Source organism: Gigantopelta aegis, chromosome 6 (assembly GCF_016097555.1).
Source record: "Gigantopelta aegis isolate Gae_Host chromosome 6, Gae_host_genome, whole genome shotgun sequence".
Lineage (NCBI taxonomy): Eukaryota > Metazoa > Mollusca > Gastropoda > Neomphalida > Peltospiridae > Gigantopelta > Gigantopelta aegis.
In genome coordinates, this window is record NC_054704.1 from 19540169 (window position 1) to 19684347 (window position 144179).

The 144179-nt window shown below is 36.8% G+C and overlaps 2 protein-coding genes across 2 annotated transcripts; one reads left to right on the forward strand and one right to left on the reverse strand.

Moving 5' to 3' along the window:
• Positions 1–23567: 23567 nt before the first annotated feature.
• On the forward strand, positions 23568–55506 carry LOC121375829. Its single transcript, XM_041503493.1, has 17 exons — positions 23568–23936; positions 25876–26046; positions 27570–27746; positions 34226–34436; positions 35926–36057; positions 39631–39774; positions 41277–41514; positions 42289–42421; positions 42804–43042; positions 43374–43498; positions 45374–45618; positions 46582–46782; positions 47978–48151; positions 48816–48951; positions 49973–50137; positions 51358–51521; positions 53409–55506. Exons 1-17 carry the CDS (start codon positions 23718–23720, stop codon positions 54450–54452), a joined length of 3918 nt encoding a protein of 1305 aa, XP_041359427.1. The 5' UTR covers positions 23568–23717; the 3' UTR covers positions 54453–55506.
• A 5940-nt stretch (positions 55507–61446) lies between these two features.
• Positions 61447–106443, reverse strand: LOC121374408 (sodium- and chloride-dependent glycine transporter 1-like). Its single transcript, XM_041501508.1, has 13 exons — positions 106286–106443; positions 92636–92793; positions 91231–91537; positions 88596–88728; positions 86554–86688; positions 86048–86151; positions 84832–84956; positions 83192–83304; positions 69611–69742; positions 66715–66814; positions 65745–65845; positions 64018–64185; positions 61447–62159 (listed from the first exon to the last, which is right to left on the reverse strand). Exons 1-13 carry the CDS (start codon positions 106441–106443, stop codon positions 61965–61967), a joined length of 1929 nt encoding a protein of 642 aa, XP_041357442.1. The 3' UTR covers positions 61447–61964.
• Between the last annotated feature and the right edge of the window lie 37736 nt (positions 106444–144179).

The window sequence follows — 144179 nt, forward strand, 5'->3', positions numbered from 1 at the left end:
GTTAGTCAAAGAGAAATCGATGTAGTGAACCTTAATTGGATATAAGCACAAAAATGACTACAAATGAATTAATGAATAATTGAAAAGACTAGCCCATTGCATGTCAACAGCAGGTTTCCTCTCCTATTATCTGTGTAGTCAATAACCATATGTTCAATGCCATAAAATAATAATTAAATGTGTTGAGTGCATCATTAAATAAAACATTTCTTTCTTCTTCAATTGAATCATATTCTGAAAAAGTTACAAGAAGGAAAATTGTTTGTTTTGGTTCACTTTGTATCTTATCACTTACGTGTTGAATGTTTGCACATTGTTATCAGTATTGATGAAAGGAGAGTGCAGATGTATATATTAAACTTCCACAAAAGACTAGGTTACCTCCCCTTATCACTTGAACACTTGCCAGGAGTACCTTCCACAGGTTATCAGTCTTTACACTAATGACAGATAGCAAAACATTTTATTTTAAATGTGAAGAATTAAAATGGATTCACAATCTTGCTTGTAATGTAAAGAAAATGCAGAAAAAATTATAAAAGATATAGTATATCGCCAGAGCTGGTTTAAGGATCCGTGGGGCCTTTTGCTCAAATAACAGTGGGACCCCCTTCCCAGGATATATGTTTTGCAACCCCCTCAGAGAGAGGTGACAAATAACCTGGGGAAACTAAATGTACACATCACCTTGGGACCCCCTGAAGTGCAGGGGCCCATAGCATGTGCTACATGTGCTACTAGGATAAACCAGCTCTGTATATCACAGGTGTCAGATATGTCCAGTAACTGGAGGGGCCAATAATGTATTCATTCATGTAGGGGGAGGGGGTGCAGTGTATAATAATCTAATATTTTAATTCACCTTCCAATGGGGAGGGTCAGTTCCCCTATAACACACACACACACACACACACACACACACACACATACACACACACACTTCTGATTCCTATTCATGTTATGTCCTTGGTGATATCCATATCAATATTTTATAAGAACCGTAACATTTTTAATGTTAGTCAGAGCTCACCTTGCCCATTGCCAAATAGTTAATTGTTAATTTTCATTAAATTTGGCGACAACATTTAGCCTTTGGCTAATATAAATTTGTATAAATTATCCACTTTTAACCATTTTCATTCAAAACCTCTCTATATATATATGAAAATGACTAAAACTAAATAATTTCCAGTGTCAGTGCTGGTTAGTTGGTGTGTATGTGCATTTTATTAAAGAAAATTACTTGTTTCCTGATTTGAAACAATTTAGTTAAAGTATTGTATTCAGATGTTCTATTTTTACCTGTTGTGTGGTGCGGGTGTGGTACATATCGTACTGGTACATATACATTATATGCTTTAACTTGAGGGCTTTTGGTATTATGATTTCTTTCTCTTTTTTTTCTTCAGGTATTGGTTTTAGTGCAGTATTGTTGTCTGCCCTGTTTGCTCTGTATAACAGTACATATATTGCCTGGTCGATGTTCTACTGGTTCAATTCTATGAACCCAGTCCTGCCCTGGCACGGTAAACTTTAAAATCACTAATATTTGTAGTGTTTAGATTAAGTTAAACTCTTTCAATGTTGATTCGTATCTCTTGCTGCAATAGAGTTTTCAGCCCTAAGAATTATTGTGCATAAGGTTTCTGATAATTATTTTTATGCATCAGTTTTCTAAATAAATCTCAAATGATTTTGTAATAATGAACTGAAACAATTACAGACATACCAAGCACAGCTGATTCATTGCAGTTCTGCATGTGTAGTGTGTGTATGTGTGGTGTGTATGGTGTGGTGTGGTGTGTGTGTGTGTATATAGAGTGTGTATGTGTGGTGTGGTGTATTGGTGTGTGTGTGTATGTATGTGTAGTATGGTAGTGTATGTATGTGTGTGTGTGTGTGTTTGTATATGTGTGTGTTTGTATATGTGTGTGTGTGCTGTGGTGTATTGGTGTGTGTGTGTATGTATGTGTGGTATGGTAGTGTGTGTGTGTGTGTGTGTGCGTACGTGTGTGTGTTTGTGTGTGTGTGTGTGTGTGTTTGTATATGTGTGTGTGCTGTGGTGTATTGGTATGTGTGTATGTATGTATGTGTGGTATGGTAGTGTGTGTATGTGTGGAGTGTATGGTGTGGTATGTGTGTGGTGTGTAGTATGTGTATAGATATGTAAATATGTGTATGTGTGTGTGTGTTAAAATTACCAAACGTTTCACATCCATTAGATGATGATTAATAAATCAATGTACTGTAGTGGTGTCATTGAAAAAAACCCACTTTTCCCTCCCTCTAATTTCTGATTTAATTTTATTTCACAGAAGGTATAGAGCCTGATACGTCAAGTTCAAACCTACATTCATCTGGGACGGCCATGTCAGAAAACTCAACTACAGATCCTAGAGAGACGGACAGATTGAAAACTGCTGCTAAATATTTCTTGTAAGTTAACTAATCTATCATTTACAAAACAGGGATGGGATGTATCTATCCCAGTGTTAAAGTGCTCGCTTGATGCATGGTTGATCTAGGATCGATCCCTGTCTGTGGCCCATTTGGATATTTCTTGTTCCAGCCAGTGCACCACAACTGCAAAAGGCCATGGGATATGCTATTCTGTCAGACTGGTGATGTATATAAAAGATCTCTGGCTACTAATGGAAAACATGTGGCAGGTTTCCTATCTAAGACTATATGGTACAACTACACAAATGTGCTCTAAACAAAACAAACTTTGACTTTTTTTCATTTATAAAACAATATGACAGAATCAGGTTATTTTGTGTTGTTTTTAAAACCAAATGATTTTAATATTGACAGATTCTGTATTAAATGTCCAATGGCTGATGCAATATTTGGTTATAGCAAGTACTAAGAGTTGGCTATAGTGTACTTTGAGTGTAAGAGACATCCAGTTTTGAGAGGTTCTGTACTCCTATTTAAAACAGAGACCATGGAAAACATCTGGTGTTTAGGGAATTTCTGGTTTACAGAGAATTCTGTTTTGAGGCATTTCACTGTATCATTGGTTGTCATTCTAGAAATTCTTTGGATTAAATAATATGTTCATCTGTTTGCCAGTGGTAAAACGCTTGCCTGATGTGCAGTGGACCCATTGGGCTATTTTTCATTCCAGCCAGTGCACCATGACTGGTATATGCAAGGCCATGGTATGTGCTATCCTGTCTTTGAGATGATGTATATAAAATATCCTTTGCTACTAATGGAAAAATGTAGTGGATTTCCTTTCTAAGACTATATGTAAAAATTACCAAATGTTTGACATCCAGTAGTCAATGGATAATAGCCGATGAATAATAAATCAGTATGCTCACTTGATGTTGTTAAACATAACAAAGTTTATGTATCTGTTTTCAGTGACTCGGTTCTTCACGTGTCTAACGGTTTGTCCGACACGGGGCAGCTGCAGCTTCCACTCGTCGTGTGTCTCCTCTTTACCTGGATTGTACTTAGCTTCACTGTGATACTGGGAGCCCGGTCCATGGGAAAGGTAACCATACTAGTTAAACACTTCACTTTCAGAGATGTCTGTCCTCTATATAACATGGCCGGGGCGGGATGTAGCCCAGTAGTAAAGCGATCACTTGATATGCAATCGATCCCCATCAGTGGGGCCATTGGGCTAGTTCTCGTTCCAGCAAGTGCACCACGACTGGTATATCAAAGGCTGTGGTATGTGCTATCCTGTCTGTGGGATGGTGCATATAAAAGATCCCTTGCTACTAATGGAAACAAGTACTGAAATTAAAGTCAGCTACTGAATCATATGAATGTGCTAATTATTTCCATATTTAATAGTATAGACCTAAGAATTAGCAATAATAGTTTCTGTTGTTTGCTTTTGTTATAGATCAAGTCATAACAAATTATAAATCAAGCTTTTTTATATCTCTGTTTATTTAGTTTTTTTTGTAAATTTACACCCATTTTTCTTTTTTCTTTTTTTTTCAGGTGGCATATATTGTGGGTATTATACCGCTACTACTTCTTATCATTTTGTTTAGTGTTGTGAGCTCACTAGATGGAGCTGTGATGGGCATCAGAGCATTCCTCACTCCGCACTGGCACGTGCTAGCTAAACCTCAGGTTAGTCAATACCATTTTGAACTATGTTAAAGCTGTTGATCCCAGTTTCCAGACAGTGTAACATAGTTTTGGCTATTACAACTTTTTTTACTGTTAACTTAAACATATACATTACAAGCCTGAGGTGCTTGCGTTGAGGGATCAAACCACCTCAGTGGACCCATTCTCTGATTGGCTTTTTCCCATCCTAACCAGTGCACTATGACTGGTATGTGCTATCCTGTCTGTGGGGAAGTGCATGTAAAAGATCCCATGCTGCTAATGAAAAAATGTTGTGCTTTTTTTTTCATAAGTTAAAAATTACCATAAATGTTTGACATTCAGTAGCTTTTACACCTTAATTTTTGCTTAAATTATAATTTTGTCAAGCTAATGCATTTCTGGTTATCCTGGTATTTGTAGTAGTTCAAAATCTGAAACAGAAAAGACGTATACCTAAAAAAACAAAAACAAAAAAAACTAGGATTAGTGGCTTTAAGAAATATTCACATGGAGAGTACAAGCAGTTTGATAATTATTATTTTATGCCTAGTGGATTTGATTAAGTTTTTTCCTGTGCATAGTTGATTAAAATCAGATTTTTCTATTGTGGGTATACAGGGCTCAAAACTTGCAAAAAAATATGGTGGCCCAAAAAATAATGGATGTTGGCAAATTATGGTAAGCGAACCACAAACCATGAGCAAGATTTTAATGTGGAATAAATAGATGCAATACAAATATTAATGGTGGTTCATATGCTATAGATCTAAAGTAGTTCGCTTAAATAATAGTATTATTTGGGCGACTAATGCCATTATTTTTTAATATTCAAGTCGCCCAAACAGGACATTGGTCACATTTGGTGACCTGGCCACAGTCCATTTCGAGCCCTGGCATATAAAACAGAATTATCACCCCCATTTAATGAATTCCGGATCAATTCAAAGAACATTTTCTCTTGTAATTACTTCAGCATATTTCATTTGTGTATTGAATTAAAAGTAAACATAAACTGTATTTAGTAGCATTTATCTCATTTCATTTCAACTTATTTTCGTGCTTATATCCGATTAAGGTTCAAGCACACTGTCCTAGGCACACACCTCAGACCTGTAGGAACTGGGGGGGGGGGGAGGGGGTGGCACATGCCCACCTACTTGTGAGCCTTTTTTTTTTTTACATATTAATGTTTGCCATTGTAACAAAAATCTGATATAGAGTTTGTACCCGATCCATCAGTGCCACAATCCCCACTCCTAAAGTCATTCCTATGGGCCTGCACCTTAGCTATCTGGGCTGTCTGTCCAGGACAGTGGGTTAGTTGTTAGTGGTTAGTGAGAGAGAAGAGGGTGTAGTGTACCCATTGAGTCGTTAAAACTCACTCTGGGTAGGAGCCGGTGCCAGAATGCGAACCCTGTACCTACCAGCCTTATGTCATGTCATGTCATGTCATAGGGTTTTACGTGCACATTCAGAACAAGCTGTTGTAGCGCACACCTGTCCATGACAGAAAAGGTGGGGGGAGGGGAGAGGAGGGACCGCCTGCACTGTCAGGTGCAAGGGAGCACCAGCAGCTCAATCAAATCGGTAGCAGGTGGGTGGGGGTGGTGGTGGTGCTATGGAATTTGAATGGAGCAGTTAAATGCCAAAGAGAAAATGGTGCGCAATTTTGATTGAGGGAATTTGGCGCATTTTGGTTATTGTGTGTTTCAGACTTGGCTAGACGCCTCCATGGTGGTTTTCACAACTCTGGGTTGTGGGACGGGTGCAGTCGTCACTCTGGCCAGTAACATCCACTTCCACAGCCAGTGTTTCCGTAACTCTCTGTTGACGAGTACCGCCAGTGTGGTCGGCTCCTCACTCGCTGGATGTTGTATGTTCTCACTACTCGGAGTCTACTGCCAGTCAGTCGGCAAAACGGTCGCCGAGGTCAATCTCACTGGTATGTTCAAGCACATAGTTTGTTTTATAGCATGTTTAATTTATCTAAACTGTTGCCAAGGTTAATCTCACTCATATGTTCAAGCACACATTTTGTTTTATAGCAATTTTAATTTGTTTAAAATTGGTTGGAAAACTGTTGCCAAGGTCAATCTCACCAGTATGTTCAAGCACACATTTCATTTTATGGCAATTTTAATTATCAAAAATTGTTGGGAAAACTGTTGCCAAGGTTAATCTCACTGATATGTTCAAACACATATGTTGTTTCATAGCATTTCTAACTTTGTTTAAAAAATTGGGGGAAACTGTTGCCGAGGTTAATCTTACTGATATGTTCAAGCACTTATTTGTTTTATAACATTTCTAACTTTGTGTAAAATTGGGGGTTTTGATGTACCATTTTCTTCTTTGGTTAATACTGTCTTTTTAATACAGCATTTAATATCTTTTGTTCAAAACCGTTTGTAATATAGCATTTTAAACTTATGTTCAAAGCCATTTTTATATAGCATTTCAAACTTCTTTGGGGGTTTTAAATAGCATTTCAAACCTCATCCAAAATTATCTCTGTACTTCAATTAAACTTTATATCCAAAACTCTTATGTTTGTAAGATGTCAAACAATCTTTTTTGTAATATTGAAATTTTTACTTCGGAGTATTTTTTATGTGTTTGCAATATTGTTTTGTTGTTGTTATTTTGTTTTGATTTTGTTTTAGCTTTATTATTCATTCATTCATTTTTACACATTTCTGTGCTTATGTCCAATTAAGGTCCAAGCATGCTGTCCTGGGCACACACCGTAGCTATCTGGGTTGTCTGTCCAGGACAGAGGGTGAATGGTTAGTGAGAGAAAGGTCAGTATACCTACCCACTGAGTCATTAAAACTCGCTCTGGGTGGTAGGTGGTACCTGGCTGCAAACCCAGTACCGAGGCCCGATTGTTATATTCATTCATTTCAACTTATTTTCATGCTTACGATTCAAGCATGCTGTCCTGGGCACACACTTCAGCTATCTGTGCGGTTTGTACACGACAGTGAATTAGGTTTTGTTGTTAGTGGTTAGTGAGAGAGAAATTGGTATTGTGGTCTTATACCTACCTAAAGAGCCGTTAAAACTTGCTATGGGTGAGAGCCGGCACCCAGTACCTACCAGTCCAATGGCTTAACTGTCACACCACATAGGCCGGTGCCGTATTAAAGCTGTTATCTGTATTTATAGGTTTTCTTTCCATTTTTTGTTGTTTTGGGCGTGTTTTTTTTAATCTAATAGATTTCTTTTTAAAAATGTTTTACATATTCATATTATTTAAAAATACTTTTACATAAAATATTGTGATAAAATATTTTTAGGCATAAAGTATTTCAAACTAATGATTCCAATATGTTGTATAGCGACTTTTTTCTGTCAAAATATGTCTCTCGAAAGATGAAATGATCTACTTCAACTGAGTTGTATTTTTCTTACATGTAGTCAAGCCAAATTGTATACATTTACTGAGTAGCCTTATTTTTTATCACTTGATAACTATACTAAACAATATAACATGTAACTGAACTACTTTAATTGTACTGTCTTATTTATTCCTATACTGACTAGACTTAATAATTAAAAAATATTAAAATAATGTGTTTGTTGTACTATGTGATCTGGTCAAAACGTCTACACAAACTGAGTTCCTTAACTATCCTGCCAAAATATGTGTTTGGTTTCACAGTTTTCTATTTAGAAAACATTAGTTATCAGTATTTATTAGTAAAATTTGTGTAATTAATTGTCTTAAGTAAATATTAATCAAGTAAGATAGGTTTTGATGGAACTTTTGAACCTTTGTGAATAAACAATTATTTTTCTTTCCTTACATTAATACAAATCAAAAATATACCCTACCATGTGTTTGCTTATTACATATGATTTATGAGCATCTGTGAGATGAAAAACTGTGTTATCATTATGATGACCCATTACTACCTGTGTATACAAATGAAAGGCATAATAAACATCAAAAAGTTACCTTTTATAGGTGAAAAATGGCTGTTCACACTCACAAAACCTAAACTGGTTTAACTATTCTGGTTTAGCTGAAACACTTTTTGTTTGAAATTAAGAGCCTTCACATATGCAATAGCTATACCAGCATATTGGTTGATTGCGTGCTTGAGGTACTTGCATTGTAGGATCCAACCACCTCTATGGATCCATTCAGCTAATTGTATTTTTTCTTGTTCCATCCAGTGCACCACAAAGGCCATGGTATGTGCTTTCCTGTCTGTGGGAAAGTGCATATAAAAGATCCCTTTTCTGCATTAGGAAAAATGTAGCAGGTTTCCTCTGATGACTACATGTCAGAATTACCAAATGTTTGACATCCAATAGCCAATGGTTAATTAATCACTGTGCTCTAGTGGTGTTGTTAAACAAAATAAATTTTAACTTTCTATATCAGCATATGACAGGTGTGATCACAGGTGTAATAAGGTGGTCAGTAGCAATCAATTTCATATACAGTGAAACAGTCTAAACCAGACCTTGATAAAAACTGGAATCGTGTCAAAACCGGCCAACGTTCATTGTCTCAAATTTTCAAAATTTTAACACTCGACCCTCTAAACAACAGATCTTGTCTAAATCAGATAAATATTAGGTCCACGACATAATCCGGTTTAGACAGGTTTCACTGTAGTTTATTTATAATTTATAATTTTGTAATCCTTCACCTATAAAAGGCAACATTTTGATGTTTATTATGCCTGTTATTTGTACTTAGTAACAGGTTTTCATGATGCTAATACAGTTTTCAAGTTTTCATTTATCGGGTTTTAAAAAATCATAGAGTTTAATTTTGATTAGTACTTTACTATTGTCTGTTGTACTGGTCTGCTTGACATATTGGTCATATCATTTGGTGTATTGTTGATTTATTCTGCAACCATTGTTTCTATTAACTGATTATGATGACAGATTAAACCAAAGTCATAAACGTATACTAGCAGATTATGACTTTTGATGTCACTCATGTCACACCATACGCTACATTACAAAATCGTTCATTTGACCTCTAGGTCATCATACGATGTAGCTGAAATAACAGAAATAATAGCTTTTCCCTTTAATTTTTATGGTCTGCAGGATAAAGATAATAACTAGTTAATGATGTAGGATATTGGCTTTACCTTTAATATTTTCATATACTTACCATTTGTGACATTCAATAGCCGATGTGTATTTTTGTGCTGGGTTGTTGTTAAACATTCATTTATTCTGTTCATTCTCACCTTCACAGGATAAAGCCTATATTCTACATCATTAACTAGTTATTCTCTATATGTAATATAAATACTTGATTCTACCTTTTTGATCCAATACAAAACCATAAAAATTTAAGCTCACAAAAATAAAGGATTTCCCAGTGATATCCTGGCTATGGGAAAGTACACATAACATATTCTGTAGTGCTAATCACCTATGATAGTACATGACTACAGGTACAAGAGATAGTAGACTGTGGGCCCACTATACCCCCCCCCCCTGCCCCCCCACCCCCCCACCCCCCACTAGGGATTTTTCAAGATGAGTATATCTTTGAAGCCTATCCATAGACATATTCAAATCAGCTTGTCTGCAGGCAATCTGTTGGTGGGTGTGCCTGTAGGGCACGTTTGAGTGTAGGCACCCTATTTATTTTTAACAGGGCAAATTTCTGATCAAGATGAATGTTCCACATAATTTTCAAAAATATTTGAAAATAATTCTGGACTATATCACTGCTTTTACTTTAAAGCTGGGTTACTGGTGAATGTATTCCACCAAAAAATAATACATTTTTGGCATCTGACTAAGCATAGTGAGTCAATGAATTTGAAATGTCCTGAGTATTACAAACATAGTATATGAAAAAACTGCATGGCAGTGTTCAAGTTAACATCCAGACATATTTTGAACAGGTTTAAGACCAAATTATGAATGATATTCATGCTAAATTACATGTTCATAACAACAAACCACAAAGCAATGCAATATATGTGGTATGGATATAGTACCGGGGGTATACTCACCAGCAAAAGTTACACAGTTCCCGATATACGTAATTCTCTATGTACATGTGTATATATACATACCGTACCTAAAACATTCTGATCCTTTTATTATTGTATTGTATTTAATATCTGAAGGCAGCATTACTTAAATATGGTGCAGTACATGCTGTCTAAACCATTTACATGGATTTTTCGAATATTTTTATATTACACACAAGTCTTAAAACATAAAAAGTGAATTTACATACCATTCTAGGCAAGTCTGCATTATATATACAATTTATCTGTCTCACAACAATTCATCTTACAATAGCTAGGTTTTTTGTAGCTTTTTGTAATATTTTAGAATTGCAGTTCTATTTATATTATGCTTAACATATGTTTTTGTGTATATAATTGATATCTACATAGAATATTATTTCTACATCCTTCCTTTTATTTCATTAAGTAGATGTTAATAACAATTACAAAACAATATAATATGAGGTATGAATAATTATATACTTCTCAAAATAAGTTACTAGTAAGCAATGCCAGAAATGTATTAATTTCTATGTATACTTAGGATTGCCTGAAGCTTTTATTATTAAAAAAACAAATTGACCTGGCTTTTTTCTATAACATATTGAGGCTTCATTATTCAAATATGGTTAAGTATATGGAGTTTATATACTATGTTCACAAATTTATGAAGATGTCCCTCTGTTCTTAGTACCAACCAATTATAAGTACCTTTCCTCGGCGTGTGTGTTAAAACATTTACAATTCATCTATTTCACAGAAGCTTGTACTATTTTTAAAAACATATTTGTATTTAAATTGTGCTTAATTTATGCTTAGGTTTATATAATTGACATCAGATATAGTCATCAGGCATATCTAGTACTTGACTTTCTTTCCTATTTCAGTCTTATCATCTGACTCAAATATAATGTCTATTATGTTCACAATATCTGTAATTTCTTATTTTGTCCTCTGGGCCTTTGCTCTTGTTCCTCCCTCAATATGTCAACAGCTCTTGTTATCAGATCACAAACCATCCAATTCAGCTTCAGTATTTCTTTGGACATTTCTCAGCCATTTCTATGTGGTTGAGGAATACCCTGGACTTTGTGATATGACTAATACCATATGAGACCATGGCAATTTGCTCTCTTCCAATATGTTCTATTGGTACAGCATATTTTCAGGGAATATCTACTGGATGGAAGGTTTGCAACTAATCCACAGTAGCATAATAACAGCATTCGTGGTTTGGCACTAAATTTCTCATCTGAAAGGGGTTCTTCTTCCAAGCCACACTTGATCTAAGGAATCCCTACAAAGGTCTTAAGAGACTGGAAGACCATTTAAATGAAAAAAAGAAAACTCTGCCCTCAGCTTCTTGGGAAGAGGGTTCTATTTGTGAGACAAAGTACGTGTTTCAAACGCAAACCATGTCTGAGGGTGTTGTAAAGTGCACAAGAAGATGCAGAAACAAAGATTATACTTCAATGTCTGTACATTGCTGCCAGTTCACCATCCCAGATACAAACATTTGTATACACTCAATTTGGCAACAAGAGGCATCTTATAGATATGCACAGCATCATTAAGGATGCAGGGAAGACACCAACTAGCAATTCCAGCTGTGCTTGCCATTACTGGCTATGATACCAACAGTGCTTTTATGCAGAATGGAAAACTGGAGGTTTTGAATATTCTCAAGCAACACCAAGACTTCCTTGAAATATTGTTAGCTCATGGAAGTTCAGCAAAAATTGATGTTCATATATTTAAGAAGCACATCATTTCATATACCTTCTCTATGGGAGTGCAGGTGTGAATAACATACAAAAAGATCATGACTTGAGAAATATCTGGAAATGTTTGTTGCCAAACCAAGGATGATAATATTGAACTACAGTAGAGTATAGATCAGCCTTCTCCACTCTACATGTATGTATTCACTGAGAATGCTCTGAGAATGCACATAAAGAGAACAAATTGCCAAGTTGTCATTTGGTATCAGTCATGCCAGGCATACCAGGCTATTCCCCAACCAAATGGTCATATGGCTGAGAAATTTTAGAAGGCACACTAGAGATGAAATAGTGATATGATACCATGAGAGCTGATGGACATACTGATGGAGGAACCAGAGTAGAGCCTGGAGAAGGAGAATACCAGAAATTGTGAACATGACAGACATTATTTAATTGCATGAAAATGCAAAGGAATATGAAAGGAAGTCAAAACTTTCCTAGACAATATTTGATGTAGAAACTAATTATATACACTTGAGCATAAGTTAAGCACAATGTAAATATAAAGGCAAATCTAAAAATATTACAAACACAGACTAGTATAAGATGAACTTCTGTGAGATAGATGACTTGTACATGTAATGCAAAAGAAATTATGGTAGGTTAACAAAACTGATGCTTTAAATTTTTAACACTGGTGTTTAGTAAAGAGGGACATATTCATAATATTGATACACATACATGTATTCTCAACAAAATTAAGGGCTAGTAAACTTTCTTATATTATAATATAATTCATTGTTACTGTCATATTATTTTAGCATGTTTTGGCCATATATATGGCTTCTGTACATTGTTTCAGTAAACTTTTACTAGTTATACACACACAAATGTATTTCACATACTTATGAAAAATATTGAAATGAGCATTAGGCAAGTATTTGTTACACATTTGTTCAGAATGTTTTTTGTCATTGTGTTCTCTCAAACTTGTTATTTAAGTCATTAAGTTTAAGAACATGCCACAATGCTGACAACTTTCAATGGAAGAAGTTGTATTTTCCCCCATATTTAAAGGAAAATGCTAAAATATCTGTTGGACCTTAATTAATTATGTTGAGTGTAGTATAGGCAGATATACTGAACCATATTTGAATAATGCTGCCTCAATATATTAAATACAGTGCAATTTTTAACAGTAAAAGGTTCAAGCAGCCCAAAATATGTGTAAATATAGAAAATAATGCATTTTAGGCATTGCTTAACTTTTGCCGATGAGTATATCATTATTCATACCACATATTGCATTGTTATTTGGTTTGTTACTATTAACATCTAGTATAGGATGAATATCATTCATTTTGGCTTTATATCTGTTAAAAATTTATATGGATGACAAATTTATCACTATATTTAATTTTTCAATATAGTGTTTTTGGGACACAAAATGTGCAACGGTACCCCCCCCCCCCCCCCCCCCCCCACCCCCCATATTCAAATGGCGATATTTGTTTAATCCACCAACATTTTTGCTGCAGACAAGCAGATATTAAATTCATATATAATGAGTTATCTAAAACTACTTGTCTCCAAAAATCCCTAGGGGGGGGGGAGGGTTTCGGTATCTGGCCCATGGACTATAGTAACAAGTGTTTACTTTAATCTTATCCTATTCAGTCTGTCCTGGACAGACAGGTGTACATGCCCAGGAATACATGCTTGAACAATAGTTGAATACAATTGAAAAGCATAATCGTTATATTGACTATTTCATTGATTCAGATAAATAGTCTAAATATTCTCCAATACCAGTTATCCCTTCTTTGCCAGTAACATCTTAAGCTATTCAAGATTTTAAAAATACAACAAAAAACATATTTGCCTTTCTTCTGACTCTGTCATAAAGTACTTAAGACAACATAATTATGATACTTATCTCCATAATTTAAGTATGTACTAAAGTATCATATTTTTACTTAAGTATGTTTATGAATAAGAAGCCTGAGCTTAAAATAAATTAGATTTAAAAATATATATTCTTAGGGTGTGCTCTTAATTACTGTTTTAACAACATCTGACTTGAAAATAGCACCGGAAATTTTCCGTAGCTTGTATTTCTGTCTTGTAAATGCAGAAAAAAACAACTAACTTAGTGAACTTCGCATTTTTAATTTAGAAAAAAAATGGCAACAGAATGTTTGTCAGAACGGCATTTTGCTGATACAAATAAAGCATTCATCTTAAATATACCATCAAAGATGATGGATTAGTGCAAAGACAGTGGGAAACTATTTTAAATACTTTTTCTGGCCATTTCACTTGGGAATATGATGTAATTCATAATGTACAACATATTTAAACATTGGAGTCAAAATAATAATATAAAATTTTATTGGAGGTGTAGCAAAATTATTTTTAAAATCTTCAATATTTTTTTTTTTTTTTTTAAGATACTTTGTTTTATTAATAGTGAAAATAGGGGAGGGGGTGCAGAGGTTTTAATAAAATTATTTTAATAATTGGATTGGCTTCCATCAGAAACACTGAATAGTTACCCTTGCTACTAATGGAAAAATGTAGCATATAACTAAGGGTATATGTCAGAATTACCAAATGTTTTACCAATAGCCGATGATTAATAAATCAATATGCTCTAGTGGTGTCATTAAACAAAATAAACTTTAACTTTATAAAAATGTTTTAAACATTTTTATCCTACAATCACTGAAATAACAGAAATAATAGTGTTTCCCCTTAATTTTTATGGTCTGCAGGATAAATATAACAACTAATTAATGACGTCGGATATCTGCTTTATCCTGTTCAGGCTGAATGAGCATTGCGGAATTTCCCATTCTTATCTTCACAGGATAAAGCAGTTATCCAATGTCACTAACTAGTTATTCTTTACTGATTTCTTCTCCCCCAGATGTGGAGCTGGGATTTGTCCTGTTCCCCGCTATGAGTGCCTACCTGGGGCTGCCGTCGCTGTGGTCTGTGTTGTTCTTCACCATGCTGATCCTCGTGGGCGTCGGCACGCAGTTCATCCACCTGCACAGCCTGCACGTGGGCATGGCCATCTTCCTCAAACTGGACGGCTGGTACAGACAGACGGTGCTACTATTTGTCATCGTTATGGTGATGTTCTTCCTCAGTCTCCTCAACGTAACTCAGGTAAATAAACTTGCTAGTAACCCGATTGACATGTGTATTGAACATACAGATGGACAGACAGACATAAAAATTAACTGGACAGCTGGTACAGACTGACAGTGCTGCTGTTTGTTATCTTTGTTGTTATGTTTTCCTCTGTCTCCTGACTGTAATACAAGGTAAATAAATATAGTACTGCAGTGCTTGCTAGAATTAGAGTGATGTGTGTATTCAGATGAACATACAGATGGACAGATAGATGGCTGGTATGGACAGGCAGTGCTACTGTTTGTCATTTTTGTTGTGATGTTCTTCCTCAGTTTCCTGACAGTGACTCAGGTAAATAAACATCTAGCTAGAATTAGAGAGATGTGTGGACAGACAGACGAACATACAGATGGACAGACAGACGTAAAGATGAACTGGACAGCTGGTACAGGCAGACAGTTCTTCTTTTTGTCATCTTTGTTATCTTTGTTGTGATGTTCTTCACTGCACTGCTGGCTACAATAGGAGTGTTGTGTGAACAGATAGATGGACAGACAAGCATAAAGATGAACTGTTGGCTGGTACAGACAGAGGGGACTATATCCCACATATAGTTTTCCCGAATGTTTTTTCACAATGCCTCAAGATATGGACATTGTTAAATTAAGTCATAGCCTATCCTTTCACCCCTTTTGGAGAGTATTCCATAAAAAGTCAAAATGGCAGCCGGCACAAAATTACATGCTTTTTGCTCTAGGTTGCATAGTACCAAAGAAGAGAGTTCCGTGTCAGAGTTCGATGTGCACCGTCAAATATTTACGGAGTAAAAGCAGCTGTGGGTGTGATTGGTAGTAATATGTGACATTGATTATTTGTGCAAATACTATTATCCATTGACAATAAATAAATACACTTTTATTTGTTATACAGCTGTTATGCAGTATATACCAGAGGTTGAAACTAATGCGGGGTACCCTCAAAAATGGAAGTGCAATTTTCAGCAAAAATGACGGTTGCTATTAAAAACATTAATTAAATCTCTTAAATGATACGTGACCCCCCATTTTCTTGCAGGTAGATTAGATGTGAGGTGCCACACTTTCTATTGCAGTACTTACTGGGTGTGTTGAAATGCTGCTTATATCAGTTTTATTAGTAAACGTTAACATTATCGGCAATAGGAATTGATTTGGTCTATTAAAACCTATATGCGATCTCAGCGAAGTCGATATAGGGACATAGTTCATATAGTATGTGGTATCTTAGTCCATAGGCTTCTGTTGAACATCTGAAATTTGTGGAATTTTCTGCTAGATTCTTGGCAAATAGGCTTAAACCACTCTAAATAGTGTAAAGATAAAGAATTTCATTGTTGCCATTTTTTCCATTCACCTTTAGGGCGGCCATGTTGAATTTCAAAATGGCCACCATTCTGGAGCTATTTTTGTCAATATCTCGCTTATTAATGTAGGTAGTATCACAATTCCAGTTGCTACACCCAGGTTTTTGTATACAAGGATTCACATAGTGTCATAAAAAATTGATAGAATGGTCGCCATCTTGGATTTCAAGATGGCCACGATTCTGGGGCTCTTTGTCAATATCACACCTCATCTTGAATTCCAAAATGTCAGCCATTCTGGACTCATCGGCGTTTCAACATCTGACATATTCAAATTTGTTTCCAGAGATCATGGTGAACAGGCAGTAAAAGACTTACATCTTCCATGGGAACTCGTAGAATCTGTTGCGCTTTTCGAGTAATATAATGGATGACACAGAGCCAACTACAAAAAAGAAGCCCACAGACTATAAACTCTGTCTGAAATGCCAGGACAGCAAGGCAAATGAGTGCCTCGGTCAACCAAAGATTGACAGTTACAAATTGTTTTTGGCAAATGTATCTGTACGTGCCAAATACAAAAATCCGACCGTTGTCGCACTCCAGCAGAGACTGAAAGGAGTATCAGCAGTTGACCTCCAGCTGAATAATGCCGTTTGGCATAGGACATGTTACAGTGAAACAACGCACAAACAACATACAGAACGAGACAAGGAGAGATATGAACAAGCAATGAGTCAAAATGTGGTTGCACCCCTCATGTTATGGACCAAGGGACGGCCATCATCTGTCCTGTCACAAACTGACACCAGCCCAAGTGCATCGTCCTCAAATAAAGTTACTCGCTCCACTGTTCCTTCATTTTGTCGAAACCAATGCTTCTTCTGCCAGTCGACAAAAGTAGACAAAAAAACTGGAGCATCCAAAAAACTTTGCGAATGTAGGAGTTCAGACATTGGATTGTCCATTAAACAGATTGTAAAAAACAGTGACAATGACAGGTGGAAAGTAAATCTTGCTGATATACTCGTTGAAGGTGACTTTCTTGCAAGAGATATCACCTATCATAAAAGTTGTTATATAAAAAGCTGGAGCCGATATGTCCAAGCACCTGAATGACAGAGCAAGAAGAGAGAAGTTGATTATCACGAATCTGTTAACTTCATATGTGCTGAAATTGAATTTTATGCTGAAATACAGGAGTGTGTGGATGACGGACAGTTTGTGACAACTCCAGATGCTGAGTGTGTTTACAATAACATGATGAGAGACTATGGTATTGCGCATCATAACATCACCCGAGGACAACTGTTAGGGAAAGTTCGCGAAAATGTAACCTGTGAGATAACTGAAAGCAAGGTCGAAAACCCTCTGTTATTCATAGTAAAAGTGCAAAACAGACAGCTGTTTACAATGCTATTGCTGAGCGAGATATTAGGAAAAATATGACGCAAATATTCAAATGTGCAAGGATTGTACGGCAGGCTATACTTGAATCAAGAAATGATGACCGGTCGTGGAAATTTGCGGGTACCTTATTGGATTTCAGTGACTCAGAAGTGCCAGGAGAGTTAATGGCATTAGTAAGATGGACAATTCAAGGAGCCAGAGCAGCTACAACACCATCTAGAGCAAAGGATCTGCACAAATCATGCATGATTTTATCCCAATCTGTCGCAAGCGAATGTAAAAGCCACCGGCAGATGTCATTTGTTCCAAAGACAACTGAATCGCCATACATTTGAAAGTCCATATGCAGTTGGACTCTCACTATATATGTATCACAACTTTCGAAGTCAGAAAGCAGTAAAAGTGTTATATGGTTGTTGTGCTGGGATATCTTATGATCGAGTAACAAAAGTATGCAATAAAATTGCAGATGCAATACGTGAACAGATTACAACATTTGGTGTATATGTACCACCTGGTCTGATGAAGAATAGACACATCCGTGGGTCACTGGATAACATTGACATTAATGTTGACTCCCCTGATGGCAAAGGGAGTTTTCATGGATTGGCATCCGGTGTGTACCAACCTGCTGGTGATGGCGAACCTGTACTAAATCCATTGGTCATTGGTCAGTGTGAAGCAACAGGCGGACTTGTTAACATTCCAAGTACAGTGATAAGCTTATCTTTCTGCAGAATCGAAGGCAACCCTACTCCAAAATCCAGTCCAAAGTACAGAGGATACAAGATCGATTTCCATGAAGACCAACTTAAAAAAGCGAAAAGAGATGACCTAACTTGGTTAATTGCACGTTGTATAAATAGGAGAGCTGTAGTTGAGGCAGAAGATGCATGTCATTCAGACGAAATGACACCAATTAATGTGGAGTTAAATGAATTGTCAGACGAGGACGTCTCTTTGGTGGCTGTGGCTCATGGAATTACCAATACTGAAGAGCATATGCTACCAGTTTGGTCAGCCTACAACTCCCTCCTCAACAAACTGACTTCCAGGCATACTCCAGCGTTGAATGATAATGTTTTCATGATGCCAATCATAAATGCGGTACCACAGGATTGGTCTACCCTTGCCACTGGACTTGAGCAGCTGTGGAAACTTAACCAGATTGTTTCTGCTGGGAATCCAGTAACTGCTACTCTGGATATGGATCTCTATAAGAGAGCACTAAAACTAGAACATCTAGATCCTAGTTACAGAAATAAGTGGGTTCTTTGTCCAGGTGGTTTCCACGCAGCAATATGTACTCTGAGATGCCTAGGACGAACAATTGAAGGTAGTGGTATGGATCAAGCATGGCAGGAGGCAGATCTATACAGCTCTATCACTACAACACAGATCATCAATGGGAATCATTATAATCGGGCAGTGCAGGCACATCAAATTACACTACAAGCATTGTTTGACCTGTGGCTTGACACATTCTTCCAAGAGAGACCGGTGATTTTGGAAACATTGCAGTCAAGTGCCAGGATACTTTATGACACCTACAAAGACAAGGGAGATGTACTAAAGGCACATACAGACTTCTGCGTTGTCTTGGAATCAGTGAATCTTGAGATGCATCTTGCCAAATATGATGAAGAGCAAAATCAAAATCCCATGTATCAATGGGCCAGAATGTATATGAATCAGGTGATGACATTGCTACAGTTGTTACGAGCTACAAGGGAAGGTGACTGGTATCTCTACTTAGCCACGCTTGAAAAGCTCTGCATATTGTTCTTTGCATATGATCGCTTGGAGTATGCCAGATACATACCAGAGTTCCTTGCCCGAATGCAAGAAATCAAAGTCAATCAGCCAGGTGTATGGAATGACTTTATTAATGGTGGGTTCACAGTTGGTACGAACAATAGTGTTCCATTCACACGTATAAGTGTTGACCAAGCCATGGAACACTTAAACAAGGATGCTAAGGGTCATGGCGGAATATGTGGCATAACATCTACATCGGCAACGCTGCTCAAATTCTGCCTGACAGCACCAGAATTGTCACGAATCTCCAAGGAAATAGAGCAACTGGCAGGTGTGTCACCATCATCAGCAGATGCACACCATAGTTCTTCCACTGCACAGGTAGTCTACCTGGAAAAATGTATTCAACGTCTAAAGGCAACTCTGACTGAATGTAACATTTTCAAGTCCACGGAAATCGACGATCATCCAAAGTCAATGTTCAAGCTGATAGCAAATGAAGTTTTGCCACTGAAGGTTCAGGAGGCTATTCTCACCACAGAGAAATGTGGGTTGGAAGCATTCAGGGCATTTGTCAATCAGAGAATACTTGGGGACGAAAGTCTGTGGTCAAAAATTACAAAGCTGAAGCTCTTATCGTGGAATTCTGCTTGCAAGGATCTGACTGTGAAATCGGGGAATGAAGTTTTAACACTCAAGGCAACAACATCACTGTTTGCCCGTCTCCTTATAATAGCAAGGTCATCAAGAGATACTGTTGACCTCGAAGAAGTGATAGGAATGCATGAACTGTCAGATACTAACAGAACTCTGATTCGACCAGATGGATCGGTGCATCCAACAACAGACAAGAGCAAGGTGATAGGTCTCCTAGAAGGTCTTGTGAATCATGATGGCCAGGGTACATTTCTGGAACCACATAATCTTGGGGATGATTTAGAGGATCTACCCCCAAAGGCAAAAACCTGCCTCATCATAGATGAAATGACAGTTCTTCAAGAACTGATGTCTGTCAGGCATTTCAGTGACTGCGAGGAGCTTGGTGCAGCATATGTGCGTGTCATTAATAGTCGAGGCTATAATTATGAACAAGTTAGAGTCATATTCGACAATTATATGGTTACTGATTCACTGAAAGAATGCACAAGGGAACGTCGAAGAGGTAATACAAAAGGAACGTAGACCTATATCTGTGAAAATTCCACACGCATCAAAGATGCCAAATCGTTTCTTGCTACAAATGGAACGTAGGATTCACTAACACTGTTCCTTGCAGATAAGTTAATGGACCATGGATCCACACTTAAAATACTGACCGCAACGAGAAAGAATGTTCGGAACAACTTTGACTGTGATGTGGCAACAGATATTAGCACACAGGAAGAAGCTGACACTCTAATGATATTGCATGCTAAGTTACTTGCACGGGCTGGATTCAAGATAACCCTGTATTCACAAGACACAGATGTGTTGCTTCTTGCTCTTCGTCGAGCTGAAGAACTTGGAGATGACAGTGCACTGATTATGGGCACAGGAGAGCGACGCCGTAAAATCTATTGAATCTATGACAAACTCGGATCACAGAAGTCAAAGGCACTGATAAATTGGCATGCTCTAACTGGTTGTGATACTACCGGACACATCCAATCAAAAGGAAAAGTAACCTGCTTCAAAATGTTTCTCGAGGCGAGTCCAGCTGTCGTGGAAGCAATATGTCAAATGGGTGTTGGAGATGAGCCATCTGAAGAAGTAACAGAAGGGTGTGAACAGTTCCTTCGTAGTTTATTCTGTCCTAAGGGTACCACTCCAAATAGTTCTAACGAGTTACGATGGGACCTGTTCCATCAGATGAAGCCTGAGCAAGGTGTTGATAGATTGCCACCGACGGCCGGAACGTGGAGAGAACATATTCGTCGTGCTCACCTTCAAGCTAACATATGGATGCAGGACTTCATTTTAACTCCTAAACGGCTTGACCCACTGAGGTTAAGCTGGACATCAGTTGATGGAGTCTTGAAACCTGTGCTGTCGCAAGTAGCACCTGCCCCAGCTTCTATATTACAGTTGGTGAAATGTGGATGTGGACGAAGCAACAAAAGTTATGTTACCATGTGTTCAAGGAGATGTTCTTGTAAAGCATCAAGAGTAGTCTGTACTGAACTGTGTAACTGTGAAGGAGATACAGAAAAGTGTTGCAATACTGAACCACCAGTTATCGGACATGACATTGCAGAGCAGTGAGAAATCTGGGTAAAATGCCAAGCGAAATTCTATTTGTAACAGATACGATGTAGTGGTCATTTTGAAATCCAAGATGGCCACTATTATACTAATGATTAATGCCACCATCTGAATTGTTGGTTACTAAATCCTAGGTAACCACTTGAATTGTATTTGTAACTGGCCTTGGTTGTGTACATTTCTGGAATTTGCCTTCATATTTTATGTTGAGAACAAAACAATTTGAGAGTGGTGGCCATCTTGAAATCCAAGATGGCGACCATTCTATCAATTTTTTATGACACTATGTGAATCCTTGTATACAAAAACCTGGGTGTAGCCACTGGAATTGTGATTCTACCTACCTTAATAAGCGAGATATTGACAAAAATAGCTCTAGAATGGTGGCCATTTTGAAATTCAAAATGGCTGACCTAAAGGTGAATGAAAAAAATGGCAACAATGAAATTCTTTATCCTTACACTATTTGGAGTGGTCTAAGCCTATTTGCCAAGAATCTAGCAGAAAATTCCACAAATATACACAAGCCAATGGACTATCTGTGTCATTGTAGTGTTTTTTTTGAAGATTTCTGTCTGGGACAAAATGTGGATAAAATCTAACGAAAAATAAAAGTAGAAGAGCAATTTATCGTAATTGTTAAGAATTTGGTTTGGACTTTAGGAGATACAAAAACAATTGGGCCTGTTCTGCTTTAGCAGTATTGCTAAAGATTGAAAGGCGTCCTAAATCAAGAAGCATCCTATTTTACGTACGGCTTGTTTATTACGAATCTGCGCATGCGTGAACTTTGACAACACAATAATTCTGAACCAGGAAGTACTTGCTACCGATAAAGAAAAAAAAAAAAGAGGAAAAAAGAGGTAAAAAGTTATTTTTATACAAAATGCATTATACACGATGGTTATTGTAAATAGTAGCATCGGATTAAAAATCATATGCTGTGTTAATACCTACCTGCATATAAATAATCAGCACTTGTCAACAGTAAAAGAATCCTGTTGCTGTCACGTCTGCTTTCATCTTTGGGTCAGATCACGTGACGTACGTATTCTTTCAACAAAAACGAATTATGGAAGCCCATCTTACTTATAGGACACTTTCTGATCCAGGACTTGGAATGTACACCATTTAACTGTGGCATGTGTTTTATCTATCAACGGAATGCACTTGTAAGGTTATAAACATTTTATTAATTGATATTTGTAGTTAATTGAATAAAGTAATAGATCAAATAATCAAATTGATCGAGCAATTACAATGCGTGTGCGTTGTAGCCATTTTCTGTTAATAGGACGCTTCATGATTCTTCGAGGATATTCTCAGAATACTTGTTATCTTTGTTGTGATGTTCTTCCTCAGTCTCCTCACTGTAACTCAGGTAAAGAAACGTAGCACTGCTGGCTAGCAACAGGATTGACATGTATATTCAGGATATATGAGCAGTGAATGGAAAGATGGATAGACAAATAGACATTATCAGTGGGTTCATACATGGATGGAAGGAGGGATGAGTAGGCAGGGTATGTCAATGGAGTATGTACAAATAGGAGGATGCACTGCACTGGACTAGACTGGACTGGACTGGACTGGTTTGATTTGGTTTGGATTGGATTGGATTGGATTGGATTGGATGCATAATAGAAATGTATTTAGTAGTTAATAAGCTGTACCAAAATATTGTATGTAACTTTTTCATAACGAAACAAAATTCAGGTTAATTATGATCTTAATAAAATATAAATTTTATATTTTCATAGAATATTTTTTTTTGATTGGGATCGAAGATGAAATTAAATTTTATATTTTCTGAAAATTAGTAATACTGAATATTGAGCTTTTGGGCAGGGGGGGGGGAGGGGATTAAAAATAGGGGTGGATCTTTATTCTCTGGTCAAGCAGGGATAAAATCTTAAGATTTATTTGATTATGGCCTAAATTTAAGTTTGGCAGTTTGGTGAATAAGACCTTCAACATAGCAGAATTTTGATAAACCTTTCTAAGGACTCCAGTATGTTCGTATTTCTGCAGGCTGGTCTGTATATCGTGGAGTTCTTCGACACCTATGTGTACAATGTGGCCGTTCCGCTGATGTGTCTTCTTGAGACCGTCTCCGTTATGTGGTTATACGGGGTGCACCGCTTTGCCAACAACATCTCCGACATGACCGGCAGCTCGGAGAGTCTCGGCATGAAGTGGATGTGGAAGATGTGTATGCCCGTGTTTCTAATTGTAAGTCGACCATTTATTTCTTTCATATCAGTTTTATTTTATTGTTGTTATTAAAAATCTTCTTTTTCTTTTTTTTTTTTTTTTTTTTTTTTTACTGTATTATGGTGGATATATATTTTTTTTTACATTATGGTGGATACTAAAACATTTTCTTTCAGTGTTAAAAATGTAATATTACCTACCCATGTGCAGATTCATGAGAATTTGCTGAGGGTGTGTACACCCCATAAATTACAAATTGGCCAAAAAATGCAGTGTTTATCAAGGGAAAATAATATATTTATTCATTGTTAGTGGTGGAGAACATGTACGATCTTGGTTGGACTGGTGTTTCAGGGAAGATTACCACATCCCAATGCCTGTTAACTTTACCTAACATGCTCATGAAAACTGTGAGTGCTCTTTTTAAATGTTGCATCCCCACTCCTTAACTTACCTTTGGTTTGACACCCAATAGCCAATGTGTCTTTTTGTGTTTGGGTGTCATTAAATATTCATTCATTCAATCCCCACCTGTAACACTGCATCCACTCCTGCTTATCATCCTAAAACAGAGTTTAATAATATTAATAAAAGACAAACAGTTTTATTGAACTATTTTACGTGTATTTTCACTATCAATTGAATCATACACTGCCTAGATCAGATCCAACATGTCTTGTTGCCATTTTCTATTTTTAGCACAAAACATTTCCACAATGTTCTCCCCTTTGAGTATTGATAAGATGAATATTGCATTTTTATGTGACCTAGATTCAGTGTGCAATATTGGTTTTAAAAATGTAAGTGTCATAAGGTCTTCATAAGGTCTTCCTGTTTGCAAATCTTTAGAGCCCACCACCAACCAGCGAGCCCTGTCGTGCGTCTCCAGTAGAACAGAAGATACACTAAACGTTTTGCATGAAATCATGGAAAAGATTGCTTTTCAAGACTGTGGTTTTCCAGGATTTTGATATATATGTTACTGTATTATTTCGAAGAATCAATGTAATTTGTACAAACAATTTTTACGGGCCATGTGGGCTTTGTGCTAGCCAAACTAGAGAGTCCTATATGATTTTTGCGAGCCTCGGGCTCCCTAACTCTCCTCAAAATTGCACACTGCCTAGATTAGCAATAGTAGCTGACAAGAAAAGAATACTTGTAAACAGGAAGTAAATTAAACTATTTTCAATGCTTAAATATTAAAAAGGACCACTTGAAATTATGTATGCCAGGTGAGTATTTTTGTGAATTGGTGCTTTTTATTCTCATAATAATTGGATTATAATGTTTTTTCCTTTCCATGCAATTTATTAAACATGTGCATCCATCCATATACCCATCCGTCCATCCATCCATTCATATACCCATCCATCCATCCATCCATGTACCCATCCATCCATGTACTAATCCATCCATCCATGTACCCATCCTTTCAAGCAAAATATTTCTACAAATATATATATATATATATATATATATATATATATATATATATATAATTTATAATTAAAAAGTATGTGCATTTCCTATATTGCATACTAAAAGATTAAATTCCAAAAGTACTTTTCAACTGTATCTTCCTTTGAAAATTTTTTGTCAACTCTTTAAACCTACATGAACTTGTCATTGACTTATACATACGGTATCTGGGTGAGTGGATTGCCGTGTGAATAATAAATGAAAACATGTCTGATTAAATTCCACAAAGTACTGCCTCTGTCACGCTGACATGTTTTATTATGTTCACCTCGCCTTCCTGTTCTACTTATTACTTTTATCCACTTCTCTATCAACCCTCAGCCACACACTATTCAAACCACAAAACTACTTGCCACCATAAATCTTTGTGCAACAAAAGTGATTCTCACTGAACACTGAATCCTGCAATTTCCTCTCTTTGTGTCTGTCACACACTGTGAGGATTGATTTTTGCAGTATTTTATTTTCATTTCAGGGCATACTGTTGCTGGAGTTTGTGACCACCGGGATATTCGGAGTGTCTCACAGACTGGTGCCACCAGAGTGGTTGACAGCCGTTGGGTGGCTGTTGTCATGTCTGCCACCTCTCGGGAGTATCTTGCTGGGACTCTACTTTCTGGCTTTTACTAAAGGACCCTTGAAAATTGTGAGTAGATTAATTAATTATTTATTTATAAGTAATATATCAATTTAATATGGGAGTCTGTCTGTGTGGTTTTGTCTGTGTCTAAGACTGTCTGACAGAATCACTGTCTCTGTTTGTCCATCCATCTGTCTGTCCCATTCATTCATCCATCCATCCATCCATCTATGCATCCATCCATCCATCTATGCATCCATCCATCCATTTATTCATCCATCTAATCTGTCCATCCATCCATCCATCTGTTCATCTATCCATCTGTTCATCCATCCATCTGTTTATCCATCCATCCATCTGTCTGTTCACCCATTCATCCATCTGTTTATCCATCTATCTGTTTATCCATTCATCCGTCTGTTCACCCATCCATCTATCTGTTTATCCATCTATCTGTTTATCCATCCATCCATCTGTTCTTTCATTCATCCATCCATCCATCTATCCATATGTTCATCCATCCATCCATCTGTTCACCCATCCATCTATCTGTTTATTCATCCATCCATCTGTTCATTCATCCATCCATCCATCCATCCATCCATCCAACTGTTCATCCATCCATCCATCCATCTGTTTATCCATCCATCCATCTGTTCACCCATCCATCTGTTTATCCATCCATCCATGTGTTCACCCATCCATCCATCCATCTGTTCATCTATCCATCTGTTTATCCATCCATCTGTACATCTATCTGTTCATCCATCCATTTGTTCATCCATCTGTTTATCCATCCATCCATATGTTGATTGACTGATTGATCCATTAATCTGTCTACCAGTATGTCTGTTTTGTTTTGACATTATTGTTTTGTTTCAGTATTACATAGTTTCTGTCAAGGATTGCTGTAGACATTACCAATGTTTCATGACCTGTAGTATATGTGCTTTCTTGTCAGTTAAAAATATGTTTAAAACATAAAAATCCTGTGCTTATTCTACAATTCCATTTTTTATTGCTACTCACATGTCTTTTTAGTAAAAGTCTCACAGTATAACCCATACTTTTCAAGACCCTTCAACATTCCAGATTTTTGTCTTAATATCTTTTTCAAATATGTGGAAAAAAGCAACATTTTGGTAGTAGTAGCCCACTTGGTTGCAGTGAGCCTGATGGTGTTGCAATTATTATAGCTAAACACTGGTGGTGGTTAAGCTATCAGACATAAGGGGCTGGTAGGTACTAGATTCTCAGCCCGGTACTGGCTCCTACCCAGAGCGAGTTTTATGACTCAGTGGGTAGGTGTAAGACCACTACACCCTTTTTTTTCTCAGGTGTGCCCAGAACAGCTTGCTTGAACCTTAATTGGATATAAGTACAAAAATAAGTTGAAATGAAAAATATAGCTAATCAAAATATTCTCAACATTGGTAAATTGTGTTTAAGTATATACAGCCAAATTAAACATGTTTATTTTTTAATGAGATTAGATATTTTTTTTAATCAATTTATTATGAGATTAATTTTTTAAATCCAAGTTGAGGTATCTTTAAAAACACAATTTTTGTTGCATTCTTCTTATCCAGAGAATCAAGAAATTGCTGCACACTCCCCACAGCTGGGGTCCGAAACCCAGCGACGATGATGACGAATTACCTGAGTATGTGATCAGCAAGCCAGATGTACATCGCCCCGTCAACGCCCTCGCATTGTTAACTGCCAATTTATATCTGCCCAACTTCCTCGATCTCACCAGCATGGAGGTAGTATATCAGATCTTTAATACTATTGATTCTAGCTTTAGAGAACAATGCAATTGAACTCTTTCATAAAATTGTTGCAACTCTGTTGTGAAATGTATGCGGGGATTCTAACATTTTTACAAAATCCACTAGCCATTGGATCAGTGTTTTAAAACAGTTACTAGCCACAATTAAAAATTCACAAGCCCTACTTTACTTAATACAATTTTACTAATAGTAAATAATCAATATGTTACCTAAAGAGGGATATAGAGCTTAAAAAGACTAAGATTGGGGTGGGTGGGGTGGGGGTGGGGGTGGGTGCAGGAAATTCATATTTATAAAAAAAGACTTAAATGCAGCATTTGCAACTTTTTTTCACTAGCCATAGGGCATGGCAATAGTAGTTATTTACTAGCCCAACATTGAATATCACTAGCCATGGGAGTGGGGCTACCATAATCTAGAAGCCCTGTGTATGTAACAACATATCCTCAGCATGGGACTATCGTTATCCAGTTAAACTTTTTTTTAAATCTCTAACTATATCCATGTTTGTCTAATATATTGAAAAACGGAAAAGATACAAAAGAAAAAAAAATCACTAAAGGTTGAGTTGATTATTTGTGTGAAAAAATACTAATTTTTGTGAAATAATAATGAATACAAAGAGCTTGGCAATGTGGACAACTGTGAGAGAAAAATACAAAGTTTAGTACAAATGTTTTGGATTAAATTGAAAAAAACATGTAGCATAACTATTTGTCAATTAGTGTTATGGATTAACTCTGTGAAACTTGTCACTAAGGTCCACCAACTTGTCTTAAAGAAGTATTTATGAGCAGGTGACCTTTATATATAGGTTAAATCACACATTAAATCAATCAAGTGTCTGCTGTAGTTACATATATTTTGTTCAAGGTTACCAATGTTTTTTTCTCTCAATAGTTGTTTTCAACTGGTTCACACACTCTGTTGCCTTGCTGCCTTCTGTAGTAATGGTGAACGTGAAAGTTGTGTTGTGTTAACTGACAGTGGCATGAGCACCTACCTACATAGTGCAGAGAGCAAATTAAGAGTCTTGAGAACTACTTAATTAGTGCTTAATCTTACAAGCTCTGTTTGCATTCTTGGCACAGAAAATACAGTCTCTTTCTCTCAGCTATTAGCTGCATCCACATTAGAGTCAGACTCTTTTCTCTTTTTTTTAGCTTTTATTACGTAATTTGAACATTTATTGTGAAATATTTGGATAATTGATGGCATGCATTCAGGTGTTTTCTGCCAAACATTTGGTATTTATTTAAGAAAAGGTAGTGAGTTCTTTAATTATTGTGATGGAAGCAGTTCTTTAAACATTAATTATTGTGATGGAAGCAGTTCTTTAAAAGTTTCCTTATCGTGATGGAAACAATACTGGTATCAGTGGTAAGTGCTGCTTTTTAAAATAATACTGATCTACATTTTGGTGGTGGGTTACATTTCATGTTAAGAAACTTTTGTTTGTAAACCATTTACATTCTCTTATTTTAAATTGTCTGCTTGCAGTTTGTTGAATATTAGCAAGAGCACTGCTGTAGAATAGTGGGTTTTATTCATGGTTATCAATTCAGTTATTTTTCATGAATAATAAATATCAATTAAATCTGTGTTAAGCAACCATCTAAGGGAGTGTCAGAGTTGGAGGCTGCTTATTCCAAGTATACCGCTTTATTAAGTACCTTTCTAACCAATGCAATTAATTGTAATGTTATCTGTTAAACATAGCTGTCTCAGATGTCACAATAACTAGTCACTAGTGTATTTCAACAAGCCTTCCTTGTACAGGTCAATGTGTATTACTGTATTAAAAAATAGTGATAGTCGCTGTCTAATGCATGTGACCATTTAAGAAGACATGGCTGTATCTTGTTTTATAGAATTATGATCATAATTCAAGCTGTACTTAAAAGTATTATCCATCTTAAGAGGATATTTTAGTTTAATGGTTACAAGTAAATACAATACAGTCAAACTGTATTAAGTGACCACTTTTTTTGCTCTGTTAAGCAGCTGTTTTATAATCCCACTTTCATCTTTAGTTATTTGATACAGTACAAATATCTCTGTTAAGCAGCTACCTGTCTAATGAAACCACAGTTTTCTTAAATCATATTTAAAAATAAAGTACAAATCTACCTCTTTTAAGCAACCACCTGTTTTATAAAGCCACTTTTTTCTTAAACCATTTAATACAGTACACATCGATTGATTAAGCAGCCACCTATCTTATGAAACCACTTTTTTCTTAATCCATCAAATGTAGTACAAATTAACCTCAGTTGAACAACCACCTATTTTATAAAGCCACTTTTTTTATTAACCATTAGTCTCTGTTAAGCATTTACCTATTTTATAAAACCACTTTTTTTGTAAATCGTTTGAGTAAAAATGTATTTCAATTAAGAAAAACACCTATCTTATGAAGCCACTTTTCTCTTAACTCATGTATTGCGGGACAAATATACCTCTATTAAGTAACCATGTATCTTATAAAACAAATTTTTTTCTTTCTGAAGTCATGTAATACTATACAAATCTACTTCTGTTTATCAGTCAACAGTTTTAAAAGGTAATATTATTTATACCAAGATCGCTGTTTGACAAAGTTTCACTGTAGTCGTAATGTCTTTTATTTCTTACTCTTCTTCACTAAATGAATTGTTCATTTTGACCTATGATCCAGAATGTTTTTTTTTATTCTGGAAGGGCGTTTAAACTTAGTGTATGTCATATCTGAAAACTATTTTATCAACAGATAAGCACAGGACTATAGTTAGGTTTTTTAACTATTATTTGGAATATAGTATTTACCTTGTATGGAGTTGGCTTTTACTTTTAAGGTTAGTTTTTTATAAAATGTTTTTATTTAGTCAAAATATATGAAAAATATATAGCAAATATTATTGAGGTATTTTATATTGTTTATGTACCAAGTTATCTTATTTTTATTTTTGACAAATAACAAATAACAAACATATGTTTAGCATATTAACTAAGCTTCTATTTTGTATTCAGTTTTATGTACCAAGTAAAACCATTTTTATTTATCACAAGCTTTAGTGAATAGCGAATGAGAATTATTTTAAGGGGACCATTAACTTTAGGTTAAATGGTAGTGAGTATAAATCCTATTTTTATGCAAATAATCACATTTTAAAGCTCATTGAAAGTATTACTGGGATTTTAAAATTTACAATATACATGTTCAAATTGCATGATTATTTGTTGATGTCATGAACAGATATGATAATATTGAGATGGTGTCTTATAGAACCAAAAACTATTGACCAGGCCAAAGACCAAAGGCCAAAGTCATTGTATGTTTATTGTACTTCATAAAACATTATTGCCTCATGCATATTCTACATGACTTCCAATTGGTTAATGTTACGTTTGAGATCATATTACACTGTTGTGTAATTTTACGAACCCGGATACTGTATTACATCCTTTATAAAAGAGGGAATCCTTTCAGCACTGACCAATAAGCTCAACAGAATAAGGAAGTTATAGTGATTTACAGATGATGTGTTTCATATAGGATGTCATAGTGCAAAATACTTGTGCCTGCTAGACAGCATTGTACTAATTTGCTTGTATATAGTTTGTGTATTTATTTTTGTATTAAATAGATCCAAGTAATAAAACAATTATGGGACTTTGATGTCACCAATATGATGTATCGACAGTGCCATAATTGCTTAATATATTGATCACATCAAAGTGCCATTATTATTATTTTTTACATCAATCAGTTTATATATAAAAAATAGATACACAAGTTATATATTTTAGCAATTCAAGTACTAATAATGTGGTGTAGTGTTATAAAATCTAGCAAACACTTCTTTTGTACCATGATGGCATAAATGAAATATGATATTATTCTCTGTAAGATTCAACAATTTCTGAATGCTGCTGATCAAACTGAATGTGTTCATTGGTCAGTGTTATTCTTTTGTAAAGGAGATTCTCCATTTTAAACCGCAGATGTACAATATCATGATTTATCAGTTCACAAAACTGAAAACTGTGAAATGGAAAGACACATGAGATAACACAGACCATTTGGAAATAATTTACTAGTATAACATGCATGCTAGTATGACCTTCACCTTTAAGTGCAGTGAAAAATAGGACTTGTCTCCCTTTTTGGGGTTTTCTTATTCCAATGTTTATTTTTTAACTAGTGTTCCATAACTGTCCTATCAAAGGCCCAGATATGTTCTGTCCTGTTTGTGGGTCAGTACATATAATATGAAAGATCCCTTGCTGCTACTTGAAAGGAGCAGCCAATGGCCAGGATTTGTGATTTGTGATATTAACTGCTTTATCAAAAGTTTGGTGCACGTCAAACTTTGACCCACCCAGATGTTATTTGTTTTAGTACTACTTGAAGAGATTCACAATTTGGACATGACATATTTCTATAGTGATGATATTGGTACTCCCATCACCAAGCCTGTGGAGTGTTCCAAGCACTCCTGTTGTTAGCAGCTCATCCTACACCTCAAGTTGTTCAAGTGGCTGGTCTTGTCTTCTTAATGACTCTCATCAGCTCTGTAGTGGGGGAGTGGTAATCATCACATTGATGTCCTCATAGGATGGTCTTCTCACTCTAAATATTTATATAGATAGATATGTAGAGATAAACAAGTAGATTATAACTGACGTGAGTGACAAAATAGTCATGTTATCTATTGTAATTTTGGTAATGCCAAGACATCTAGCTTCAAATATTCAAAGACAGGATCGACTCTGTTGACCTACTGAAGACTGAGTTTATAAAAGGCGGGATAGCACTATGTTGACCTACTGCAGACAGAGTTTATTAAAAGCAGGATCGCACTCTATTGACCTGCTGAAGGCAGAGTTGATTAAAGGCAGGATCGCACTCTGTTGACCTACTGAAGGCAGAGTTGATTAAAGGTGGGATCACATTGTGTTGACCTACTGAAGGCAGAGTTGATTAAAGGTGGGATCACATTGTATTGACCTACTCAAGGCAGAGTTGCTTAAAGGTGGGATCACATTGTGTTGACCTACTCAAGGCAGAGTTGATTAAAGGTGGGATCACATTGTGTTGACCTACTCAAGGCAGAGTTGATTAAAGGTGGGATCACATTGTATTGACCTACTGAAGGCAGAGTTGATTAAAGGTGGGATCACATTGTGTTGACCTACTCAAGGCAGAGTTGATTAAAGGTGGGATCACATTGTACTGACCTACTGAAGGCAGAGTTGATTAAAGGTGGGATCACATTGTGTTGACCTACTGAAGGCAGAGTTGATTAAAGGTGGGATCACATTGTGTTGACCTACTGAAGGCAGAGTTGATTAAAGGTGGGATCACATTGTGTTGACCTACTGAAGGCAGAGTTGATTAAAGGTGGGATCACATTGTGTTGACCTACTGAAGGCAGAGTTGATTAAAGGTGGGATCACATTGTACTGACCTACTGAAGGCAGAGTTGATTAAAGGTGGGATCACATTGTACTGACCTACTGAAGGCAGAGTTGATTAAAGGTGGGATCACATTGTATTGACCTACTGAAGGCAGAGTTGCTTAAAGGTGGGATCACATTGTGTTGACCTACTGAAGGCAGAGTTGATTAAAGGTGGGATCACATTGTGTTGACCTACTCAAGGCAGAGTTGATTAAACGTGGGATCACATTGTGTTGACCTACTCAAGGCAGAGTTGCATGAATTGCCTGAAATGTCCAATATATCAGCATTTCACCATAATGTAATTATTTACTAAAATGTCATTAACGAGTGAGATATGAAGACTAATTAAATGTATATATTTTTCAGCAATAGTAGCTCAACTGCTGTGCTATCTTGCCTTTTAATGGATATATAACAACAGAAATAAAATTTATCATGATTGATAATATTTTTCTAAATTTAAAATGTTGGCCTATTACATTTTCAGCAAAGCCTAGAAAAATATAGATTACCAAGGACATTGTGTTTGAACCTTTATTGGATAATTTTTCACAATAATAAATATTATGATTGTCTAAATTCAAATATGTATTACTTTTCAGTAAAGCCTAGGCCGCTAGGGAGCATGCTTAAGATAGTTTTTGTTTTGTTTAATGATACCACTAGAGCACATTTATTTATTAATTATGGGCTATTGGATGTCAAACATTTTGTTTTTCTGATATATAGTTTTAGAGAGGAAACCTGCTAAATTTTTCGATTAGTAGCAAAGGAACTTTTATATATGCATCATTCCACAGACAGGATAGCACATACCACATCCTTTGATATACCAGTCATGGTGCACTAGCTGGAACGAGAAATAGCCCAATGGGCCCACCGATGGGGATTGATCTCAGACTGACCACACATCAAGCGAGCGCGTTACAACTGGGCTATGTCCCGTCCCATTTGGAAAATAATAAATTTGATTGTTTTCTAAACCACACTACTTGTGCTTGTTTCAGCGAAGACGTGAGTCTTCAGACCTCAGTGGCACGGGATACTTGTCAGATCTGAACACTGTCTCCAGCTCAGACGACGAGTCCAGTGAGGATGAAAACAAGGCGCGTGGCAACTGGGGTGGCCATTTTGAATTTGTCTTCTCATGTCTCGGATACGTTGTTGGACTGGGAAATGTGTGGAGGTTTCCTTACTTGGTGTACAGAAATGGAGGAGGTGTGTGGTGGTTTACGTTAATGACATTTATAGGTATATGAGATCAGACTTTGCAATGAAAAAATTTGAAGGAAGTAATTAAGTGCTTTCCTAAATTAGATTATCAGGAGCCATTTGCGATAGTATCATACTGATACGATATATATTCACATGCTAAGGGGAGCTAACAGTTACTCCTTGAACTGCTCTCAGGGTAGTGATGGGGAGCAAGAGTGATAGCTCCCCTTAAACGGTGAGATCTGTCAGATGGATGGCGATGTGGCATGCTGTAGTCTCAAACAAGTAAAAGATTGAGTATTTTTCATGGCACAAACTGAATGTTTTAGGGTACATTTGTTTGATGTTTACTATTATAAAAGTTCATTGTAGCTAATGATTTGATGAGTGAGGGCAACAGATGGTGATTGGTTTCTCTTTTATCTTATGTTATGCTACATAAAGTGTACAGCACAGTAACCGATTTCAGGGAAGATTTTAACAAAGTTGTATCCCTGTAGCCTAAGAGAACGTTGTCTTCTTTTTAACAAATGACTATTATTAAATGTATTGTTTGATCTTCTTTTTAACAATCCACCATTATTAAATGTATTGTTTGATCTTATTTTTAACAATCCACCATTATTAAATATACTGTTTGACCTCCTAACTAATAATCTTTTAATATATTCCTAACTAATAATCTTTTAATATAGTCTTATGTGAATGTTACTTTTCATCTTAATATTATAATTCAATTGTTTAATCATGTAATGTCTTTAACATCTGACATCCCTTTCCACACTTTTGTTTTGTAAAAATCACCACAACTATTTAAAAAACACAAAATAATTTTATACCACCTTATCCTGCAGACAGCAGACAGCAGGCAGAATGTATTATTTCATTATCTTGCAGCAGTCTGCAGTCTAGAGACGACTAAATCTATAAAAAATAATAATTTCGGAACAATTACTTATTGATTGCTTTATAAGATACATTCAGCCATGCAAATTTCAACAATTTTGTCTTTATGATATCCTGGTGCTTCTGTACTTGAAAATATTAAATAATGTAGATCAATAAAGTTACATTTCTTCATTCAGTGAGCTGGGGTCGGCCATTTGTAAATGTTTACACACTTTTGATTGTATCAATTTTTTTTTTTAATTTTGCTTGTTGATCCAAGTAACAATAAAAAATTTTGTTCAACTAATAGTTATAAATCAATAGCAAAAACAGTTTTAAAACATAATAATAAAATTATTAAGTACTGTGATACAACAGGGACTTGTGTCCTAGACAGAGTAGCTGGCTGAGGCCTGTATCCAGGACAGGCATGCACTACAACAGCTTGTTCTGAATGTGCACATTTAAACACTTTGACCTGACCTGACCAGGGACCTATGCTAATGCTAAAACCTGTATAAAAACATGTAAAGTTTTAACTATAATATAACATTTTTGACACAAATGGACAGACAGTATTTATATGATACATTTTCCGCTGCAGGTGCTTTCTTCATCCCCTACCTAATAATGTTAATATTCTGTGGTCTTCCTCTGGTGTACATGGAACTGGCCTTTGGGCAGTATGCAAGTCTTGGACCTATCACCATATGGAAAGCAGTTCCACTGTTTAAAGGTATGTGAAGCCATGCTTAAAAACTCAAAATATTTTGTTGGTTGTTACTTAACTCACCATTTAAAATGCCTTTAAATAGTATTTGGGAAAGAGTTCCTCCCAGTTCCACCTTCACAAATATAATTAATATTAGGGTTAGTTTCATTCACGAATACCAACTTAAAATTAATATTTTGTAATCCAATATCATCACACAAATTCAATACCCTACAGAAGAATGGGAAGAACTTTAAATTTTTTTGCATTGTTTCCTTTTTATTTTGATTGAAAATAAAAAGAACAAAAATAAATTTTTGGTGGAAAAATAAGTCTTTGGGACAATTTGTACACAATGACTCCTGATTGATGATATAATTGTTTACTTTGAACACTATAAAAATAAATCAAAAAAGATATTTTGAATTTCTATAAAGTATTTGTAGACAATTAAAAAAAAAAATTGTTGACAATTTCTGGTTGTTTTGTGCACTTTGTCACCTTTATTATTGTGTAACCACAAAATATGATGTCGAATTTTTTATTTTTTTCAGATTAAATCCAATATATGTTTTTAATATCAATATTGCATGCTACAGAAGATATAACAATGATTGATGATGTAAAGATGGGCTGATCTTAAGTGTCAATATTTCAATAATATTTTTGTTTACTGGTTGCAATCAATAATATTCTTGTTTACTGGTTGCAAAAATGGGTGGGTCGTAAGTGTGTGAGATGTACTATTAAGAATGTACTTGTGTACTATTTTTACATATAGTAATTATTTAAAGTGCTATAACTGAGTAAAGCTGAACCAAAGATGTCTTGTGATTGGTGTCTCGTGTAGTGTTTTCAGAGTGTTTTCGAGAGTCCATCAAAAGTGAGTTGAGTTATGATCACCTGAGATGGAAAGCTCACAGTTATGTACTGGTCGTAAACACGACAGAAGTGCTATTTTTAAACAAATGTTAAATAACTTCTGTCACATGTAATGTATTGTTTTGTGTGACCATTAGTTTATAGCTTATGCCTTCAAGCAAATTGTTGCCTAAATTAAACATTTGTACTTCATTTAGAGATATTCTCCAAAACATTATGTTTTTAGTGAAGTAATTAATTACTAAATTAGCATTGATGTAAAAAAACAAAACAAAAAAAGGTTCTCTGACTTTTATTTGCAAGGCTTTTTTTAGTAAATAAAATGGCAGAAGAAAACAAGAATATTTATTAAGTGCATAGCTTCGTGGAACAGGGCCCAGAACTTCAAAGTACCATGGAGATCCTCAATATAATGCCTTTTAGTGTACTTAGGAATACCATAGAGATGCAGTTTTGATATGTTGAAAACTCTTGCAACCACTTGTGACCTAGAGTATGAGAAAAAACCTGCAACTTTCACATCTGCTATTATTTTTAATTAGCAGCACTCTCCCAGTGATATATATTATAGCATATATCTGTCTTTTAAAATACATTTTGCCATACATTTATCATGGGCTATGATATTCCAGTTGTAGAGCACTGGTTGGAACAGGAATATATGTCTATTGAGAGAGAAGGATTTCTGAAAAAAAGAGTTTAAAGTTTCTTTTGTTTAACAACACCACTAGAGCACATTAATTTATTAATCATCAGCTATTGGATGTCAATAATTGGTAATTTTGACATATAGTCTTAGAGAGGAAACCTGCTACATTTTCCCATTAGTAGCAAGGGATCTTTTATATGCACCATGCCACAAACAGGATAGCACATACTATGACCGTTGTTATACCAGTCGTGGTGCACTGGCTGGAACGAGAAATAACCCTGTGGAGATCGATCCTAAACTGACAGTGCATAAGGTGAGTGCTTTACCGCTGGGCTTCGTCCTGCCACCAATGATTTGTACAACCTCTTACACATCAAACAGGCACTTTACCCCTGGGCTTCGTCCTGCCACCAATAATTTGTACAACCTCTTACACCTCAAACAGGCACTTTACCGCTGGGCTTCGTCCTGCCACCAATGATTTGTACAACCTCTTACACATCAAACAGGCACTTTACCCCTGGGCTTCGTCCTGCCACCAATGATTTGTACAACCTCTTACACCTCAAACAGGCACTTTACCGCTGGGCTTCGTCCTGCCACCAATGATTTGTACAACCTCTTACACATCAAACAGGCACTTTACCCCTGGGCTTCGTCCTGCCACCAATGATTTGTACAACCTCTTACACCTCAAACAGGCACTTTACCGCTGGGCTTCGTCCTGCCACCAATGATTTGTAGCCTACAACCTCTTACACATCAAACAGGCACTTTACCTCTGGGCTTCGTCCTGCCACCAATGATTTGTACAACCTCTTATACCTCAAACAGGCACTTTACCCCTGGGCTTCATCCTGCCACCAATGATTTGTACAACCTCTTACACCTCAAACAGGCACTTTACCGCTGGGCTTCGTCCTGCCACCAATGATTTGTACAACCTCTTACACCTCAAACAGGCACTTTACCGCTGGGCTTCGTCCTGCCACGAATGATTTGTACAACCTCTTACACCTCAAACAGGCACTTTACCGCTGGGCTTCGTCCTGCCACCAATGATTTGTACAACCTCTTACACCTCAAACAGGCACTTTACCCCTGGGCTTCGTCCTGCCACCAATGATTTGTACAACCTCTTACACCTCAAACAGGCACTTTACCGCTGGGCTTCGTCCTGCCACGAATGATTTGTACAACCTCTTACACCTCAAACAGGCACTTTACCCCTGGGCTTCGTCCTGCCACCAATGATTTGTACAACCTCTTACACCTCAAACAGGCACTTTACCCCTGGGCTTCGTCCTGCCACCAATGATTTGTACAACCTCTTACACCTCAAACAGGCACTTTACCCCTGGGCTTCATCCTGCCACGAACGATTTGTACAACCTCTTACACCTCAAACAGGCACTTTACCGCTGTGATGAATCCTGCTGTGAGATATGTATAAGTACCTTAGGGCAAAACAGATAGGGAGAACTCTTAAAGGCATCAGTAATTACATGTTAAACGTTACATTACACTTCATGACATGACAGAAGTGCATTTATTTTTAAAGTTATCTTTTTCTTTTCATTTTGGCAAAAGAGAAGAAAAGGTAAACAATGTTATAATGAGATATATTATGTTTATAGACATTTTAGTATGAATATTTAAATATTTAGACAATGAAAGAGTAATTAATTTGTGAACATGTTTTGTATGCAAAATCAAGGCAGTCTCTTTAATCATAATGTTTTGATATGTTGACCTCAATGTCACCTATACTATCCTGTCTGTGGGTGGTGCATATAAAAGATCCCTTGCTGCTAATTGAAAAGAGTAGTCCATGAAGTGGCGACAGCGGGTTTCCTCTCTCAATATCTGTGTGGTCCTCAACCATAAGTCTGATTATCGTAAATAAAATGTGTTGAGTGCTTCATTAAATGAAACATTTCCTTCCTTCCCGCAGTCACCTATCAATTTTTAACTTGAACAGTTCTCTTTCTTTACAGACAGTTGTGTGTATGTATAATTTATCAACTATAATAATTAAAAAAAATATCTTCTCTCTGTTTTAGGTATTGGATATGCAATGGTTCTTGTTTCTGGAGTTCTGTCAATCTACTACAACATGGTTAATGCATGGGCTGTCTACTACTTATTCACATCCATGACATCTGTGTTGCCGTGGCAACTGTGCACCAACCCCTGGAACACTGAGAGTAAGATGTTTTTAAGTATTTACTTTGGCAGTGGTGATGATGATGATGTAATTGTTAAAAATTTATTTTGGCTTATATCCAGCTGTGTTGAAACTACAGGTTTTCTTCACACAGAGCCCACCTATGTGTGAAGTCTGGCCAGACTGAACATTAATAAATTATTGTTAAAAAAGCTTTGGAGGTTTTGTTACCAAGTAATTAAATTTATATTGTTTTAATGTAGGCTAGTGATATGTTATGGTTTATAACCAGTCTAAATTATAGACATTGGTTTATAACCAGTCTACTTTTAATTGGCAAATTAATTAACAAATGAATCAATTTTGTTTGTTGCAGTGCAGCCTTATATGGTGGTTTCATTATCTGTGTGTACATTTAAAATTTTGTTTGATGTTGTTCATGGCCAATAAGTTGAATAGGTCTATTTATGTTAAGATCTTGGCTTATTGTTATACAATATCAGCATGGTTATAGTTTAATCAATAATCAAGCTGGAGGAAATTCAGAACAAGTAATATTCTGCTGAAATTTTATTAACTTTATTTTCCATTGTCAGAAAACAGTTTGACCTGATTTTATATGTTATGGATTATATGTTATATGTAGTTGGGTTTTGTATACAGACCAGACATACCTGACAAGTGGTTTTTACAGCAAGTTTGAATATCTAGGTATAAAATCCTCCTCACCTCACCCCCTTATCAAAACTATTGTCAACCAAGGGTGGACCCAGGACATGTTTTAGGGAGGAGACCAAGGGTGGACCCAGGACATGTTTTAGGGAGGAGACCAAGGGTGGACCCAGGACATGTTTTAGGGAGGAGACCAAGGGTGGACCCAGGACATGTTTTAGGGAGGAGACCAAGGGTGGACCCAGGACATGTTTTAGGGAGGAGACCAAGGGCAAGAGGGCACATGGACCAACTTACTTAACAGGGCACTTCAGTTGAAATTATTGAAAGATAATTGTTCAAAACATGGGGGCACTTTATGGGGTGAACAGGTTCACCCCGCCCCCTGATCCCCTCCCTTGTCAACCCTCTTCCAATCTGAACACTTAAAATCGAAATACACTTGCAGGGATTGTGTAGCGAAGTTTCTGAGATCGCTACAGAATTTTGAAACATTAAATAGTAGTTACTAATGAATTTTCAATTGACTAGAAATATTGCTAATCAAGATTTTGAAATCAAAATGTTCCCTGCCTTGATCATATACTAAATCTTGTTCATTTGTGTGTATATTGCTCTAAAATGCATCTTTTCCACACTTGTCAACTCTTCCCCAGCTGACCCCACCTGGTCAAACCACCCTTGATCATATACTATGTCTTGTTCATGTTTTACTGTAATATTACTCTAAAATGCATCTTTTCTACACTTGTCAACCCTCCCACAATCTGAGCCACTCCCGGTCAAAACACCCTTGACCATATACTATGTTCTGTTCATGTTTTCCTCTAAAATGCATCTTGCTAGCAACATTTTCGCTTCTGTTTTTAGACTGCCATGAGAACAAGTTTGAAGTGACAAATTGTTTGGCGATTAACATGAGTTTTGTGAACACGGAGGAGTTCATGAACGGGTCTGGGAGTTGCTACAGCATGCTACAAGACTGTCAGCTCCACAACAAGACTCAGGTGGCTGGGTGTATTGGCAGTCTCCGGGACATGTTTGGAGATGTCGTTGTTATCCTTGAACACTATCAAAACCGGACCAGTCCCAGTGAAGAATTCTTTTAGTATGTGATATTCTTATTAATTATTAACTGTCACTGAGGGCCATATCAGCTTTTATGTACCAATTTTTTTTATATATTGAGCGAGGCCATTTGATCAGACAGGAGGAACCGACAGGGCAATATCACTAATAGTGGAAGGTCATGTAACTGTTTTTTTACCAATAAGAATACAGATATATTCTCATTATGTAATACAAATTTAACGTCAAGTGGTCATCACCAGAATTTGTTAAAGGGTTCCTTTTTGTAATGAACTGTTAAAGTTTGTAGTTAATATTTAATTTTTTTCAAAGAAAAAGACAGCAAACATGACCACATTGCTGAAAAGGGTTTTATTTTACCAACACATCCAAACCACCTAGGTGACCCATTGGGAGGCACCTGTTATTTTCTGTGCTAACCAACATCAGCACACATCCATAAGTTTTGATATAGCAGTTGCATCTACTTGGAAGGATGAATTACTGGACTAATACTGTGTGGAAGATTATAGTAGCTTACATGTATGTGACGTACTAAATGTGCTGGTTTGTACAGAATACCTAACAAACATTTCATTTTAACATTATGATAAATCAATTTAGGAATATCAAAAAGAGTTCTATTTTAACACATTCCAGTTAGACATTTCCAGGTTAGTTATAGTAGTCACAACTTTTTTATTGCCTTTCCTCTTTTTATTTTAAACCAATTTTAATACTGCGTTTCTGCATTTTTATTTTTTAAATTTTGTTATTTGTTTTTCATTACTTTATGAGTTTTCTATGTTTACAGTCGTTCAATGTTGGATGCAAGCCCAGGGTTGAACAGTATTGGGGAAATTCGCTGGCAGCTAGCCCTGTGTTTGCTGCTGTGTTGGGGCATCGTGTTCGTGTGTCTGGTCAAAGGAATCAAGTCATCAGGAAAGGTATTCTTGTAGGAATTTTTGGTTTTAAATAAACTTGGCTTATAAAATATAATTTAAAAAACCCACTAGAGATATGACAATGAAACCATTTAATAAGTTTAACATGTGTCATCTGCATTTGATTTTGTATGATTGTTCTCTATGTAAATTAGTACAGTGAAACCCCTCAAAACTGGACCCTCAGTAATCTGGAATTTTCTCAAAATTGGACTTTTTACACGATCCCATCAATGACCTTTTTTTCTCTGTAAAATCCCGGATACAACCAATTACAACCAAATCCCGAATACAACAAAATACTGGACATTTTACATGATCCCTTTGGTATCCGGTCTAGAGGGGTTTCAGTGTTATCTTCTCAATACCTCTTCTTTAATTACAGATTTCGTATTTGGTGGTTTCCTTCCCGTATGTGATAATAATGGTGCTGCTGATTCGTGGTATAACGATGGATGGGAACCTGGAGGGAATCCGCTACTATGTGACCCCACGCTGGGAGCTGCTGGCCAAGCCTGAGGTGTGGGCCGACGCCGCAACGCAGGTTTTCTTCACTCTGTCGGCCTGCTGGGGTGGCCTTTCAACGCTCTCCAGCTACAACAAGTTCCATAACAATATTTATAGGTATGAGTTCCATATGTATACAGTACAGGGACAGATCCAAAGCCAAAGGGGGACTGGGGACATTTTCCCCAAAATATATTCAAGTGCCTCTCTTTTCTGGTTTATATTTTTTTTAAATTTGGTTGCTTGTTTTATATTATTATCTAAAGGCCCTTTTTATATTAGTATCCCGCCTAAAAAATAATTCTTGGATCTACCCCTACAGAATATCAGAAAAATACAGTGAATATCTTTTTTAATCTCCACATCTTGATTTCAATAAATTTAAGATATATTATGCTTATATTTGTAGAGATGCAATATTGCTGACCAAGATGTATTTTCTTTACAGAGATGCAATATTGGTGTGTATTGGTGACACACTGATGAGTGTGCTGGCAGGTTTTGCTGTGTTTGCTGTGATTGGAGTCCTTAGTAAAGAACTCAACACTACTGTGGACAAAGTCATTCAGACAGGTGGATTTTCTAGTAACAACTTGAAGTCCAAACCACATTGTTAACTATTACAATAATTTATTCTCCTACCTTTAACTACTAGGACATAATAAAATGTAGAAAACATTACAATAACATGCATAGATTCCACATATTAAATTGGAACTATATCACCTATATCAACTTCTCTGAGATCTCCTAGAACAAAACATATGCAATTTTGCACCGTTGGCTATTTTGCTTTTTTATTGATATAATCTTTAGGAGGGGTGGAAGCCTCCGAAGTATGTAATGTAATTAATCTGACGTCATAACAATTATGTTAAATCTAAGCGCATGTCATGACATTGTTAGATTACGTCATATCGATGTTGAAGTGTATTCCATAAAAACACAAAATGGCAGCCAGCAACAAATTGCCTTTGTTTTGTAATAGGAGATGTCAGTGAAGTCAATGTAAGGTGATATGGTTATAATCTAGCATGTGGAATCTGTGTTATTGTAATGGGTTTTTTCACTACCTATATGTTTGGACAATGTGTGGGGACAATCTAATGGTAATTAAAAGGAGCTTGCATTATATAGGATGGAACCACATCAATGAATCCATTCAACTGATTAGGTTTTTCCCCATTCCAACCAGTGCACCACAACTGGTCAAAGGCCATGGTATATGCTTTTCTGTCTGTGGGAAAGTGCATATAAAAGATACCTTGCTGCTAATGGAACAAATGTAACAGGTTTCCTCTGATGACTACATTACCAAATGTTTGACATCCAATAGTCGATGATTAATTAATCAATGTGCTCTAGTGGTATTGTTAACAAAACAGCTTTTTAAAGTTAGGAGAGTAATTTATGGTAGTTGTTAACAATGTGGTTCAGACTTCAGACCTGATTTCTCATTAGTGGTTCAAATATGAGAGGCTTAGATAGACTTGGTTTACAATGCACTGTAGATTTCATATGCTAAATCATTATGCTTAAAAACTGTTATTGTGACATTCAAATAATTTAACAAAATGTTTAAATCAAAATAATTCCTTTATATTATCATAATGTAAATGTATTTAAAAGGCCATTAATTGTGTTTTTCATATCTGTTACAGTTATTAAAACATATACTCATGTCCTTTTTTCGATGTGTACTTTAGTTTTTAGACTACCGGTAAATGTTATTGGTATTTATTATTGTGTGTTTTGGGCTTTTTGTGTGTGTAGTATTCTGAATTAATAAATAGACAACATAAAAATAAAATGTTTTATCAACTACAACCTATATTGTAGAGGAGAATTTTTTAAAATAATTAATTATCAGATGTGTGGTGCTAAAGTGTATCGATCCGTTAGTGGGCCTATTGGGCTATTTTTCATTCCAGCTATTGTACCATGACTGGTATATCAAAGGCCATGGTATGTACTATCCTGTGTGTGGCATGGTGCATATAAAAGATGTCTTACTACTAATGGGAAAATGTAGCAGGTTTTCTTTCTCAGACTATATGTCAGAATTACCAAACGTCTAACATCCAATAGTCAATGATTAATAAAACAATGTGCTCTAGTGGTGTCATTAACAAAATAAACTTTAATTTTGATCTTTTCTCAGATGTTGGCCTGACATTCATTGTGTACCTAAAAATGTTGTATCAACTACAATCTATATAGAATTCTTTACCTTTCTCAAGTCACATCAACATATTGTAAAAAAACAGTGATAATTAATTTAACGATAGTTGTTGTTATTTCTCAGATGTCAGTCTGATGTTCACTGTGTACCTTAAAATGTTTTATCAACTACAATCTATATAGAATTCTTTACCTTTCTCAAGTCACATCAGTGTATTGTGAAAGAGAGTAATAATTAATTTAATGATATTTGTTGTTATTTCTCAGATGTCGGCCTGACGTTCATCGTGTACCCAGCAGCCATCTCATACTTCCCAGTCTCGTCTCTCTGGTCCGTGCTGTTCTTCCTCATGCTCGTCATGATGGGGCTCGGCACGCTGTTTTCTAGCGTCGAGACGATCGTCACGGCAATCATCGACGAGGACAGTGACAGATTCAAAAAGAAGAGGATCTACATTTTACTGGTTCTGTGTATTGTGGAGTTCTTGTTGGGTCTGCCTCTCACGTCACAGGTACTTGAAACTAATAAGGTGTGTGTGTGTGTGTGTGGTGGGATGGGGTTTTGTACATGTGTGTATAAGTTCTTTCAACTACAGAATGTTTGTTGGGTCTATCTCTAAATTCACAGTTAATTAAAGTTAATACGGTGTGTGTTTGTTGTGCATGTGTGTGTGTATGGGTGTTCAGGGGTAGGGGTAGGGGTGGGAGTTTGTGTCTCAGTGTGTTTGTACATGTGACGTGTGTGTATGTGGTTTCCACTACAGAATGTTTGTTGGGGCTAGCACTTACTTCACAGGTAATGGAAATTAATATGGTATTTGTGAACGTGTGTGTATTTTGATTGTTAGAGCACTTGTCTCATGTACCACTGGCTGTAGGATGGATCAGCCTTTGTGGACTCAGTTTTACCATTCCATCTAGTGTCCCACCACTGGTACATCAAAGACTGTGGTATGTGCTGTCCAGTCTATGGGAAAGTGAATAGATAAATGAGCCATTGCAGCATTTTGGTGGGAATAGCTTATGTGGCAGCAGCAGGTTTTCTCTCTGATTATCTGATTGAAAATTTTTATTGCTTTTTAAAGAACAAATGGATTAGGCACAAGTTACAGAACTTACAAGGCCTTCTACAAAGGCCTTCTCTGATTCTCAAGACCAAGTATCAAAATACTCATATTAGATACCAAATAGCTGTAGTTTAAAATGTGCTAAGCTGTCATTAATCAGCTGGTTTTTTACTTTCATTTTTATTTGTGTATGGTTATTGAAACTGATCAGGAAATAGGATACAAATGTATTACTGTAACAGATGTAAATTTGTTGACACTGCTTTGAGTGAGAAAAAAAATCTTAATTTCAAAACAATAATTTTTACAGGTTTTGTATAATATATATTCCTATGTAATAATATTTTTTTTCTTTTTATATACTGTGTATGATTTGTATCTAATAATAAAAAATGTGTTATATTTTAGGGAGGAATTTACATAGTACAGCTGATGGATGAGTACCTAGCAGGATTCCCTCACATGATCATTGGTATTTTCATGCTGATTGCCATATCGTGGGTGTATGGGGTGAAACAGTTCTGCAGTAATGTGGGTCATATGATCGACCAGAAGGTTGGGTGGTGGTGGCAGGCCATGTGGCGATATGTCTCACCCACTATCATTGTGGTAGGTGTTTAATATTGTTTTAAAATATATTTTTTATTTCATTCAAGATAGTTACATTTTGTACTTGAATGCTTAGTATCTTGTAAATATGGTGAAACCCTTCAAACCGGAATTCCCTTAAAACTGGATGCTTTTCATGATCCCTTTTTAAATATCAGTACAGATCATAACCTCTCTATACCGGATACTCCTAAAAACAGACTTTTTACCCATGGATGTCCTGTTTTAGAGGTAAATTTGCTTTTAGTAATTATTATAAATGAAAATTTATGCTCTTGGAATTTTAAACATTTTTATTTTCCTTGATCTACATCAAAATAAAATTGATATCAATATCCATGGCAATATTGTCTGACTTTCAATGTATTCTGCATGTATGTTCCTTTTCAGCTAACACAAGCTACCATAAACCATTATACAAACAGCTTAACAAATCTTAATGTTAGTTAAAGTTAATAAACAGTATTCTTTCTTATTTATGACTAAAGAGATATAATTCAATTATATTTCAAAATATTGATAGCAAATGTGGTATGTTTTCTATGTAGTTGGTTAAATAAAAACTTTTTTGAGACAAATTAAATATGTCTATGGTACTACAACTTCAGATAACAGAAATTAGGTGGCAAAGTAAGTGTTTACCGGTATGCACAATTAATTAATAAATGGAATAATTTTCAAGAATATTATGCTGCTTTTTGTTATGTGAAAGTTTAGCTAGACATAAACTTTACTTTCTAGTGTGTTTATTAAAACATATTAAGTATAGTAGTATATAATGTAACATGTATTATAAACACTAAGTAACACTGTTGATTAAAATGGACTGTAAAATTTGTTTTATTTGTTTTATGATTGTAATTTAAATTAAAGTACACTATAGAACAATTGGTAATAATGGGTATTTATTTATCTTTCAGTTCATTAAAACATTTTTTTTAATGTGTTTTATAATTGTAATTTAACTTAAAGTACAGTATTGAACAATATGTAATGGTGTTTATTTATCTTTCAGTTCATTCTGATGTTTTCTGTGGTTTGTAACTGTAATTTATCTTCAAGTACAGTATTGAACAAGTTGTAATGGTGTTTATTTATCTTTGAGATCATTCTGGTGTTTTCTGCATTTTGTAATTGTAATTTATCTTCAAGTACAGTATTGAACAAGTTGTAATGGTCTTTATTTATCTTTCAGTTCATTCTGGTGTTTTCTGCGGTGGGCTATCTGCCACTGATGACGAAGTTTGATGCCATCAAGTACACGACTTGGTCCGAGGGACTCGGGTTTCTCATGGCTTTCATCTGTATCTCTCCAATCCCTATCTACATGCTGTACAAGATCATCTCCGAAAAGGGCACTCTTATCCAGGTGACTAAATAATAGTTGTTGTGAAATCCTTTATTTTCGTGAGCCTACAGTTTTGTAGGTTTGCTTAAGAACACATTTTGTTGGGTACTTGCATGTAAATTGATGGAATGAAAGGTAATATCATATACATGTATTTGTATTGTAGTACATGTATTATATTTTGGTTGTGTTCTTAAATGCATTGACTGCACTAATCCATGAATTACACAGAAAATAGACCATCATGAACAAGAGTGATTTTCCAGTATTACAATTTCTTAATTTTTCATTTTACACTGTTTTACTGCTAATTTTAGCTTTTTGTGTCAATTCTGGTCATCCGTTTTACCTTTGTTTGACAGCTATTAAATTATTTTTCATTCTCATTCATTCATTCATTCATTCATTCATTCATTCATTCAATCATATATTCACTCATTCACTCACTCATTTGTTTATTCATTCATTCATTCGCTCTCTCATTCATTTATTCATTCATTCATTCATTCATTCATTCATTCATTCATTGATTCATTCATTCACAATCATCTGTTAAGATTATATCTTAGTCATCCATTGCTAGTTAGCTTGACAACACTGCTACGATCGATTGATCCTTTTACATCTCAAAAACAGTTTTAATTCAACAAAGTTATCTCACCCTTATGCTTTTCTTCATTTGTAGAGAATTAAGCGCTCTTGCCAGTCAGATCGAGACTGGGGCCCGGCACTAGAAAAGAACTGGCAGTACATTGATTACTACCCTACAGTGCACGCCGCCATGATGGAGGCAGAGAACTCGAATATAGACACCATCACAGGTAACGGCTGTACAAGATGTCTTAGCCTACTGGCACAGATAACACTATGTACTAAATCTGATTAAAAATAACCTTTTTTTTATTTTATGTATTTGTAAGTTCTGTTACATATCTACATGTAAAAGTAGAAATAAAAACACTGTCTTTTCATCTGTATTAAAGTAAAAGTTTATTATTTAGTTTTATACATATATAAAAATAGAGCATTATGTTTTATAGTATGTCTGTCTTTATTAAAATGTTTGTTTTTTGTTGTATTTTTGGCTTTTTGTTTTTGTTGTTGTTTTATAATTGTTTACATGGAAAGCTTGAATTATGTATATTAGGTATCAAAATTGATGACAAATGCTCTTAAGCAACACTTTTAGACTGTCAATAATTTGACCGCATTTAGTCCTGGTCCATGGTTGTCTGTCTGTAAAGAGACCTGAAATATGCCAAATATTCATAAGCTTTGCCACTCCTACCCACTTACATTTATCGAATTTCATGAGACTGGGATAAATTACATGTATTACAGATAAAATATTTTAGTATAATTCGAGCATTAAATTTGATAAAATATCATATTTTTTCGAGGTTTAAAAAAAAAGAAGCAGTTATCAACAAAACAATAAGGTAGATATACACAATACTTTGACTCAGTTTAGAATTTTTTTCTAAACATGTTAGCTACAGTATTTAATATTTTCAGATGAAGACAGTGTTTGCTTCTATAGTTGCAACCCTGGTAATTAACAAAATGGCCAAGGCAAAAAATATGCCATGAAAAGAATAGTTTCCATGGTATTTTCCATGGCAGTTTCAGAGTTAATGTGTAAGAGAAGTTTAATTTGTAGTATTACAAAATAAATGAACTAAGAAAAGTAACATTAAAAAAAAAGTTCCCAGCTAAATAAATGCCATGGATAAAATTAAAAACACTGCGATAATCTTTATACCATTGTCGATTGCCATGGTTAATTGCCTGGGTTGTAGATGTGTTCTCCCTGACTGAGTGATGTTCTTGTTTGCCTTGTAGATCAGGTTGAGTTCACCACTGTTGGTGTCCGAGTCCCCAGCCTGTCCCAGACCAGCCTCCTCCCCATCTCTCCAAACCTCCCCCGCACAAAGAAACCCATGGACATGCGTCAGAAAGCGATATTAAACCATGCGTACAGCAACCCGCAGTGCAATCTGTCCACAGGTAGAGTAGTTGTGTCTCTTAGTACACCAGGCCTGAGTTCAGCCAGCCATTTTTCGCTAACATTTGCAAACTATTTTGACTGGTTCCCAGAGTGGTAATTTGGTTTACTATGTAGCATAAAATCCTGTCTGGTGGATGTTAGCGACAAGTGGTTGACTGAACCTACCTCTGTTTAGTTTGCTTGTTTAGTTAAATGAATTTTAGACACATTTTTTAAGAATACTTGGCATATTTATGAAGACTGTTTTCCTTTTAAACACAGATGTTTAAGTATTGTAAATATATGTAGTTACACTGTATATGTATATGTGGGTAAGACAAAAACAGATTTCTTAAATTTGGCCCATTGTGTGCTGTAGATTATATTTCGGTAGATGCAACCATTATGTTACGTCTCCCAGTAAAAAAGAAATAAATCCATTGTTAAATTCCATTAAACACTTGATTTTTTATGGTACTTAAAAATTTGGGGTATATTCACCCCTAACAACCTCACCTTTAATCTGCACCTAATTAAAACACATTTGTTTTACTAGTAAATTGTAATGTATTTTAAAACCAATATTTATGCAACCATTGATGAACAATAAGCAATGAATTGGTATTGGTATGAATTGACATTTTTTGAGGTAACATTTGATATGAAGGGAGGTAAATGGAGGATAATAAATTAGTTACCAGTTATTACCAAATTTATGTCCCGAGTGAAATAATGTTCACTTGTCATGAGCTTTAGCGAGTGACAAATACAAATTATTTCATGACTTAATAACATGAGGGTAGAAATTATTTAAGAATTAATAAAATGGAGGTGGAGGGAATTGTAATTGTTCTTTTATTTCTGGTGAGTACATCACATTTTTTCTTCTATGCTTTCATGGTTTAAATACAAAAATATATAATTTCTATTTGGTGTGTACCCAAATTTGAAAAAAAAAACCCCAAACAATTGAAGCTACTAGAAATACCAGAACAATGCCCTGCATATATATATATATATATATATATATATATAGATAGATACAGATAGATACAGATACAGATACAGATACAGATACAGATACAGATACAGATACAGATACAGATACAGATACAGATACAGATACAGATACAGATACAGATTGAGATTGAGATAGATAGATACAGATACAAATAAGAAGATATAAATAAGAAGATATAAATATTGTGTAGATTACAGTAAAAAATTGATATGCTTCCAGGTTCGATGGAGAAGCTGATAAACCGTCAGTGTAGTTCCAGTGAAATGCTGCTCAGTGATGTGATCATCGTGCCGAGGGTGCGGAGAGGAACACAGATGCGAGACGTGGCCACACAGACGGAAGCCTCCCTGCTCCAGAAGCAGTCACTTGTGGTTACCGCGACAGTAAGCAGACAGCAGCAGTGTTTGCTTCACAAGTGTGATTCTTAACGGTTACAACAGCATGGTTGTCTGTAGATGTCGGATCCTTTCAGTGTGTTTCAGACTGGTTCAGATTAGAGTTTTCGATAGATTGTCCTAGTGATGTATTATGGTGTTGCTGAGATTAGAGGTCTCTATAGATTGTCCTAGTGATGTCTTATGGTGTTGTTGAGATTAAAGGTCTCTATAGATTGTCCTAGTGATGTCTTATGGTGTTGTTGAGATTAGAGGTCTCTATAGATTGTTCTAGTGATGTTGTTGAGATTAGAGGTCTCTATAGATTGTTCTAGTGATGTCTTATGGTGTTGTTGAGATTAGAGGTCTCTATAGATTGTCCTAGTGATGTCTTATGGTGTTGTTGAGATTAGAGGTCTCTATAGATTGTTCTAGTGATGTCTTTTGGTGTTGTTGAGATTAGAGGTCTCTATAGATTGTCCTAGTGATGTCTTATGGTGTTGTTGAGATTAGAGGTCTCTATAGATTGTTCTAGTGATGTCTTTTGGTGTTGTTGAGATTAGAGGTCTCTATAGATTGTCCTAGTGATGTCTTATGGTGTTGTTGAGATTAGAGGTCTCTATAGATTGTTCTAGTGATGTTTTTGAGATTAGAGGTCTCTATAGATTGTTCTAGTGATGTCTTATGGTGTCGTTCAGATTAGAGTTCTCGATAGATGCCCTAGTGATGTCTTATGGTATTGTTGAGATTAGAGTTCTCGATAGATTGTCCTAGTGATGTCTTATGGTGTTGTTGAGATTAGAGGTCTCTATAGATTGTCCTAGTGATGTCTTATGGTGTTGTTGAGATTAGAGGTCTCTATAGATTGTCCTAGTAATGTCTTATGGTGTTGTTGAGATTAGAGGTCTCTATAGATTGTCCTAGTGATGTCTTATGGTGTTGTTGGGGTTAGAGGTCTCTATAGATTGTCCTAGTAATGTCTTATGGTGTTGTTGAGATTAGAGGTCTCTATAGATTGTTCTAGTGATGTTGTAGAGATTAGAGGTCTCTATAGATTATTCTAGTGATGTTGTTGAGATTAGAGGTCTCTATAGATTATTCTAGTGATGTTGTTGAGATTAGAGGTCTCTATAGATTGTCCCAGTGATGTTGTTGAGATTAGAGGTCTCTATAGATTATTCTAGTGATGTCTTATGGTGTTGTTGAGATTAGAGGTCTCTATAGATTGTCCTAGTGATGTCTTATGGTGTTGTTGAGATTAGAGGTCTCTATAGATTGTCCTAGTGATGTCTTATGGTGTTGTTGAGATTAGAGGTCTCTATAGATTGTCCTAGTAATGTCTTATGGTGTTGTTGAGATTAGAAGTCTCTATAGATTGTTCTAGTGATGTTGAGATTAGAGTTGTCGATAGATTGTCCTAGTGATGTCTTATAGTGTTGCTGAGATTAGAGTTCTCGATAAATTATCCTAGTGAGCATGTGCAAAATATCTATCAGGAAACATGTATTCTTTGTAATTCTATACCCATCGACAATTTATTAAAAAGGTGGTGAAAAATTGGCAGCTGCTGCCTATTGGTGAAATCCATTTTTCTGTAGATGTAATTTTTAATCATGATAATTTAATCATAGTTTACAATAGTCCATCCCATCCTACAAAAAAAAGAGTAAATAAGTTTGGTTTGATATAAGATAAGAAGAAAAAGAAAAATGTTTTAGAAATAACAAAAAACCCCACCTATTTTTTATGTGCAATTTAGAAACCAGTCATCTCAGAAATAAATAAATTGTAGTAAATTCTGTAGTATGAAAAAAGGCATTCCATGTTGGAAGGACTATATACTATAGTAAGAATATTATTACTGTTTAGACTATTTTATTTGTATTTATTTTACAGAAGATCCAAGAAGAGAAGAAACTGAGGCGAGTGTCGTGGCAGAGCGACCGACCCCAGCACCTGTCTCTACAGTGTATTAGAAACGAGGACAGTGCACACAGCACATCATCATCGTCATCACAGCGCTACTCCTGGCACCATGCCAGCGACCATGAGAAGACCAGACACTTACCTCCTGCCCACCAGTTGGCCCCTACCACACGCGCAAGTTCTTCACGTCTCTTTTCACCGACCAGACGCTCCGGGATATCAGGACTAGAGTTTGACAAAAAACGGTTACAGAATGACAGAGTGAAAGAGGTTTCAACATCAATGACAGCTTTAAAGATGTTTCCACAGAGAAGTGTTTCTGAAGGAGATGCTGGTAATTGTGATGGTTCAATTCGATTGCAATCAGCTGAAGATAGGTCACGGAGTAAGGACAACACCATAGAAGATATTGTCAACAGTGATAGTCCATCAGTGTTACTGTTGGCTAAACCAGGATCAGTGAATCCCAGTGACGGTGATACTGTGTTGCTGTTGGCTAAACCAGGATCAGTGAATCCCAGTGATGGTGATACTGTGTTGCAGTTGGCTAAACCAGGATCACGGAATCACAGTGACAGTGATAATGACCAACTGTCTCTACCCGAGAGACAACAGTCGCAGGACAGCATTAGTAGTTATGCAAGTGTTTTTGAAAGAACTTCACTGAACAATATTGTTCGTGATAATTCTGACATGATGAGTAAATCACAACATGAATTAGAGGGATTGCCAGAAAATTCAGCTAATGAACATTGTACTGGTAATAGGAGTTTGTTTGTGGACATCCTAGAACATGGAGTCTGTCAGTCTCAGTCACTGCATGTTGAAGAGATGGGTACAGATCACACAGCAGATGGACACATTGAAGATAAAGGTCAATCGTCAGCTTCCGACAGTTTGATATTCAGCAAGCTTGGTGACGGAAGTCAGACTTCACAGACTCCTATCAGATCATTGTCATGGCAACATGATGGTGAACCTGCGGTCCTGGAGGTTGAGATGACTCATTTGTGACGGATGAAATGATGTTGTCATGGCAACATGACGGTGAACCTGCAGTCTTGGAGGTTGAGATGACTCATTTGTGACAGGTAAAATGATGTTGTCATGGCAACATGATGGCGAACCTGCGGTCCTGAAGGTTGAAATGACTCATGAAATGATGTTGTTATGCAAAGTAAAACATGAAAGTTTAAAATATGCAAAATATAGTGTAAGATGAAATCTGTTGGAAAATGCCGACAGAAACTAATATGGCCATGTTCTTGGTACAGTCTTAGTGCTACAATTATACCTGTGTACAAACACAATACTTGAAAAAATATGTATTTGTGTGGCTGAGACTTCATTAAAACAAATATATGCTTGTATGCATGTTTTATGGGTTTTTTAATGGTTTTAAAATAATTATGAATTCTATTATTCGGTTTTGGTGATGCAAAAACGAACTGATGTGAAAATTCAAGTTCTTCAGCTTATGCAAATGAAAGAACACAAGGACAATGCTACATTGTATATATTATTGTTAAGGCATATCAGTTAAAGCATAGCAATTATATATAATGTACATTTTTGTTACATAATTTATATACTGAAATATTGCATTGTGCAGTGATTATCAGTGTAGTTAATGATTATAAGTGTATTTAATGGATGTGTATTTCCTACTGAAGAAACCACACAAGAATCTTGACATACCAGTCTGTGATATAATTACATTTTGATTTTAAAGTTCAAAGTTCAGTTTTTATTTTAGCAATAATATGTAGTTTTAACTGATGGTAACCAGTGGCATTTTGGTGCAGAACACCTCTTATAACAGTTTTGTATTAGAGCATTAGGGGCCATTCAGAACTGTCAAATTTTCACAAACATACAAAGAGTCCTTTTTCTTCTTTTTTTTGCTATTCCTATGTTGATTCTGTAAGGGATGTTTTATCATCATTTGTTTAATTTAAAAGCATATCCAGTTTGCTTTGTTTTGTTTAATAATCACACCACTGATTGAGCTATTGGATGTCAAACATTTGATAATTCTGACATCTAATTTAAGAGAAAACCTGCTATATTTTTTATATACTAACAGCAAGATCTTTTAAATGCACTTTTTCACAGGCAGGACAGCACATACCACGACCTTTGCAGATTATTGTTTTGTTCATACCTTGATGAACATAAAAAAATTAACACAATCATTTAATTAAATTTGATAAAGGCCATAGCTAGGATCTTTTCTTGGGAGTGGGGGGGGGGGGGGGGTGCAACTGAGTAGTTAATATTAGTCTAAAACTCCTTAAACAGTTAAGAAGAGAATTTTCTTTAAGTTTCTATAATTTTTTTCTGGATTTTGCCCCCCCCCCCCCTAGCTACAGCCCTGTTGATACATACTTAGTATTACTTTCTAATAATAACACAAAAAGTTCATATTTTATTTTGAATTATTTTTTGGTTCATAAACACTCAATAAGACAAACTACCGATATAAAGTGACATCATCAGGTATGATATTTCCCGACGTTTTTTTTATGTCATTGAGAAAGGAACAAACTCATGTTACTACGACTGGACCAATGGGATGACATTAAATTGTAATGGAAATCTAATTATTTGTAAATGGCCCATTAGATAATACTTAAAAATATATATTTGGTTGCTAAAACACAATACATTGTACCATGTTAGCAGTGGATTGAATAGTATTTAATTTTAAACTTAAATATCATATTATCATTAAAAAAATGGCTGCAATAAGTGAATACTAACACTTTTATTTCAAGTTGTTAGGGTTATAGAAAGACTTTGAAAGGGTGGCTTTTATGCTTGTGAATTATATGTAAAGTACAGAGTATCTGTATATAGTATATATGTACCTGGATATTGTTGTTTATATCTAACATAATATATTACTTGTTATTAAATTGTTATGTTGTTAATACCATGAATATGGTTAACCTTACAGTCTATAATTCAGATGTATATTGGGATATATTTACTTTTATACAGTTATAACCATTTTAGATTTTATTACTTATCTGCTGGTGTGTTAAGTAAAAAATGCATGTGCACACAGTAATAAGTAATTTACATGTACATACAGTTGTCAATGTAAAGAATATGCTTAATTATGACTCCATTGTGTGTATTTTATTAGAAACTTTAACATACATATTTTTCACCAGTATACATGTAATTAACAAAGTGTTACTAATATCAACAGTTTGATTAAAATAATGTATAACAATTATGTATTTATGCAAGATTTAAAACATTTTTGTATAAAATCAAGATTTGAATAACAGATGTAAATATCTGTATATATTTCTAGCAATTTGTTAAAACTTGTCAAATATCAGAAGCTGTGATAGTTTTGTATGGCAAATAAAAGTTAAAATATTACATCTGCATCTCGTTTGTTTAAATTTCTGTAAATCTTACTTTAATCAAATACACTGCTTGACATGGACTAATTAAGTAGATAATGTAAACATTAAACCAGCTATAATTGTGAAAAATTCCCAAGGTGTCCATGTGTGTAAGCAAGTCCATGTACCCATTTGTCTTAAAACCGATTCAATTAAAGTAATTCATGGATTAACACATCAATAAAACATCCACTTTGGTTGTGAGAACAAAGATGAAAATTAACTTGGTGAACCCATTCTCTGATTGACTTTTCTGTCTCAACTAGTGCCATTCCTACTCGAGACAGCGAAGAATGTAGTTGTGTTCAGCGAACGTCGAGGTTTCTCTCCCCCCCCCCCCCACCCTTGGGGCTGTGTTGCGCGAGCTTGGTCCTTTGACCAAGTATCGCGTTGAACACAATGGGAGTTCAGCTATTGTCACCTTGTATTATGGTGACAACAGACTGAAGCGCCCGAGGAGAAGGCGTCCCAAAGCGGCTCAGGGGGGACCAAACTCGGCGGCTCAACTGCCAGCGGCGGTCCCTTCTGTTTCGCTGCCCCCTCTGCTTCGCTGCCCCCCACTACTCAGAAGCAGCAGATGCCAGGAGCGGCAAAGGTGAGGCCTAAGCTGTCAGCTCAACTGGCAGTGGCGGTCCCTCCCCCTGCAGCACCAGCGCCGATGGAGACAGGACATGTTAAAGTGTCATCAGCTCCAGCCAGCCCATTGGCGTCTCCATGTGTTGTTGCGATAGCTGGTGCAGAGCAGGATGCTAAGAAGAGGAAAGGACCCGTCTGACACCCAACCCACTACTTGGCAGATCACCTGCGACAAGCTTCCTGGATGGTACCTCGAGTGTGTCAAGGGGGAGTTCACTGCTACCTCCCAACTGCCAGGCCCCTTCATCCCCAAGAGTTGGAGACCAACACCATCTGGTCAGGGACGGTACCAGTTCCAGTACGTCGAGAAGAGTCGCACCTTCTACTTGACGTCTGAGCGGAACGGGATGTATCGGCAAGGACTGCTGAAATCAGACATGGATAATCCAATCGTCCATCGGATTATCAGGCTGATACTTCCAGAAGATTACCCAGCCTTATTTCGGGGAGAGTGCTACATTGACCTGCCTCACTTCTTCCCGAGGTCCCGAACCGATCACCCCAACATCTCGCCATGAGTTCCGCCAAACCTCTCCTAGGGCAGGAACCTCCTTTTTAGGGCTTCAAAATTTTATGTTCATTTTTTTGTAAACAGTCCGACACACTTTACTTTGGCAGCCCGTCTAAATTGCTCAAAACACCCTAACAACGTTTTGTTCGAGCACTCTATTATGTTTTGGATTTTAAATTTTATCCAGACATGAGTTGAATGTAGCAGCTCCTTTTGGCTTTAGGTCCTCGACATAACTACTAAATTCGCATTCCAAATTCTGCCCACCTTAAACCTTTATGGTAGGTGAGCTTTTTAATTCTGTTTAATTCCTGTTCTCTTTAAAAATCAACAAATTGAAATTAATTTGGCATGCAGATCGTATAATTATATTACATGTACTACTAAAGAAAAGTAGGCCTGTGGGTGTGATCCTACTTCTGGTACAAGAATTCCTGTATAAGAATAACACATATTAAATCTGTGATGCATCTATATGATGCATGAAAATAACACAGGTACTCTATTCAAAATGGAAGAAAACCATATCAAAAACACAATTTTATTCACATGTATTCCAGTTTGATTGATGTCTTTTATCATCAGTAATTTGCTTTAGTTTGTTAGATTTTCAGTTTTCACAATATTTTAATGTTATACAAACTTTTGACAAAAACGAACAAAAAACCTATCCTGGCTCATCATTTGTGGATGGAGAACACACAAACTTCAACCTATGGTATTGAAACATAGGCCTACTTAAATAAAAAGTTGACAAATATTCAAACAATACTGGAAGTTTATTTTAAAAGTGAAAAATTTAACTGACATTGAAAATGTACATCAAAACAAAGATCTTAATGAGATATTTACAAAAATGAACACTGAAGACATTCTGTAATCATAAAAGATTACTATGTGTATTTACAGTGCAGCATAAATCATAAAATACTGGTAAACCTTAATATGCTGCAGTGATGGACATATTTACCAATATTTTAGGATTTACTATATATGGAATAACTATATTTACAAAATCACAATGCAAATTTATAGAGGATACTCCCCGAGTGTCTTGTGATATCATAATTTATCAGCACGAGTTGATAAAAGTATGAAATCCGAGGCTTGCCGAGGATTTTATACTTTTATTAATGAGTGCTGATAATTTATGATAACTCTAGACACAAGGGGGGTATTCTTTTTATCATCCATTATCATTCTTTTCATTTGCGACAGTTGTAAACAATGTCAGTAATGTGGGTTGAATGTCAGCGGTAGACTTGTTAACTAGCAGAACGGCAGTGGCATGATGTCACTAATGGTAGGTTTAGTGCTGAAACAAACACAGTGACGTAACAAAACATTGTCTTGTGATTAAAATTTGACCGATCAAGATTATAAGAAGCGATATCTCCCAGGAGAATATCGCAGGAGATATCACAAATTATAGTGCCAGTGATATCTCCTACAAAAGCCTTTAATGGATGCTAAAACATTCATTTCTACCGACAATCTTTGACTGCATATGATTCTGCAGTACTTGTATGTGCAATTCAATTTATTTTCAAATTTACATCATGTTTTTACAGTGTCCATACATGATTACGTCAGTGTGAATTTTATTTTTTATATGATTGCATAAAACTGTTTTTAGTGATGTACATGCTTATGGACATTTCTGTGATATACAAAGTAAAACTAAAAATCTATTTACCTTTAACAAATATGAAAAACAACTACATACTACTTTCTGGAAGCTGTTACGATAATGTTGTTTTTATTTTCAATGTAACTCAAGTTTAAACAAATTATAATGTAACATGTATATACTGTGTATCAATAATAAAACAAAAGTAACAGAACTCTACAAAGTTACCCCACATCATATACTGTTATAGAAGAACAATATAATGCATGCACACAGCTAGTTGACATACAGTTTTCTCATTATGACATGCAGTTTGTAGATATCTCAGCATGTGAAACACATGTAATGAGTTACGAGATACCTACACAGGTTGTTAGACATGTTGTGTTGGAACTTTGCCAACACATTACTATTCCACGCCTCTGAAATTTGTGGGCGGGACGTAGCCCAATGGTACATCCTCCAAACTAAAAAACACTTTTTAAAATCTTCAGTGCTCAAACGCTTGTATCCTGTACATCCTCCAAACTAAAAAACACTTTTATTCATGGCTAAATGTTGTTATCTTGACACTACATCTGTCTAAAAATGAAAATGTTTCAAACTGGCAGAACACAGAACACTGATGTTGCATGTTTTGACATTCATCATAGCATAATGTAGTCACTATGTTCAACAAGCTGAGTGCACCAAAGACCAACCACATTCAGGAAACTCTTGTATGACATCAGTTTTGGTTCCTGCACTTAGCACTGGCTCCAGATTGCAACCTTTAGTGGCTGCAGCATTCATGGCGTACAATGAATCAATGGCAGATTTGTGAGGAATCAGTTTAACAACCATGAAATTCAGTCATGATCATCAACAGTACATCCAGTTTTTGTTACATCAGAAAGTGTACACTCGCATATTTAGTCATTGAATTCTTTTACCCACAAAAAATGTCAAGGATGAAACAGAGTGACAAGTAAGCTGTCTTTAAAATCTGTCTTTGACATTGCTTGATCTATATAAGGGTCTAATACAGATCTAGACCTGTGCTTATAAAAGTTTACAGTTTAAACTCAAATCTCGAATGACATCACACACATTGAATTTGTATGGTGTTGCAAAGACATTAAAGTGACAAAGTCTCAGATTTTATTAGTATCTTGAGTCTAGACTCTTAACAGTTTTATAAGCATGGGCCTGAAATAAGATTCTTTGATCTTCAACTATCTTGCGTCTTTAACTGGGCGCTGTAGCCATTATGTAATGGTGGTCATACCATACCAGGGGTGGGATTGTTGAACTGTAAAAAAGAGGAAATCTAGAGGGGTCCCGGAAATTGTTGAAATCCTAGGATAAAATCTGTGCCATCTGACACATTTTGGAGGAAAGGATGATTAAAATGCAAGGAAACGCAATGTTCCATGACAGGAAAACAGCTGATCAGCGGAAAATTCCCACCCCTGCATACAGATCTTTTAAACAGATGTTTGGTAACACCCTTTTTCAGTCTGCTTTACATGTTTGTTGATATTGTTATGTTTATGTTTAGTGTATAATATAACCACTTTATTTTTGTCTTCAATGAAGGTAACTTTATATAATCCATCTACTTTTTTCCATGAGTATAAATAGAATCAAATCAGAGGTTTTTATCTACTGAATTAAACAATATCTTTATTAAATCAAAATATATTTCATAATAAAACTAAAACAAGAATATATACAACTAAAATGTGTTTGCATTAAAAATATTGGCACTAACTGTAACAATTATTTTATTTATAAATAACCCCAACAAAACAAAACAAACAAATTAGATTTTGTGTTTGTTCAATTAACACATGTTTTAACAGATACTAAACTTGACTAAAATGTATCATTATGATATTGGTTGTTTATGCATAAAATAAGGCAAAATTAATTTGGCTAACAACTTTCAATGACAATTTGTCAAATTTTCTAACCCTTTTTTATTCAGCTTAAGCACTTGAATTTCACTCAGCAGCTGTACATGAATAATTTAATAACAATGTATTACTGTTTGAAACAGTGTAAGTTATTAACCTGTCCTGCAGATTCTTACAGTATATGCCTATATCTCCTGACATTGCTACCAGTCTTGTAATGTTCAATACAATATGAAAACCTTGTTCACACTCCCTATAAAGCATTACCAGGTGAATGCTTGGAACTATACAGCCTGACAATAACAGCAATGTCAGCTAATCAACTTTGTGTCTGTTAGCTACGCGGTACATTTGGCATCTGTAGGAAATGATGTTGTGGACGTTTTTCCTGCTTCAGTTGCAGATGGTGTGCTGTTTCCATGACGACGTTCATACCTTGTTTGTGTGAATCAGCTCTAAATGCTCCTGTGGTGGTTTTGACTTTGTCGTGTCCTCGTCCTTATTTGGTTCAAGTGGCGTCACCGTTTCTGGGTCAGTGATTCCCAGAGATTCCAGATACAGCTTGCGGTGTTCAGGAAGAGAGGGTCCCCACAGTGGGGATGGCTTGGTCAGTTTTCTTATTCTCTGAAAAATTACATGCATAATGGTAAAGAAAAGGAATGTCCATAGATGTACAGACTCCCATTTTCGTAGGGGGGGGGGGGCAGAATGTTTTTTGCCCGAATTAAACGAAAATGCCCGAATCTTTGACAAGAACATTTGTTCATATTAGCATTACTAATTAACGAATCACTATGTATTTTTACATAGAATACAACTAATTTTTCGGGTAGAATAATTGAAATACATGGTAAAAAGGCCTCAGGTTAGCATATTTTACCCAAATATTTCTATAGTTTTTGCGCAAATTTGAGAATGTTCTCAAGCATTGGGCTGGGGACAATTTTCCCCACTACCTCCCCGTCTCATATGTTTATGGGAATATCTGTCTCATATTACTCCAGAACATATATAGATGTCCAAAATATTGTATTATAAAAACCCCAAAACAAATGGTATGGTGAGATATGAAAGTATGATGAAGTTCAACATCTAAACGTCACATTGCACTCTGTGATACATACACAGTGCTTGTAAGGTGGTTTCTAAATTGGTTCATTTCGATTAGCAACAATATTTATCAAATTATTAAAATTTTATGTATGTAAAGTTTCTTTTGATGTCAGTATAGTTTTAATGAACAGATTTTATGTGTCTGTCATTGATAATTGTGAAACCTGGTTCTGAGAAAAGAAATCTAAATGGCTACTCCTTCCAATAAGAGTTTTTACCATCAAATCAAATCATATAGATGATAATTGGAACATGTAGCTAAAAGTAATATATGTAACATTTCAATCAACATATACACCATGAATAAAAATACTAGCATCCCTCATCCTTAAAGTAAATCAGAAAAAAGGGGGTTAAGCTGCTTGTTTCAATCACTGTTGACCACCCTAGTTCTGCAAAAAACCCTGTTTTTTAATTTTACTAGGACCCTGCATACATTTCAAACATAATAATAGTTGGCAGATTGACACTAGTTCAAATTAAATTAGAGGAATTTACTGGCCATGTGAAACGACATTTTATCACAACAAACACTCTCACATTTATCACCAATGGCAGGACTGGTACCATTAACTGCAATGAAATGTTGGCTGCACTTCAGAGTTTGTCCTGGTGAGATAATATTTGGTGTATCGTTACTAATAAGCAGCAAAATTGTTTAATATGCACTTTTTCATGCACAGTTATGGAGCACTGGTTGGAATGGGGTAAAAAAAACACCTATTATTTACCACTATGTTACATATAGTGGGTTATATCACCTCACAAAGCATGAATGTAGAATAGTCTACACTGACCTGTATCACAGGTTCAATTTCATGTCAATCTCAGATAGTCTACACAGTTTCATGTCAATCTGAGATAGTCTACACTGACCTGTATCATTGGTTCAATTTCTTGTCAATATGAGATAGTCTACACTGACCTGCATCATTGGTTCAATTTCTTGTCAATATAAAATAGTTTACACTGACCTGCATCACTGGTTCAATTTCATGTCAATCTGAGAGAGTCTACACTGACCTGCATCATTGGTTCAATTTCATGTCAATCTGAGATAGTCTACACTGACCTGCATTATTGGTTCAATTTCATGTCAATCTGAGATAGTCTACACTGACCTGCATCACTGGTTCAATATCATGTCAGTCTGAGAGAGTCTACACACTGACACCTGCATCACTGGTTCAATTTCATGTCAATCTGAGATAGTCTACCTGACCTGCATTATTGGTTCAATTTCATGTCAATCTGAGATAGTCTACACTGACCTGCATCACTGGTTCAATATCATGTCAATCTGAGATAGTCTACACTGACCTGCATCACTGGTTCAATTTCATGTCAATCTGAGATAGTCTACACTGACCTGCATTATTGGTCCAGTTTCCTGAGCAATCTGGTAGATCATCAAGACTGGGATGGGAATGATGGAGCAGACGGCTAAACACCAACCAAACACAATGGCCCACGTTGGGTAAATCACATCACCGTACGTGACGGGACCAAGAGTTGTAACACTGAATAACCAAATAAACTGAAGAAAAAAAAATTCATCATCATTGTACATGACTAGAACAGGATAAGTCATGTTGAATAACCAAATAAACTGAAAAAACCCCCCAAAAACCCAAACATTTGGACATCACTCTAAATGAATAAGCCAAGAAACGTCACACAGCTTATATGTGAAAACACGTCATAATCAGACTTGCTTCCACCCAATAACATGTTCATTAAAATGACACCTGTAGGCTATTCCAAATTCGGCTTTGTCAATAAAATGAGTTGTTATCAGTTTTTGGCCATATACTTTGCATGACTCTCTTCTTAACCTTGCAAAATAATCATCCATGCAAAAACAGACTGATTTGTGTTTTGTTTTTCAGTGGTGTTTGTTTGTTAATGTGGGGATGGTATTTCTTTGTAGTTTGGTATGTTTGAGACTATGCTCAATGGCCTGATGGATGAGTATCCTGAGGAACAAGAAAACTCTACTGACGATTGGAACATGTCTTCTGGAGTTCCTTCTTGGACTGGCCTGCATAACACAGGTATGTTAAACCCAGGACAGTTGAAGTTTGGTGTAGTACAAATAAAATGTCACGTCAGGTCATAGGTTTTAACATGCACATTCAAAACAAGCTGTTGTAGCACACGCTCGTCATGGGTGCAGGTGTCAACTTTTGCCGGCTCCTCTGTCCTGGACAGGAAAGAGTTTGGGGAGTTGGATGAGAGAGTGGTTTGTCCACACTGACAATTGCAAGGCAGCACAAACAGTCAATAGCGGGTGAGGGTTGGTTTTGGTACTACTGAATTTGCAAATGTCCCGTAGGATTAAAGCCAAATAGAAAATGTTGCTTGATTTCTTGAAGGTACTTTTGTCACATAATTTATAACGGTTCATCAAAATTAACATGTAGCTAACTGATTGATTTTTTCAGAGGAATACATATGTTACTTCTTATGGGATAACCAAATAAACTGAAACCAAAAACATTAAAACATTTCATCATCACTGTACATGACCATAGAACAAGATAAGTTACACCGAATAACCAAATAAACTGAAACCAAAAACATTTAAACATTTCATCATCACTGTACATGACCATAGAACAAGATAAGTTACACCGAATAACCAAATAAACTGAAACCAAAAACATTTAAACATTTCATCATCACTGTACATGACCATAGAACAAGATAAGTTACACCGAATAACCAAATAAAATGAAACCAAAAACATTTAAACATTTCATCATCACTGTACATGACCATAGAACAAGATAAGTTACACCGAATAACCAAATAAACTGAAACCAAAAACATTTAAACATCAGTGAACAGAACTGCACACTGATTAACACTTTAAACTGAAAAACAACAACCCCCAAAACAACAACATTTGAACATCATTAGGCCAAGAGAACCATAATGAATAATCAAATAAACTAAACAAAAATTAAAACTTTACTGTACATGGTTTAACCACGAGAAGTCACATCAAATAACCAAATGTCATGAAAAACATGTATTCCTCTGAAAAAATGTATTGTATATAAATATGGTACTTTAATGTTCAATACAACTAACCAGTATGATGGCTGGTGTGATATACTTCCAGCTGATTTTCCACCAAATTGGCGGCTTGTATCCAATCATCATCTCAATGTCCTTGTAAAATCGATCGGCACCTAGCAAAATAAAACATCAGTGTTCAGAGTTCATATCTTATATTGCTAATGGCATATGCAGTGTCATCAAATGAATCACACAGTAATTATCGTTAGGTCATCATTCTATTGGAAGCTTTCTCAGTGTTTCTTGTTAAAAAAAAAAAAAATTCATGCTATTTTTCTCATTGATGGGCTACTCAAACATATGAATCAGTAAATACTAGTATTTGGATTTTTAAAATTAAAAACCCACAAAGTATGTCAACACCATAACATGGCAGCAATTGCTATCAGACCCTGTTCCAGAAAGAAAGTTGATACAAATAATAACATCCTATGTAAAGATCACTGCTTGAATGTGAAATACATTCACCTGACCCCAGATAAGACATGACCATAAAACAACATATTTATGCTAGCCTTAATCTACCAACTAACACGAGAAAGTTTGCCAACTTTCTGCTCTCACAAGTTCTATGACTGTCCATTCACTAGGCTGAAAACTCTTACAACTCGATTCTCGTCATATAACCCATTAGTTGTTAATCTAAGTGCAACCCATAAGTCAGAAGTTGGAGAAATTACAATCCAACCGTTGACCAAACCTGTCATGACAGTTGACAGTCTGACCCTAACATTACATCTCCTTTTTATCAATTTTGGAAGAGCACTAACTAAAGAGACACTGTCAGATCAAGTTGAAGGGTCTCTTTGATTATCTCTGATTTCTGACACAAAAACAGGTTAAATGCACATGTATTTAACAAAATAAACAAATGTGCAATCTAAATCAAATTTTTAAACCATTCATTGTTCAAAATGTCTGGCATGATTTTATACATTTATTAAAATATTATTATCTTAATGCTTCATGTAACAGTACTCACCATAAATCCAAGAAATGGCCAGACATTCACATAAGGATATGAGCATCAGAGAGAAACTGGCACAGTACCAATCCATGATCTGTAGCACATAAATTCCACCCTGTTGTTGAGAAAATAAATACAACTTCAGTAAAATAGTAAAACATGATTAATATTACATCTACAAAAGAACTGTTTCATTTAAATTAAGTATACATAGAGAAAAACAAGAAGACGTAGTTGTCAATATCCCCCACCCTTTACTAATGAAACAGAAACCACACTGATTTACCTGGCAACAGAAAAATATTGAGTGTAGCTATGGATCTTTTATATGCACTTTCCCACAGACAAGAACAGTTGTTGAGTTAATTGTGCTTCGGAACAGTGAATTTGGTCATTCTATACTCTTCAAAAGAAGAAACGCAAAACCACATTGTCGTAACATTTGGAGAATTGATTTAATTATTGAATGGTGAGTCCGATAATTACCAAATGTTGCAGGATTGTTCACAATTCACTCTAGTCCATTGTGAGTAAGTGATAGGACACACCACCAAGGTCAAGGTCATCTGGAGTCAATACCGGGTGTGGCCTCCGCGTGTGTTGACAACTGCCTGGCACCGCCTGCCCATTGAAGCAACCAGAGTACGGATGACGTCCTGGGGGATGGTGGCCCACTCGGCCTGCAAGGCTGCTGCCAGCTCGGGCAGGGTCTGGGGCTGTGGTTGTCGCTGTCGGAGGCGTCGGTCCAACTCGTCCCATAGATTCTCAATTGGGTTCAAATCCGGTCATATCGATGGCCAAGGAAGGACATTAATGTTGTTGTTCTGTAGGAAAGCCGTTGTGAGACGTGCTGTGTGAGGCCTGGCGTTGTCATGTTGGAACACTGCGTTGGCGTTGGCCATAACTGGAACGATGTGTGGCCGGAGGATCTGGTCAATGTAGCCCTGTGCAATCAGGTTGCCCTGCACGTGGACCAGGTCAGTTCTGCCAGTGTGTGAGATGGCTGCCCACACCATGACACTACCCCCGCCGAATCTTGTCCACTTCCTGCACGCAGTTTGCCGCATAACGTTCACCACGACGCCTATACACGCGACATCTTCCATCATGACGTCGGAGCAGAAATCGGGACTCGTCACTGAACCACACCTGTCTCCATCGCAGTTGAGGCCATTGTCGATGAATCTGGCACCACTGTAGTCGGAGTCGACGGTGTTGTGGTGTTAAGATGACACCTCGAACTGGACGTCTGGCACGAATTCCTACCTCACGTAGGCGGTTCCGTACGGTCTGGTCGGATATCCTGCGCAAACCTGGTATTGCTGCGGCTGTGGAGGTGGCAGTGGTCAATCGTTCCCGAAGGTGGCGTACCCGGATGTAGCGGTCCTGCCCGGGGGTAGTGACCCGTGGTCGACCGGATCTAGGGAGGTCACGTGTTGATCCATGTTGCTGGTAACGGTCCCACAGTCTGGAGATGGTGCTTGGGGACACATGGAATGCCCTGGCAATGGCCGTTCTGGATTCGCCTGCGTCTAGTCGGCCGATGGCATTGTTTCTCTGCGGTTCACTGAGACGTGGCATGTCCTGGATTGTCAACTGTCGGCCAGATACAGAGGTCAGGCAAGCGAACACCCTGCACTTTTATACTGTCGGTGTTCATGTTGCACGTGCAGACAACACACGTGCAGTGGTGACATGGTTTGCACGTGGCTGCGTTTTTGCGAATATTCACATTTTGGAACTTTATTGTACAGTAGCTGCGTTTTATCGAATGTAACCGTGGGAATGTGTTTGGGACATGCAATGACCTTATATTCACAAAGCATGAACCGGTAGGAAACATAAAATCGGAGTTATAACCCATTTGTACCCTTTTGCGTTTCTTTTTTTGAAGAGTATATTTGTTTTCATGGTAACAGAAAAAAATATAGACAATAAAAACTCCCTCAAAGCAAAAGGCATTACTAGACTACTACATTGATATGTGTACAAAGTAACAGGAAGTTATCTTGAATGGGTTAGGACTTGTGCTCCAGAAGGACTGAATTTGGTCATTTTGGCCATTTGTTTTCATGTTTGAAAAAACATATATTGAAAATGAAAACTACCTCATAGCAAAGGGCACTTCTAGACCATTAGATTAACATGTATACAAAGTTTCATGAATATATCTTGAATGGTTTTGGAGTTATGCTCTGGAAACATTCCCGGATAGACAGTCACACGAATGGATAGATGGATGGACAGACAGATGAACAGATGGACAGATGGATGGTGTTGTGGGGGATAAAAACGGTAACAGTCCCACTAAGGCTAAAATAATTATCATGGTGCCTCCTGCCTTCAATTCTGCAAAAGTCATCAGTACAGTTACAATATATTAAAGCCAAATCACCGAAAGCAAATATGTTAGTAAGGTGAAAACTAGTTTAAACACAGAACTTAATAATACTAGTTGCTTTAAAACCAATCTCCTGAATATAGGAAAGGAACAGTTTATTTCGATCAACTAAGTCAAATCAACCAATTACTGGTAGTTGCATTTCAATTTCAAAGAACCATTCTAAATTATGCGTCGAAAGTACTTGCAAGAAATTACGCAATATTTTCTAGTTGACTTTAATCCTACAAGACATTTGCAAATTCAATTACACCAAAACCAACCCTCATCCACTATCAACCCTGGTCAGGCTGCTTGTGCTCCCTTGTACATGCCAGTGTGGGCAAACTCCTCTGCTACTCCCCAAACCTTTTACTGTCCTGGACAGTGGAGCAGGAAAAAGCTGACACCTCAACCCATGACAGGTGTGTGCTACAACAGCTTGTTTTGAATGTGCATGTTAATACCTATGACCGGACATGACAGTTTATTGTACTACACCAAACTTCGACTGTCCTGGGTTTAACATACCTGTGTTATGCAGGCCAGTCCAAGAAGGAACTCCAGAAGACATGTTCCAATCGTCAGCAGAGTTTTCTTGTTCCTCAGGTAATGAGGATACTCATCCATCAGGCCACTGAGCATCGTCTCAAACATACCAAACTAAAAAGAAATACCATCCCCATATTAACACACAAACACAACAGAAAAACAAAACAAAAATCAGTCTGTTTTTGCATGGATGATTATTTTGCAAGGTTAAGAAGAAAGTCATGCAAAGTATGTGGCCAAAAACTGATAACAACTCATTTTATTGACAAAGCCGAATTTGGAATAGGTAGCCTACAGGTGGCATTTTAATGAACATGTTATTGGGTGGAAGCAAACCTGGTTATGAGGTGTTTTCAGTTCAAGACATTACACATATGTTGAAGTCCTTAATACTTATATATGAACATACAATGAACAATGGGAAAGGTATGAGTAAATATTCCAATAGCAGCAATGTTAAATGGTTTGCTTCATGCATAGGAAATCAGTTATTGTTATTGCTGCAGCAGGGTATGCATTGGATATAATTTTATTTTGAGAAAACAAATTTATGTTATTATGCTATAAATAATTTAAACCACTTTCTGCATTACCAAATATTTTATTGACATTAATATCTCTTTGCTACACACTTTTTAAGTATTAAAATATTCAAAACAGAAATTCAAATCTTACTTAAAAAATTAAACATAATTATAAAAAACATAATTATAAAAAACATGATAGTATTGGAATATTTAAGCACACTGTATAACATGAAAAATATATTAAACATAGTGTTTTCCCAGCCTTTTTAGTTATGAAAAACCGTTACCATAGCACAAACACCCCTCTTAAAGCAAAACTCATAACGTTTATATAAATGGTAATAAATTTTTTCCTTTTGTTGGCAATGGACCTTAATAGTACTGTATAAATATCATGTTGCTAATTTCCTAAATTTAATATTCAATATCTATTAACCATTACTCAATAAAATGTTTGACTTGACCATATGACAATTTTATAATAAACATGTTTTAACATGTACCAAATCAGAACATTTTGGTGAATACTACCCAAAATGCGTCCATCAAAGAACATTGGAACTCTGGGAGAGGCATACTTAAAACAGAAATAATTATCAACATAAGTACATTCTTTATTTTATTTTAACTTTTAATTCTTAAAAGTTTTAAAGCTTATAATTCATCGAATTAAGGCTTAATGCTGTCCTAGGCACACACGTCGGAACCAGTACATATTGGAAAAGAAGGGCACTGTAAGCTACTGCTTTGATAGCCCTGACATACACTTGAAAAAAGACCTATATACACTGCAATTGCACTAAAATATACTGTCCTTCAAATTTATATAAAAGGTTGTACTGACTGTTTGTTTTACAGATAATCCTAAATGATTAATATCCATCAAAATAAAAGGTGATTGGTTAAAAGAACAGGTGTCTATATTAGAAGCAAACATGATATTTATGATATAACTGGGAAAACACATATGTTCTTTTAAACATAATATTATGATAAGAATAACAATTTAAGGTTGGTGGTGTTTGTATATTTGGTTGTGTGTGTCACGATGTAACAAGATAAGGGCAGCATGTCAGACAATAACCTAAGACATATATAATAAACAGGCCTGTACGTAACCACTCAAGATCGGGGACAGAATAATCTCATTAGGTCAATGTTTTTTTGTTTTTTTTAAAGTAATTTTTGCTATTGAAGCATTTAAAAAAAAATGTATTGCCTACCAACCCTACTCTTGGCTGATTAACTAGTTGTTTTACTAAAGTGCAAAACAGACACAGTATCGGTAACCTAAGTTTTCTATTAATTAAAAATATATTATTAATATTAATTAAAAGTACTACATATCTTCGTAACTAAATTCTAACATAAAAACACATTTGATCATCTCCAGCCCGGGCACAGATCAAAGTATAAAACTGATGCTGTAATTTCAGTGACTTTCTGTTTTTAGAAACCAAGAATGTATCAGTGGTAGATGATTTGTAAACAACAAAAAGGAACAAAATTATCATTGTGCAGTAAACTTTGTTTTAACAAATAGGCCTACAATTTTGCCACAGTTAATATCTGTTTGACCATATCATAACTTAGTCTGTAGTCTGCCCCATCCCCATTGAACAACTCCCACAGTAAATCAGTTTGGCCAGTTAATATGATATAGGACAGTATAAATGGTCTACTAGTATTCTTTCAATGAGCAAACAAGCCTAAGTAAGACATATTATTTAGTAGTACATGTAATGGGAGGACAGATCACCTACCACTGTGTTACCCACTAGGGTTAGAACTTTCAAGAAATGAAATTACCATCACATTTTAAACCTTGATTTTTATACAGAGATTCTGAGGAAGATATGCCTACATACAATTTTTTTTTTTTTTTAAACAGCAATGGTACAATATTCAGTTTTCTTTTATGTTGAGAAATATTTTTTATGTTTTAAAATTTAAATCATTTCATTCATTAAAAAAAATATCATGAAATAGAAGTCATGAGCTGTCATAAGCTTTTATATGCTAAAACATGTAACAAAATTTTATTCATATTTTCATCAGTTTGATATGCCAATAAAAATCATGACTATTGTGCTCACTGTTACTGGTTTTGTGAACAAAAACAAGCATATATACTAGTGGAAAAAAGTAACTGTGTAACCTAAAAAATCGGATGAAAATAAAACCGCTCAATATTTTAGCCTGATGTTTTGTACATGCTACCAGTGAACGCACCGCCACACAATAGCTGGGTCAATGCCGTATTTGCACGTGCAGTTTTGCTTCTGGGACATGAACATGTTTTTCCCATTTTTTTCTCCCAACATGTTACTTTTCAAGTTTTTGTCGACTTTTCAACTGTCGGGTCATTGCATGCCAACCGGGGGTACAGAAAAGCAGGTTATTTCTGTTGAAAATTGTAGCAGAGCAATGCCCAGGCTAAACGAAAATGACCGCCTTCGCGCAATTGGCATGATCCAGGCTGGTATGCGCCATCGCGCTGTCGCTACGCAATTTGGTGTACACATAAACAGTATTCAGGCTTTGTGGAGACGTTATCAACATGTTGGTAATGTCAGAGACTAACAACGTGCAGGCCGTCCACGCGTGACGTCACGACAGCAGGACAACCACATCAGACTCGTGCACTTCAGGAATCGATTCCAAACGGCAAGTCTGACAGCGCGGACCATTCCTGAATTGCGTGCCATTAATCCCAGAACTGTACGGAATCGATTACGTGAACATGGTATCCGTCCGCGACGCCTGGCTGTCCGTTCAGTTTTGCTAAGATGTCATCGTGTAGCACGTTTGGCTTGGTGTAGAAGACACTTGCACTTTAATCGCCGTGACTGGGCGGGTATACTGTTTACGGACGAGTCCAGGTTTCACTTGGACAGCAGTGACGGCCGTTCAAGAGTGTATCGTCGTGTTGGAGAACGTTTTAGTGACGCCTGTGTTGTGGAGCGACGTGCATTTGGCGGAGGCAGTGTCATGGTTTGGGGTGGCATCACGTCAACTGGACGAACACCTCTTGTGGTCATCGATGGCAATTTGAACGCTGTACGCTACCGTGACGACATTATTCAGGCTCACGTCATCCCATTTGTGCAAGGACAAACGTCACATCACGCTTCAGCATGACTGCAATGCTAGACCTCACGTCGCCCGGGTGGTAATGGATTTTCTAGCACAGCAGAACATCGATGTGTTGCAGTGGCCTGCGGTCTCACCCGATCTTGCACCAATCGAGCACGTCTGGGATGAGATGCAACGTCGTGTCCGTGCACTGCCTAACCAGCCGCTGACGTTGAGAGCGCTTGGTCAGACGTTAGTACAGATCTGGAACGGCATTCCCCAGGCATTCTTCAACAATTTGGTAGGCTCTATGAGGCGACGGTGCCAGGCCTGCATCGACGCAAACGGTGGCCATACGCGCTATTAACTTTGTGAACTGTTTTTTTTTACCCCCCCCCCCCCCCCATGTCTTTCATCCCCAATACCGATGAAATGACGGATGCTGTGACATTTTAAATGAATTGACGTTTTGCTTAATTGCCTAATAAATAATGCTATATGATCATTTTATCGTTTTATGTCTTGAAATTATGTTTTTATCAACATGATAACCATACACAGTTACTTTTTTCCACTAGTATATAATGTTTTAATTTCTTTACTATGTCTTCTGTTAGATATAACCCCCTCCCCCAAATGTTTTCAAATGACTGGAGGCTCAATGACATTTAAAAAATGTAAATTCAATTCGTTCTTTTACATTAAAAATATTAATGGTAGTTAAATCTGCCCTTATTTTGTACACTATGTGTGCATGCATGTGTGGAGGAGTACCTAAAATGAAAAAAAAAATTAAAGTAAATAAAAAATTCTAAATTTATAAATAAAATGAGAACAGGTTACCTTTCTGTGTGAACTGTTTAAATTAAATTATCAAAATGTTAGTTAGGAATAAGGAGTTAATACTTTCTCAATTAAAGGATTATGAAAGAATGATATATAATTATGCCAGTCTTGATGTTTTACTTATATAGATATACAATATCTTCAGCATTAATATAATTTGCATTGGTGAGATTGTCTCCCTTAATTGTAACTCATCTAAAAATTCAAGTAAATGTATTATATTCAAATTTACAATGTTAAACCACATTTTCAAGAATATAAGTTTATGATTATGGATTAATTGGAAAATAATTTCTTGGAATAAATATTTTAATGACAAAAATACTACTGAACTGCAATCTATTTAATGCAATGTGAACTAGATTTGACACTCCTTATGCCATTATTTATGAAGTTAAATTTGAAATGTGATTTTTTATTTGTTTTGCCCACCTTCAGAAAGTAACCTGATCTCTCTGTAAGGTAATTGACTAGAGAAATCTCAACAAATGAAAGGTTTTGAGAGTTTCACTCTCTACCGGGGAGAGGTAGAGTCAGGTGGACTGAAGACGCCGATTGGACCACCAACCCATTCCGCCGCCGGAGTCGACCACTGGCCTTTTAGGAGAGAATAAATACAGCATTGTAATTAAAAACGCGTCGTTATTTTGTATACTAGAGAAAACACTGGATTTTTTCTACATTATAATTCAACATTGTGGAATAGTAACAATTCAGACACAAAATAATATTTAGTATATTGACCACCAAGTGAAATTGTAATGATAAGCATTATTGAAAATCATGACTGAAGCAATAAAATGAATAGTAATAAACAAGCATTGTTTTATGTTAAACAAGAATTGTTTAATACTACTAATAGTATTAAGAGTAATGTAAACTCACAAAGCAACCTCTTATTTTGCAAAAAAAAATACTTGAAATACGGTAGTTAATTATTATTTGAATACACTTTCACATCTATACAAACTATTGCACTCAAATATTTTAAAAGTAAAACAGACCAGTGGCAAAGGATATTTGTTTGAGAAAGCAAATCAAAGCATATATACCCACTATCCAGTTATTTAAAAAAAAATCAAGAACCAATGATATGTCAACTGAAAACAAACAGAACCAAATTTTAAATCTATTGTCTTCACAGTCCTTGAAATTCTTGAAAGCAATCAGCAATGCCGCTATAAAAAGTTGTAGAAAAAATTGATCTTCAACAGCATTTTTATAATTATGGGGTATTTACTTTGTTATTATCTGTACTAAAGTGCCATCACAGGCTCACCTCAATTTCGAGGGCTGTGGTCACCACAATCATGTACAAAATGGTTGGATCCAACAACACAATTCTTTACAACATGATCCAACCAAATTCATTACAGTCACAATCACAAGTATCATGAATATTAATAATATGTCAAGTCTGATATAAAAACTTATTATTTTCATTTCATTTTATAGGCAATTACAGGGTACAGTATACTTATTTTGTAACGGACTATTTTGTATTATTATTTAAGAACTGATTCTGATAATAGTTTACAAGGCTTAAAATATGTCATTGCTTGAAGACGAATGCATGTCAAGTAATCTATAAGGCAGAGCATTCTTGCTAGTACACTATGCCTATCAGGCAATGGGTTTGAATACCAGCTTAAATATGGTCACATGGTGTTTAAATATAAATTTGTATTAATGCAAATTCATTTCTAATTGAATCCAACCATTTGGTTCACATATTTCTTGCTTTACAATGTGTCATATTTTACTGTGAACTATCCAGACTGTCTGGCCTTTACATGCAGTATTGATGTGGCCAGTTGTTGATGGCTATAGTTCCAGTTTGGAAATTTCACAGTGGAATGAATTCAGACAGCAAAGATTTTCCCAATCAAAGCAAATCCCATGTGCATGTATGTGTACTTCGATCTTGCAAACTATACCTATGGCTGTTACAAAACTAAGCACTGATACTGTTTATTGTTTGCCTGGTGAATCTGCCACAAATGTTTAATAGTGAATAAAGCCAAATTATTTAATTTTAGTAAATTAGTCTGTGGTCAACACCATCCCCATTAAACAGCTCCTACATTAAATCAAATTGTCAGTTTTCTTTAGTTTTTCACAAGATAAGGAAAACTAATTTAAAAAAATGAAAATCTTTCAAGTAAAACAAACAACAAATTTAATTAAATTTAAGTAACATGTGAAACTTTTAACTTTAAAAAATGTTTTCTCATTTGATTTATATTACTTTAACATCATTTATATCTGAGTATATTATTTTAAGTTTTTAAACAAGATTCAAATTATACTGTGACTCGTGTGAGTGCTGACTTTCCTAACAATTTGCACTGGTTATTTTAAAGATAACTTAATGATTATGTATAGTATGTTTATAAAAATAAGTACATGTATTTTAGTAAGATTTCCATAAAGAATAAATATAAATCAAGAAACAATAATATGTAAATTAGTATATAATTTTGTACGATATGTGACTTTGGGGTTTTTATTTTTATAAAAGATCATTATATAGACACAATTTAAGCACTGTTTTTTGCATCTCTCATATATTATATATATATAATATATATATTCTATAATGTCATAGAGTCATAAAAGTTCAAGTAATGAACATTTTCAACAGTAAATTTAAATAGATGACAGGAATAAATATCAATAAATTATCACTTTAATACAAAGGACTAAATATTCAGTTAATCAATAAATAATATAATAAAAAATAAAAGTTAGCATTCTAAAATTGTAAACAAATATTTACTTCTATTTTTAAGATATGAATAACAATTTAAATATTTTTTATTAGTTTTGACCATAGCATATTTAGGAAGCAATTTCTTTTAATAATTGTTAATTTAAAAAAATGAAAAACTGGCTCAAATGACACTGATAATGTATTAACAATATTGCAAAGATATATGCCATTTGGTGTTAAAACAACAGTTTATAACTAAAAGCCACATACAGGTAAAAACATGCATTCATGCATTATGTAGCAACAAGCAAAACTATTTACAAACATAGTTAGTTTATTTATATACCATATGTATAAAGTGTAATTATGTGTTGAAACATTATCATATTCAATATTGTATAAAACAGCAAACTATTTTTAACTAATCAGAATCTGTTGATTCTAACAGGAATGTGTTCACTACATGTGCATATAAAGGGTTTAACACTAAAACAGGATAAATGTCACTTTTGAAATTTGTATCAAATTCATTTAAAACAATATGAGCAACTGTAAAATTCACATTGCATATAATTCCTAGAACCTTCACAAATTTGCAATACAACAGAACTTGTCTTCCTGTTTCAAAAATGAATTTATCATTGTTTGTAGTGAAACCCTCTGTTTGTATAGGGATTGTTAGAATTATAATTATTAGATTAAATCATGTTCTTCCTTACCATGAAGAACGTTTAAAGCCTATTTCAAACTACAATATAAGTCAATTATTTAAATTTCTTAAATGAAAACAAAATCAAGAAAAATATAACTTAAGAATTAGTTTTTTTCAAGAATGCAGTAACTAACTAATTTAAAAAAAATGCAACTAAATCAGCCTCATGCTTATGTAATAAGAAAAGTATGATAGCCTTTAGACCCCAAACAAGAGGTGTTGTACCCTGAGAGGTTTACACATCATGACAAGGTGAAAAGACCATAGTTAAAACCAAGTGTAATATCAATTGTCTCCTTATAATTTTAGATGTTCCTTTTGCATGAGTTTTGTACCAACATTAAGTTTTTAGAAGCAGTGACAAAGGAATTATAATACAAATAAATAGATAAATAAATCCAGAAGGTAACCAGAAAATTCAACATATTTTGAATGTAAAGAAATCATGGCCCCATGCCTCCCACCCCCCACCCCCTGCAGCTATGCCACTGGTAATTACATGCACTTATGAATCACTGTCAAAACAGTGATGATATCAGGTGTTCTAGAAAGATGAGCATATCCTGCCTCACCGGTGGCACAAGTCAAGATGAGTTAAAAGCTTGTTTGTCATGGCACCCTTTACTTTAAACTATATCTATTACACACACACACACACACACCCTCCCCCATAATACACATACCGATACCAACCACATGCCACATATGTTAGATATTTATTATAAAAAAATGTGGTTAAAAATATTTCCTATGAAAGCGACTACTGTAAACTTTACTTGGCTACAAAGGAGATGTACTACAGGGTGTATACATCATAACACAACAAATGGCACATGCCTTTATTACAGTAACTTTCCTTTTGATTACCTTAAAAACAATTGTTTTGTACCAACTTTGTTTACATATTAATCAAATTATGCAGAAAATATTCCACTTTATTTTAAATGTGTATGTGACTACTACATTGCACTTTTGCTACATTGCCAACAATATGTTTTGTCTGAATTAAACTTGGGTTAGTACACTGTTAAGATATATATATTAAACATACCATAAAGTATATGGTATATGGGTTAATATAATATTTTTCTTTTTAATTTTTGTTTTGTAAATACAAAAGAACAGTAAAGATTCAATTATGGATACATTAGATTATTCTAAGTCAATATGAAACATATCTGTAAATGTGCTATTTGTACTAATTTAATATCTAATTTTGACAATTTTTCTCAAACCCACCCCCAATTAAAAGGAAAAAAAATGAATTTCAACAAATATTTTGTGTTTATTGTGACCAGTTTTCTGAAAAGTTCACAAGAATATAGCTCATAATTTACCACAATGTAATCAGGAAACTATTTCCATTATAACTCACATGATGAACAATAAAACTTTACTTAATTATCATACTTTTTCTTGCTATCTTTATGGCATTGGCAATAACAATACAATAAAATACTCCTATAATGAACTGGAAGGGACCATGATAGTTAGTTTGTTATAGCAGTAATTCATTGTACACATTTGTACAAGTTGGCCATTAATGTATAGGGAGATAAAATGGGACTTTACGATCATTTCGTTCTATGCAGTAGTTCATTCTAAGCATGTTTGTTATAAGTGTACTTTATTGTATTGTTATGGTACACTTCTCATGTCACTAGTCTGTATAGCAGCTGCAAGCTTATAGCTGTTGCAGTTTGTGAAATTGACATCATCGGTGTATCTCTAACATTATAACTTGCATTGAGTAAACAAAGAAAAACATAAATTTAAAATGAATAAATAAATAAATAAATCATAGCTGGGTTTATGGGGTTCTATTCTTATAAATTGGATTTATTTACTACATGTGTAATTTAGTGACTTTGTAACTGGTCTCAATAAATCTTATTAAAACCGACTGTAGAGTAGTTACAATCATACTTTACCTTTGTTATAAATTACAGTTTGTGGATAAAAAAATAAATTATGATATATGCGTAAGTGCTACACAACATTTATGGAATTTGTGTGTGAATCGTTGTATACACCTCTCTCAAGCTTTGGGAATAAAATAATTCTCAAACTCATTCCATAATTTTGTATGGCACTCTCACTCATGCAATTATCTATAGATACAATCAGACTTGGCTAGTATTATTTAATAACTGCTCCATCCTGCCTTATCCCCCAACTGCTGGCACCTTCTGACAGCTTTGATTATATTTTATAGTTGTTATGAAAGATGCCCTTTATAGTATGACTAACTTTCAGACATAAATTATGTAAATATGTCATCATCTACATATATCATGTTGACATTATAAATTTAATGTGTAGTCAGTTTCATATTAATATGACATTTTGCTATTTGGTCCTGTGTAAATCTCTAACTTTACTGTCACAGTGGCAATGAAAAAAAAAAAATTATTTACTGTAAAGCCTAAATGACATTTTTGTGAAAACAACCATTGTTTATGATCATAAAACATTTATTTTTTGCCATTCTTATTAAACAATTTGTGGCATAAGATATGACTTTTTTATAATACAGACAACACACACACACACACACACACACACACACACACACACACACACACACACACACCCCCCAGTCATATATATATATATATATATATATATATATATATATATATATATATATATATATATATATATACCCACATACACACACACACACACACACAAACACACACACATACACACACAGACCTACACAAACACACACACACACACACACACACAGACATATACACACACTAATTGGTACAACTATACTGTAATGTTTTAAAGTATAACAATATAACAGTATATTGCATATAACTGTATTATCACTCACAAAACCAAATAAACAAAACTGGGATACTAGTATGTGTAGGTTCAAATAGGTCAGAAATACACCTAAGTAAAATAACTATTTCATGTTAGCAAAACATTCCCAAAAGAAACAATGTCTATGTGCATTTGTTTGTACATTACTTGATGTTTCAGCATAAAATCTTTTTTTCAAGAATCAACAAACTTATAATACACTACAATATACTGTGTATGTTATAACATTTATAATACACTCTCTGTGCATTATAATAATAATTATAATAATAAACTCTCTAGATGTTATAATACTTATAATATACTCTGTGTTATAATGATTATAATACCGGTACTCTCTGTGTATTATAATAATTATATTACACTCTCTATGTCATAATATACTTTAATTCACTTTTAGTGTTAATTAAAATACTTATAATACTCTTTCCGTGTTAAAGGTACAAAAGAAATCCCCTTACTATTTTATACATTATTTGTCAAAAATTTCATTTCTTAGTAACAATTGTAAACATTTTTACATCTATAATCATTTAAAATATATTTCAGTGTTTTAATTATTTGTAAATTCGTCTAGCACTCAATAACCCAAAGTTTGTATTTTGAGACAAGTAATATTCATAGATGTACGGGCTGCCATTTTCATGACAGATTTGTGCCCGAATTAAACAAAAGTGCCCAAATCTGGATTACAACGTTTATTTATATTAGCATTACTGCCAAACAGCTATATAGGGTTGCAAATGAATCACCACACATTTTTATATGGATTACAACTAATATTGTGGGTAGAATGATGGAAATACATGGTAAAAAGTGTTCAGGCCAGCTTATTTTGCTCAAATTTGTTTATTGTTTTTGCCCAAATTTGATAAATTTTCTCCAAAACTGTTGGGGCAGTTGCCCCCCTGCACACACACCCAATCTCATACACTTATGAAGTAAATGTTTATATTCTTGATCAGTGAAAGTGTTTTGAATCCTCATGCATCCCAACAACTGAACAGGATGTGTGTCTAAAAGAGACTGACAGAAGAAAAGAGTATCATGAAATTCTTGGTGTGCACCAATTGGCTGCATAAAAAAAGAAAGAAATGTTTTATTTAACGACGCACTCAACACATTTTATTTACAGTTATATGGCGTCAGACAACACAGATTTTGAGAGGAAACCCGCTGTCGCCACTACATGGGCTACTCTTTCTGATTAGCAGCAAGGGATCTTTTATTTGCGCTTCCCACAGGCAGGATAGCACAAACCTTGGCCTTTGTTGAACCAGTTATGGATCACGTGTCAGTGCAAGTGGTTTACACCTACCCATTGAGCCTTGCGGAGCATTCACTCAGGGTTTGGAGTCGGTATCTGGATTAAAAATCCCATGCCTCGACTGGGATCCGAACCCAGTACCTACCAGCCTGTAGACCGATGGCCTAACCACGATGCCACCGAGGCTGGTAATTGACTGCATAAAGACACTGTCCTACACCTGTGCTTAGAAAACTTTTAATTAAAGGGCAAATTTATGAAGCCTGTTTTTCTTAAACACAGTTGTTTAGGCATTGTAAATATATGCAGTTACAAGTTACAAGTTAGTGAGCAAGACCAAAACTGGCTTCATAAATTTCTCAGAGTCTGAGAGTTTAACATCATAGCAATGCCAATCAAAAAAAGAAGAAGTTTGTTTTGTTTTATGACACCTCAGGAGCACACTGATTTATTAATCTTTGCTCAGAAAGGAAACCTGCTACATTTTTCAATTCATAGCAAGGAATCTTTTATATGCACCATCCCATAGACAGGATAGCACATGCCAATCAAATTAAAGATACGAGTCTAGATTCTAAAGTTTTATAAGCATGGGCCCTGATCTTCATTAAACATTAGGATACCTGATGCCTAATTCACATAGGTCTCTTAAGCAACATTAATACTGCATCATCATTGCAAATCATTTACTATTGCACTGTGAGATTGCAAAGTTAGAAGAGTTTAATGAATTAGACTCCTGATCTACAGAAAATAATAATCTAGGTAAGACTTTAAACCAGGTACACTGTACATAGTTTTTGTAGGACTATGTACCTTTAATGTAACCGTTTATGGTAAAGTTAGCATCAAGAGAGCACTATATGTAATTTGTAACCTTGTCGATTCTTGAATATGGCTATTTAAGCAGAAACATTGAGTAAAAATTATTATCTGATAATAATAACCTCATTTTGGTCATTAACTCATATACAAGGGAACAGAACAGCTCTATCCCATTGAAAATGATTGTTTTTGTGTAGCCACACCATATGAAGTGTACTGAGACCTTTATAAAATATTAATGTCTAAAATTCCACTTTTTCAGATTTGACTAAATTACTGTCTAAAGCTGATACGGTATAAAGTTTTAAATACAAAGAAGTTGTGACTCTTTTAAATAACTAATTTAAATCAAATGGAATTTTTCTAAAAATAACTATCTGGTAAATAAAATATAAATAAATAATAATTAAACTGAATGAATGAATGCAATATGCCAAAGTCAATAGACTTTTTACATCAATAATATTTAAAGATTAATTAGTAAAAGGTTTTTGGTCATATTATTGAGTACTATCTCTTTATTTATTTACAGCCAAAAACCAATAAATTGACTCTAATAAATTTTTGTCATCTAGCATTTTGAACTGTTAATTTTCAATGGACGTTAATATGAATTGAACAGATCTTCAGAGATATTTGACACAAAAAAATTTCTCAAGTGGCACAACTAATATCACATGGTGTAGGATAGAACTGTTCTAACAGGGTGGTTGTACTGGCTTTCTATCAGTGGGGGTGGTTGGAAGCAGTGTCCTACCTGACTGTCCAGTCCTATTGTTAGGAGCATCAGGAAGAACAGCACGGACCACAGAGGTGAAATGGGAAGCTTGGCGATAGCCTGTGGGTAGGCTACAAATGTTAAACCTGGTCCTGTAAACAGGTGGAAAAACAGACGTGTTAACATTCTAAAGGCAGATATAAATTAAATTAGCAATGATCAAATAGTGGTAAAAATAATGCAAAACAATATAACAAGAGTATTATGAATGAATGAATGAATGGAATAATAAAATGTATAAATGAATGAATGAATTAATAAAATGAATGAAGAAATGTATGAATAAAATGAATGAAGAAATGAATGGATGAATGAATAAAATGAATGAATGAATTAATTAATAAAATGAATGAAGAAATGAATGAATAAAATGAATGAAGAAATGAATGGATGAATGAATGAATGAATGAATGTTTAATGACATCCAAACATGAAAGATATATTGGCTATTGGGTTTGATACCAAAACAAATGGTGCACAAGTTTGTTATATTTTGGATTCAATAACACCAAAAGATATATATAAGTTTAAACATGAAACAAATGAAACTTACAATATTAACATTTTGGGAGTGGATAATATCTATAATACTGCCTTGGTGGTAAGTATTTAAATACAAATTCTGTATAAATTGATATCATATGCAATATGCATTAAGTGAAACAATAAGAGCTTACTATATATTTTTAATCCTACTAATTAATTTAAAATCATTTGTGATTTTTTCTTTTTGACTGAGTCAACTTAACTGTTTCATATACAACAATAAAACTGTATCTATCAGTATTTTGTTTATTTGTTTTAATTATGTACTATATTTAAAGTTTGAAGCTTAATTCAATTTTAAAAAATATAAATCTATAGAAAAGATAACATTTTTAAAAATGTACAGAGTTATACCAATGGTTCTGATGATTAACACCAAAATGATACTTAATATTTACATTAGTGTAATTAATGCTTTACCATGTAGAATCTTATTAATATCTGAAATAAATAGCTGTTTGGTAATTATGTTCAAATAAGGGGCCAATTATCAATATTTTATGAACATAAAAACCATATGTTGGGAAGGAGGGTGTTAATGCCAGAATAATTATGCATTTTAACTGGAAAAGAATGTTGATAAAAACTTTTCTTGTGAAATCCTCTTTTTTTTTTAAATTAATGTTTTTAGGGGGCACGCAAACTGTTTAGGAGTCATCTCATGAGGTTATAGGCAAATATAAAAGGTGATGGGTAAAAGAAAGAAGTGTACCGGCCTCAGTGGCGTCATGGTTAAGCCATTGGTCATAAGGCTGGTAGATACAGAGTTTGCAGCCCTGTACCAGCTCCCACCCAGAGCAAGTTTTAATGACTCAAGGTGTAAGGCCATTTCACCCTCTTCTCTCTTACTAACCACTAACAATTAACAACTAACCTACTGTCCTGGACAGACAGCCAAGATAGCTGAGGTATGTGCCCAAGACAGCGTGCTTGAACCTTAATTGGATAAAAGCACGAAAATAAGTTGAAATGAATGAATGAAAGAGGTGTGACTGGGCCATGGCACCCCACCTCTCCAACCTATGTCTTCATCAGTGGGACCGGTATGTGTTCTTTAAGCACAGCCATGTTACCTTCAGTGACTACGTCCTCCATCGACACACCAGCTTCATGAGCCATGAAGCCCAGAACAGAGAAGATGACAAACCCAGCAAAGATACTCGTACCACAGTTAATGAACGGAACCATCATGGAGTCTCTACAGAAAATGGAAACCAAACAAGTCAGCTATAACATCAAGTAGCATTAACTAGTGGTGGGAATCAGTTGGAATTTCATTGGTTATAATTGGTTGCATCAACTGATTACACAATTGGTTACAATTACATGCATATAAGAAGGAGTTTAATTAGAAGCATTTATTGACATATAAATGGTTAATTTTACCTAAGGGCGAGACATAGCCCAGTGGATAAGCGCTCGCTTGATGTGCGGTCGGTTTAGGATCAATTCCATCAGTGAGCCCATTGGGCTATTTCTTGCTCCAGCCAGTGTACCACAACTGGTATATCAAAGGCCATGGTATGTGCTATCCTGTCAATGGGATGGTGCATATAAAAGATCCCTTGCTGCTAATCGAAAAGAGTAGCCTATGAAGTGGCGACAGTGGGTTTCCTCCCTCAATATCTGTGTGGTCCTTTACCATATATCCGACGCCATATAACCATAAATAAAATGTGTTGAGTGCATTGTTAAATAAAACAATCCATTTCATTTCAATTTTACCTAACTATTAATATCTTTTTTCTTTATGTACACAGAAACAAACACCAATCCCAACATGTTTGCTTCAATTCCATCATCTAAACATAAAGTGGCTACAGCGGGTTTCCTCTCTCAATATCTGTGTGGTCCTTAACCATATGTTTGACGCTATATGACCGTAAATAAAATGTGTTGAGTGCATTGTTAAATAAAACATTTCCTTCCTAAAAAGGTAGGAATAATTACAGCTAACATTTTGCCACATGATTGATTATGGCTTTTTATAACTGATCATCACATCTATAGAGCCAAACCAATAAAAAAAAAATTGATTAAAATAAATCATTGTTATATCAATAGCAATAACAAATGATGAATTCTTAGCCAAACTTAATAAAGATTCATAACACATTTTAAGTCTCAAATCAGTTTTTGGCAAACATACCATGAAACCTGTTCTCTAGTGGTCTTGTTAAACAAAACAAACTTTAACATTTTACCATGAAACTTAGTTATAAGTGCTTTTGTCAAAATGGAGATGAGTAGAGTGAAAATGATAACACACTGAGCAAACGGATTACCAACCTGTAGACATTGTGGTTGAACTTGTTGTAACTCGCCATGGTGATGATTCCACCCCACGCCATGCCAACAGAATAGAAGATCTGTAGAGCTGCATCACCCCACACCTAGACAATACCAAAATATAGCAACATGTACTGGTGCAGATCAAAACAACACACAACCTTCAGTGTGTCCAAAATTGTGTCTTTATTCAAAGCATGAATTTACAATTAAAACAAAGATATACTTTCCTCCACTTTATGAGACAATGAAACATACATGACTGCCATTTACTGGTTTCATTAGAACATTATCAAAATGATGCAAATGAGAGGGAAAGCTTTCATTAATTATCAGCAGGATTTAATATATTACGATATTGATACCATGCAAATTCACATGCTAAGAGAAGTTAGAAAGTACTCTCCTTAAACTAATCACAGGGGGGTGTTGAGGAGTGAGAGTGATGGCTCCCCTTAAATAACAAGACCTGGATAATGATGACGATACTGTACATGGTTCTTTACCCTGAAGCTAGCTAACTTCTCCCATCGGGGAATGATGTAGAACTTGATTCCTTCCATGGCTCCAGGCAGAGTCACACCTCGGATGAGCAGCACTGTGAGGACTAGATAAGGAAATGGTGCTGCGAAGTGCATCACCTAAACAAACAAATAAATATGTTCATGAGAAGGAATAGATAAGGAAATGGTGCTGCAAAGTGCATCACCTAAACAAACAAATAAATATGTTCATGAGAAGGAATAGATAAGGAAATGGTGCTGCGAAGTGCATCACCTAAACAAACAAATAAATATGTTGATGAGAAATACTAGATAAGGAAATGGTTCTGCAAAGTGCATCACCTAAACATAATCCTGCATTTTTTTTTTTTTATCCCACTGCCCCCTTTCCTTTCTCTCCTTTGAATTCCATCTCATTTTTTCCCAATCTGGCAACTCCTCCTATCTTTCAACTTCTTTCGCTGTTCACTTCCACATCCCAGTCCTTGTCTCTCCAACCGCGACAGGTGCTTGTCTCTTGTGGCTATCTGTGCCACACACCTGCCATTCCCCATCAGCTTTTAGCTGTGGGCTTAGTCTGACCACTTCGGGGAGTGTTCAGTAGTTACTTCTGGCATTGTTAAGAGGCAATAAACACAAATTTATTTAGATACTTGGTAGATACGAAAATGCTTGTTTGATTAAATAAACACAAGTTTATTTAATCAAACAAGCATTTTTGTATCTACCAAGTTCAAGAATCATAACTTTGTAAAAAATTACTAAATCACCATGACAGTTAAATTTAGTCTGTACAGTAGCCTACATAATAAAGCTAAATGTATATACAAAATTCCATCTCAATATCTTCTGGCATTGTAAAATAAAGTCTGAATTTTTTTTTTCATATTGCCTAAGTCAAGGGTCATAACTGTGAAAAATGGGTAAATCGCAATGAAAGTTAAACTTGATCTGTAACAGAACATGATAAAGCTATACACAAAATTGGTAAATCACAATGAAAGTCAAACTTGATCTGTAACAGAACATGATAAAGCTATACACAAAATTGGTAAATCGCAATGAAAGTTAAACTAGATCTGTAACAGAACATGATAAAGCTATACACAAAATTGGTAAATCGCAATGAAAGTCAAACTTGATCTGTAACAGAACATGATAAAGCTATACACAAAATTGGTAAATCGCAATGAAAGTCAAACTTGATCTGTAACAGAACATGATAAAGCTATACACAAAATTGGTAAATCGCAATGAAAGTCAAACTTGATCTGTAACAGAACATGATAAAACTATACACAAAATTGGTAAATCGCAATGAAAGTTAAACTAGATCTGTAACAGAACATGATAAAGCTATACACAAAATGTTAGCTCAATATCTCAAGGCATTGTGAAAAAAACCCATATTGAAAACTATATGTTGGACAGACAGAAGGTCAGACAGACAGAAAGATGGATGGACAGACAGACAGAAAGACAGAAATGAAACCTACAGTCCCCTCTGGTTGGACTAGTGGGGACTAATAAAAAATAGAAGGCTGTCAATAAATGCTTTTATTCTGCAACCACTGTTTCTATTGGCCGATTATGATGACCAATTAAAGCAGTTGTCACATGCAGAGCTACATTACAAAATAACTAATTTGACCTCTAGGTCATTGTATAAATGTAACTTAAATAACACAAATGATATCTTCTCCCTTTAATTTTATAGACTGCAGGATAAAAATAATAACTAGTTAATGACTAGGATATCCACTTTATTCTGTTCAAGCCAAATGGGAAATTCTGTTTGGCAAGCCTCACAGAACTTCCCATTCTTAACTTCAAAGGATAAACAAAATAAACATTTAAACATACATTCAAGTTAATATAGAAAATAACTAATTAATGACATATGATATCGGCTTTATCCAACAGATTTTTAATCCATATACTGACTCCAAACCCTGAGTGAGTGCTCCGTAACTAGTTATTCTCTACATTAACTTGAATGTACTGTTACCCGATGCTGACATGATCGTGAGTACACGGAGACGTACCTTGCCTAGGACGGACACTCCCTTGAAGAGACAGAGGAAGACGAGGACCCACGACACGAACAGGGCGATGACGAGCTGCCAGCGCAGAGTGCCCGGCTCTTCAATCCCCCCACTCAGCTCCAACACGTGGCGTCTGCAACACACAGATACAGAGTTTAAATGTTTACATTGTTTAATGACATCACTAGAGTACATTGATTTATTAATCATTGGCTATTGGAAGGAAGGAAATTTATGTTTTATTTAACGATGCACTCAAAACATTGTATTTACGGTTATATGCCATCAGATATATGGATAAGAACCACATATATATTGAGAGAGGAAACTCGCTGTTGCCACTTCATGGGCTACTCATTTCGATTAGCAGCAAGTGATCTTTTATATGCACCATCCCACAGACAGGCTGGTGCATACCATGGCCTTTGTTACATCAGTTGTGGAGCACTGGCTGGAACGACGGCTACTGGATGTCAAACATTTGGTAATTTTGTCATACAGTCTTAAAGAGGAAACCCGCTAAATCTTTTTATTAGTAGCAAGGGATATTTGATATGCAAAACCTCACAGTTATTTCATTCACTTGAGGAAGTCAAATGTTTGTTAAATGAAACGTTGTGATTTTAAGATAGTTTTAGTTAATGTTTACATATTATATCCCACAGAAAGGATAGCACATACCACAGACTTTGACATTTTTCCATTAATAGCAAGGGATCTTTTATATGCACCATCCCACACATACCATCACCTTTGAATTACCAATCGTGGATCACTGGCTGAAATGAGAAATAGCCCAAAGTGCCCACTGACGGGGATCGATCCCAAACCGACTGCACATCAAGTGAGTGCTTTATCACTGGGCTACATCCTGCTTCCAGTTATATAGTATGCAACCACTGCTTTTATTATTATTTTATAGTAAAACCACTCCAGTATTAAGACTACCCCTCTATTATGGATTACAACCTGTAAAGTCAGACCCAATGGTTGTTTTCAGTGCATTTGAACCCCACAGCATTTATTTGTCATGTCACTTAAGTGACAAACAATTAATGACATGGTATGATGTTAAAGTTAATTGCAGGTGTAGTGTTATATTTATTTAAATGGAAAGTCAAAAGTGTACTTTTAAACTATAGGAAGTCATAGCAAATGGCTGGAAGGTACGGCACAGCCATTTTATTGTATAACTGAAAACAATAATGTTGAAATGTCACAGTTACACAGAGTACACGTTTTTTTATGAAAGCATATGCCATACTATCCTGGTACTTTATTTTTGACAGAAACTGTCAACAAATGCAATGATAAGCTACAGTCAATTAAGTGAGAAAGAAAGAAAGAAATGTTTTATTTAACAACGCACTCATCACATTTTATTTACGATTATATGGCATCAGACATATGGTTAAGGACCACATGGATATTGAGAGAGGAAACTTCATGGGCTACTCTTTTCAATAAGCAGCAAGGGATCTTTTACATGCACCATCCCACGGCATTTGATATACCAATCGTGGTGCACTGGCTGGAACGAAAGTGCAAAAGAAGTCACACGTTTGTATTACCTTTGGGGCAGTGGTCATCCTAAAGTGTTGGGTGGGTGTCATTTGTCCAGACAGTTGTTAATCTCTGTGGTGTAATAATAATTAAAAAAAGGGGCCAAGATCACAGATAACTGAAGTAGGTTTGACACTTGATTATTCTTGCATGTCAATGTAAATGTCAATACATCGTCATCACCCATTATTTTTATTAGTTTAAACATTGCTAACAACAACCGGAAAGCTTAAAGGATGTAAAATTCACAATCAATATTTACCAAACAGTGATTATTTTGAATGTTGATAATTAAAAAAGTAAAGTTTGTTTTATTTAACAATGCCACTAGATTTTTTATCTTATCATCGGCTATTGGATGTCAAACATATGGTCATTCTGACACTGTTTTTTTTAAAAGAGGCAGGATAGCACAAACCATGGCCTTTGTTGAACCAGTTATGGATCACTGGTCGGTGCAAGTGGTTTACACCTACTCAATGAGCCTTGCAGAGCACTCACTCAGGGTTTGGAGTCGGTATATGGATTAAAATCCCATGCTCGACTGGGATCCAAACCCAGTACCTACCAGCCTGTAGACTGATGGCCTAACCACAATGCCACTGAGGCCGGTACCCCACTATTACGACTGATGGTTTTAACAGTGGAGTTTCACTATACTAACATATTATCACGTCACATGCATAGATATATTACAAAATGGTACATTATACAATGCACATTTTGCTACACAGTCATACAACTTAATGACACCACTAAAGCACATTGATTATTTAATCATTGGCTATTGGATGTCAAACATTTGGTACTTCTGACTTGTAGTCATCACAGGAAACCCGCTACATTTTCCCATTAGCAGCAAGGAATCTTTTATATGCACTTTCTCACAGACTGAAAAGCACATACCACAGCCTTTGACCAGTTGTGGCACACTGGTTGGAATGAGAGAAAAACCCCAAATCAGTTGAATGGATTCACTGAGGTAGTTTGATCCTGTGACTCAAGCACCTCAGGCGAGCACTCAACCGACTGAGTAATTAAATTAATGCAAAATAAAGTATTTTTCACTCACTCCCAAAATTCTTCACTAGCACTCATTGCTTTCTCTGCAAGTCGTGACATGTTGGGTGATAGAGTTGTGTCGACAGTGTAGGACATGGCGTTGGTCATGTTGGTCATCAGGGTGACCAGTACACTTGTGTTGGTCGAGTTCCCCTTGACAACATCCACACAATGCTCCGTGTTCCACTCGTTGTTGCAGTTGCTCCATGGCAGCACTGCACGGAATGACATGACGAGGTAGTACAGAGCCCACGCGATGATCACGTTGTAGTAGATGCACACGATCGATGACACAATCACCATGCCGATGCCCACACCTAGTAAAATGGAAAAATGGAAAAATGGACAAAAGCAGGGCTAGCTGTGGCAATCACCAAATTCGCTATATTTTATTTTTATTTTGCAAAAAAAATTACATGTAATAATAGACATTTTGTTACAGAATATATTGAGTGCAAAATGGTCTTCTCACCCAGAGCTATAGCCCAGGGGCCTACTTCACAAAGCTCTCTTAGGTTCTGTTAGACAAAAAAGCATCCTCTTTTCAAGTCTTTTAGCATTGCAATGCGAGATCGCAATGTTGTGAGAGTTTAGTGTATTTAGGCACCTGGACAACAGGAAGAAACCTGACAGCACCCCCTTTCAATAATGTTCCAGTTAAATATGTAGATGCTGACGGGTTTCTTTCTGTAGTGTGTGTATTAGTGGTTAATATGTGAAATATTTTTATATCAACAAACTTAAAATTGGTCAATGTAAAGTTATTTAGCATCAAATTAAAAAAATTGTAGTATTAGAGTGGGAATCTTTGCCTACCGTGTGGTAAGCAGCTATTCTGTGTTTTCGCTATACAGTTATCTCTGGCAGCAGAAAGTGATCATACCCATCTAAATATACATCTAGCTCTTGAACAGCAGAATACTCTGGTTATAACCAAAACAAATATAGAGAATAGGGCAAACAAAAAGTACATTTTCATTTTAGAGTGGGAGGGGTTGGCACAGGTCCCCCTGACCCCAGGTTCCTATATATTATTCCATTTAACTGTTTCATGATTCAACCAGTCGAAACAACACTAGCTTAAAGCCTGCCATACCCTAATCTGAATAACAAAACCATTAACACATTCATTGTCATATCTTTGAACAAGGTAAAATGTGAAGGACTTTTTAACCTGGTCGTTACTGCTTCAACAACACACATGGAATGCCAGTTTATGATTAAAAGATCAATAAAAAGTGGCATTGGATATTTCCAATACAGAGCAGACTATAAGATCCGATTTCACTCATACTGATTTATATATTTATATGCTAACATGGACTGGCCAATGGACTCTTGAATTGACCTGCTCCTTCTGGGCTATGATCATTATGTTAATACATGTATCTGTACATCAAATTACTGTAATTTACCTTTGAACAAAGGACATATCCTCCAGATGGCTATAGGGCTGAGATTGGAGAACTGGCCGTATGAAACTTCCAGAAAGAAGAGAGGTACCCCGCATAATACCAGGAACAGAACGTATGGAATGAAGAACGCTCCTGAAAAGTCAACAAACAATGTATTGCTTCTCCACCAATAAACCACATTATAATAAAATCAAAATAATATTACAGTAAAAAATATTAATGTTTCACGTTTTTTACTCTATCAACTAACTGGCCTCGGTGGCGTCATGGCAGGCCATCGGTCTACAGGCTGGTAGGTACTGGGTTCGGATCCCAGTCGAGGCATGGGATTTTTAATCCAGATACCAACTCCAAACCCTGAGTGAGTGCTCCGCAAGGCTTAATGGGTAGGTGTAAACCACTTGCACCGACCAGTGATCCATAACTGGTTCAACAAAGGCCATGGTTTGTGCTATCCTGCCTGTGGGAAGCACAAATAAAAGATCCCTTGTTGCTTGTCATAAAAGAGTAGCCTATGTGGCGACAGTGGGTTTCCTCTAAAAAACAAAAAAACAAAAACAGTGTCAGAATGACCATATGTTTGACGTCCAATAGCCGATGATAAGATAAAAAATCAATGTGCTCTAACGGCGTCGTTAAATAAAACAAACTTTACTTTACTTTTTACTCTATCAACCATTTGACACGATACTTATATTCACTGAAGGAAGGTTGGGACGTAACCCAGTGGTCAGTCTAGGTTTGATCCCCATCAGTGGACCTATTGGGCTATTTCTTGTTTTAGCCAGTATCAAAGATTGTGGTACATGCTATCCTGTCTGTGGGATGGTGCATATAAAAGATCCCTTGCTTGTAATTGAAAAATGTAGCGGGTTTCCTCTCTAAGATTATATATGTATCTAATGAGTGAAAGTGTTCTAACAGACACAAATGTAGTATTCTATTTCTTACATAATTTTCCTAAACAAAATTTGAATTATCAAATGTTTGACATCCAATAGCCGATAATTAATAAATCAATGTGCTCTAGTGGTATTGTTAAACAAAACAAACTTTTAAAAAAACCTAACATGTGCATCACAGACTAATCAGTTTCAGGTTAACCTATTGAGCTGTGTTTTTTCATTGAATGGTATGGCATTGACGACCTAGTCATCATCTATACAGGGGTGCAGAAAGTACTCACCCAATCGCAAATTTTAATGTATATTATAATATTATTAATAATATGTTATTCTAAAGACTGGCGGACTAGTAGAAATTATTGTGGGCTAGTAAATTTTAGTTGGTTCTGGTCCGGCGGGCTAGTGAAATATGTTCCATTTCTGCACCCCTGTCTATGAGCAACCAGTCATATGTCTTTAAATTGTCAATGCACATATGTGTGTTATTAGTATGTGTTATCAAAGATTAATGCATGATGTTCTCACTAATGGGTGTATTAGAAATCATTCTTTTATTCCTATATGTGAGAAATGAAGTAGGTAGAGTGGTGACATTGTTCGTCACATATGTACATATGTATGTATCTATGGGCACAACACTATATCATTAATACCATACATGTGTTGTTTATTGGAATTGTATTAGGCCACTTGCAGTACTTTATTGGGATGCATATCCACTCATTCATTTCAACTTATTTTCGTGCTTATATCCAATTAAGGTTCAAACATGCTGTCCTGGGCACACACCTCAGCTATCTGGGCTGTCTGTCCAGGAGAGTGGGTTAGTTGTTAGTTGGTTAGTGGTTAATGAGAGAGAAGAGGGTGTAGTGGCCTTACACCTACCCACTGAGCCATTGAGAACTCGCTCTGGGTTGGAGCCGGTACCGGACTGTGAACTCTGTACCTACTAACCTGTAGTCCGATGGCTTAACCACGACACCATCGAGGCCGGTGCATATCCCCTGAACCCAAGCTATGAATCCACTACTGTTAAAACAACCTCTAATAATAAAATAAAAAACATTAAAAAAAAATTCCTTCCAATCTTCTTTCTTCACACTGGTAAAGACAAACCGGCCTCGGTGGTATCGTGGTTAGGCCACCGGTCAACAGGCTGGTAGGTACTGGGTTCGGATCCCAGTCAAGGCATGGGATTTTTAATCCAGATACCGACCCCAAACCCTGAGTGAGTGTTCCGCAAGGCTCAATGGGTAGGTGTAAACCACTTGTACCGACCAGTGATCCATAACTGGTTCAACAAAGGCCAAAGACCATGGTTTGTGCTATCCTGCCTGTGGGAAGTGCAAATAAAAGATCCCTTGCTGCTAATCGGAAAGAGTAGCCCATGAAGTGGCGACAGCGGGTTTCCTCTCAAAATCTGTGTGGTCCTTAACCATATGTCTGACACCATATAACTGTAAATAAAATGTGTTGAGTGCGTCGTTAAATAAAACATTTCTTTCTTTCTGGTAAAGACAAATTAATACAATAAGGATTTGAAAGGAATGTTTGTTTAATTATTTCAAATACTGTCTTAAAAATAATAATAATTTGCATTTAATTTGTACTGAAGCGGTGGGTTTTTTTTAATGAACCAACTAAATGAATGAATGTTTAATGACAGCTCAAAAATATACATCGGCTATTGGGTGTCAACAAAGGTAAATATCTAGTCATCATAATCTTTGTTATCATTATCTTGGATGTGCGATCTGTCTGTTGGTGAATCCTTTGGGCTACTTCTAGCTGGAGCCAGTGCTCCACATCTGATGTAACAAAGGCCATGGTATGTACTATCCTTGCTATGCTTGTGTTGCTAAAGAAAAAAATTCTTCCTCTGTGATAAAGTACCTTTAATAGATGGGATGGGAACTCTATTTACGTGCCCATATCCACAGAGGTTCAGGCACGCCCACCTCGGATTTAGCCTCTGACTTCGCCAGTGACCAATTCCGGGGCAGGAGGGCATACCTTTAATAACGGGCAACGGGCAACTCTATTAACGTGCCCCTATCCACAAGGGTTCAGGCACGCCCGCCCCGGATATGGCCTCTGACTTCGCCAGTGACCACCTCCGGGGGGGGGGGGGGGGGGGGGGGAGGGAGAAGGAGGAAATGTAGGGGATAATTTAGAAATGTGGTATGACCACTTAAAAAAAAGAAAAAGGAAAACACTTCGGGAGCTACCATTACCTTATATCTTATATTATAAATTAATAATAGTCGCACCAAACTATATCATACTATTCTTTTAATATATAAATTAGTAGGTGCATAGTAAAATACTTTTTCAATCGGGCGGTTCAAAATAAATATATTATACAATCAATCTAATAAATTAATTTAATTTACATTAATTAATCAACTTAGGCCCTAGAGGATCAAGGATTCGTAAAGGGGGGAGCCTCGCGCCCCAGTCGATCTGGCGCTCCAACAAGCGGGTGGCCCATTCCGGTTAGTCCGGATTTCCATGGGGGGGCGTTCCGGGGGGGGGGGGGGGGGGGGGGGGAGGCCTCCTACCAGGCATCCCTACCGGCCCAAACCACCAATGCCCTAACGCACCCAACCACGGCGTCTCCACCCCCCCATCCCACCCCACCCCAGGTTATTCATACAACACAGGTGGGCCATATTTAGAATGATATGAAATGATTTGTGATAATGATTATGAAGAAGCCCGCGAGCCGCCGTCCGGAGTGGTGGTGAAACGTATAAGTAGTTGTTGTTGATGTTGTTGTTGAAGTAGTGGATTGATCCGGTTATTGGGAGGTGTCCTTGCTGTTTTCCTCAAGCATTCGTGAGCCCAACACCCGGGGGGGGGGTGCGTCACCTACACGGATGACAAACGTCATTGCTATATAAACCTCGGTATCACCCAGGAAACCACTCAATCGTTAAGTGGGTGACGCCGGGTAACGGTCAGGTTTCTTTTCTTTTTTTTGTATATACAATAATGACCGATCAAATTAATAACCGTTTAAAACCTATTTAGTTAAAAATGAAAACATATATATTAAAATAATAAAGATCTAAAACTGCTAAGAGGAAGATATAATTACTAACTAATACATTTATTATAACAATTAATTAAAAGTATAATCTATATACCATATAAAATTAAAAACTAAAATACATTCACCCCCAGCCAAAGAATTCGCCAATGGCAGGTGGCACAGACACTGCCAGGTATATGCGCCGCCAAGCCACAGCGAAAACAACAAACACTCACGCAGATGCTCTCACACTAGGTTCACTCAATCGTTTTTGGCCAGTTAAGAGCACGGACCGAATAGCAGACAGTTTTGGGGAGACCGAGCTCCGATTGGTCAGAACCCGATCCCCCTCAGCCAATAGCCCCAACACCCAATAGATATTCATTTAAGTAAAAGGAGCAAAAGAAAAACTATACAAGGGGTGGAAAGATTCCACATTAACTTTAGATGGCAGAAACTATTCAGGAAGGCACGCTCAAGGCGAAGTCCCAAGGCGACACACACCTTTAATAAGAATAAGAGACAGCTTGAGGTCACTTATATTAGCATGTGCTTTATAATGCAATAAGCCTGCACTTTATTATAATCCCCTGTTGTGTACTTAACACTTGGAACACTCTAATAATCTGCTTTTATCTGCTTATTTCTGAAAGCCGTGAACATCAAACTAGGAAAGATCCACTTAACGAAGGTTTTAAAGTACAAGTACTTCAAAACTGTTTTGCATGGGCTTCTGTAGGGGAATACAAGGGGGGGAGGGGTCTCTTGCCCTCTCTGGATCTAGGCTTCAAACACATTTTTGGGACATATATTGGCCAGTCAAAGTATATGTTAAAGGGACATTCCTGAGTTTGCTGCAATGTTTTAAGATGTTATCGACTAATAAAATATTTCTATGATTAAACTTACATATTCAATAGATTTTCTTGTTTAGAATATTAGTGGCTGTATATTAAACATATTTCTGATCGTTCTAATATTTGTACTAGGTTAATTTTCATTTTCTTTCCTAAAAAATATTTTTTCGTACGTACGAAATTATTTGAAGACCAAATCCAGTTTGGGCTTCTTACAAATATTAAGACGACCAGAAACATATTGAATATACAAACATTGATATTCTAAACAAGAAAATATATTTAATATGTAAGTTTAATCGTAGACATATTTTATTAGTCGGAGACATGTTACAATGCAGCAAACTCAGGAATGTCCCTTTAACTTTACATATTTAGAATATTTACCAACATTTTCCATCATGAGATTTACTTGTAAAAAGCAGAAAATTGGATTTTAGATATTTAAATATTTTGTAGGGGTATGCCCTGGAACTCCTTTAGAATTGACAAAAACTTGCTACCAAAGGAGTGAAACGAGAGGCCTGTTTAGAAGGGTGAGCGATTGCTGCTACTCACGTGACTGGGTTTATAAATCCTAGGGGCCTAATTCACAAAGGTCTCTTAGGCTCTGCTAGACAACAAAGCATCCTCTTTGTAAGTCTTTTAACACTGCACCGGCCTCGGTGGCGTCGTGGCAGGCCATCGGTCTACAGGCTGGTAGGTACTGGGTTCGGATCCCAGTCGAGGCATGGAATTTTTAATCCAGATACCGACTCCAAACCCTGAGTGAGTGCTCCGCAAGGCTCAATGGGTAGGTGTAAACCACTTGCACCGACCAGTGATCCATAACTGGTTCAGCAAAGGCCATGGTTTGTGCTATCCTGCCTGTGGGAAGCGCAAATAAAAGATCCCTTGCTGCCTGTCGTAAAAGAGTAGCATATGTGGCGACAGCGGGTTTCCTCTAAAAAAAAATCTGTGTGGTCCTTAACCATATGTCTGACGCCATATAACCGTAAATAAAATGTGTTGAGTGCGTCGTTAAATAAAACACTTCTTTCTTTCTTCTTTTTAACACTGCACTGCGAGATCGCAAAGTTGCGAGAGTTTAGTGAATTAGGCCCCTGATATGATAAAAGATGATGGTACCAGTCAAATTGTTCACCTAAGCATGCCACCGAATTCTTCTAAATGTTTTAATATAAAGTCCTACATAGTAATTTGATTGTTACCTATTAATATTCATGATATTGCCTACACATTCTTGACCATGCTTATACTTTATTATGTGGCAATATGTCTTGCCCCTTAACCACCTGGCAAAATTACCGTGGTCGCCCCTCTTTTGATTTAACCAGATCTGAATTTTGTAAGATAAACAGATAAGCTTTCGACAGTCCCGACAAAAACAACATGATTTACGACCGAACGTGACCTAACAAACATTACATAATAGGGCAACCTGTCCGTGTATAACATGGGGACAGATAAGATACGGGCCAGAAATGGAATTCTAATGCTAAGATCTCGAGTGCGGGACAGTCAGATACAAATCATGAAAAAGTTGCAGCGATTCCTTGTATAGTTTGTATACGTATCGCGCAATGCGCATTCGCCACTCCTAGGTGAGTAGCCTTCGCTGCATGCGAATATCACGCAATACGCAAATTATGATCTCATGTTTGCGACTAAGTGACCGTAACTTAAATACATCAACACGTATGCAGCTTGTGGGTTTTTTTTCTCGATAAATCGATCAAATCATATTTAGCAGAGCTTCTAGGTGAATAGGCCTATGCTGCATATGAATATCACGCAATGGCAAAATTAGGATAATTTACGGGATCGTAAGCTATATTCACACGCATGGATATTGTGTCTGCATCAAATTGATCAAATCATATTTTGCAGATGTATGACATTTCATGCGGTGTATGGTGCTTTAAAAAAAAAACTAAATACATGTAGCAAATTCCACCGTTCGCCGCAATGGCAAATTCTGTTGGTGAATGCATAATTTAAAATAGTTCGAGCTTTCAGATCTAAATCATATCATGCATTATTTTTTAATCTGGTTCCATATAAAAGCTGATCAAAGTCTTATATGAATAAAACGAATCCCGCTTGAGTTTATGCGCCTCTGTGTCATGGGAAAGACCCGCTCCCCATTCCTTATTATACGCATCCTGGGTCATTCGTTGGTTATTGCTGAGGGCACCTGTGCCCTGGCTACAGACCTGCCATTGACCTCTTCAACTTGTGGTTCTAATAGTATGGATTTAGCGGCAACATAATCTGCCCGATTACTAGAATCCACATTTTTTTTTTTACAGTGTGCTTCTGTCATGAATGGGCACGTAGATTTCACACACACGATGGAGTGTTTGTTTGCATAATTAACTGACATATAGTCGAGAATGAAGTTCAGACTTTGGACTTGTTTTGCTATATGTCTATATTTAAAGATAACACAAATAATAAATTGAATCCAGACACACAGACCAGGCCTTGGCCTAACTTAAAAAAAGAAAAAAGAAAAAGAAGTTCAGTGGTAGCCTGCCGATGTAAATTTTGGTAGCCAAAAACACTTTCAAATTTCAAGATTAAGGTCGAGCCCTGCAGACACGATACATCAATGGAAATATAAACACACAAACAAACGCACGTATACATGCGCATGTACACATACACACACAAACACGCACACATGGAAGCACGTGCACACATACACAAACACGCATATACACTTGCGAGCACATATACATACAGAAAAGGAACGAAAAGATTGTCATAAATAGCACCGTATAACATAGCTACGTACATCTCTCTCTCTCTCAAAAGTAAATAAACTTGTCCAACCAGTGTACCATAACTGGTCAAAGGCCTATGTGCTTTCTTGTCCGTGGGAAAGCGCATATAAAAGATCCCTTGCTACTAATGACAAAATGTAGTGGGTTTCCTCTGGTGACTATCTGTTAGAATTACCAAATGTTTGACAATAGCCGATGATTAATAAATCAATGTGCTCTAGCGGTGTCGTTAAATAAAACAAACTTTAAATAAACTTGACATTTTTATAGTCTACATACACTGGTACGGGAAACGTATTTTGTCAATATAATTAAAATTAGCTCCACTATTACATGTGGATCTAACAGCAGCCCGTTGGAGCTCATGTCCAGTTGACCTTTCATTCGATCTTACTTGCAAAATCATGCCAGTTTTTTAAAATAAATTTGAAAACATTCGGGATTAAACTAAAGTTTGTTTTATTTAACGACGCAACTAGAGCACATTGATTTTTAATCTTATCATCGGCTATTGGACGTCAAACATATGGTCATTCTGACACTGTTTTTAGAGGAAACCCGCTGTCGCCACATAGGCTACTCTTCTTTACGACAGGCAGCAAGGGATCTTTTATTTGCGCTTCCCACAGGCAGGATAGCACAAACCATGGCCTTTGTTGAACCAGTTATGGATCACTGGTCGGTGCAAGTGGTTTACACCTACCCATTGAGCCTTGCGGAGCACTCACTCAGGGTTTGGAGTCGGTATCTGGATTAAAAATCCCATGCCTCGACTGGGATCCGAACCCAGTACCTACCAGCCTGTAGACCGATGGCCTGCCACGACGCCACCGAGGCCGGTTCATTCGGGATTATGCCGAGGGTATACGAAATGATTCGGATGAATTACGAAGTATGCCGGAAACTAATTTCAATATAAAATTTTATATAAAATTCGTTTCAAGACGAAAAAAAAAAAAGAAGAAGAAAAAAAGTGATGGTATAGCTATAAAACCTGTTTATACTAGTATACAATCCAGAGTTTATTACTGCACTGTTACCCCTGTTTTTTCAATGTTGAAATAGACCAACAAATTCGCCTACTGCATAAATAGTCTCGCCCGATATTTTTAGAATTTGTATGCTCCCGAATAACGTTATAAAAGGCGGAGTGTAATTGGTCGATATTTAAATTATTTATAGATGAAATGTCATCTGAACATGGGAGTCCACGCAATGCTGTTAGATCTACTGGTGAGACCAGTAGAGCTAATTTTAATCAGATTGCGTATTTTGTCTTACAAAATTAATATATTTTTCAACATCTATATATTTGTTTATCCGAGGCATGGTTGGAATCACGTGGGAAAACTGCTCTTGGTGATTCAAACATTCCCACTGCGAGTTCATTCGCGTGTTCGTCAAAACTGGCTTCAGATCCAAGTTTAATGTATACAGGACCTAGGACCTAGGTACATACGCATATCAATAGTTAAACGCATACACAAACGCAAGGTTGTATAAGCCATGCATCCATTTGTATATGATCCGTGGTCCGTGCCCGTATCCACATCATTGTACTGCTCTCGGACGGAAGAGTACTAGTCATCGGGCTAATAAAGAACACGATACAAAACACCCAGACCATTTAGGCGTATCATAAAATATTGTTTGTTTCCGGTTACCCGACCGACCCTAATTTGAACCTGCCGACCCTAAAACTTTTTTTGTATATCCAAAAATGTTTTTTTTAATATAACAACGATTTCCACGAAAACATTCCAAAACTATCACAAGCACTAATTTGGTGTCATTTAGGGGATAACCCTACTGTGTTTTCCGATTTGCGGACGTATATCGGTGGTTTTACTGTCGCAAATTTAGTTTTATTGGCGACCCGTTAGCCACGAAATGTTTTCTTCTAACAATTGATTGATGGAGTTACTTCCCTTCAAATTGAAGTTCGGTAACTTTCGTGAGATATCGGGCGAAGAGTCGGAAAATTATTTTCACGAATATATGCGATCTTTTCCGATTTACTCTACATCTAGCGTAGCGAGGTGTTCCAATTAATAATAATAATAATAATAATAATAATAATAATAATAATAATAACTGTATTTAATGATTTACTCCAGCGACAAACTTGCCTTGTAGAAATTTAGTGACCTTCTGATAAACTAGGGGAGGGAATGTTTACCGATACTGATGGAGTTTACTGCCAAATCAAATGATTAAATATGTCAGTAAGATCTCGATGCGTTTCGTTATTTTTTGTAAGTGGTCACTGGGAACTTCGCGGGTTTCCTCTAAAAACAGTGTCAGAATGACCATGAGTTTGACGTCCAATAGCCGATGATATTAAAGATAAAAATCAATGTGCTCTAGTGGCGTCGTTAAATAAAACAAACTTTACTTTTCAACGTTCGTTTGAGCATCCTGAGCATTTGTACAGCATTTCTATTCATTGGACCAATTGATTGCTTCAAACCAATTGCGTACTTTAATACTGGATGCATACAGAATAAAACTAACATTGCAAATTATAAAATTGGTAAGTCTACCATTTCTTAGATACACTAGGAAAGATAATATTCATAAAAAAAATTAAAAATGTTATTGTTGGACAGATAAATATAGAACCCTTCTTGTCAGTTTTCATTAAAAGAAATTGTTATAACTTATTTACTGGTTTCTATCCAATTAAGGTTCAACCAAGTCTGTGCTGGACCAGTACAGAAGTTCAGTGTTAGTATGAGAGTAAACCTGCCTATTATTAAACAGCAAGGGGTCTTTTGTATATACTCTCCCACAGATAAGTTAGCACCAAGTTGCCCTCAAAATCAAAATGCCTTGCCTTTTATAAATTTATAAGTTGCCCATGTAAAAAGAAGCCTTTAAACACACCTATGTGGATAGTACTACATATTTCCTTTTTTTAATTAAGTTATGAAATAGATATAGAAAATAAAATGGCCAAAAGGTTTTTGTCCTTTTGAAAATTGTATAATGGAAAAAACCCACCTTATATTTAAAACTGCACATAAAATATGCCCCCAAAACGTCACTTTACCATGCCTTACTTCATTTCTAGGGAAAACACTGTGATGAATGGTATTGTTGGTTTGCATAATGCATTTCTATACATGCAGATGTTATTTTGGATACCGGTAGACAACACCTTTATTTAATATCCATAAATAAAATTATTTTCCAAAATAAAATATTTTTCCTACCTACCTACCTACCCTATATTTTTCCAGCATGTAATAAGAAACAAGTAAATTTTTTTTTCGGCCTTATTGGTCAGGATGGCGGGTGTCCGCGAACAATTTGACTGGTGCCATCGTCTTCTATCATAACACATTAATCTCTCGTTAGGCGCAAAAACCAGTCTAGAGAGCGACTGCGATAGCTTGCCCTCCTAAACATGCCTGAGTTCCACATTCGTGTCCGCGAGGAATCATTCTGTGAGTGATTTTCCACGGACATTGAACCTATTTTTGGAGATAACATGTTGCCTTACTGTGCAGGAAATTGTGGGGGTCTAAATACTGACAATGCATAACAGGCAGCATTACCATTGGGTCATAACTAAAAGGTCATGAAGCAATTGTAATACCATAATAAACAAAATGAAACGATGCGTATTTAGTTCAGACATGTCCTTTTAGTCTAGTTCAGTAAGAAACTGCATTACTATTATTTGCATCGTAACCCTTTATTCTAAGTTAGATTTACGGGCCTACCATTTATGCATGTTACCGCTTTACATATTTCTTTTGTTTTAATACGTCCTCATAAGTGGTTTTGTTAGGCTGTGGAACACAAACTTAAATAACGAGCTGTAACCATATCCATTACAGTTATTCACGGTCAGACGTATGACTTGCATCAAACCTCAGGCACCAACCAAGCATTCATTGATTAGGAAGATCCTGATTGTGAATATAACTGTATTAATAATTAGATACGTGTAATGATGCCATAACCGCCTTACCATCACACAGAGGCGCTCGCCTGATGCGGTGGCCCATTGGGCTATTTTTCATTCCAGTCAGTGCACCACGACTGGTATATCAAAGGCCGTGGTTTGTGCTATCCTGTCTGTGGGGGTGGTGCACATAAAATATCCACTGCTACTAATGAAAAAAAAAGATTTCCTCTCAAAGACTAAATATCAAAATTACCAAATGTTTGACACCCAATAGCTGATGATTAATAAATCAATGTGCTCTAGTGGTGTCGTTAAACAAAACGAACAAACTTTCTTCTTTTTTTATATGCCGTTTAACATTCAATAGCCGATGATTAATAAATCAATGTGATCCAGTGGTGTTGTTAAACAAACTAAAAACTTATTTATTATATGTCAGAATTACCAAATGTTTGACATCTAATAGCCGATGATTAATAAATCAATGTATATTTTCAGTGGTGTCGTTCTGTAGCAGAGGTAGGGGGAACGCCAGATGTTGCCGAACATACAGGTTATTTATTACGGTCTTGTCATCTGGTTGACTCGATTACCATAAACGTGTTGACATCCTAACATAGGCGCCGATGATTAATAAATCGTATTAGTCCCAAACAAAATCTACAGCTTTATATTTTAACTTTACCACTTAGAATTGTCTAAAAAATGCTTTCTGTAGATACCAGAGGTAGGGGAATCGCCACCCATGTTGCCGAGCCCGACTGATACATACTCCAATACGGTGAAGATCTGAAATCAGCCAGCTTCCCCGTCCAGGAGCCGCGTTTTCTGACGAGATCTTCGTTCCTTTCTGTGCACCCAAACGGCCTGTAACTCGAGGTGCTGCGCTGAACTACTCGGACTTTAAACGTTTACAGTGTCCGTGCAAAATCAAGTCGAAAAAAGGAATGTCTGTTAAGTCCGACATTTTTCTCTTATTTTAAACTATGACAATTTGGCGCTCCAAAACATTAATCACGAAGAGAAGTCAAGTGTAGTTAAGGCTTGCAAAGGAATTCTAGTACGTTTTTTAGTGCTAAAGAAAATTCTCTATTTTCATCTTAACGAGGTCGGACAACAATCAAATATTATGGGCACAAACTATTTATCACTTAGAATTATCTAAAAATTTTCGCCACAATCCGTGCAGTTACTTTTGTTTTAAATGGCATGATCATGATAAAACTTACATAGGCTATATGGGTAAGAGAATTTTTTTTTCTTCTTTTTACCTATTTTTTGTGTGTGTACCAGTGATTAAAAACATGGGTCATGGTACCAAAATTAACGTATTATACAGAATACCATAAAGTGTACCATAAGGAGACGGACTTCAGGCATCTATTGAATTTCAGTGTTCTGAAAGAAAAACCCCAAAAATATTGCCCCCTAACACAAAAATTGGAGAAAAAACCCCACCTTCATAATTCTTTAACTAGTTTTCAAATTGATATAATCTTTGGCAAGAAGCTGCTTGAAAAGACCATCGCTTGCATGCTACCCATTGGTCGTGTATAATCTGAGAACGTCGTCTTCTTATTGTGGTATGTGCTACAACTTATTTATTATGTCGAGCAGATTGTTCTCTAAATTGCACACATTAAAATACTTCTTTTTTAAAAATTATTATTATTTCCAAAACAATTTTTCTTTTCTTCTTACGGCAAATTAAACTGAAATTATTTACAAAAAGAAAAAACTCAATGTCCATGGAGGACGGGAAGAAATATAGACTAAGAACCGATATGGTTTTAAAATTCAGTTCATTTCAGATAAATTTATTGCATCAATACACCCCATGGTTACATCTACAACAGGGTTTGATCTTAACGGTCGCCCGATCGCCCCTGGCGACTGAAAATACCGACGGGCAAGTCAAACTCCTGTCCCAGGTTGCCCGCCTGGCAACAAAAATATTTATTGACAGTCACAATGGAATAACTAATGTTAAGATACAATGTATAAGAAAATAATTTTATATACACAGTCCGGGCAATACAGGGGCGTTGCAAGCGGTACGGCCATGGTCGTACCACTTTTTGGGTCAGGAACGTTTTTTTCTTTTCCTATGGCGCTCGCATACTATATAATGGGGTCAAATATAACTGACCCGTGAACAATTTTTGGAGACCAATTTTTGAGGGTGGTTTTGAAGTCATTCAGACCTTTAGAAAAATTTAGACCCATGTACCTCGTGAAATTTCTGGCTAACTTCACCAGGGAGCCAAATATATGATGGCTGCCGGCGGCAATACTGGAAATCGCCATAACTCTCTTAATATGTAAGTTAGATTCACGAATAAGGTATATTTATTCCCATTATACTGAGGGTGCCTATTCTTCTGGAAGGGTTATTTTTGCAGTCATCTTCACATTCAAATCCAAGATGGCCGCTGTCCACCATATTGATAATTAAAAAAAAAACCGGAACTCTTAAAATATTTGGGCTAAAGCATAAAAAAATATCTATCTGCACAAAAATAGAGGATGTACACTATTTAGGTGAATTAATGTATGCATTTACAGATAATCTTGTTCTTCAAATCCAAAATGGCCGTTGTTCATCGTATTTAAAATAAGAACATGCTAGAATCCTTAAACTAATAGGGTTAGACAACGGAATAGCAAAGCTGAAAAAAAAGTGAAGTAACTAACTGTGTTATCAGAGAGAGTCGCTATTTGATGGGAGCTTCATTGTTCATTTGCCCTTCTGTTTATATCACATTTTAGCCAGGGCTTCTATAAGATTTGAGCACTTCATGTCACCATACACATATGTTTTTTTTAGGGCATTTATTAATTTAGTGGAGACAGAATGTGATAATCCAAAGTGAGGCATGATAGCTCCAGCTTCCATACAGTCACACTGCACCTGTCAAATGTAGACCTCTTACCCCGACCCTATAGACCATAGAGTTACTATCGTATTCAGTCATGTTGTGTTTTAATGAATAAGATGGTCGCCTATCTTTTGACCAAGGCGTTCAAAACTCTTGTATGCTTGTTTAATAACAAACTGAAAATTCAGCAGCTGTTGAAGACATCACTCATCAAACGTGCCTTGGACAATGGACATCGTGTTCTCTAATTCTCCTGGTATACACATTTTCTGACAGTAGAGGACGTCCCATCACTGCAACATGTCATCAGGCTGAAGTAGATATATCCTTATCACTATTCCGCACCAATGATGTCAATTTTACATCCACACTACTCATATGCCAACGAATGATCAGACAGCTCATTCCTGTATGTTCTATATCTAGAGGAAAGGTCCAAACATATGGAGGTCACTTTGTAAGAAAATAATGAACCCAGCTGTCATCATCACCGCTTGATTGGATCTTACAGTAACTGTCGTATTTCTAGTCACGGTAAATGGGCTATATATGAGAAATGTACTAGTAAACTATTAAAGAAGCTTGAGCTCTCCTAGATCATTACTATCTCCATTGAAACCATGAAAGCCCTCGTCATGAACTTTGTGTATTGTAACATGGGTAGCCCAAACCTTTCAGAAACATGGGATAAAAGTTGGACTAACAAAATCAGACTGATCTTTTGTACAAAACTAATTAAGCACCAGTCGCCTAGCCTTCATCTATTTCTGCCATTCCTTGTTTCACATACTTCTTTTCTGTTGGTCTTAGTTGAATCTAGCACTCCAATGAACATTCAGTACACACACCGCTCAACATCAGCATCTGATCTGTTCAGTTGTGTGAAATAGACTAGGTTTCAGCTATAACCTATATTCACTGAATTTACAGTTCTAATGGACATAACACTATTTCGAAATATATTGTGCTTTCCAAATTGGCATCAGATTGTAAAAAGGACCCATAAAAAGGTTGTGAATGCGTTTAGTGGAAATAGACACCTCATTTATTATTCTATCTCATTTAGTTCAAGGGTTCCAGCATTTTTGCATTTTAAATATGATGAACAACGGCCGTCTTGGATTTGAAGATCAAGATGATATCAAATTTTAAATATTATATCACCAATAGATTGTTGCATCGACCTTTTAGTATGAAAACACTATTCACTTATGATCTATATCTATATTTCAAGAGCTCTAACATTTTCTAATTATCAATGTAGTCAACAACGGCCATCTTGGACTTCAGTGTCAGGATGCTATCAAATTAAAAAATAACCCTACCAGAAGATTTTTTGTAATGGGAATAGACACCTTATTCGTGATTGTAACTTCTATATTAAGTGAGATATGGCGATTTTCGACTTCCAGTATGGCCGCCGGCGGCCATCATTGATTTGGCCTTCTGGTGGAGTTAGCCGGAACTTTCACGAGGTACATGAGGGCTAATTTTTTTCTAAAGGTCCCAAAGATTTGAAATCCACCCTCAAACTTTGGTCCCCGCAAAATGGTCACGGAGCAGCAAAATATGACCCCACTAATAGATCTCATCATATACATTGCCTTCATGGCCATACCAACTTTTAATTGCTTCCGACGCTCCTGAGGTAGAAGGAATGATTGTAATCTGCATGGCTAACTATGTTTTAAGTGAATGGTATTTTATTCTATTGACTGACACTAAAATATTGTTCTATGTCCAAAATAAATGTTTTCTCATAGTATATGCTGTTTGGATATTGATAAATGTATTTAGTTTACAATTTGAAAAAGTTCAAGTCGGGCAAGTGAAAAACCCCAAAGACAAGTGAACATTTTTCTTAAGCGCGAACACTGTCATATTAGCATTAACGCCAAACAGTTATACAGTGTTGCAAACGAATCGCCAAGCATTTTAGTTACAACTAATATTTTGGGTAGAATAATGAAAATACATAGTGAAAAGTGTTCAGGCCAGCCAATTTTCCCCGAATTTCTCTATTGTTTTTGCCCGAATTTGAGGATTTTCTCCAAGATTGGGGGGGGGGGGGGGGGGGGGGGGGGGGCAGTTGCCCACCCTGCCCCCTGTCTCTTACGCTTATGACGACAGTTGCTACCCACCCCCACCCCAATCTCGTGCGCTTATGTAGTTACTAAAAATTTGACATCCAGTAGCCGATGTTTAATTAATCAATGTGTTCTATCTTATAGTTTAATAAAACAAACTTTAACCTAGTGCGTGTGTACAGAACGTGGGCCAGTGTCAAAGTGCTCGCCTGATCCCCGATCCACTCAGGGTCGAATTCCATCGGCGGGCTAATTGAGCTATTTCTCGTTCCAGCCAGTGCTCCACAACTGACGTAACAAAGGCCGTGGTATGTACTATCCTGTCTGTGAACCAGTGGCCTTGGCGGCGTAGTAACCAGCCATAGGTTTAAAAACTAGGTTCGCATCCCAGCAGCGGAGTTTTAGCGCCACTACAGCAACTTCTCTAATGAATATCTCGGGGCGAGATGTAACCCAGTGGTAAAGCGCTCGCTTGATGCGCCATCGGTTTGGGATCGATTCCCGTCGGTGGGCCCATTGGGCTATTTCTCGTTCCAGCCAGTGCACCACGACTGGTGTATCAAAGGCCGTGGTGTGTGCTATCCTGTCTGTGGAATGGTGCATGTCACGGGGATTCTACAATACCCGTAACTGAATAAAACACGATTATCCAAATATCTCTCCTAACTGTATATCTATTAGATCTCTCTGTAACAGGCAGTTATATACCCGCGTTGGCTCGTCTAGGTATGATCAGAGATACGATCTTATATAAAGTATATATTATTATAGCACGTTTAGTTCACTAGAAAACACAACAAAACACAATACACTTTGGAATCTGTATTAACCTACACTGACAAATGTACTGCCGCAGTAGTTAATTAATAACAACAATAATAACAACCCAGAACTGATCACTTAATTAGTTAATCTCTAGGTGTCTAGTTTACACAATATGCTAATCACTTCACCGTGACACAACACCCACACGTGTGATAATTGAGAAACGCTAACACACACACGTGTGATAATGGAGAAACGCTTCCAGGGGAACTTAATTAATAAAGGAATTACAACACTATTCCTAACTGGTTAATTTTTAATTAACCCTAACTACTCATTCAATAACCTTGTAATACAGAATTAATACTGGTACCTATCACAATAAAGACAATAACCTACAGTTTACCTAGGTCCTCTAGGATGACTGGCTAAGCTTTATATTACCAAATACTCGTATAATGTTAGAACAAAAAGTCTACGATTTACTTCGTCAGATGACCGAAGACACTGTCTAAAGAATATTGGTATAATACAGTATTAAAATATTTAAAGTCACATCAATCACATCAAGGTTATACAACAGAGCAGAAATAATATATTTACCAAAGTCCAAACGGACTAACGTTCCCTGGGAGCCGTCCTTTTTGCTTCTCTCGATAACTCTAAAACACTAGCTATTTATTATAAACTCGAATATCGCCTGGGGGTACATCGCGGCACCGAATCTTATCATGTGAGTTTCCACCACGACCAGATCCGGTATATTTTCTCTGATCGTCAGACTGGCTGTCGCCATTCCGCGAGCAATCCCCTGGCCATAAACAGCACTACCGGAGATATTACGTAACTACTAGCCACATGGCCTCCACACCTGCTCTGGGTGTGTATTAGGCGTACAGCTCGATGACCGTCGCGCAAAGGTATCACGTAACAAGTTGCCCAGCTGGGCTTAAGTGCAATTTGGAACTGCACACGGCCTCTAAAACAATTAGTATCGCCACAGGCGAAAAGAAATTAAGAGCATGTACCGTCAGTGCATATGAAAGATCCCTTGTTACTAATGGAAAAATGTAGCGGGTTTTTTTCTCTAAGACTATATGTCAAAATTTACGAATGTTTGACATCCAATAGGCGATGATTAATAAATTAATGTGCTCTTGTAGTGTCGTTAAACAAAACAAACTTTTCTAACGATTATCGCTGTCCTGGCGACACATCCCAGATAGTGAGATATGTACCCAAAACTGCGTGCTTGAATCTTAACTGGATTTAATCATGATAATTAAATTAATTACTTAGCCATTTGGTTAATGAAAGGAAGGAAATTTTTATTTAACGACGCACTCAACACATTTTATTCACGGTTATATGACGTCAGACATATGGTTAAGGACCACACAGATATAGAGAGAGGAAACCCGTTGGTTAGTGGAAGTTATTTGACAATATTTTTAAATATTATTAGAAACATAGCCAACGTTTGAATATAAATGAAATTAGTAATACAATCCGAAAAGAAGGAATAAACATATGAGGTTACCTGTAATTGCAAGCGACCGATCCCGTCTGATGATATCACCTGTTTCAGGCACAAACCTCAACGTGAATAGAATTGTAAAAACCTAATTACAGAACTGTACCTGAGGCGAGATGAAATGGCTCATCTTTGTTGACACACGGGTCAAGGGCAAAAACGGAATATTTTCCTTCTTCTAAAGGCTTTTTGTTCAGTGATGTAATATATATTTATCCCCCCCCCCCAAGAAACAGAAATACCCAGTTTGTATATGTCTAACTGGCAATGACCTTCTAAAAGAGTCATCTGTGATGTTTTGTTTAACAACACCACTAGAGCACATTGATTTATTAATCATCGGCGATTCCATGTGAAACATTTAGTAATTCTGACATATAGTCTTAGAGAGGAAACCAGTTATAGCACGGGATCCTTTATGTGCACCATCCCACAGACAGGATAGCATATATCACGGCCTTTGATATACCAGTCGTGGTGCACTGGCTAAAACTAGAAATAGCCCACTGACGGAGATCGATCCCAGACTGACCGCGCATCAAGCGAGCGCTCTACCACTGAGTTACGCCCCGCCCCACGAAACAGAAATACCCAATTTGTATAAACCTAACTGGCAGTAAGCCTTCAACAAGAGTCGTCTGTGATAATGTTTTCAATTCAGATATTTATGAAAAAGTCGCGAGTCAACTATGGGCGACCTATCCTACATGTACAACCATCCTACATGTACAACCATCATATTTCAGAACTCCGCCCTTCAGATCCTGGGACGGGAAGATAATTAAAGCGAAATAAAAGAATGGTAGTCAAAGCGGTTTTTTTTTCTCTATCAATAACAACAGTTGCCCTGAGCAAAATATTTCGAGGTTTTTTCCCCTTAAGTTTCTGCTTAAATTAAAGCAGCATCTTGCCCAATGGCAACACGCTCGCTTTATGCGTGGTATATCTGGTACCTTTAGGATTTTGTTTTGTTTTGTTTTGTTTTTCATTGTAAGATTGTAGCCATTGGTTTTCATTAAAGGTCCTAGTTCGGGATCTAGTTCAGTCGGAAGAGTGCTCGGCTGATGTGCTTTGGTCGAAGAATCAAACCCCCTCAGTGGTCCCATTTTCTAATTTCATATTTTACCCCGTCCAAACCAGTGGTCCAAGATTGGTATATCAAAGACCATGATATATGCTATCCTGTATGTTGGAAGTACATATAAAAGAAATGTAGCTGGTTTTCTTGAAAGACTATATGTCACTCAACATTACCAAATATTTGACATCCAATAGACGATGATTAATTAATGTGCTCTAGTGGTGTCACTAAACAAAACAAACGAAAGTATTTTGGATTTAGTGTGTTGTTAGCCACTCTACACCTACAATGGCCCGTAGCAATCGGCAATGTCGAAGAGATTGCAGTGGAGTTTTTAATTCTCCATAGAAATTTGTTTGGCTGTGGACTTCGAATTGTTTCCACAGCATGTTTTTTGCCGTAGACATTTTCTTAAGAAGGGATTCGCCACTATGCCACCGAGGCCGATGCTGTTATAAAATCATGTTGTAGTCAATGTGCCGAACGACATGTTCTTGCTTAGACAGCTATCAGATGACTTGTTTACTTCTTACACTGCGGCGAATCGAGTTTCCAATTACCATATTTTCGACATCTAGAAGCAACCGATTAACTGTTGGTATGTCGTTAACTACCGCTTGTTGCATTCTGTTTTGATTTCCAAATAACTCGGTTACTGGGAGTCAGACTGGAACAAATTAACATGCTGTCAAATATATACACATACGTTTGCAAGGAGCGGGGATCAAGGGTTGACCACCACTCAAATCAATTTAAAAAAATCCGGGTGAGTATGATTCGAAATCTCCTAGAAACTTCACTCGCCAATCCTTACCGCCCCCCCCCCCCCCTCCGCACAGTTTTCTGAACACGCGCCTGATATATTAAATGAGAATATTTAGTTTCACGACACCACTAGAGCACACTGATTTATTAATCACCGGCTATTGGATATGAAACATGAACAGGCAAACACTTGACATCTTTATACGGCCATAAAAAAGCTATTACAGAATGTTTTTTTCAATCACACCGGATGGTTACTTTATACCTGTTGGCTCATCTGCGTATTTTTTCCTATCCATACTTGGTTTCAATAGAACAGAACTGCACTCCGTCCTTTCCATGTCTGTGAGCAATTCTAGAACAGTCCTAACAACAGGGACCGGAAAGCTGGGGGGTGGGGCTTGTGCGCTCTCCCCCCACCCCAACTTGAGGACGAAAATGTACAGTTTTTTTCCTTACATCATACAAAGATAAAAATGTGGCTTGTGCTCCTCCTCTAGATACTCTGCCCCCCCCCCCCCCCCACACACACACACTAGAGGTTGGGCCCTCCCCCAATTTCAGATATCGTTCCTTGGGGTCTAAATTACTTGCCTTCCCCCTGGGAAGGGATGTCACGGAATAAAAAAGAATATTTGATTAACCCTGTAGATATCGTGATAATTGCGAAACGATCTCCAAACACGCTATTGCCAAAATAGGCTACTTTTGCGTGTTAACGGCAAGGTGTCTTTATATCTATTTTCTGGTTAGGCGGGATCACACTTATTGTGGTCATTGACACGTTAGTCGCACTGGTTGAAACCGGAGAGATTTTTAACCACGTCGTAAGCTATTGATTTACAAAAAGGTGTGCCATATGGCAACCCAAAGAGGCTTATATCTGAGGAGGGGGAGGGTTCGGAGGTCAAGCCCCGCATACTCATGTACATTTTTTCGGGGTTTATTTCAATATATCTTCCCAGGGCGCATGACTCGACTTCGCTCACCACTTTCTATCTCACCCCCTGCTAATATAAAATCCCTGCACAAGCACCTGCCAATACACACACACACACACACACACACACACACACACACACACACATATATATATATATATATATATATATATATATATATATATATATATATATATATATACTGGTTGGAAGAGCAGCAAACAAAGAATAAGAAATATTTATTGATACCATGTCCGTATATATTAATTTATAATCATGCATATATATGCACATATATATATATATATATATATATATATATATATATATATATATACATATATATATATATATATATATAAAACATATTATGATTATATTGTAACAGTTGGTCATGATAACACACACACACACACATACACACACACATACACACACACACACACACACACACACACACACACACACACACACACACACACACACACAAAACCAGTAGTCGCTTCAAGTTAAATTCACAGAATATCAGCTACTGGTAATTTATATGCAAATTTTCCATGTGACATACCACGTCTTCTGATATAGCAGTCGTAAAGCACCGATTGAAATGGGGTAGGGGTGGAGGTGGGAAGTGGGGGCAGGATTTAGCTCAGTCGGTTGAGTTCTCGCTTGAAGTGCTTGCGTCACAGGATCGAACCACCTCGATGGATCCATTCAACTCATTGGGGTTTTCTCGTTACAACTAGTGCACCACAGCTGGTCAAGGGCCGTGGTATGTGATTTCCTGTCTGTGGGAAAGTGCATATAAAAGATTCCTTGCTGCTTTAGGAAAAATATAGCGGGTTTCTTCTGTCAGAATTACCCAAATTTGACATCCAATATCCGATGATTAATTAATCAATGTGCATTAGTGGTGTCGTTAAAAAAACACTTTAACTTTTGATTGAAATGGGGGAAAGCTCAATAATTGGTCCGTCGCTGATCGACGAGTATCTGTCCTATAGCTCTTCACATCTTACGCAAACGCTCTACCACTGGGCCATATTTCCTTCCATAATTATCAATGGTTTCGGTTGTTAAAATAAAATGTGATGGCTGAAAGATGAAAATTATCCTAGGCCTATTCTACTATAAGTTGGTTAGGCGGTCAAGAATTCGTAGAATGGATCAGTGGTTAACAGTAGTATGAGGGCCTTCCTGGGGCCATGACCTACTTTCCGTGACCTTGACCTTGGTGTACTTGGCAGGTGTGAGTCATAGTGGTGTGGTCTACTAGGGTGAACGCTCGCCCGTGTCCCTGATCGACTTAGGTTGGTACTGATGTCCTTGGACTGGCCCTGACCGACTTAGGTTGGTACTGATGTCCTTGGACTGGCCCTGACCGATTTGTTTAGCATTGACCGACTTAGAAGGCAGTGACTGGTATACCTGGGCAGGTGTGCGACCTTGGTGTAAGTCATAGCCTTGACGTACTTGGTGTGTGACTCATCGCCTAGCCTTGTCAGGGATGGTGTAAGATCATTAATTGCTACTAATGGGAAAGTGCAGCGGGTTTCCTCTCTAAAACTGTCAGAAGTATGTTTTACATCCAATAGCCGATGATTAATAAATCGAGATGCTCTAGTGGTGTCGTTAACCTACCACGTCTAAGGACTGCCCGACGCGAGGTAGTGTATTTAATTTTAGCGCGCTGAATGATGAATGGTTATCACTGTTTACATCCGGCAAGTGATTGTATCTTGTGTTGTCAGTCTCTAAATAAAATACTCTACGGAACTTCTAGAAGTTAAGTTCTCAAAGTCTGGCAGAAAGACGAAATGATTGAAATAGGTGAAAAAAGGAATTCTCGTTCTACACTATCTGATAGCACATTCACAAGATTATTATGAACTGACCTATTTCGTCGCTTCATCCCGCGAGCACACACACACCCACACATATATATGGTTTAAATGACAAATTTTGCCAATGTCTCGGTAGCTCAGTCGTTAGTGTAGTCGACTTGAGCGTGAAAGGTACGTTGTTCGTATCTCATGTGGTAGAAGTTTTTTTTTCTATTATTATTTTTTAAATTAGTTTATTTATTTATTTGTTTTTATTTTATTTATTTATTTATTTGTTTATTTATTTATTATGTTCAAGCAGAACCCAATACAAGCATCCTCTAATAACCCTGTGTGGACGGGACGTAGCTCAGTGTTCCCTTGATGTGCGGTAGGTCTGGGATCGATCCCCGTCGGTGGGCCCATTGGGCTATATCCAGCCAGTGCTCCACAACTGGACAACGACCGTGGTATGTGCTATCCTGCCTGTGGGAAGCGCAACTAAAAGATCCCTTGCTGCTAATCGGAAGAGTAGCCCATGTAGTGGCGACAGCGGGTTTTCTCTCAAAATCTGTGTGGTCCTTAACCATATGTCCGTATAACCGTAAATAAAATGTGTTGAGTGCGTCGTTAAATAAAACATTTCTTTCTTTCCTCAATCAATATCTGTGTGGTCCTTAACCATATGTCCGTATAACCGTAAATAAAATGTGTTGAGTAAATAAAACATTTCCTTCCTCGTAAAATAAAAATTAATTGAATACAAATATTTATTTTTAGTATTTTGTTTTAGTCATAGGGAAAGAAAGACATATTTGTCTCGAAGAAAGGAATGTTTGTTAAGAAGAAAGGCATATGCGTTAAGGAGAAGAAAGGAATATTTGTTAAGAAGAAGAAAGGGATGTTTGTTAAGGGAAGAAAGGAATGTGTGTGTGTGTGTGTGTGTGTGTGTGTGAAACATCCCCAGCCCCATTGCTTTGAAGAAAGAACGCGTGACTGCAATTCAACCCTCCAACCTAACCTATGATCTTTTAACTGCATTTTAAACACAAGTATTTCCCTAGAGTACAAGCCTTTTTACAGGGCTTTTTAATTACCAAATGGGTAAATACAGTGGTCGATCTAGGATCGATCCCCGTCGGTGGCCCATTAAGCTATAGCCAACCAGTGTATTATGTCTGGTATATCAAAGGTCGTGGTATTTTCTGTCTTGTACACACAGCTCTTGCTACTATAAAGTAGCGGTAGAAATATCCAATCACAAATCTAGTCATAGAATAAAAAAATAAAAAAAACGCAATGGTTTGGTTTTTCATTTTTTTTTTCTTTCTAAATTACAATCACTGGTCTCTCTAGAGACAACTACACATGAAATGGACACACATTGGGTTACATCGAGAGGCCTTAATGGCGACATGCGAATAATATGAGTGTTCATTTCTCTTCATCATCGTCGTCCTCCTCATCGTCGGTATCGTCGTCGTCTTGTTCATCCAAATATTCGCCGATCCATGAACGATACTGATTTAATTTAGAACGAATCTGTGGTCTCACATCTTTATCTGGATTCACAAACTGTAAAATTTTCCTGGTGTTGGGACCTTTGTCAAAGTAATGCATATATGTCAGATAGCGAGAGTACGTGTCTTTAAATAACTTCTATTGCAATGTCTTCATGTTCCTTTCAATGGCATCTTGGGACATGTTTTTTTCTTCGTAGCGTTTCCTCTTGCTTTGGAGATAGTCACGATTGATGTCGAATTCACGTTCCACCATGAGACGAATGCCTTCGTTTTCCAGGTCGGGCGACGGCTCTGCATTTCCCTTTTCGCACGTTTTCACGTGTCGCTGCAAGTCGCTTCCGTCTTTAAAGACTAGACCACACGTATCGCAAGACTGCATCCTCTTGACTTTTTTCAGATAGGGTTCTACCTCATCATCTTCTTCTTCGTCGTCACTTTCGTAGGCGGGTATGCCTGGTAGTTTTCTCTTGAATGCGCCCCTTTGCATAATTTGCAGGTAGAGCTCTTTCTTCGACAGTGGTTGCACGTCTTCGCCGTTACGCTCGTGCTTTTATACCATTCGGACGGCCCCGTCTCTAAACCATGTGGTGGTGGTGGTGGTGGCTGCTGCTGTGGTGGTGGTGGTGGTGGTGGTGGTAGACCTTTAGCATGTTTTTGTTGAAAATGTCTTAACATGGCGTCTCTCCTCGAGAATGTGAAACCACATTCTGAACATGTGCTCTGCATGACGACTCTAAATGAAATGACGATATCTGACCCACATAGTTCCTTTTATAGCTTATTTAGAAATGCTTCTGCAGTTTCGGGGCTTTCCAACCCGTACCACTTTGTTGTTGTTGTTGTTGTTTCCGTTTCAGATCGGCTTTGGCTTGCTCTACCACCTGTTGTGTTTTTTTTTTTTTTTTTTTGGGGAGACCATGACGACTTTGGGTGTCGGGGGCTTGTTCTGTTTCCTCTTTTTCTTTTTTCCACGTGGGATCGTAGAGTTCTAGACATCGATCCACACTGTACATGATCTGACTTTCCCCACCACGTTGAATTTCGAAGTGAGGTTGAAGTTTACCTTGTGCCTGCAGTTTATAGAAACGGGTCCACTTATCCACGTCGGGTACATATAACTTGTACTGGTCTGACATGTTGCTCCTCTGAAAGTTCTACCTCAAATGACGAGTTTTTCCAAAACTATTTTACTTATATACCTTATGACGCATAAAGATATGGTACAGGAATGTTTGAATGTGTGTGATACGTATGACCAGTGTCCCTCCTCCCAAGCACAAATCTCATCGTGCGAGCTCCCAAAAATAATCGTTACCAAAATATTACCCTTTACCAGTGTTACTACCATAGGGACACGTCCAGAGACACACTCATGGACCCAGGACATAAATAAGAAAGCAAAACCTGTTATTCACGGTTTTATTCACAACATACAACATGAAAACATAGCACACAAGTGTCTAAAACATTTAATGTCTCAAGAGGTTGTTCACATAAGGACATCTTGGAGAGAGTCTGTAATGTTCCATTACTGGGTCGTCTGTCTTCTTCCATCGGTAGACGCGAAGTCCGCAACAGTAACAGGTGATGGCATCGTGGTCTCCCGTGTAGTAGAAACCGGCCTTGGCAAGTTCTTTTGGTTTTTGACGTAATTGTATGGGCCACCGAGCATACGTCAGCATCCGGGCATAGAAATGTCTCATTTCGGGACGATGACAGAACACGTAACGTCTCGAATAGCAATCTTCCTCACAGGCAGCATCTGTTTCACAGGCAGCATCTGTTTCACAGGCAGCATCCGTCTGATCTGTGAGTTCATCCACGAGTTCGCCATCTTCAGTTCCAACCCCAATGTCACGTGTAGCATCCGTTTGATCCGTATAATGAATACTCTTCTTCTCCTCATCTTGTTTGGTAGTCACTCTTTTGATCGTATGTCTTTCTGAACATTTGCAGACCAAGACGTCGTCCTCGTCGCTACTGCTGCTGCTACTAACACTGCTCGAATATCCCGATGTCATTTTCTTCGTACCAGAATATCTTCAAACTCCAAAGCAAAAAATAGATCTCGTTCACAGAACGTTCGGCAAGCGAATGACGCTACTAACAAAACACCCCTTTTTATATCTAAATACGAGCCTACATAGGTCAAGACCAGTCGTAAGTAGGCCAAGGACAATAGTCTGGGGAACAGTCCAAGGGCACAACGGAACTAGTCTAAGTAGGTCAGGGCATGACATACCAAGGCCAGACACCTGCCAAGTATGCCAAGGACGGTCCATGACTCACACCAAGGCCAGACACCTGCCAAGTGTGCCAAGGTCGTTCTTTCTTCAAAGCAATGGGTTAGGGATGTTTCACACACACACACACACACACACACACACACACACACACACACACACACACACATTCCTTTCTTCCCTTAACAAACATCCCTTTCTTCTCCTTAACAAATATTCCTTTCTTCTCCTTAACGCATATGCCTTTCTTCTTAACAAACATTCCTTTCTTCGAGACAAATATGTCTTTCTTTCCCTATGACTAAAACAAAATACTAAAAATAAATATTTGTATTCAATTAATTTTTATTTTACGAGGACGGAAATGTTTTATTTACTCAACACATTTTATTTACGGTTATACGGACATATGGTTAAGGACCACACAGATATTGATTGAGGAAAGAAAGAAATGTTTATTTAACGACGCACTCAACACATTTTATTTACGGTTATACGGACATATGGTTAGGACCACACAGATTTTGAGAGAAAACCCGCTGTCGCCACTACATGGGCTACTCTTCCGATTAGCAGCAAGGGATCTTTTAGTTGCGCTTCCCACAGGCAGGATAGCACATACCACGGTCGTTGTCCAGTTGTGGAGCACTGGCTGGATATAGCCCAATGGGCCCACCGACGGGGATCGATCCCAGACCTACCGCACATCAAGGGAACACTGAGCTACGTCCCGTCCACACAGGGTTATTAGAGGATGCTTGTATTGGGTTCTGCTTGAACATAATAAATAAATAAACAAATAAATAAATAAATAAAATAAAAACAAATAAATAAATAAACTAATTTAAAAAATAATAATAGAAAAAAAACTTCTACCACATGAGATACGAACAACGTACCTTTCACGCTCAAGTCGACTAAACTAACGACTGAGCTACCGAGACATTGGCAAAATTTGTCATTTAAACCATATATATGTGTGGGTGTGTGTGTGCTCGCGGGATGAAGCGACGAAATAGGTCAGTTCATAATAATCTTGTGAATGCGCTATCAGATAGTGTAGAACGAGAATTCCTTTTTTCACCTATTTCAATCATTTCGTCTTTCTGCCAGACTTTGAGAACTTAACTTCTAGAAGTTCCGTAGAGTATTTTATTTAGAGACTGACAACACAAGATACCATCACTTGCCGGATGTAAACAGTGATAACCATTCATCATTCAGCGCGCTAAAATTAAATACACTACCTCGCGTCGGGCAGTCCTTAGACGTGGTAGGTTAACGACACCACTAGAGCATCTCGATTTATTAATCATCGGCTATTGGATGTAAAACATACTTCTGACAGTTTTAGAGAGGAAACCCGCTGCACTTTCCCATTAGTAGCAATTAATGATCTTACACCATCCCTGACAAGGCTAGGCGATGAGTCACACACCAAGTACGTCAAGGCTATGACTTACACCAAGGTCGCACACCTGCCCAGGTATACCAGTCACTGCCTTCTAAGTCGGTCAATGCTAAACAAATCGGTCAGGGCCAGTCCAAGGACATCAGTACCAACCTAAGTCGGTCAGGGCCAGTCCAAGGACATCAGTACCAACCTAAGTCGATCAGGGACACGGGCGAGCGTTCACCCTAGTAGACCACACCACTATGACTCACACCTGCCAAGTACACCAAGGTCAAGGTCACGGAAAGTAGGTCATGGCCCCAGGAAGGCCCTCATACTACTGTTAACAACGCCCCCATGAAAACAATAACAACCGGGTAGAGAATTATTGGTGCAAAACTTTTATACAGTCGAATCTGTGTTAAGACCTGTGGGTGTAACACAAAGTTAGCTTTTAAAGGCGCAATCACTGGTCACAATTAGAAATTGCTACTAATAAACCCACATGTGTATTTCAGTGCCAGTAGACATCGTTATATAGCCGAGGTGGATTTTGGTAGCCAAAAACACTTTCAAGTGTCGAGCCCATGCAGACACGATACATCAATGGAAATATAAACGCACAAACAAACGCACGTATACATGCGCATGCACACATACATGTACACATAAACATACAAACACGCACATATGGAAGTGTGTCTTACTCTCTGTCTCACTCTGTCTGTTTCTCTCTGTGTCCTTCCCTTTCTCTCTCTATCTATAGCTATTTATATATCTCTATCCATTTCAACTAATATCTCGCTGTAAAATATTTGTGTCCAGTATTATTGTTCTTTTTTATACTTATTTTCGTGCTTATATCCAATTAAGGTTCAAGCACGCTGTTCTGGTCACACACCTCAGCTATCTGGACTATATGTCCAGGACAGACAGTTAGTGGTTATTTGTTAGTGGTTAGTGAGAGATAAGTCGGTGAAGTGGTGTTACACCTACCCACCGAGTCGTTAAACTCGTTCTGGGTGGGAGCCGGGAATCGAACCCAGTCCAATGGCTTAACCACTACACCACTGAGGCCGCCGGTACCGGTATTAAACAGATCGAGTATTGAAACACTGACACTGTAAACAGCATAAACAGGGAATGCTGCATGTACATGTATATTATTCACTTGGAAAACCACGTTGCTTTATTGCTCGAGTGATGATCACCTGGCAAGCTGGTGGTTTTAGAATCAATATGAACTGTGACAGAGACTGGACTGCGCGGGTCAATACCGGACAAACTGTATCCGTGAAAGCGGCGAGCATTGCCTGACCCAGAATCGGCGAGGTCAACTGTGGTTCTTGTTGTTATATTATTAACAGTGTTATCACGGTGATCAAATCTAGCAGTTCTCCAACCATGCAGTAACTGCGTTAATCACAGCCAGGTGGTTTCTCTTAACACCTTAGTTTAGGTTACAGTCTTCTGCACTTGGCTATAAATAAACCAATTACTTCCGTTTTATTATCATCAATATTTTACGTTAGAAATGGTTAGTAGGCCTAAAGCTTATCACGTTTTGTCCGCTGATCTTTATTCTATATAATTATGCATCCAGGCCCACCGGAAAGATATTTGGAATGGAGTGACGTAAATAAAAGAAGTTTGTTTTGTTTAACGACACCACTAGAACACATTGATTAATTAATCATCGGCTATTGGATGTCAAACATTTGGTAATTGTGACTTGTGAAAATAAATATGTATTCTGTTACATCAAATTGTATTAGCTGTGCTGTTGACACGTGGCTCAGTCGTAGATTTACGTTTACGTGCAAAATTAGGTTTACTATGTTTTGGGAAATTGGTCCCTGATTAACTGGCTGAAAGACAATCGTAGGCTATCTACCATTTTCAAAGTAAATGAATAAATGAAAGAAAGAAATGTTTTATTTAACGACGCACTCAACACATTTTATTTACGGTTATATGGCGTCAGACATATGGTTAAGGACCACACAGATTTTGAGAGGAAACCCGCTGTCGCCACAACATGGGCTACTCTTTCCGATTAGCAGCAAGGGATCTTTTATTTGCGCTTCACACAGGCAGGATAGCACAAACCATGGCCTTTGTTGAACCAGTTATGGATCACTGGTCGGTGCAAGTGGTTTACACCTACCCATTGAGCCTTGCGGAGCACTCACTCAGGGTTTGGAGTCGGTATCTGGATTAAAAATCCCATGCCTCGACTGGGATTTGAACCCAGTACCTGCCAGCCTGTAGACCGATGACCTAACCACGACGCCACCGAGGCCGGTTTGAATGAATGAATGACAAAATTATCAGCGTATTTACGTTCGTATCTTTACACAAGGCAGAGTCCAAACGGTGTTTGACAAGGCCGTGACTACCCCCATGATACACTACTAGTATACTTTGTCTTTATTTTCTCTCTATATTATAATTATACAAAGGACATGACACACTTTAAACATAAGTACATAATAAAGGCAAATAAGGACATTATATATTGTTATATGACATTCAAGTGTGAATAAAAGCATGTTTTGTACATAGACATACATAATTCAGGTGCTTTACAGTATATAAGAAGATTAATAATTGTCACTTTCCAGTTAAAACACAACAGTCGTATAAATACTTCTCGTTTCTACTGGCATTGCCAGGAAACCATTGCGTAAACTGCGTTGTAGTCTGTTTTTACGATGTTGGTTACCAAGTGTGACCTAAATATGCCAGTAAGGCGCATTCATTGTTGAAAACGCGGTCACATTAGTTAATAGATATTGCGTGTCAACAACTCTTGCTTTTGTTTTAGAAGACCAATATAAAGACATATGGATTGCACGTGTTCTTACAAAAAAAAATAGAAACTTGTCTATTCTGTATCCCCAATAATGACCGTTGTCTAATATAATAATAATAATAATAATTACAATAATATATATATATGTGTGTGTGTGTGTGTGTGTGTGTGTTATTTCTATTTATATGCCAAGGCTGTCGGGAATGGGGGTGGGACAAGTGACGGCTCCTTTTGCCTAGTTGACGAAGACCCTATAGTTATAATTGTGCCCAGATTCTTGTTCTCCCCCCTCACCCCGTTATTTAGGTTGTGTACGACCCTGATCGGTATTTATTTACTACAGTTATATAGAGGAAAACAGGTTAATAACATAGGTTACCGACTTTATCCTATGAAGGTAAGAATGAGGAATTCCAAGACGCCTTCCCAGCGGAATTCCCCATTCATCCTGAACATAATAAAGCCGATAACATACAGAATTCGACTACAATTATTGGGAACCTGGTTAAAAAGTTCTAGAATGTCACAACTTTTGTTGTTGTTGTTGTTCTTCTTCTGCGTTCAGTTTCTTTATGCTCCTTGGATTCAAATTGTGAGTTTTACCGCCTCCATGAACTCCACAGTTAGCAGCAGGTCGTCTCTTTCGCCCCAAAGTTTTTTCTTTTGTTATATATATATATATATATATATATATACGGTCCAAACGCCAGTTTGGAAGTATATCTATCGTTTCTTTTTTACTTTTCTCCTTTCAATCTTCTTTTTATTTCTACTTTTGTCACTGCTCCTTTTTTATATATTAGTATGTAGATTATTTGTAGATTAAGATTTTGTAATCATTGTTTACTATGTACTTTGTAAGGTAGTGAATTCAGAGCCCCAACCATGACACTATCATAACATATTTCTGGGGCAATAAACTATTTATTTTTAAAAAACCCAACAAACAAAAAAAAAGAAAAGAAAAAAAGAACCTGTTATTATTTGCATACTGCAGTCCACCAAAAATAAAACTTTATTTCCATATACACGTAATCCTTTTACAATTAACTATTTTAATAACTAAACTACTGGAGATTTTGTTCCTTGGAAGTATACGAGACTCAGTAAGCCATAGTTAAGTCAGGTGCAAGACATGACTGCTTTATCCAGCCACTATACTCGGTCAATATATGTAATAGTTGTTGCAGAATAAATATAAACAAACAACTAGTCCCTGGTCTGTTGTAGAAAGTAACGACGTATTTTCCCTTGGCAATAACACTGACTCGAGTCGGTGGGTAAAAGTGTGCTAAGTTAAACAGACCGATGTGAGGAAACACCCATTGGAACCGGGGGATCGGGGTGCATGTGTCCCCCTCCCACTCCACCCTCGAGGACGGAAAATATATGTTTGTTCTTGTCCCACTCTGTATAAATAAAGATAAAATTCTGGCTTGTGCCCCCTCCCCTCTAGATACCAATGTTCGTAAACTAATTCCGAATTATTGTCAACATATTTCTTTGCGTTATTTCATTATATTTTTCCAGCCAGTGCACCACGACTGTTATATCAAAGGCCGTGGTATGTATTATCCTGTCTGTGGAATGGTGCATATAAAAGATCCCTTGCTGTTAATCGAAAAGAGTAGTACATGAATGGTGACAGCGGGCTTTCCTCTCTCAATATCTGTGTGGTCCTTAACCATATGTCCGATGCCATATAACCGTAAATAAAATGTGTTGAGTGCATCGTTAAATAAAACATTTCCTTCCTTCATTATATGTATTTAGTAAATAAAAAAATTAGCTACTTATTTTACATGCGCAGTTAATTATATTTAATGATTAGAATAAAATTATTATTATTAAAAGACTGGTGACTTTTGTGAATTTGTGTATGAAAACGTACACTGTATATTCAAATAAAACGACCGGCCTCGGTGGCGTCGTGGCAGGCCATCGGTCTACAGGCTGGTAGGTACTGGGTTCGGATCCCAGTCGAGGCATGGGATTTTTTTCCAGATACCGACTCCAAACCCTGAGTAAGTGCTCCGCAAGGCTCAATGGGTAGGTGTAAACCACTTGCACCGACCAGTGATCCATAACTGGTTCAACAAAGGCCATGGTTTGTGCTATCCTGCCTGTGGGAAGCGCAAATAAAAGATCCCTTGCTGCCAATCGGAAGAGTAGCCCATGTAGTGGCGACAGCGGGTTTCCTCTCAAAATCTGTGTGGTCCTTAACCATATGTCTGACGCCATATAACCGTAAATAAAATGTGTTGAGTGCGTCGTTAAATAAAACATTTCTTCTTCAAATAAAACGGTTCATTTTTAATGCAATTTAACTGAATATGATGTTGACAGAACAGAACAAATCTTTATTTGTGATAGGTCTGAACAAAGAAGTTTGTTTTGTTTAACGACACCACTAGAACACATTGATTTATTGATCAACGGCTATTGGATGTCAAACATTTGATAATTTTCACATAGTGTTATAGAGGAAACCCGCTACATTTTCCCATTAGTAGCAAGGGATCTTTTATATGCACTATCCCACATACAGGTTGCATATACCACGGCCTTTAATATACCAGTCGAGGTGAACTGATTTGAACGAGAAATTGCCCAATGGGCCCACCGTCGTGGTATGTTTGAACAATTCAGTTCATTTGCAAAACTTTTTTAAAATGGTGATGTTGCTATATGCTTATATGTTCAACCATAGACAGACTAGCAGGGCGCTATTTAATCAGTTTGACTTTGTGTATGCTTCATAAAGGCTGTGAACATTTCCAAGGTAATAGCATAATTCACAATAGTCATAGTTTATTGAAAGAACATATCTCTTAAAACGACCATTGATTATCACACATTCAATAATGTGTAGCCGTACGCAAAATGTTACGTATTGCAATATAGTAATATTCATTCAGGAGGAGGGGGGGGGGGGGGGGGGGGGGTGCGAGCGTCGAACACCCCCTTCTCAAAGCAATTTTTTTTCTCAATATATATCTTCTGGGGGAGCATGACTGGACTCCCCCCCCCTTAAACACTTCGCTCGCTACTACTGAGACAACCCCCCCCCCCCCCCCCGCCTTAAGTCCTGCATTTGCGTCTGCATATTGCAATACGTAGAGACCAGGGACGGATCTAAAGGTGGGACCGCTACACCTGCCTCCCTCGAGGTAATAGGTCTTTCTATTTTTAGTTCATTTTCATGAAATTACTAACTTCTTATTCTACTATTTATCATTCCAGCCAGTGCTCCACAACTGGTGTAAAATAAAGTTAGTCTTTATTGATTTTATTAATCATCGGCTATTGGATATCAAACATTGGACAATTTTGACATTCTTAGAGGGAGAACTCGCTACACTTTTTTTTCCATTTTATAGCAAAGGTTCTTTATTATGCACCATCCCACAGACTTAATAGCACATACCACGGTCTTGATATACCAGTCGTGGTGCACTAGTTGAAACGATAAATAGCCCAAAGGACGGTGAACAAAAAAAAAGAAAAACAAAAAGGGGAACAAAGGACGTAGTATGTATAATCCGAAGCCATATAACCGTAATTAAAATGTGCAGAGTGCGTCTAGCTTCTTTCTGCGACTTTGCGTTTAAACATGAAGTTTTCACGCAACCACCCGGCCTTTGTTTGAATGACCCGGTGGATCTCAGATTCAATAGGTCCCTTTTCAGGACGTTATACCACTCTTGTAGCTAGCACAATACACAGGAAGCTTAATGTGACAAAAGGTTAAAAAAAAAAAAAAAAATATTCTAGAAAAAGATTTCCCATTACTTTTTAACATGTAAAAAGCACATACCAAGAGAAAAAAGACCCCTACTTAGTCTACTACATGGGAAAGATAAATATATTAAAGAGTATGCTTGAACTGTTGAACACATGGTTTCACCGAGGTAACATCTTTCTAAACTAAAATATATTAGTAAAGTACGAAAGAGAAAAAGCTGTTTTATATCTCGAGATGTCAAGATAATAAGTCGAGATCTCGAAGTAGTAAAAGAAAGAAAGAAGTGTTTTATTTAACGACGCACTCAACACATTTTATTTACGGTTATATGGCGTCAGACATATGGTTAAGGACCACACAGATTGTTTTAGAGGAAACCCGCTGTCGCCACATAGGCTACTCTTTTTACGATAGGCAGCAAGGGATCTGTTATTTGCGCTTCACACAGGCAGGATAACACAAACCATGGCCTTTGTTGAACCAGTTATGGATCACTGGTCGGTGCAAGTGGTTTAAACCTACCCATTGAGCCTTGCGGAGCACTCACTCAGGGTTTGGAGTCGGTATCTGGATTAAAAATTCCATGCCTCGACTGGGATCCGAACCCAGTACCTACCAGCCTGTAGACCGATGGCCTGCCACGACGCCACCGAGGCCGGTCTCGAAGTAGTAAGTCGAGATCTCGAGCAAATAGTCGAGATAGTAAGTTTTTTTAGATCGAGATAACCATAATCTCGGGTCAAAACATCTCGGATAATAACTCGAGATCTCGAGATAATAACTTGATATCTTCATTTGTGTGTATGTGCATGTGTATGTATGTATGTATGTATGTATGTATGTATACATTTATGTATGTATGTATGTACGTACGTACGAACGCATGTATGTACGTACGTACGTATGTGTATGCATATATTATTACTTAGGTAGTGTTATGCATATTAATTGGTATACAACAATACATTGTTTTAAAACCAGTATGGAGATTCTAATGTACACGATAAACAAGGGAAATTTCCGCTAGAGCCATAAAATGCGGTCAACTGCATTTATCTGTAAACACATGCAACAGACTGAGCCAGTGAAACGGCGGAGGGGGCAGGGGGGTTGCGTGTAACGTAAACCACACGCTAACAAAGAAAATGATTATTGTATTAATAAAACAAAAACAACTCCCAATCGCTTACCTTTTTCGAGCCCATATCTGTGTTTGTGGAGACTTTTCTTTAGTAATCAGAGATTATGCTAACACTAGTTTCTCGCAAACGTATAATTTTACAGTACGTGTGTGATTTTCTCGTTTATATATACACACACTCATACACGAGCTGGATGATTCCCTTCCTCGCGGACGAATCCATTGGAAGGGTGGCTGGGGTCACACAAATGTCACCAGCATATATTGACTTACTATAGCAGAGATAGTTTATAGCGTTGCTTTTTCTGCGACTGAGCATACATCTGGTTTTATGTAGTGAACTATTTTTAAGGTGGGGGGGGGGGGGGGGGGGGGTAAAAAAGTTTACGGTAATATATATTTATATTTAATTTAGCTTAATTACTGAATTTAGTAATCCAATATTAGTAACAAATACTATGATATAATATACACCAAAATGAATTAAAATTAGTAATTAATTGTGTAAAATAAAACATAGATATATACTTGAAGTACAATTAGTACTATTACTACTACTACTACTACTACTACTACTACTACTACTACTACTACTACTACTGGGCCTACTACTACTAATATTACTACTACTAGGCCTACTACTACTACTATTACTTCTACTACTATTATTACTGCTACTACTACTAGGCCTACTACTACTACAACTAGGCCTACTACTATTACTACTACTCCTACTAATATTACTTCTGTAATTACTACTGTTACTGCTATTGGTATTACTACTACTACTACTACTACTACTACTACTACTGCTACTACTACTACTACCACCATCACCATTACTACTACTACTATTACTACTACAACTACTACTACTACTACTACCAATACTACTATCATTGCTGCTACTGGTACTACTATTATTTCTGTTGCTACTATTACTCTACTACAACTACGTGTATTATTGATGCTACCGCCGCTGCAACAACTACTACTTCCATTACAACTACTACTATATTATAACTACTACGAAATTATTTGAAAGTAAAATTCAGTTTCAGCTGTTACAAAAACACATTGAATGTATAGACATTGTCCGCAATGACGGTTGTTAAAAAGGATGTATTAGTCATTATAATGTTCATAACATTATGTTCAGTATTACTGAACACCAGCGATATAGCGAGATAGCAACGTTTTCTGTTAACTTGTAGATAACTAATGCTTTACATATTAAATTACCATAACAATGGGCAGGTAATATATTATTCTTGTAACACATGTCGTTTTACTGGTGTTTTTGTTCCATATTAATGTTTTGCCAAATCGCACTCAGTGAAGCTGATGATAAGAGTAATTAACAAAACGAGTGCATGAAATAATTAAAACATGTTCTTCAAAATAATAATCTGAAATGAGAAGGTCCAGTTTGAAAAGTCGGAGGAAAGCTCAGGGCCCAATTTCACAAAAAATCGTAAGCCTAGTTTTGCACGTAAGCGTAAATCTACGACTAAACCACAATTCTTCTTATTATTTTAGTACAAGAAATATAATTTGAAGTACACATATTTCATTTTCTTTTGTCCTTAACATGTAATCTTAACATCTTTCGTAATGATGTAATTTGCTGCGTGAAATAGATGTCAAACACGTGTAAATGAATGACTGGTATAACTGCTAGTTGCAGACGTAAACTTACGATGTTTTGTGAAGTAGGCCCCAGAAGTTCAAGTTCAAGTTCTTTATTGCTTTAAGTAATGCAGATTATAAGCTGTATAACAAACACAGCAAATTATAATAAATACATATTAACAATATTTAAGTAATGCAGATTATAAGCTGTATAATAAACACAGCAAATTATAATAAATACATATTAACAATATTTAAGTAATGCAGATTATAAGCTGTATAATAAACACAGCAAATTATAATAAATACATATTAAAAATATTTCCTAATGGTGAATACATTCATGCATGAAAAATCAATACATGGCTCAAATAAACCAAATAAACCATATATACATGTATACATGTATGCATACATACATACATACATACATACATACATGTATACATGTATACATACATACATACATACATACATACATACATACATACATACATATGTAGCAGTAATAATAGTAGTAGAAGTAATAGTAGTAGTAGTAGTAGGCCTTCTGGATTCGTACATTACAGACAAAACAGCCGTTTGGAATCAACGTTGAATCTGGTAAAGCTGTAAAAAGAGATAAAATAATTTTTCCAATAATTTACAGTCGACGTAGCGTTGATATTGGTAAACTTATGAAGGAGGAGTTTTTAAATCTGCAAACTGTTATGAAAAACCCTATTACAGCACGTCCGGTTATTGCATATAGAAAAAATCCAAGTCTCAAGGATATCTTAGTCTCCACCCGACTACACGCCGCCTAAGCCTGCGTCTAAGCCTCTAAGCCGGTCCATTTTTCAGTGGTTGGTTTGTTGTTATCCCTTTCCTAACAAATTTTTTTAAAAACAAATACATCGTATCCGGCTGTAAACAAAACATAGTACTAGCCAAATAAATTTAAAACAAGACTGACCGAAAAACAGTTATATTTTGTATATCACAACGGTCAATTTAAAATCAATTTCGAATCCCTGGGGCAAAATTAGAAAATAATTTTTTTTTTGTTTTAAAAAAAATTCCTGAGCCAGTGCGTTCATTCATTCTTAAATACATACATACATACATACATACATGTATACATACATACATACATACATACATACATGCCCAGCAATAGCATGGGACAATTTGTGAGGCCAGACATGATTTAATTATCCCCTGCGCCAGTGCGTTAATATCTATGCATGTAATAGTCAATCTTGACATAATACAATGTATAGAATATTCATACATCAATACATAGTCAGTGCCAGGTCTGCCGACTGTGTCATGCACGTAAGTGGAATCGACCGCGTAGCTTGTAGGCCCCATGCATATGACTCAGTTAAAAAGCATCCTTTTTTATGGACGCCCCAGTAGCTCAGAACGTATCGTGGCTAGACTGCAAGTTGCAAGCGATTCGGTGCCATAGGTTGGACTCCCAGCAACGGCATGGGACAATTTGTGGGGCCAGAATGGGTTTAATTATCCCCTGCGTCAATGCGTTAATATCTATTTATGTAATAGTCAACCTTGACATACATACAATTCATACATCAATACATACATCAATACATCAATACATACATACATAGATACACACACATACATACATAACATGACATGACATGACATGACATGACATGAGCATAGCATAGCATAACATACATGCATGCATGCATGCATGCATACATACATACATACATACACACACACACACACACACACACACACACATACATACATACATACATACATACATACATACATGCAAATACATACATGTACATACATACATGCATACATACATGCATACATGCATACATACATACATACATTAATCGTGCATGCATGAAAAATAATTAAATATAAACACCTCACGTGCATAAGGAAACTAAAGACATACATATAACTAAACATAAATAAATAAATAAAAATTAAATTAAATTAAATTAAATTAAATTAAATTAAATTAAATAGAGTTAAGTACAGGTAGAGCGCTCGCTTGTGGTGCGATGGATTGTATAGTTCGATGGCCCTCTCTGGTGTTTTCCCACGACTGGCACATAAAAGACCATGGTATGTACTGCCATGTTCATGCTTTATTGGCAGGAGTAGCCAAAATAGAGACAGCTGATTTCTCGCCTATCTATAAGGTTAGCGTAAAACCAGGTTTCCATAAAATATGTAATATGTCGACGCAGATCAAAATAGACCAAAATTTGTTTTAAGTGAACACAGTCGCAAACAATGAATACGTTGAACAAACCCGTCTAAATCTGAACAAACAGCTGCGACTGTGTCCCCCCCCCCCCAAAAAAAAAAAAAAAAAAAAAAAAGAAAAAAAAACAAAGACATTTCTTTGACCTGCGTTGATCTACGGCAGACCTCATCGGTCGATGTCCTGCTACAGATTCGTATGGGAACTAGGCCTGACTAAGCTTCGGAAACAGGGGCGGGGTGTGTGTGTGTGTGTGTGTGTGTGTGTGTGTGTGTGTGTGTGTGTGTGTGTGTGTGTGTGTGTGTGTGTATCTGAACATGATTGCATTGCCGCCTCCCAGTTAAAAGGCGAATGTATAACTAGCTTCCCAATGCTAGTAGTAGTAGTAATAGCAGCAGCAACGACAATAGTGATAGTAGTAAACTACTCAGGCAGTGGCGTAGGAAGGTGCCAAAAAGTTTGAGTGTGTGTGTGTGGGGGGGGGGGGGGGGGCACACTTATATTTACACACTTTTACACTATTATAAAGCAAAATATCTGAAAAGTGGGGGGGGGGGGGCACATGCCCTCTTGCCCCCCCCCCCCCCCCTTCCTACGCCAGTGCGTACTAATGGTATATATAGTAGTAAAAGTTTTAGCAGCAGTAGCAACAAAACAATAGTAATAGTACTTGTATATTTACCATTAGCAAAAGTAGTACAATGTAGTATAATGTACTAAAAGTAGTATACAGGAAGCAGCAGCTGCTACTACTACTACTACTACTACTACTACTACTGCTACTACTACTACTACTACTGCTACTACTACCAGTATTAGTAATAGTAGTAGTAGTAGCTGCTACCTGTAGACTAATTTTACTACAATATACTACACTGTACTAATTTTACTAAAATGCTAAATATACTACATGTACTACTATTATAGCATTAGTAAAAGTAGTACACGTACAATGTATATTGTAGTAGAAGTAGTATATAGGTATCAGCTACTACTACTACTACTACTACTAGTAGTAGCAGTAGTAGTAGTAGTAGTAGTAGTAGTAGTTGTTGTTGTTGTTGTAATAGTAGAAGTAGTTGTAATACTAGTAATAGTAATAGGCAGCGCTCAAAACTCAAGAAATGTGTGGTTAAGCTAGATATATTGATTTTGGGGCAGAATATTAGTTACAATGCGACAGTACAGTAGCCCCCTCCATGTTGTATTAAATTCTTCACAGAATATATTCTGTCATATAAAATGTATTTATGTGTATGCAATAGTAAATGGTGGTGTGCAACCCTGACCGCGTCTGTTTCGTTCATCTACTTCCCAGGTCATGCTGACACATTCATGACCCAAGACAGGGCAGTCACGACAACACACGTAAACAACACGTTGTTTGGTAGGCGGTCGGCGGTGTCTAACCATAAGCTGGCTAGAAATGTATACATGGGCGGTGAAGAAGGTCCTGGGGGGGGGGGGGTGGTGGTGTAATATTAATGGGGTATGACATTGTGTACCTTCCTCTCAAGGGTTGCAACTGTTCCAATAAAACCTTTGTTCAGCAAAAACCAGTTTATATATTAAAAACCCCAGATAATTTATATATACTATATTGCTTGGCGGTGCGTTTTCAGGACTGTAGGAAATGGGGGGTCGGGGGGTCTGTGCCACCCCATTTGAGGACGAAAATGTACGGGTTTAAAAAAAAAAAACCCCTATAAAAACGACCCCACCCCCACCCCACCCACCCCGAGACTGTGGCCCCCTCACCAGAGAGTGTGTCCCACGCTCCAGATATCGTTCTTACAGGCTTGGTTTTGAGGTAAAAAAAAACCCAAAACAATGTAGATATTAATACTTGGCTTAATGCTTTAAAAACCTTACAATTCAATCTAATTAAAATTAGCTCCACTATTACATGTGGATCTAACACCAGCCAGTTGGAGCTCATGTCCACCAATCAAAACCTTACTTGCAGAATCCTGCCAGTGATTTAAAACTAACAACACTGCGTAGTCCCCAATGTCCAGGTAACATTTCGTCTGTAAATAATAATTTAAATATTGACCAATCACACTTCGCCTTTTATAACGTTATTTGGGAGCATACAAATTCTAAAAATATCGGGCGAGTCTATTTTAGTGGCCGCAGTACAGCGAACCATACCAATACGTACGGGGTGGGTTATCAGTCTTCAATTTTACATTAAAAATTATTTATTTATTTATTTATAAAAAAAAAAAAAAAATCAGTCTTCAGTTTTACATTACAAATTATTTATTTTATAAAATAAAACATGTTTTAAGGCATTCGTAATTCACACGAAACATGTCGTATACCCTCAGGATAATTCGGAATGTTTTCAAATTATTTTTAAATCACTGGCAGGATTCTGCAAGTAAGGTTTTGATTGGTGGACATGAGCTCCAACTGGCTGGTGTTAGATCCACATGTAATAGTGGAGCTAATTTTAATTAGATTGCTTACAATTGATCTCACATTGTGAATGTAATTGCCAATCTGGTGTGTTTAGAGTCAAACATCGTGGATTATATGTGTCTGTCTGTATGTATCTGTGTGTCTATGTGTGTCTCTCTGTGTGTGTGTGTGTGTGTGTGTGTGTGTGTGTGTGTGTGTATGTCTCTATATATGTGTGTGTGTGTGTGTCTGTGTGTAGATACGTACGTACGTTTTTATGTACGGACACGTGCATATTACCTACCTACTTTACATTATATCCACACACACACGCACACACACACACACGCACACACATACATACACATACACACACACATACACGCACATGTATACATAATATAAATGCATACGTACAAACATGCATACTAACATATGCATACATACAGTCATGCAAGCATCTATCAGGGCACTTCCAAATGACCTAGATTGGTACATGCATTGTACGGCTAAAATAAAACAATAATATAATACTTGATTATTTCTTGTAAATAATTCAATATTAATAATATCCGGAGATGTTATGCGGGAGAAAATCAGTGACCCTCGCCGTACAGTTTGGAGAAAATCAGTGACCCTCGCCGTACAGTTTGGAGAAAATCAGTGACCCTCGCCGTACAGTTTGGAGAAAATCAGTGACCCTCGCCTGAACCTGTACAGTTTGGAGAAAATCAGTGACCCTCGCCGTACAGTTTGGAGAAAATCAGTGACCCTCGCCGTACAGTTTGGAGAAAATCAGTGACCCTCGCCGTACAGTTTGCAGAAAATCAGTGACCCTCGCCGTACAGTTTGGAGAAAATCAGTGACCCTCGCCGTACAGTTTGCAGAAAATCAGTGACCCTCGCCGTACAGTTTGGAGAAAATCAGTGACCCTCGCCGTACAGTTTGCAGAAAATCAGTGACCCTCGCCGTACAGTTTGCAGAAAATCAGTGACCCTCGCCGTACAGTTTGCAGAAAATCAGTGACCCTCGCCGTACAGTTTGGAGAAAATCAGTGACCCTCGCCGTACAGTTTGCAGAAAATCAGTGACCCTCGCCGTACAGTTTGGAGAAAATCAGTGACCCTCGCCGTACAGTTTGCAGAAAATCAGTGACCCTCGCCGTACAGTTTGGAGAAAATCAGTGACCCTCGCCGTACAGTTTGCAGAAAATCAGTGACCCTCGCCGTACAGTTTGGAGAAAATCAGTGACCCTCGCCGTACAGTTTGGAGAAAATCAGTGACCCTCGCCGTACAGTTTGGAGAAAATCGTGCAACGATCACCTGAACCTGTACTTATACTTTTGACCGCTTCACTTACTGCTGGGTCATTTTGAATCGATACTATCAATACCGTAAATACTTCGATACAAACAGACGACTTTTATTTTCTCAAATATATGCAAAACCCATGTATGGTATGTGTGTGTGCAAACATGCAAACAAAAACACATTATAAATATGAATGGGTAAATCAAAAGGATATAATTATTAGAGAGTAACAGATCGTAGATGAAAGGGTATCGCATTTCGGCAATAGCTCCAGCCGTTCATATAGCGTGTAAAACGGTTCCGTGGTTCATTTAAGGATTGTCTGCTATTTCTTTTATGTTCATCGGGGTATGAAAAAACCCCTCATCTACAAACTCGGTGAAGCCATCCTCACATAGTTTGCGGATGATTTTTTTTTTTCACACCCAGATGAAGAAATAACAGACAAAAGGTGCTAATGATTCATCGGTAATATTTATCTGTGTAGGATGTAATGTTTTTATTTGTACTTTTAAATGATTATTATTCATAACTTTGTGTTTTAGCTATGTATGTATGTATGTATGTATGTATGTAGGTACGTACGTAGCTAAAACACAAATATATAACAGTGTCTCATATGCCTGCCAAGGCTGGATAGTGTAATTTTATACATTTTATATGTAAACGATGCCATGTGACCCGGTTTGTGTATTGAATTAACAACAGTCAGGTAAGCCGATATTAATTGATGGGGTTTTAATAGATTAGTAAACAGCATTGAAAACGTCAGCTTCTATTCAAGACCTCGGTTTTTTTTTTGGTTTTTTTTTATTCGGTGGGGTGATTTGTTTTGGTCTGGGTTTTTTTGTTGCTTTTGTTGGTTTTGTGTGTGTGTGTGTACCTGTGTGTGTGTGTGTGTACCTGTGTGTGTGTGTGTGTGTGTGTGTGTGTGTACCCGTGTGTGTGTCTGTATGTGTGTCTGTATATGTATCTCTCTGTGTGTTGTATGTCTGTCTGTGTGTGTGTGTTTGTGTGTGTATGTCTGTGTGTGTATGTCTGTGTGTGTATTGTCTGTGTGTGTGTGTGTATGTGTGTGTTTATGTCTGTGTGTATGTATATGTTTATGTATGTGTGTATGTCTCTCTATGTGTGTGTGTGTGTGCGTGTACGTGTGTGTGTATGTATGTGTGTATATGCCTGTATGTGCATGTCTGTGTGTCTGTGTGTGTGTGTGTGTGTGTGTGTGTGTGTATGTGTCTGTATGTGTATTGTCTACCTTCCAAAGGAAGCGAAACACTGAAAAATACATTTATTATCGAAGAGTAGCAAGTCGCTGGAAGAAAATTAATCTTTATATCTAATCTAATTGTTTAAGCATCAAAATATTTTAAATTCAAGATTGTAGTTTTAAAAACACATACACTTATAGTGTACATCTATAAGCATGTTTGTGTATTTGTTTGTTTTAGGGTATTTATTGTTGTTGTTTGTTGCTATTTGTTTTGGGGTTTTTCTTTTCTTTTCTGAAGCATGATTCACCCGGGTACTGTTGAAGACTTGGCTACAGTTCAAGAGCCGGGTGATGATCAAGTTTTACTAGGGTACTGGACCCCCGGCGACCCGCTTGTACAGATCGCATTAATCCGCCACGTGATCCTTTAAGATTTACACATTACTGGTACAGAGGTTTCTTCCTGCCAACAAAGTATATTTCCAAAAGCTGAAAGCGTTAATCGGCGATGAAAGGCCATGTGGGCTTATAGAAATAGAGAGAGTGAGTGAGTGAGTGAGTGAGTGAGAGTGAGTGAGTGTGTGTGACACGGGAACCGATCTCGGTGGTGTCGTGGTTAAGTCATCGGACATAAGGCTGGTAGGTACAGGGTTCGCATTCCGGTACCGGCTCCCACCCAGAACGAGTTTCAACGACTGAATGGGTAGGTGTAAGACCACTACATCCTCTTCTTTCTCATTAACCACTAACAACTAGCCCACTGCCCTGGACAGACAGCACAGATAACTGAGATGTGCGTGCTCAGGACAGCGTACTTGAACCTTAATTGGATATAAGCACAAAAATAAGTTGAAATGAAATGAAATAACAGGGGAGAAGTCGTGGGGTCTTATGGTATGTACCCGATAATGCCCACGACCCGCCCTTACATCCCACATCATTAATGCCAGATTAACATTAAATCTTGTTTGGCTGCTGCTATCTGTAGTCCTACAAATTCTGTGTTCCCAGCACCCACCCACCAACCTTTAATGTCGACCCTTGCCCGCTCACTCCCCCGCTATGAGTGATAACCTGTAGTGTTATGATCAATACAAATAGTACGGTACTGAAAGGTCACAAAAACGTGCCACGTGAGTGATAAAATACGGTGAACTAATATTACGTATCTGGATATATGCAATGTACAAACTATTTAGTAATGGCGTAAACCATTATGTTTCAAATTCTGCAACTATTTCCTGTCAATAACAATTTTTAAAATACCACTGTATAACACTGATACATATTTCAAGGTTGCATCTAATACTTTACAGGCGCGGGACGTAGCCCAGTGGTAAAGCGCTCGCTTGATGCACGGTCGGTCCAGTGTGCACCACGACTGGTATATCAAAGGCCGTGGTATGTGCTATTCTGTCTGTGGGATGGTGCTATAATGGGAAAACGTAGTAGATTTCCTCTCTAATACTAGACGTCAAAATTAGCAAATGTTTGATATCCAATAGCCGATGATTTATAAATCGATGTGTCCTAGTGGTGTCGTTAAACAAAGCAAACTAATACTTTACATGCACTTTGTTCAATATATTCAGTTGCCCATGCTCCAAATATACGAAAGTGCATATAAAAGATCCCTTGCTGTATTAGGAAAAACGTAGCAGGTTTCCTCTGTAAGACTAGACGTTAACATTACCAAATGTTTGACATCCAATAGCCGATGATTAATTAATCAAGGTGCTCCAGTGGTGTCGTTAAACAAAACAAATTTCTTCTTCTATTTGCAGGCCTACAACTAAAGGAGCAATAAAACAAATAATCAGGGCACAGTAACATACAGCTAAACGAGAACACTTTGAAACTAAAGCATTCAGACACTTCTCGTATTTTCTAACGGTAGAGGAACCGCCCCTGCACCCCTCCAGTAAGTACGACCCTAATATAACCAAAAATATAATTATTAGTTTTGCCATCAACTCACGCGTGTCATGATTTACGATCGATGTCTTCAAGTTTTACTGTTCTAACCAGACATACTGAGTTACAATTTATGTTCCTTTTACGACAAATGGTGCTGTCCCATAAAATATATATATATTCGTCACGAGGATTTTTTAATATAAAAAATATCAACCGAGTCTATGTTAATCGATATTTGTCGAGGCTCTACGTCTATTATTTGTCGCTCAGTTCTTTTATTGGTTTGCTATTCAAGGGAAATAAGTCTTCGGGTATGATTCAGTACTACGTATATTCGATAAACCGGACACTTTTAGGAAAACCCATACTGTCCGGTCTCATATATATATATATATATATATATATATTTATTTATTACATAATGAGAATATATCTGTATTCTTATTGGTCGAAAACCAGTCACATGACCGTCCGTAAATAGTGGTATTGCCCTAAGACGGTCTCACCGTTCCATCAAAAGTGATATTGCCCTGGGAGATTTAACCATTGCAAATGAAGATGAGACAAACTTCTATCCAATTAATGAGTAGGTAACGTAATGCAACGTCAACTGCTAATAACGCTAATGTAAACAAGCACAAACTTGTGACAAATGGTTTTGCTGTCCTTCAACAAAAAGATAACATCTTTAGTCATACTGAGTTTAATTCCGCAAACACGACAAAAACAAGGTCATAATCGTCAAATTGTGTATGGAATATCTCGCAGATTTAGAAACGTACATGATACATCAAAATGCAAGTGGAATCGGCACTCGCAGGATTTTATGTTGCAAATAAATAAAATGCATTTGGAGGTAAACGGTAAATGTTCAGTATAAATGTATGTTAAGATTTATCACATTGTGTTTTATTTTGCTTTTAATATGATTTTTGACACTCTTGCTGGTTATAATGTCTCGAATTTGATTTTTGTCTTAGTAATGTTTCAACTGTTTATTTCCGCATTCCACTGCGTGCAATACAACGTCATAGGATTACGTGACGTCACTAAATCCCTTCGTTTTAAGGCATTGCGGGAAATTATGTGTTGGCGTATTTCGATTCTAATAAACAAAGTAGGAATGTATGGATGACATTATGTAATAAAACAATTATTGCCGCATTTCGGGCAATATCATGTTTTATGGACCGAAGAAATTGATATTGACCTCTGCCGCTGGCCTCGGTCAATATCAATTTCTTCGGTCCATAAAACATGATATTGCCCTCAATGACGGTCAATAATTGATATATATATATATATATATATATATATATATATATATATATATATATATATATATACATGTGTCTGTGTGTCTGTGTGTGTGTGTGTGTGTGTGTGTGTGTGTGTGTGTGTGTGTGTAAAATGCTACTATGTACTTGTGACGGAACATGCTCTTAATTTGTTTTCGCCTGTGGCGATATTAATTGTTTTAGAAGGCCGTGTGCAGTTCCAAATTGCACTTAGCCAGGTGGGCAACTTGTTACGTAATACTTCTGCGCGACGGTCATCGAGCTTTTCTAATACACACCCAGAGCAGGTGTGGAGGCCATGTGGCTAGTAGTTACGTAATATCTCCGGTAGTGCTGTTTATGGCCAGGGGATTGGTCGCGAATTGGCGACAGCCAGACTGACGATCAGAGAGAAATATACCGACTCTGAGAGAGGTGGAATATCAGATGATAGGGGGAGGACCGCCTTGTACCCCCAGGCGATTTTCTGATTTTATAATAAATAGCTAGGGTTTAGAGATATCTGGGAGAAGCAAAAAGGACAGAAGGATAGGAAGGTATCCCGGGGGAACGTTAGTCCGGTTGGACTTTGGTAAATATTTTATTTCTGCTCTGTTGTATAACCTTGATGTGATTGATGTGACTTTTAAATATTTTAATACTGTATTATACCAATATTCTTTAGACAGTGTCTTCGGTCATCTGACGAAGTAAATCGTAGACTTTTTGTTCTAACATTATACGAGTATTTGGTAATATAAAGCTTAGCCGGTCATCCTAGAAGACCTAGGTAAACTGTAGGTTATTGTCTTTATTGTGATAGGTACCAGTATTAATTCTGTGTTACAAGGTTACTGAATGAGTAGTTAGGGTTAATTAAAAATTAACTAGTTAGGAATAGAGCTGTAATTCCTTTATTAATTAAGTTCCCCTGGAAGCGTTTCTCAATTATTACACGTGTGGGTGTTGTGTCACGGTGAAGTGATTAGCATATTGTGTAAACTAGACACCTAGAGATTAACTAATTAAGTGATCAGTTCTGGGTTGTTATTATTGTTGTTATTAATTAACTACTGCGGCTGTACATTTGTCAGCGTAGGTTAATACAGATTCCAAAGTGTATTGTGTTTTTGTTGTGTTTTCTAGTGAACTAAACGTGCTATAATAATATATACTTTATATAAGATCGTATCTCTGATCATACCTAGACGAGCCAAAGCGGTTTTGAACTGCCCGTTACAGAGAGATCTAATACATATACAGTTAGGAGAGAGATTTGGACAATCGTGTTTTATTCAGTTACGGGTATTATAGAATCCCCGTGACAGTACTATTATATATACAAATGTTGTAAGACGTGTTTAACAATATATATATATATATATATATATATATATATATTGGTTGTCGGGAATTGCCAAAAAAATACATAGCTTGGTCTCTGGCTGTAATGAGAGCATATTTATGTCCAAATGTCCGTCTAGCTCTCTTACAGGTTGGACTATACCAATTCAAATCCCATAGGCGACCATGTTAACGTTTGTGTTTAAAAACACTATATGCAATATATCAACCAAACTGTGACCCATAAATATCAGTACTACAACCCCTACCTCAAAGTATTAACTGCAGAAAATGGTACCTTTCATGGCTCATTTTCGATATAACCAGATGTTTCTGCAACACCCCTAGTTTCGCACAAAATTTGAGTACTTTTTTTTACAGGTACCCCATACATGTTCCAAGCACAAGGCTACTTGACACGGTGGTACTACATCAAATAAAATTGCATACATTTTTAGCCCAGATGAAACTAATTTTTTTTACAACCAACACACTCACATTTATAACCAATCAAAGGACTTGTGGTGTTAACTTCTCTATCAAAAGTTCGGTACACCTCGAACTTCGACCCAGCCGGAAATTAATTGGTATAGTGCAACCTATAGTCAAGAGTAGGCCTACTCGGGCTACATTGCCTGCCGACAGCCTTCTTTGTACTTACTGATGCCGCACTTCTCAAGTATCTTTATGCGCTCAGGTCCAGTCGACTGCCGTAAACTAAATATTGCGTACAAAAATGAATTACCTAAATACAACGGAAATTGAAGTCGCCGTCTTTGTCACTTAACATAGAAGTCGCTATATACACGGCGGTCATACAAAACACTTAAACATTATGTTTTATTTATCATTATTTTCATATTTGCCAGTTACGACGACTACATTCTGTGCTGAAAGACGGTATTTAGAAAGAAAAACAATCCAAGATGTGCACGAAAATATTACGTAGGTAATAATACAAACAATATACATTACCATCAATAACATATTTGCAATATCATAGATCGGACCTCTAAGTATCTTTTGTGCTTCGTCTAATAGTCTTTTTTAGTAGCAGGTAAGTGTTTAAAATCATTATGTTGGTTGGTCCAAAAACTCTCCAAAACCTAACTTAGTCAGTTCATACTTAACATAATAAGCCCATTTTATTTTTCAAAATGAACTTCAACAGAATCATATATATATATATATATATACATACATGTACATATATGTGTTGTATTTCGTTGCCTGTGCTTACTAACAGCTAAGAAAACAAAAGCAGGTCAATATGCTATGAGAAAAAAAGGTGCTGTAGTTATATGGTGTTTACGACAGACAGCTAGCACACTGCCTGTTTTCTTTGTTCGTTTATCAAGAGGGGTTAACGTCGAATGACAAGATGATATAACAGTGTCAACAAGTTTTCCAGTTGATCATCAGTGCTGTGAATATATTTGGCGTATTTTTGTTCAATGTGCAGTTCTACCGATAGGTTATCAGATATCTCGGCGCTTATTATGCCAATGACGAGGCTTCTTTAGAACGAGAAAAACACAAAACAAAGGCAGGCTCATAAACTATGAACTAAATACATAACACTGATTTCAAAAAGTAAGACAAAGCACGCAGTTAATGGGCGTAAAATATTAAAATAGTAGTAGTAGTAGTAGCAGTTGTAGCAGGAGCAGCAGCAGCAGTAGAAGAAGTAGAAGTAATCGTAGTAATGATTTTTAGATATGTACATCATGTCAATGACAATGTCATCATGACATTTTAAGCTAGAAATATTAAATATACATGTATATGGTGTTTAACAATTTATATAGAGGTTATTACCAGAGTGTATTTCCGTATCGTCAAGATCATATATGATGAATAAGAATTGTATTATGCGAGCCCCTGGCGAGCATAATACATTAGTTTTATTCCTAACCCACCCAACTATTCTAAAGGAGAAGTATTTAGTAGAGTATGACTATTACAAC

Bases quoted from the DNA above. Each gene is read 5' to 3' on its own strand.
- LOC121375829 (XM_041503493.1), top strand. From the start codon at position 23,718: ATGTTCGTATTTCTGCAGGCTGGTCTGTATATCGTGGAGTTCTTCGAC. The intron at 34,437-35,925 runs GTGTGTGGTGGT...TTTCCGCTGCAG, and splicing joins GGTGTACAGAAATGGAGGAG to GTGCTTTCTTCATCCCCTAC. The intron at 45,619-46,581 runs GTACTTGAAACT...GTTATATTTTAG, and splicing joins GTCTGCCTCTCACGTCACAG to GGAGGAATTTACATAGTACA.
- LOC121374408 (XM_041501508.1), bottom strand. From the start codon at position 106,443: ATGGCGATTTCCAGTATTGCCGCCGGCAGCCATCATATATTTGGCTCC. The intron at 65,846-66,714 runs GTGAGTACTGTT...TTATTTTGCTAG, and splicing joins GGCCATTTCTTGGATTTATG to GTGCCGATCGATTTTACAAG. The intron at 62,160-64,017 runs GTCAGTGTAGAC...GTAATTTTTCAG, and splicing joins AAACTGGACCAATAATGCAG to AGAATAAGAAAACTGACCAA.